The sequence below is a fragment of the Nyctibius grandis genome, chromosome 4, assembly GCF_013368605.1.
Source record: "Nyctibius grandis isolate bNycGra1 chromosome 4, bNycGra1.pri, whole genome shotgun sequence".
Classification (NCBI taxonomy): Eukaryota; Metazoa; Chordata; class Aves; order Nyctibiiformes; family Nyctibiidae; genus Nyctibius; species Nyctibius grandis.
The window spans coordinates 62167381-62311170 of record NC_090661.1 but is presented as its reverse complement, the minus strand read 5'-3'; the positions used below and the strand labels follow the sequence as shown (position 1 = coordinate 62311170).

Below are 143790 nucleotides of genomic sequence, written 5' to 3'. Positions count from 1 at the left end.
TCCCTTGCAGTAATGTTTGGAAATGCAGAAATTGACACAAGTGGAGAGGCCAATACAGACATGAATGAAAACTTAATTCTAACTCTGATACAAGGGTTTGGTAGAATGTGCAACCTTACTAGCGTAACAGCATGCATCCCAATTCCTCACTCAGCCAGTCAGCCTGTCCCCTGGGGTATCATACCAATGAATTCATCCTTGTTGGAAGCTTATGATAACATCACAGAAACCTTTAAACAGGCTAACGCTTCCTATTACCTAGATAAAGAGCATAAGTGTAGACAAAGAGGTAGTGATGTTTTGCAAGATGCTGTTCACTGGAGACCAGGAGATAACCAGACAGTATTTGGAAGGGGTTCAGAGAAACAGTGTCCCGGAGGATTACATCCCTTAAACGCTCAGTTTTTACAAACTGCCTTAGCAGCCTCTGGTGAACAAGCTATAGGGTTACTGTCACTTTGTGTTACTGAAAATGTGATACCAAATGTGACTACCGCTCCAGAATGTACTCACCTTAGACAAAAACCCAAAACCTGGTCCACACCTTTGGGAGGGCATTGGAAATACATAGGGAAAGTAGATTGGTGTTTGAATTGGGGTATGAAGCCTACTCATAATATTAGCAAAGCTGATTGGAGGTGCCCCAGTGTCTTAAATCATAGTAAAATATCGATCCTAAATTCTACTTTAATGATGATGAAAAATTGCAAAAGACAAAATTTTTCAAGTGAAAATTGTAAACAGGAAATTCCATCCCCAGGTTATACAACCTGGGTCATGTCAAATGGATATTGGACTGCTCGACTACGATTAAGTACAGTAACTAGACAAGTGACTCTAGGATTATTGACTTTATGTCCTACATGGAAAGAGAGTCCAATCAAAGCCCCATACTGGGGACGAATTAAAAGAGATGCTAAAACAGAAAGAGACCCTGATACTTGGATTGGGCCCTCCTCAGCAACACAACTTGAATGGGGATTGCAAAGTGTCCTCTTACCAGGACTGATGGCTTTAGAAAATCGGATGCTAATAGAAAATCTAACGTGGCAAGTAGAATCTTTATCAAGAGCCACTCAAAAGGGATTCCAGATTGTTAACAAACAGATCCAAGCCAATACTAAAATGACTCTGCAAAATAGACTGGCCTTAGATTTGCTATTAGTCAAAGAACAAGGAGTGTGTGGATATCTTAAATTAGACAAAGAGCACTGCTGCATCCACATCCCAAACATTACTGATAACCTGCAAGAGCAATTGGATAAAATGAAGAGAGTAGCAAAAGACAGCAGGGCAATCAGGGATGCATCAGAAAATAGCTGGCTCAACAAAATCCTGCAAGAATTAGGTGGATTATCTCTAAAAGGATGGTTAGCCGCATTATTAGAGGGAATAGTTTACATAGTTTTTATTATAGTTATCATAGGGATCTGCATAGGTTGTGTTAAGAGAATCATTGAGAAAAATATATGGAAGTAGTGAGATAATAAATCTAACTACTTCCAAAGGGAGGAATTGATACCAGACAGTTCAAGTTAGCAACAGTTTAGCAAGAGTAGGCCTCAGAGTTAGCAACAGTTTAGCAAGAGTAGGCCTCAGAGTAGGCTTTAAAGGCTTACTCTGTGTTACCTTTATACAGAACAAACTTTCCTGTCAATAATCTTCCTTTTAGCTAAGAATAATATAGAATAATAATAATAGGTTCTGAAGTATCTACATGTTTTGTAGATAGAGTTTCTTTATGGGATTGATAACAAGGTTCTAGTAAACAAAGATTCATGCTGTTTACGCTTACTCTTAGATAAACAAAGGTCTCTGCTAATTATATAAGGCTGAAAGACAAAACAAAACTGTAAAGAACAACTTTGTGATGTCTAAATTAATTTGATTCATAAACTCTTAAGTCAGAGGAGAGATAAGTCCAAAACGATATCTTCTTCTCAGGAACACATGTACTTGTAAACAAGAAGGCCTCACCCACGCTTGCGCACAAGCACGATTTAAGGGGGATTGGGACCACCGGCGACCCCCAGAGACCACCGAAGACCCCTTCCCCAAGTTAGTACGCAAGTGTAAAGACATTACGTAATGCATTACATAATGTGTTATGTATAAGTTGTTTTTTAATTGGGTGGGTTTTTTCCTTGGAATTGTATATAAGGGGCAAGCTTTTGTTCTTAGGTGTGCATGCTAGGAGGAGAGATCCCCCATGCACCCAGCGCTGCAATAAACCAATGTCGGCTTTCTAAACTATCATTTGGTTTGGAGAGTTTTCTTGGTTACTATTTTCCGGTAACAATGTCAAAGAAAGGAACTCTGCGACTCAGATCCGCATGCACATGGGTAAGTACACTCTCTGTTTGGACAGGAGGATAAATGTGGGTTCTGTTGTGAGAAATACATGTCAGAGAAAGATAAAGAAACCATTACGTAAAGGCGAAAGTCAGATCAAGATAGTCATTCATGCTGTTAATATGTTTATTTCATAGAATCATAGACTCAAAGCATGGTTTGGGTAGGGAGGGACCGTAAAGATCATCTAGTTCCAACCCCCCTGCCATGGGCAGGGACACCTTTCCACTAGACCAGGTTGCTCAAAGCCTCATCCAACCTGGCCTTGAACACTACCAGGGAGGGGGCAGCCACAGCTTCTCTGGGCAACTTGTTCCAGTGTCTCACCACCCTCACAGTAAAGACTTTCTTCCTAATATCTAAGCTAAATCTCCCCTTTTCCAGTTTTAAACCGTTACTCCTCATCCTATCACTACATGCCCTTGTAAAAAGTCCCTCTCCAGCTTTCCTGTAGGCCCCCTTCAGGTACTGGAAGGCTGCTGTAAGGTCTCCCCAGAGCCTTCTCTTCTCCAGGCTGAACAGCCCCAACTCTCTCAGCCTGTCTTCATAGGAGAGGTGCTTCAGCTCTCTGCAGACAATGGGTTTCTCAAACAATGGGATTCTGCAAACAATGGGATTCTGAGCTGTATCTTAGCTTTGGGACAAACCCTGCTCATTCCTAGAAAGATACCAGTGGAAGTCACTGTTTCCATGAATTTCACATGAGCTTTAGGTGGGTCAAATCCCAGGCTTCCTGCTTCTGCCTTCAGCGGGCAATCAGCCACCCTCCAATAAAGCTTTAGGCTTTTTTTTTTTTTTTTTGGCACATGACAGGAGCAGGAGGCTGGGCTGTGCTTTACACAACCACCCTACTTCCTCTCAAGTTAAGCTGTAAAACCAGCCCACAGCTTTGCAGGTGCTGGAGGCGAGGTGCAGGGCGAGTGGCAGGGCCTTCCCCTGCAGAACAAGGCCACCGCTCTCAGCTGCCGGGGGCCGAGTGCCAGACCCACAGCCCTACCAGCGGTTCTGCCGAGCCAACTCGAGGGCAGTTAATCGCTCACTCCACTCCAGGCATGCCCCTCCTGGCGCTACAAAGCCTTTATTTTTGGGCTGGTGGATTATTACACCCGTTACTGAATCCTCAGCCAAGGTGTGAAGCCTCCATGGCGACAGGCCACGTGCCCCCGTCGGTGTGCAAGGGCACCGCCACCTGCAGACACGCCTTGGCCGAGGGAACGCGGCAATGGATTTACACACACATGTACGTGTTTAACGACGCCACCAAGGCCGCCGCTGCCTCTCCGCTGCGGGGAGCACCCCCGCGGGGTCCCGCCGGCCCCGCCGCGCCCCCCACCCCACGCCGCCCTGCCTCCCCCGGCCGAGCAAAACGGCGGCAAGCCCGGGCCCTCCTAGCGACGGGGCGCTCGCCCCGCCCTCCTGCCCCTCGTCCAATGGAATGAACGGGCTATAAATAGCGGCCAATGGGGCGGCGGGTCGCGCTGTATGTAATAGAGGCGCGGCGGCGGTGCGGGGACACCACTCCTGCTAGGGCAGCAGCGGGGCGCGGAGCGGACACCCTCGCGTTAGCTGCGGAGCCCTCGGTAAGTCCCGGGGCAGCCGAGCCGTCCTGCAGCTTTAAAATAAGTTGTGGGGGGGGTTTTTTTTGTGTTTTTTTTTTAATTAATTCTTCCCCCCCAACTATGCGGGGCGGAGCCGGTCCTGCCGAGGAGGGGGAGCGTGGCTGCGGGTGCGGCGGGGGGCAGCGCGGGGCAGGGGCAGCGGCAGCCGGGCGGGGGACGCGGCTCAGGTGCTTACCGAGCTTGCCCCCAGCTGGAGCGGGCCCCGCTGTAAAACCAGATTAACCCGGTATTTAGCAGGGTAGCTACATATGGTCGCCCCAGCCAGGTCCCCCCAGGGAGCCGTCTGTTGTATAATAGCTTGCTGGATGCTTCGCACCCCTCCGCTCCCAAGGCGGGGAGCAGCCGGGGCTCCGTGGGCGCGGAGGGGCCGGGGGTATCCCTCCTCGGGCCGGGGCACGGCGGCGCTCCCCGCTCGGCAGCGGCGGGAGGAGGCGCAACTGCCCGCCCAGGGCATCGCGGTGCCGCCCCGCTCAGCTGCCACCCGGCCCGGGGTCCCGGCGGGGCCGAGCCCCCCCGAGCCCTGCGGCGGCCCGGCCGCTCCCCCCGCCCCAGAGCCGCCGGCGGGGTCTGCCCGGTGCTGCCCCGGCCGCTCCGTGCGACCTTGGGCGCGTCCCTTCAGCCGGGCGGTGTCTGGGAGGAGCGGGGAGAGCCCCAGCCCTTGCGCTGGGATGTTGAAGGACGGGGCACGGCTGGCGGAGGTGAAGAACTTTTGTCGTTCCTCCTTCGTGGCTCTTGTGGAAGGTGGTGTAGCAGCGAAGGTGTAAAAGGCACGGGTGGAACAACAGCCAAGGTGACCTTGCATGGGTGGCTGGCGTTCCCCCGGGTGGTTCGGGGGCCTGCCGAGCCCCCAGTGATAGGCTTCCCCTCTTTTTCCCCTAGTGACTGCGGTAGAGTCAGACATGCCGTTCTCAAACAGCCACAACCTCCTGAAGGTGAAGCACCGTGTTGATGAGGAGTTCCCTGACCTCAGCGTGCACAACAATCACATGGCCAAGGTGTTGACCCTGGACCTGTACAAGAAGCTGAGGGATAAACAAACTTCCAGTGGATTTACGCTGGATGATGTCATCCAGACTGGGGTTGACAACCCAGGTAACGGCCAGGGACCGTTAGATCTGCACAGCGATCTGTTCTCCCTCCTTACTGGAAGTGCTTCTTGACAATGGCACCCAAAGCTCTTGAGCTCCTGAGAGGCAAATCTTGTAAAGCATTGAGAGACGACTCTAAATGCATGGCTGTGTTAAAAGAGGCCTTGTTCTATCAAGCCATGTTCCTTGCTGTGATCTGACATATCAATTCCCAGACACTTCAATTATGTAACTGCCCTGCTAAATACTTTCAATCTGGGAAAAAAAAAAAAAAAAACAAACCAAAAACCACAAACCAAATGCATTCTAATTATAACAAAACCAGGGGGGGAAAAATGCCATCTTACCTGGCTGTTCTGGTCTATTCCTATTCCAAACTGGTTATGTGATGTTCTCTAGCACTTCTATGAAAAAAGGGGGAGCAGATGTGTTTACGTGTTAACATTACAGTATTTATTTTTACTCTAGCAATATCAAAATGGCCCAACTAAATAATCAGAGACTGCCTCCTGCTGAGGAGTACCCAGACCTGAGCACCCACAACAACCACATGGCCAAAGTTCTAACCCTGGATTTATACAAGAAACTGAGAGACAGAGTCACGCCCAGTGGCTTCACCCTGGATGATGTCATTCAGACTGGGGTTGATAATCCTGGTAAAATGCATTGAGAATATTCTGTGTGAGCCAGCTGAAGTAACTGGTGCTTTTGAATATGGTGACTTAAAAGTAATCTCGTGGAGGTGGTATTTATGAGCAGACTACAGAAATGCAACTCTGTAGCAGAACAAACAAAAAGCAAAGCATGCTTGCTTACAGCAAAGCATGGCTGTTTAGATGTACGGTTCTAGCCGGTGGTCTAAACTTGCTAGTGAAATTGGATGTGCTGTGCAAATTTGTCCTAAACCAAGCTTGACAAATGAGTGTGGTTTAATGGCAATAGCTATGGGTTTCCGTAGCACTGCATTTGACTAACTGGATGAAGAGTAAAATGTAGGGTGTCTCCAAACGGTTTTTATGTAAGAATGCATTTCTAAGTGACTAGACCTACCACTAAAGAACTTGCCTGGTTAGTGCTACGCTGGAGTACAGCCAAACGTCACCCAAACTTAGCTCTTCTGACTTTATTACCACTCCAGGCCATCCCTTCATAATGACAGTAGGATGCGTAGCTGGTGATGAAGAAAGCTATGAAGTGTTTAAGGAGCTCTTTGATCCAGTTATTGAAGACAGGCATGGTGGCTACAAACCAACTGATGAGCACAAGACTGACCTGAATGCTGATAACCTGCAGGTATAAACTTTTAATCAATTACTGATGCATGCTGGTCTGAGAAATGGGTAAGATTGCTGGCAGCTGCCTAAACTGATTGCTCAGGCTCTGCCCCCTTGCTTTCACCCAGCACGGACCCACAGGCTGTGTGTCCAGTGCAATCAGACTTAAGAGCTTGTTGCCATAGGATGTCAGTGGCTGGGTAGAACCAGGCAGCTGGCATGCAGCCGGAGCTCGATTCATGTACTGCTGCAACATAGGTCATGCCGAGCACGTTCACCGTGTATTTCCATGAATGGTGGGCTATAGTAGTCAAGCTCAACAATGATGTCCTAGGAGTCAAGGACTGTCATAGAACTTAACACTTTCTACTGTCTGATCTTGGATCTTAAGTATCACCTGGTGGTCTCATACTATAGAATAGATACTGTTACGGCTACGAGTAAGGATTTCTGCCCATTTTATGGATTTCAAATGTTACTTTAGGAATTCCTAATGCCATGTTGATTGGCTAGCCGTAAGTCATCTGGAAAATAAATTAAGATACTTTGGATGACAGTAGTGAATAATTCTCATTTGCAAGAGTAAACACCTGCCTAAACAGCAAGGGTTTGCCTCATGTTGATACCTCTGGATTGTAGATTTGAAGGGTAACAGAAGTCCAGACCGTAGTCTGAAATGGACATAAAACTGATGACCTAGTGGTATCCCAATCTTCTAGCACTACTTAGTAGCCGTAGCCTTAGCCTCAAAAGAAGAGTTCTGTTACACAGATACTTTAGCTAATGCTGAAGAAAATAGTCCTGAAGTTAGACACTGGCTTACAGGCCAAGTAGTCAATATCTCAAGTACAAGGTGCACACTTAAATGCATGGGAGCTATGTGTATTTCTGTAGTACGTTGTACTCACTGGTTTCCTAATCTTGTAGGGAGGTGATGACCTGGATCCCAATTACGTGCTAAGTTCCCGTGTCAGAACTGGTAGAAGCATCCGTGGATTCTGTCTTCCCCCGCACTGCAGTCGAGGAGAGAGGCGGGCTATCGAAAAGCTCTCTGTTGAAGGTAAAGGGAGAGCTGGGTGCGCCGGGGAAACTACTGACGTCCTTTGCGCGAGAGGTGTTCTTTGCAGTTTGAAAATGGAGGCAGTTGGCAAAAGCAGCCTCCTTCAAGACTTAGTCTGAACGTGGATCCTTCCAAAAAAGGCTCATTACATTACAGCTGCATCAGCATTGCAGTTTTAGCTGAGAGCAAGAGCACATGTCAGAGGGAAGTCCCACTGCATTAAGTTGACCTTTGCTGATCTTGAAAGCTTCTTTCTATGTGTGTGTGGAAAGAGGTTGGTTCATCGTGGCTCAAACCTGAAATGTAACAGGTATGTAGCAACTTCAGGGCTTGAGTCATGGTTGCAGTATTTGTGGCTGCTTTTAATTGACTTTCATTAGTGTTCATCTTGCTTAGGGGTATAGTCTTGCTCCAAATGTGGTTCACTAGAGTAAGCCCTAGTTTTCGGTGGAACTCAGCTGCATGTTTTTCTTTCTCTTGCCTCCCAACTCCATTAAGTGAGAGGAAAGGATACACACTCAAGGTGCAATTCTGGCGACTGAGTGTGTAGTTGTTCCAAAAGCTCTCAAGGGCAGGGTAACATCCTTGACTAGAATAATACTGTTTGTTGTATTCATGACCTTGATTCTCCTTGGAAGAAAGCGCTCCGATTCTACAGTTAAACAGCAGTAATGATTCTATACGTCGTGTGAGGGAACAAAGGCTACTTGTATGAGCCTGGAAGGTGCAGACAAATCACCTGATACTGCCTTAAGTTCTGTAATGCTGCAAAGGCATTGCCATTGCAGATGAAAGCAAGGGAGGAACCAAACCCAGCAGATGAGACATTGGCATACTTTGTGTGTGGTCTCTAAAGTACTGGGAATGTCTAGCAGCTTTGGTCCCATCCTAAAGGTGAGTGTCTCTTTCAGCTCTGGGTAGCCTGAAGGGTGATCTCAAGGGGAAGTACTATGCTCTGAGGAACATGACTGATGCAGAGCAGCAGCAGCTGATTGATGATCACTTCTTGTTTGACAAGCCAGTTTCTCCTCTTCTGTTGGCGTCTGGGATGGCACGAGATTGGCCTGATGCCAGGGGTATCTGGTGAGTATGCCTGGAAGGGAGGAGTCGTACAAAGTCCCTGCAAAAAAATCTTGCAGTTTTGGTTGTGGCTCGTACTGTTGGGCAAAATGGCAGCTTCTGAACTTGTATTATAGAATCTAATGAACAACTTGTGTAGTCTTCTCTGGGGAAGTTGCATCTAAACCAGCAGAATTTGAACAAGTGTTACCATGCACTACAGCAGGCTGCTAGGAACAAGCCAGCTTGGGTAGCCTGTAACCAGCGTCTACCCATCCAGCACAGGTTAGTGAAGCACCAGACAACAATTGAATCAGCTTATGCAAGTAGATCACTTCTAAAGGATCACTACATTCAGCTCTTGTCCCAGGAGCTTAGAGTAACTTGTGGTAACAAACCATAGTGTTGGCTTAGCTCAGACCTGATACTGAATGCATGGTTGCTCCCTTGTAGTCTGATCACTTCTGTTTGCAGAAATTCACTGTTGCTGGACTAGTATGGCTTTACCCATACTAGTGATAAGATGTCCCCCCCTGCCCCGAGAGACTTGGTGACATGAGTTGACTGATGCAGAGGTGTGGAAAAGAAGGATTCTGCTTGCCAGATGTAGGTCACCTACATAAAACTGTGTATCTCGGGAGCTTCTGCAGCATAATTAACTTGCTCCCTTGTAAGCCAAGGGCTAGGTTTTTATCAGCTGGAATACTCCGATCTTATTACTGTAGCTGCTTTGGTACAACCCAGAGGAAGCATGCTTTGTTTCTGTAGGTCACCTTTAGGATTGCGTCATCTACCTGCAGATTGCCAGCACTAGATAGCGTTGTCACCTGGGCATGACTAATCTACAAGCTTAAAGTGTAAAGTCTCAGTGTCTGCATAAATAACTTTCCTCAGGTACTAGTTAGTTTTTGATCCTAATCAAGCTGATAATTTATCAGCATGATAAAGGTTGACGTTAGTACTTGCTGCCAGCTGCAAGCTAGGACAAGAGGGGCCCTTTGGTATTTGCCAAACATACATGGATATGCCACTACATTCAGCTCGGGTTTTTGTAGCATCTCTGAAGAGCCCTGATCTAAAATTAATAGTGAAAACTCAACCTAGTTCTCTAATAAGGTACAAAGTGCAGTTTGACAGAATCTGACAAAATTCTGATAAAAGGCTTTGTTATCCATTGTCAACATGGTGTCATTATGAACATCGCTGTACAGGGCTGCACCAAAGTCTGTACTGATCACCCTCCTGCAAACTGTGCTGAACAGATGAAATCCATTAAATTTGTAAACTCAGGGTGACTGGATTTTAGGGTTTGATACTGTAAGACTGGCTAATGTCGTGTTACTACTCATTCTGACCTGTTTTGATATATGCCAATTCAAACTACCCCTTGAAAAGAGCAGGGTAAAAACTACTGGCTTAATTCTGTTAGGTCCTGCACGGGCAAAAGAGGTAAGATTAATTTCTTTGAAGAAGCAACTAAATGAGCCTCTCAAAATAAAAGCTACAACGACGAGTAATTTGGTGCTATTACAATTATCTTGAAAATGTCAAGTGGGACAGACAACAAGTTATTTGCCTTGTCTCCTAGGCACAATGATAACAAGACTTTCCTTGTTTGGATCAATGAGGAGGATCACCTTAGAGTTATTTCCATGCAGAAAGGTGGCAACATGAAGGAAGTATTTACCCGCTTCTGTACTGGGCTAACACAGGTAAATCAATATTGCCTGAGCTGTAGGTTCAAGTGGTACATATTTCTCCGGTTAGAGCTGAGAATGCAAACTCTTTCAAGCCCCCTCCTGAGTCCTGCACGGTGGTGCTTCATAGCTTGGGTCTCTGGGAACACCCTGATGAGGTCCAGAGCTGTGAGGGCTCTGAGCCACCTATATTGGCAAAGCATAGTGGCTATGAAATCTGGAATGTGTCCTCTGATGTGGTACCCTTATCCAGCTGTCTAAACCGTACTTAAAGGATTACTACATGGCTCTATAAATCAAACACTGAGACACCCTGGGTGGGAGGAGAAACTGCTTGAATGTGGACGAGCAAAGCTGGACTGAAGTTTCTAAGCTGAATGCTTTTCTCAGCTTCTAGTCTTGATATGAACTTGAGCCTTCCCATCCCCTTCGCTAATCCTAACAGACATGCCAGCTTGACACGTACTAAATCAAGCTTCCCAACAGATAGTGACTTCAGATTTCATAGCGTAGCTTAAACTTAGCCTGTCTCACTGCTAGGAGCAAGAGTAAGGCCTTAAAAGCCCCTTGTTGGTGACCCTTTTTCCCAAATGGAGGGAGGTTATGGGACTGACTCAAATAGCTGTTCAAACTGTTGTGGCTGCTGCTATGTAACTGAAGCTGTAAATGAGCACTAATGGATGACCTACATCCTTTGGGCAGAGAACAATCTCTAAACATCCATTCTCTCTATTTATAGATAGAAACTCTCTTCAAGTCCAAAAACTACGAGTTCATGTGGAATCCACACTTGGGCTACATCCTGACCTGCCCATCTAACCTTGGAACAGGGCTTCGTGCTGGTGTGCACATCAAGCTACCAAACCTTGGGAAACATGAGAAGTTCGGAGAAATCCTTAAGAGGCTTCGGCTGCAGAAACGAGGCACAGGTGAGAGGTGGTGATACAGTGATGTCCTAGTCAGGCTGCCCTAAGATGCCAGCAAAAGCCTGGCTACAGCCAGAGCTGTGTCTTGGTTCACACTGGCAGTGCCTGTCAGACCATCCAAAAGGGACTCTTGTAAGCCATGGAGAGAACCCAGCCTTAAAATCGTAGCCTGAGGAGCTGGAGGTGCCAGTGCTCTTCTTAGACCTTACTGTATCTGGTTATCTAGGTGTGTCCTATCTGGTATTCTGAGCACCAGGTAAGGTGGACCTGATGGAAGCTGTTGCTGTTGTAAGAAGGGGTCGGAATCTTGATTTAACTTCTGGCTAGGAAATAGCTACAGCAGGTACTTCTGACCACAGGTTAGATTGTTCTTGGCTTACAAGAATAAAGAGCTGGCCTAATGGCGTGCTCAGTGGCTCACGTTGGCAGTCACGTGCAGCTTCATCTCCCTGCACATAGGAGGCGGCAGTGGCAACTTCTAGAGAGTTGTCTTGCTGTGTTCCCACTGCAGGCTAGTGAGGGAAGAAAGGTAGACTTACCTGTGCTAGCAGTGGTCAGTGTACTAACTAAATCTCTTGCTCCAGGTGGTGTGGACACAGCTGCTGTCGGAGGGGTGTTTGATGTCTCCAATGCTGATCGTCTTGGCTTCTCTGAGGTGGAGCTGGTGCAGATGGTGGTGGATGGTGTGAAGCTGCTCACTGAAATGGAAAAACGCCTTGAAAAAGGCCAGTCCATTGATGACCTCATACCAGCTCAGAAATAGAGCACTTCTTTCTCACGCTTCCTAACTTATTGGATGAATAATAAAATGTCACTGCAACTCAGACCCCTGGAGTCAGAGCCCACTTAGTTACACTGTAGAGAAGTCTTCCATCCATCTGTGTTAGAGTTTATTTTTTTGATGGTTGAGATGTTGCTGAAAATGAAATAAACTATTGTTTTGGCCTGACATGTCTTGGATGTGTTAACTGAATATCTTTGAGCTTTAAGTGACTTGATCGTCTTAGTTACGCCGGAGGGACTGGTTTTGTGTGCTAGTGCATCTTCCTGCCTGTGCTGCTGTTGGCATGTGGCTAAAGCTGTGTCAGAAGCAAACCTTAACTCGAATTGTAGTTGCTGTAAACTTGAGAACTAGTGTTAAACATGAGTCACTGCGAACATGCCCTACCTCTAAGCTTTGACTTGTGCATGTGCTCATGGTAAGTGTAAACTGTCATTATCCTGACTGCAGCGAGCCAGGCTGACTCCTGTAAGGGAGGCGAGACAGATGTGGGTACAAAGGGCTGCTGTTCTCAGGCAGGTCCTCCTGGGGCTGCAGGGCAATGCTCTGAGCTCAGAGTTCAGCCCATAACACTGACACTAAGCTAGTTTGTGGGGAGAAGATCACGTTTAATCTCTAGAGATGTGCAGAGAGTTGGTGTAAACAACTAATGGCTCTTTCGAGGGTAAGGAGTGAGGTGAAACTTAGACTGAACCTGTGCTTCTCTCTTAAGTGGTTTCAGCTCAGCCAGGGAAGAGATGGGGGGCTGTAAGCTGCCAGTTACAGGAAAATATCAGATAACTGTAGCTTTCTTCAGCTGACTCTTGTTGACCTATGTACCAGTTGTCCCATGAACCTAAAAACAAGGAGTATAGTCAATTAAAACAAGCTAAATAGTTGGGTTTTTTTCCCAACTAGGTCTGGCTTGCAAGCTCAGACTGTTCTCTGGTTGTAAGCTTACAGTGTTTATCAAGTAGGTCTGTTCTCCAGCATGACTGTAGTCAGCATACATGTGTGCTTGCTGTGTGGAAGCATCGCATTATTAACCTACAAGAATAACATTTTCTAGAAATATTGGTAGTAGGAGCATCAGACCCTTAGTAACAACAGCTTTTGTAGCTCATGTGACTTGGGAAGCAGATAGTACCTGCTCAACAGCTCTACTTGCTGCTAAAACCCAGCTTTTATAGAGGGAGCGTGATGAAAGGTTGATACAGAGCTTCACAGCGTGCAGCTTTATTGGGGCTCGCGTAGATAAGCTTTCTTTTGTAGCGGCTGTGACATTTCTGAGGCTGTGATTGCAGGCTGTCACTTAGCTGGAGTGATGACTCCAGTTGGGGTAAGTTAATTCAGTTTTGGTGAGGCTGAGTGAACATCTCGGATGAGATTTTTTTTTTTTTAATATAGCTTTCTACGTGATTCAAATTTAACTGGGTGGGGGAGAGGAGATCACATGTAAGCGTTTTGTTCTGTGCTAGGTGATGTTCCTGTGTTAGTTGAGTTAATCAGCACAGGGATTTTTCTGTACAAGGCTTGTGAGAGCAGGGAAGGGGATATGGTGCAAGAGACAACCGGTTGGTTCTGTGTATTCTTCAGATCCCCCTTGCTGTGCTTCATGTCACTGTTCACAGACGCTTGGCAAATAGCTGGTGCTGCATCTTGTAATCAGAGTGTTCATTTAGTGGTGCCTCTCCTCAACACGGCATCATTACTGCACTCACAGCAATTATCTAATGGAAGGAGATGCCTGAAAACTTGTCTTATCTTTTCTTAGCTATAGCAGCTGGACTCATAAAAACCTCTCTTTCCCTATGCATCTTGTTTCTCCTGTGTCCTTAGCCCATTAGAGCTGCTGCATCTCTCTGTCTCGTTTTAGCCCCTGGGTTCCTGCAGTCTGCGGCAGGACCCGTAGCTGGCTAAAAAATCACGGTCAAAGCAGCAAGCTAGTCTTTAATGCTTGCATCCAACTAGAAAATACTCCTTCTTAATTGGTTTTCTTTCCCACTCACTACCTTTGCTGTGTTCCCTCCCGCTGCTGCCACGAGGAGTAACACAACCGTACGTTTGTTTCAGCTTGTACAAAGCAATTGAAAATATTCCAGAGAACGAACGTGTCATGGCAAAAGGCTGGACACAGTGACCTACCCCAGCTGGGACTTGCTAAAAGCCTGTGATCAAGAGAGAAATTAAACCTCCTACCCCCTCGCCTTAAAAGCTTTGGTTTGATTCTCGGCGTTACTCACCGTTGCACCCTGGGTGCCTACTGCGGGTCGCTCAGATGCGGCGGCTGTACAATTCAGCGTACGGGCACCTGAAATTGTGCTGGGCAACGGCAAGGTGTCGTGGGTCGGGGTGCCTCGGCCTTGAAGCGAGGGGAGGAGAGGGAGGGCATCAACTGCTGCGGTGCTTTATACGGGGGAGCTGCAGTCAGCCGCGCCGGCGGAGCCGCCCGTGTCACGGAGCCGTTGGGAAGGATGCGGGCGCCGGTGGGGCCCTCAGGATGGGTGAGCTCATGCTGTGCATCACACCCCGCGGAGCTGGCGGTGTTCCTCACCGAGCCCAGGGCGCTGCCCCGGCTCCTCGGCTGGCCCAAAAAGCGCTGATGGTGTGTGGGTGCAGGCTGGGGGGGGAGAGGGGCCGGGGAGCCCTTCGGGGCGTGCAGGCGCGTGTTGCATCTCTGGGCTTTCCTGTGAAGTGTCAGATGAGCTTCTCTCGCTTATGGGAACAGCGACTGTCGCTGCCGTCCTGCTGCCAGGGAGAGCAGCTGAGCTCTGCCAGATGTAACCTGCTGCTTGTGTTGTCCTCTCGCTGCCTTCACAGGCCCCGCTCCCGCAGGCTGCCGTGCTGTCCCTCAGCTCCTGGCTCGCCTCTCAAAACACGCATCTTTTTTATAACGTTTTCAAGGGGGAATTGCTTTTTGTCATTGTCTTTTTCTGCTGAACATTTCTGCCCGCCCCTGGGCATCAGCCACCTGCCCTGGCCTGCGCGCGATGCCCATGCAGGGCAATGCCCGTGCCGGTGGCAGTCGGGCAGCCCAGGCCCCTCTCGGCACGCGGGGCACAGGCAGCACGTTGTCTGCTGTGACCCCAGGGTCCTTACGCAAGAAATAAAGCTGCTTGAGAAACAATTTACCTCTCACATTACACTTCCTGGCAGTAGACTGCCCATAAATGCTCCTTATTCCATTTTCGTGCTATCTACTGGGAAATTATTCATGGTCTTTCACCCGCTTGTGGACTAAGCCACGTGGGGGATGGTGGTAAGCCCAGCATTACGACACTGACCCCCGGCACCCTGCCACGCCGTGGGAAGCTCCCAGGCCTGAGTGAAGCAGCCGAGATCCTCACACACTCTCTTGTGCCCGGAGCCGAGCGAGGGGACGCGATGGCTGTGCCCCAAGGTGGTCCAGGTGCTCCAGGGACACTCCTGCTTCTTGAGGCGAGGCAGCCAACCGGGGTGACTCCTCTCTCATGAAAACAAAGTATGGCGCAAGGTGGTTTTATCTGCTGGTTGCCCAGCGAGAGTCCTGCCCAGGGTGTGGGAGGCTGCTGCTTGAGTCCTGCCCTCTGCCACGGATCCTTGCTCAACTCAGCTCAGCTCGGCTCAGCTCGGCTCAGCTTGGCTCGGCTCAGCTCAGCTTGGCTTGGTTCAGCTCAGCTCGGCTTGTCTCAGCTCAGCTCAGCTCGGCTTGGCTCAGCTAAACTCGGCTCAGCTCAGCTCAGCTTGGCTTGGCTCAGCTCAGTTTAGCTCAGCCCCAGCTGCAGCTGGGGCCAGGACAACACTTTCCTCCGGCTTCCCATTTTGCTCAGCGTAATTAATCCGTCACTAGGCCAAGAAGGAAAAGGAGGGTGCTATTGCCTAATGTCTCCAGCACCCACCTGGGAGGGAGGAGGTTTAGGCTCCAGCCTGTCCTCAGATGAGTGTGGTTTTTTTGCTCCACCCACCCACCCACACATGCAATGTGGTAGCGTGGTGGGCAGGGCATTCTTCTGGGAAGGGAGACAGCATCGCAGCCTTTTCATCTCCTGTTTGCTCTGCTTTTTCCCCGTGGGAAGCAGCAGTCTGGCAGGCTCCTTTGGCTGCGCCCTGTTCCTCTGGCTAGTCTGCCTACCCACCTCTCCTAAAAAAAATCACAGTTATAAAGGTGGAAATAGCCCCTGTGACCGTTTGCTCCAGCCCTCCAGCAGCAGGACAGGGCACTTCTCCACCGTCCTGGGGCTTCGTTGGGTTTTATTTGTCCCCAGTGAAGGGGGAGCGAATCCCAGCGCTGGAGGAGTATGCCCCATAGCCCAAGAGGCAAATCAGAATTGGGTCTCTTGCATCTCTTGAGATTCCCTTGTTATTGACATGTTGGGATTTATTTTCTTATACAGAAATGACACAAGCTCTCGGCCAGCTCCGTTTCAAGGCCCAGACCGCTTGCCCTGACTTCCTGGCCCCACAGCAGCTCTGCCTCACTGGCTGTGAGCCACCAGCCACTGCACGGGAAAATCCTTGGGCTGCAGAGGTGTTTGCATGTGAAAATACTGGGTTTCCCCCTCCGTTTGAAAGACCATCTTTTTCTTGTCCAAATGCTGCACAGAGCCGGGTCGAGGGTGCCAGGTGGGAAGCCAGAGCTCCTACGCCCACAGCGTGGGTCTAGTAATTAAATTGGCAGCGTGGACTCAGAGTGGGATTGAAAATTAATGGGGAAAATCTGCATTACTAGACAGGGTAAAAATAAACAGAGACACATCCAAACCCACCAAGAATTTTTGTTTTCCTCCTCCAGCCAGCAAGTAAGGCTATGAGAAACCATACATATATATATATATATATATATAAAAAAAATACATATATATGTATATCTAAAAATATACATATATATTTTTAATATATATGTGTGTATATATATGAATATTAACTTTCAAAGGGCAAAATGTCTCATACTTAACACCTGGGAAAATGGATAGTAAGGGTAACACTCAGAAAAATGTGGACGTTGAGGTTTTTATTGAATGTCAAAAACTTCATCTAAAAATATAGAAAGGGCCAGCCCAAGCTTTCTATGATGCAATTTCAGAATAAAACCAGAACTGAAGATTAATTTGACAGCTACACGTGCAAGCCCCAAATCTTTGTAAAGACTTTGGCTTCTCCCTGTGTTTAGCGCAGGTTGGTGCGAGGTTCGGCCAATGACTGCGGTCTGATTGCTCTTTCCACATCCTTTATTGATGACCAGAGAGTAAAACTGAGAATAACCTGTGCTGAGGAGACCTTGGAAGTGTCAGATTATTGTGCAGTGTGATGGTGTTTGACAGTAGTACTTGAGCACAGCAAAGCTTTCCTGGATTACTCGGGAATGAGCGAGATTGGAAAATAAGTGAATTAACTCAACAGAAACCCCGTGTTCTTTACCCTGGTCCAGCAGAGCGGTTAGCACATACACCGAGGATGGTTTTGTTGAGGTGTAAATAGTGGTGGTTTGCTGATCAAATGCTGCTGCATGTTCAAAGCACAGCGAAACTGGAGGGGAAACCGCCGGCAGGTTCAGCACTGGCGCCAGCCCTGCCCGTGGGAGCTGATGGAGGTTGTGCACTGGCTTCGGCACGGAGGGGATTCCTCCTGCTTCGCTGGCCCAGCTGGCCTGGGACAAGCTGGAGGTGACCACAGCGGTGAGATGCAAACGAGATGGTTTCAGGGCCCTGGGTGGTGAAGTCATCTCGGACAGGAAAGCTGATGTTTGGTGGTTTGGCCTTTTTGGGGGCTTTTCTTTTTGGTGGTGTTTATTTGCAATGAACCCTGTGGTTTGCAGAGAGACTTGTCAGCAGGACAGAGACTTTGCAGCTTAGCGCAGGGGGGAGCTGCCTGCCTCGGATTGCAGGCAGCAGCCTGTGTTACTGCTGAGCCAGAACAAGGTGATGAGGACAACCTCAGCAGGGGATGAAGAAGGTCCATCTCCGCCAGACCTGCCGCTTGCTGCTGTGGGGCAGCACCCCTGGCACGAGGGGCTGGTTTCCGAGCATGTCAGAGGGGAAGGGTCCCTGCGGCATCACGGGGCTCTGCCTTGGTTCACGTGCCTCACTTCCTGGCAGTAACCTAAAGTTTGGACAGAACCAGGCCCCAGCCCGAGAGGGGAATCGTCAGTCTGGCCCCAGCTGCCACCCCTGGAGCATCCAGCCTCTTATCTCACCAGTGGCCGCAGACACTTGGCAGCGTTTTATGCCGGTGGTCACCCGTGTCCTCACACAGGCGAGGGCACTGCCTGTTTTGGGGCACAGTCCTGGGCTCACCTGAGTCCAGGCATCACTGCCTGGTGCCACGACCCTTTGTCAGTAAGATGCCATGTCCCTCTCCTCTCCAGGGGACCAGGATGACTCCAGGGACTGAGCACCCCTCGGCACAGCCCCCTCCTGCTCCCCTCAAAATGCCTTTGAATTGGTTCGGGTGGTCCTGGTGCTTGGGCACGACACCCCTGAACGCCTGCCTGGGAAGACCCTTGCACGTAGTATAAAACACAGTTTTAATAGCAGGCAAAAGTTGTATTTTGTTTTTCCGCACAAGGAATAAAGGATCAGCCCTCGAGCAGTATTTATGTGAAATCACACCAAGTGGTGGGTCGGCTGGAGCCCATGATGAGCCATAAGACAGCAGATGGCCGGTGTATCTTTTCCAAATACTTTTATATAATCAGTGTCACCGCCAGCGATGACATGTCTTTGTATTCAGCCTACGCGCCCTTTCAGCCATTACTCTCCTGGGGTACCTGTACACCGTCCACTCTCACGATTCCATTTTGCTTGCCATTGACGTGGCCATGTTGAGATTTTTCATACAACTTCTTAGTTCAAGAGTGAAGCCTCCACCAAGAACAACTTGTCTGGTGAGCCGCCATCTTGTATAGGGTTTGTTTCGATACCCAGCTGCCCTGCCTTTCAGCTCAATTTGTTCACTCTCAGTTAAAGCCAGCCCTGAGCAGGGACCACCAAAACCACGTATTAGATTACCTAAATGGGATTTGGAATAAACAAATACATCAAAGAGATACAGAGAAACAGTCAAATACATTTATAAACCCAAGAGCTATTTGAGGCTGGATGGGCATGGGAACAGTTATTAAAAAGACTCATAAAACTAGGAAGTAAGGCAAAACAATTTTTAAGATACTAAGAAACATCTTCCACCTCAGTATCAGGAAAAACTTCTTTACTTTGAGGGTGATAAAGCACTGGAACAGGTTGCCCAGGGAGGTTGTGGAGTTTCCTTCTCTGGAGATATTCAAAACCCACCTGGACGTGACCCTGTGCAATGTGCTCTGGGTGACCCTGCTTTGGCAGGGGTTGGACTAGATGATCTCCAGAGGTCCCTTCCAACCCCAACCACTCTGTGATTCTGTGATTCTGTGATCTTCCAGTGGGTACTAGTGAGGCTGGGTAACACTTCATTGTTTGGCGGCACTCTTAGTCCCATGACACTTTCAAACACAAAACATCCACCATTAAGCCTTTATAAATCCTCCCTTCTGATTTCTGTGTGGGTCATTTAGCATTACTTAATACTGAGCTTAGGGGAAAACCTAATAAGCCAGCCACTAATCTTTGAACTTGGCACATAATTCTCCGTTTGCTATTTCTCAACATGTTCTTTCTTGTCCTTCCACCCCTGGGGTGCCGGCAGAGGTAAGTGGGGATGGCAGCAGCAGGCCAGCCGTGGCAGCCAGCCTGTGCTCACGCCGGCACCCGGGACACGGTGGTTGTGACCAAGTGTCTGCAGTTTCCCAACGAGCTGTTGTGGGAAATATTTTGAGACTTGGAAATGAGCTTCTCAGAAAAAGTAACCTGTGGTGAGGGACTATTATCAAGCCACACTGAGACTGTGGGATCTTTGGAAAATAAGACAAGAAAATTAAATACATATATATTTATGTTAAGCAATGGCACTTACACTCTGCATGAAGCATGGAGCTAAAGCATATTTTAGAAGCAGCTGAAAGCTTGTCAATATTTTCTTTCCTCTCCAAGGTAGAAAAGCCCCCTGGCACCCCCCCAGGGGGATGTGATGCTGACCAGGAGATGGAAACCTCCAGGGCTGGGCACTGAGGGCATCAATAGTGAAACCCCAGACTCTGGCTTGGAAAAGAAAACGAGATCGCTCTTTCAGCTTACACCAGACTTAGTGCTAACAGCACTTTGCATTTGTATGATGTTGCATTTAGCAAGGCATCATGCAGGCTTTTAACTGGCCCTCTGAGAGTATCGTTAGCCCCATTTCATAGCGGGGAGGAAGCAGCTCTGCTGAGGCTGGGGACAGGGTGGCCGAGGTGGTTCTTGGACACAGTCCTCTGCCTTCCTGCTCACCCTCTTCAGAGGTGAGGGTTAACCTGGTCGCTCTTCTTCTTCTCCTCCAGATGGAATATAGAAAAAAAGAAATCTGGTTTGAGATGCAGAATCCTCCCTTTAGCTGAGTGTGTCTCTGACGCACAAACTCACTCACAGCCCTGGGCGAGGATTTTAACCAAGTATTTTTGTCCCAACTGGCTGGATTTTGTTTATGCCCCTTTTAGTGTGTTCCTTCCTCAAGATTTAAAAAAAAGAAGACAACAACAAAAGTAAAAATAAAAATAAAGTACCAAGGTCTCAAGAGAGCTCAACCTTTCCTCTCCCCACTGCCTCTCCAGCAGAAATAGAAAATTCCTGCAGAATTTCTCTTGGGAATGGAAAAGACTGTAAAAAGCACGTTATTGGAGGTGAAGAGCCTCGTGGTCCACTCGCAGCTGGACACCCTGGTCCTCCCAACAGGTCACTTCCCACCAGCGTGGGGGGGGCACCAAAGGGGACATCACCCTCCAGTCCAGATCAGGGCAGACCCTTGCTCCAAGCCAAGCACTGGCAGTAATAAAACCCCGCAACAGATGTGGTCAACTCCTGGTCTGCAGCCCCCCAGCTCCTTGTTTCAGGTACTGGGCTTTGTCCTCCAAGTTTTGGCCATTTTGGGGTGTGGGACCCCTCGTGCCCCACACCCTGAGGTGCTGGTGGTGGCAGGATGGGGCTTTGCCGCCCCAGGAAGGCTCAGAGGGCTTGGGGGGCAGCAGAAGTAGTTGCAGAGAGCAGGGACGACAGCAAGGGTCCACCTGAAGGAGCCCCAGTAAGGAAAGGGGGTAAAAGCAGGGAAGAGCTGGGGAGAAATCTCCTTGCAGGGTAAAAGCAGGGTTGACAAGCCAAGGCTGGAGCTGTGCTGCCCTGGCAGGCTGCGTTCCCAGGTTCTCATGGAAACAGGAGCGATGCCCTCCGGCTTGGCTGTTTTCTCAGCTTATTTTTAAATGTGGCTCCTGTTTATGGAATGGTTTGGGTTGGAAGGGACCTTAAAGATCATCAGTTATGCTGGTGAGTGTTTCAGCAGCCCCCTTCCTGGGGGCTCCCCCCGGCAGGACCGCAGGGTGGCTGCGAGGCACAGGAGGGAGAGCTGCCCCTGCGCTGGGTGAGCTCTATCTAATCAGGGCCATGGCTGGAGCCCCATAAATGGCAGCGCTGGCGAGCCCCGGCCCCGTGCGCCGAGGGGGCTCTGACAAGCTGGCGGTAACTCCCGTATCTGCTGTAGGTCAAAGTCACATTCGGCGGAGGCCGGGAGCGCGAGCTGGCGTCATTCAACTTCCCCTCTACGCTGAGCAGGCAAGGAATCCTCCGAATAAAAAACCGCCCTTGGCCCAAGTGCAGGGAACAGCCGTCTTTTGTGTAGTCGGGTAGAGCAAGAGACTTCCAAATCAGGACATCCCGGTGCCCCCGCGGCCCTCGCGCTGCCTGCGTGCGAGCTCTGAATGGGGAACGCGCTCTTCTCCCCGTGCTAGAAACGGGTGCCCGTCTGTTCCTATTAAAGGACATTGTTTAATCTCTGGCTGGGCTGACGTTCACGCAGGCTGGAAGCTGCAGCCCAGCAGAAATCCTTGGCAAAACTCATCAGGACCTCGGGTCTGTTTGGGGATGCTCATACTTTTGTGAAGGGTGCAGCTCCGCAACGCAGCAGGGTGTTGCCATTACAGCCAGGGGTGCTTGCGGCAGGGCTGGTGGGTCCTGGGAGCTGAGCCCCCACCCCAGCGCTTGGGTGGTGTTTCATGGGGCAGCACCCTCCTGCCCTGCAAGACCTGCAGTCTGAGTGATGATTTCTGAGCCTGAGCGTCCCTCTGCAGGTGACAAGAAGGCAGCCCAGGGGAAGGGGGACATGTTACCAGCCCCATGAGGTCCTGCAGGACAACCTCCACCCCAGGGGGTGGACAGGGCAGGTCAGCACCCCCCAGGTGCAAGGAGCTGGTGGCAGGGACTGCACTGCTTGCAGTGAAGGGGGTCGCAGCACACGAGTGCACCCAATACCGGGAACCCAAGCACCCAGCTGGATTTGGGCTGGGCTCTGGGACACTTACCTCAGCAGGTGGTGAAGGCTGCCACCATCACCAGCCATGACTGAATGGTGCCACCGTCACAGCCCTTCACTGTCCAGGGGTTAGTTACCTCTGACTGCATCACTCTCCAAACCCAGGCTGACTCCACAGCAGCAGGCTGCGGATGGGTCTCCACTCATCTTTGGAACTATGTTTCCAGACCATCCATCTGCAGGCCACAAACCCGGGGCCACCACGAGTTGGGGCCACCATCTGCAGTTTGGGGCTGACCTGTTTTAAACCACAGATGGTCACTCCTGTCACCTCAGAGTCCACCAAGCTGAATGGGGCCAAACCTGACATGATGTTTCCTGCAAAGCATTAGGGTTTCTGCTGATGTATTCACCCCACTGAGGTTCAGCTTGGCCCAGAGGTTCACAAAAGCCATAGCTGCCATTGCCCCACAGAGGCAGACAGGAAAAAGATCTCCCTTGCTTTTTCCTAGATGCACACCAAGGCATCAAACTTTGACTTTAGCTCAGGCACAGCCAGGGCTGGCTGCCAGCGTGCTGAGCCATCTCCATCCCTCCGGTCTTCTCCTCCTCCCAGCTCTCTGAAGGCAAGGAAAGGCACAGGATCATCACAGCAGCAGATGACTTTTTCCACGGAAACAGATGCCTGCTCCAGACGACGCATTGTCTTTGTGTTGAGCTCGATCCCACCTATTCTAATTGTCACTCTTGTTATTATTTCCATAACTACTTTTCCTCCAGACTTCCGGCACGTTCCTGGTCTGGGAACACATTACTTCAGCCCTGCCCACTCCCGGGTCTCAGAGGCTTCAAAAGGCATTGAGAGACCTGTCCTTCCTGGTAACAAGTGCTCCTTCCTTAGATCCTCCGGGGACATTGGCGGTAGCATGTCACATGTGGGGAGGAGCTGCCCAAGAGAGCAGGACTGCGGCCGTGGCCATGGCAGTAGGCACATCCCGCCAGCAGCCAGCCCGTGAACCACAAGTGCCAAGGCAGGAGGGAAAGCAGTGATGCTCTTGGCTAGCACCGAGCCAGAGGGCGGCTTTGCTCCTTCTCTGCCAAGGGAGAAAACCTTCCTTGAATTCAAGCGTATGACAGCCTAAGCAAGAGCCAATGCTCGAGGTTTTTCTGGGTTGCTGCTGGCTAAGTGATTCACAAAACAGCTTGCAGCTTCCTTCAGCAGTGGTGGTGAGACAGTCACAGTTACCCATCCAGGGAGACTTCAGCATACAGCCCCCAGCTCCCTCCCCGGGATGTGCACAGGACATCTCTGGTCCAGTGTGGCCACCTGTGTCAGCTTCAGCCATAGCAGAGCTGTCAACGAGAAGAACAGCCCCTTTTCAGCGCCACTTCGAACAGATGCCAGCTCCTTACAGTGGGGATTTGACAGACTTTCTGGCTCCCAAGAGATGTGACTGACCAACCACCTGCCTGAGTTGACTGTGAATATTTGCAGCTTGTGCGCAGGTCAAATAACCATGGGGTTGATGAATTGTGGCTCGTCCTAGTTCTTTGCTGAGGTGTGACTATAATACAAGCTTGAAGGTCCTCCTGACAGTGTCCTTGGACACTGTGAACCCCTTTCCGTTCTCTTCTCCAGGAGAGAAAATTTCAGCGAAGTTCTCACAACACTGTGAAAAATCATCACTTCACTTTGCTGAGAAGAAAATTTGGGACCTTCTCAAACTACTCTGCTTACATCTACCAACAGAGAGCTTTTGTTGTCCTACACGTCAGCCTATCCACACTCATTGCGGCGGCCAGAAAGAGATCTAACTTGAGACTTGGGAAAGTCTGACTCCTACTCTTCCTGCCTTGTGACAGACACTTGCACAAGCGGCACCACTCCCCGTGTGCGAGGCCAGGACCTTCCCTTCCTCTTTTGTACAGGGGCTAGCCTGGCCCATGTGGAAGGTCCCTCTGAGGAGCAGCCAGCAGAAGAGCATCCAGTCAGCCAAAGGAGAAGTTGGTCTAGCGACTAGACAAGAAACCAGGGCTAGGAAGTGACCTGGCCCCAGCCCAGCCTGGATTCAGGCCAGAAAAGAGAAATGAAACCAGCAGAGATAGGAAGAGGCTTTTTGCTATGATTAGGCAGTGGTTTGTCCCTCACCCTCCAGCTCGCCTCCGTCCTGGGGCAGCACCCACCCCTGCCAACCACGGCTGCTGTGATGTAGGGTAAGATGGCAGCAGATCAGGGTGCTCTTTTGTGGGAAACCATAACCAGAGAAGGACATGCCAGTGGATGATCTTATTTCTTGTGGGTACTCCCCGCCACTTGCCAGGCCGGACTCTCGCTGCGATGGGGCAATTGGTGGTGACCATGAATTGGTTGTATGGGGATTGCCCCAGATGGGTGCAGCATGAGGGGACCCCTGCTATAAGCACTAGACAGGGAGGAGGAACAACAAGTGACTGTCCTAAAAACTGACCCAATCCTCCAGCCATGCCTGGGAGGAGGGTACCAAGGGAGGCAACTGCTGCTACTCCATTTTCAAATCCATTGATCTATTCTACCTACTTGAAAATAGAAAAGAAGCAAAGATCAGATCACTCCAGCCTTTCCCCTTCTGGTCTCGGCTCCACTTCTGCTCAGTCTCTTGCTTCAGGAGATGGCCTAGTTAGGGATCCTATCACCCACAAAGACAGATTTTAGTACCTTTTCCCTGAATCTCAGCCCACTCCAGGATTTTCCACACGGCAGCTGGTGAGTGGGATTGCTGGCAGGCCTTTTTGTCCCTGATGGCATCAAGGCTGAGCAGGGCTGTCTTTTAGCTCCTGCTGGGTTTAACACCTCATTTCCTTTGCTATCTGCCCCAGAAACATGGGGAAAGGAGGCTATGCACCCTTTAGGCTCAACAGCAAATTGTACAGCACCACACGAGCACAGACAGCTTGCTGTGCCATGATCATCTGAAGAACTGCTCGGGGAGTTCACATTTGCTGATGACCACATCCTCTTTGTGAGCACACTGAAGCTTCCTAAATTGGCACAAGCCCTTCATCAGAACACTTGAGAGCTGGTCCAGAGGAGGGCCAGGAAAATGATCAGAGGGCTGGAGCACCTCTCCTATGAAGACAGGCTGAGAGAGTTGGGGCTGTTCAGCCTGGAGAAGAGAAGGCTCCAGGGAGACCTTATAGCAGCCTTCCAATACCTGAAGGGGGCCTACAGGAAAGCTGGAGAGGGACTTTTTACAAGGGCATGTAGTGATAGGATGAGGAGTAACGGTTTAAAACTGGAAAAGGGGAGATTTAGAGTAGATATTAGGAAGAAATTCTTTCCTGTGAGGGTGGTGAGACACTGGAGCAGGTTGCACAGAGAATTTGTGGCTGCCCCCTCCCTGGCAGTGTTCAAGGCCAGGTTGGATGGGGCTTTGAGCAACCTGGTCTAGTGGAAAGGTGTCCCTGACTGTGGCAGGGGGGTTGGAACTAGATGATCTTTAAGGTCCCTTCAACCCAAACCATTCTGTGATTCTATGATTCTATGGTGGAGGTCCTCCTAAGGTGCACAAAGAGGGTCTTTGCTGCAGAAGCCACCTGCGCCTCAGCCCTTTGCCCTTGCACCAGAAGCCAGGCTGGAGGGTGCTCTGCAGTCCGGGTGGGTGTCAGGCACCGCTTGGAGAAGACACTGAGGCTTAGCTCTCCGGTCAGCTTCGTACGAGCATGAATGTCCGGTACTCCAGCTTAGGTAGGCACTAGCAGGACTGGGGGTGCCTCCTCTTCTGCACTGCACTTACACACACCTCTAGTGCCTGGCTCCTTCACGGTGTACTACAGCAGCACGTGAGGCGTCCAGAAAACCCTCCTCTAGCACAGCCAGTTGGACGCGGACAATATTGCACAGCAGGTCATTGTCAGCATGACCCGCATGTTGGAGATGTCCCCAACCAGAATGCTTGTCCATATGGTAATTAAAGAAAGGGCAAGTCACAGCAATGAGCGTTGATGTTGCATGCTCCGTTTGCTGTAATTTTCAGAGCTGTCTCCTGCACTAGACTAATTTAATTTGAAAAGGCTGACTGACAGTATTGCTTCCAAGACATTGCTGTGGAGGACACGGGGAAGTGGAAGCTCCTGGATTTGACCACCTGGCAGGCAGCAGGATGCTCGGGCTGGGCAGAGGACATGGCTTCAGGTATCCCAGTCCCAGCAAAGGGTTTAATAAAGATTTGGATGTCATACTAAAAGTACACACAAATTTGAGCAGATGTTAGTAAAAAGGTTGGAGCTATTGGAAAAACAACACTAAAATCATAACAGAGATAGACCAGCACCTCGTTCTCCCTCTACCACTTCCTTATGTCTCTTCCTATATTCTGAGGGAAGCCACTTTCGAACTGAATCAGGGTCTCCCACCTCTCAGGCCATGGGGCTTTTGCAGGCTGAAGTTGTGTAGAAGGGGATCTCTCAGGAGCTTGGGGTGGAGCAGGCCTGTGTAGCTTAGACTTGCGAAGTAAGGGCAAGAAAGTACCATTTTCTGTCTCCAGGCATACACTCCTTGCTCTGATAAGCTGCAAAGGTTGAGCACTGCCAGCAGCAGAAAGGAAAGCCCTAGCACAGTATCCCACACAGCCCTTGGGGGAGAGAGGGGGGGAATCAGACCCTTTCAGAGATCAGAATTTGGCCTCCAACCTCTGCAAAGCCCTACCCCCAGGGTTACTCTATCACCAGTGAATTTAGCAGCACAAACCCCCCATTTCTCTGCAACCAGCGGATACCGCTGAAGAGGCGACTGCCACCACGCTCCACACGTCCCCAGCCAGGACATTTACATGTGCCGTAAGTAAAGACAGAAGGACAGGTTACAGCAGCGAGCGCAACAGGTGCCATCAGCATAGTCACAATTTTCAGTGCAATACCACGCTGATCCAGAGCTTTACTTCCAGGTTTTTGGTTTTCTATTTAGCAGCATGTCTATCTTTGGTTCAGTCCAAATTTAGGACTTGTTTTTATCCCCTGCCTTCCCCGAACTCAGCTGCTAAATTACAGAATCACACAGAATGGTTAAGGGTTGGAAGGGACCTCTGGAGATCGTCTAGTCCAGCCCCCACTGAGACTCAGCTTTGCAGTGAAATGCTGAACGCTGCTGCTTCCAAGGCATACAGAAAACTGGAAAAAGGCATCATCTGAGTGACAAAACAAGGCATGGATGAAACATTCTTTATTCTCACATCGTAGGACAGAAGGGGAGGGTAAGGCAGAGGTAGCAGTAAGTTAATGAGAGATGCCGGATGCTGGTTAAATAAACAGCGTGTCTCCCCCTAAACCTTGGCTCTCATTCCTCCTTTTTATTTTTATCCTTGACGAATGCTTTTGTCACTGCCTTTGCTTTCGCTGCCTTGCTAAGGTGGTTCCACATTTCCCTGCTTCTTCAGCAGAATTAGCCAGATGTAAAATAGTCAGGAAAAAAATAATAATCTGTCTTACATCACCCAATACTCACCCTGGCAGACCAAGCTACTAATGTGATCAATAAAAGAAAACTGGAGAACAGGCTTCGGTATTTTAAGTTACCCAAGTCATTAGGTGCACAGACTGGAGCTCAGCTCCCTTTTGTGCACAGCAGAGTCCATCCCTATTCCATCAGGATTCAGCCCGAGCACAGCTCTGACCTGAAAAGTGACCTTTTAAGGAGAACTGCCTCTTGATCGGCAGATCTGGTCCCTGCTGTGAACTGTCACAGTTTTTAGGCTGGTTTCCCAGAGAAACAAGCCTTACGTAGCCATGCACTGCATGTGAGCATCTATGCTTGTATCCGCTCTATCCGTCCTCCCTGCAGCTGCTGAACCTGCAAGCTAGCTTCAGCCAGGGTCGGGGGACAGACTGGAGACAAACATCCCTGCAAATCCCCTGAAAACAGAGCTCAGAGAAGGAATGGGCCTTTCCATGCAGCGCCTGCGAGCTGCGGCTTTACCCCAAGAGCTGTTTGCACCAACAAATACAGTGTGAGATGGTAAGGGAAATGGTACAGCTGCGCCCCAGCCACAAATCCGTATGAACCAGGGGCCACTGGAGCTCCCAGTGCTCACTGAGCTCCTCTTCTGCCACCAGTAAGCTTCCACCATCTCTCCCTTTATGCCTTTTAATGCCTCTCCTAAGCAGGACCAAGGAGCCATCAAGGAGAAAAATGGATGCGGTTCCCTACAGCAACGTGACCAGGACCAGCCTTCCCTCCTGCTTACGGGGGCCTCACGGTGAGAGTGGGATGCTCCCTGAAGAGCCACAACAGCAGTACAGTCCTGCCCCTGCTCCTTAGTACACAGAGCCCACACAACCCCTTGCTGGGATATTTTGTTGTTGTGCTTGTTGCCCACCACTGTGCAGGCCCTGCATGCCTTCCAGAATACATTTGATTAAGTACATGTTCTGGTGAGGTGTTTGATAGAATCATACAGTCATACCATAGAATGGTTTGGGTTGGAAGGGACCTTAAAGATCATCTAGTTCCAACGCCCCTGCCATAGGCAGGGACACCTTTCCACTAGACCAGGTTGCTCAAAGCCCCATCCAACCTGGCCTTGAACACTGCCAGGGAGGGGGCAGCCACAGCTTCTCTGGGCAACCTGTTCCAGTGTCTCACTACCCTCACAGGAAAGAATTTCTTCCTAATATCTAAGCTAAATCTCCCCTCTTTCACTTTAAAACTGTTCCCCCTCATCCTATCACTACATGCCCTTGTAAAAAGTCCCTCTCCAGCTTTCCTGTAGGCCCCCTTAAGATACCAGAAGGCTGCTATAAGGTCTCCCTGGAGCCTTCTCTTCTCCAGGCTGAACAGCCCCCACTCTCTCAGCCTGTCTTCATAGGAGAGGTGCTCCAGCCCTCTGATCATCTTCGTGGCCCTCCTCTGGACTCGCTCCAACCGCTCCATGTCCTTCTTATGTTGGGCGCTCCTGAGCTAGACGCAGTACTGCAGGTGGGGTCTCACAAGAGCAAAGGGGCAGAATCACCTCCCTCGACCTGCTGGCCACGCTGCTTTTAATGCAGCCCAGGATACGGTTGGCCTTCTGAGCTGCAAGCACACACTACCGGCTCATGTTGAGCTTCTCGGCAACCATCACCCCAAGTCCTTCTCCTCAGGGCTGCTCTCAATCCATTCTCCGCCCAGCCTGTATTTGTGCTTGGGATCGCCCCGACCCACATGTAGGACCAGCTCTCAAGTTTGTCAAGGTCCCTTTGGATGGCCATAACGAGAAGTGTGGAAAGCACCTAGGAACTGAAGCCATCCAGAAGAGATGACTCTCCTTCCTCCTCATCCTAGGCACTGCTCTAATTTCAACCATTGACTAGAGCCTTGCACGCACTTGAGCTAAACTGTCCCCCAGCTCTGAGGAACCACTTCAGCAACTTAATGCTGCAGAGATCCCTTTGCATTTCCCACACTCTGTACCACAGACCCATGCTGCGATGCTTCAGGGGGCCCTAGAGCACTTGTACTCTTTTCCCCAGCACCTACAGACCCTGTCTGGAGAGATTCACAGAGCTGTGACACCACAGGAGACCTGAAAAAGGGACTGTCCCTTGAATTGAGACTTTAGCTAGAAGTAGTGTTCAGTCAGAAGGGTTCAGCCAAGGCACATCTCTGGAGATAAGGAGACAGCAACAAGTTTTAGATGCCAGGGATAGAGGGGTTCATAAAGGGGGCAGTTAGATAAAACCACTAAAAATATATATATTTGACCCAACAAATTTGCTCTGGTGGCTGCTCCCAGATTGGTGATGAGGAACCAAACTTCCTGACAGCAAAATTCTGCTTTTGTCGCTCCCACTGCATGGACATGCCGGAAGTGGTGAGCCCACGTACGCCGCTCACCGCGACTCCCACCGCAACCAACGCTTTCGGGCACTGCCGTGCGAGGTGCACAGAAGAGCTCCACAGCAGCCGATGGGGTCTGGGACTGCAGGAAGGAGGGGACGAGTCGCAGGGCTCCTTCACAGAAAGGAGACGAGGTCTGAGATTGGCAAAATAAACAGCTTCTCTGTTCGCACTCACTGAATCCAAATATCCCAGCGATAAATATTAGTACCAGTCACTATTAGTGCCCCAACAGCAAAACTTTGATTGCAATAAAAGTGAAAGCAGCAGCAAAATCTGTAATTTGAAAGAAATCCTGAGCAAATAAGGAAGTTTCACTTCTTGCCTATTTGAAGCACAAGCGACAAGATTTGTTTGAAGATTAAAACAGACTGCAGGCATGGAAAATGCCAGGCGTAAAGCTTTAGAGTTACTTAATACAGTGAAATATAAATGCCAAGTGATCCCAGATTATTTTAGAAGAGGATGGCTGCAATTTGCAGCCTTGATTAGACTGATTACTAACAGATGAACAGCAAAATAGCTTCAGTAATTAAATTTCTGACCAGAAAAACAAAGATTCTTACTTCTTAAAAGCTGGAAATTAATTTAAATATTCAATATTCTTTTTACCTTTCTCAGCAGAAAAGCCGGCTGCCTGACATGGTCATTTTTTGGGAAAGGAGATGGAACAAGGCTTGACACAGAAGTCGAAAAGGGTTTTACAGCCCTGCAAGTTTTCCATGGCAAAGCTAAAGACCATTTAATTGCACCTCAGCTCCGAAAGCAGTAAAACATAACGGAAAGTGAAACGTAGCATTAGGGTATTTTTTCAACCTGAAAAATATGGAACTTCCGTCAATATTGTGTGGTGCATTTTTCCCCCTAATGCTTTTACAGTAAGTCGAAGTTGGCCGAGCAGACGACACCACCCGATAACTGATGTGAAATCGCCGCTCTGCGTGGAGCAAGAGGTCCTTGGAGCTATTTTCTAAAATATTCCAGATGAACATCCACCAGAGCCGTGCTTCTGCATTTGAGAGACATCCTGTGGCCACTGCAGACATTGCAACGTCCCTCGGCAGCTTGCCTTTCCTTGCAGAGGGGACCGACCATCCATCCATCCATCCATCCATCCATCCATCCATCCATCCATCCATCCCTGCCCGGCAGCCCCTGGCTTTTCAGCGGGCACCCCACGCCGCTGGTCCCTGCTCCTCTGGGCACTGCAGACACAGGACAATTAAAACACATCCTTTCAAGTGTCTCCCAAGCTCCTACCAGGCAGGTGTTTTTTCCATCTATGTGGAAACACGTGTGAAAGCACTTCACTTCATGCCTTTTGGCTGGGTAAGTTGGGAGGGGAAATAATTCTATGCTTAAGAAAGACTTTGCTGTTTGTATTTGACTACAGTGCTCAGGCTGAGCCGAGGTCTTGGTAAGAGACACCTCCAGGCAAACAGGACTTCACCTCGAGACAGGCAAATGATTGAAAACTGTGTGATTTTAACACCAGCAGCATTTCACTTTCTGAATTTGCATCCCCATATGCTTTAACAGAATTATTTTCATGGTGAGATATTTGAGTATCTGATTTTTATTCGCCTAATACATTCAGTGTGATCAGCAACTACAAGGAAACATGAACTGTACAAGTATTTTGGTTTTATGCCCTGAATTTCATAAGGATATTATTAAACAATAACATAAGGGTAATTAATGGGATGACCGAGAACTGCAACATTTCTACGCCTTGAAATTCAATGCCGTGGTTCCCACAGCAACCATAACCATAGCCACGCTGCATGAATTTTACATCCCAGTCTCAGAACACACAGTGCCAAGTGCTCAACACATGTAAGCAAAAAAGCAAAAGCATTTTTTTTCCCTGCAATAAATATCTTTCGGGCTAAGTCACAATCACTACAAGGTGTTAATGGCACTTGTAGGTGAGGATGAACTCACAGCTGGCAATTAATGCCCTGAACACAGCTTCTGTGCACAGATACTTACAGGATTCATAGTCTTGACACAGCTTCTGTTTTCAGTTATTGCTGGAGTGAGAGCCCACTGTTTGTACCAAAGGTTAAAATGCTGTTAGAAAGCTATGAAAGAACAGTTAAGGGTCTTTCAAATTCTTTTGCTTGAAATATGGTACTACTTCAGGTTCAGAAGCATCGGATGAAGAGCCTGCTCCTCCATGGTGTTGCTCATCTCATCCAGCCCCTTTGCTTGGAGGCAGTACCTCGTAGTACATTAAGAGATCAGCAGGAACAGGAACACGAAAACCACTGAGTTATCTGAGTAAGGTTAAGGGTTAGCTTTTTCCCACTCTTAGTTTGTCAGAAGTAAGCAGCACACACACGACTGGTTACTACATCCGTGTTATGTTTCTTGGACTTCTCCTCTCAGCATTTACTGCAGCTGTAACACAGGGCACTGATGGGGCGTTGGTACAAAGTGCGACTTTTAAAAAAATTTTTATTAATTTCACTAGGTTAAGCTTGTATCAAAAAACTTGTGCATCTTCCTATTGGGTAAGTTTGTTCTCTGAAGCGAAGCAGCAGTGGGCAGCGGTGAAATCAATGAAACAGTTCACTGCTACCAGAGAGAAAAATTCCAGTCAAAGGAGGAATTTTCACAATCACACTTGATCAGAATGTCAGATCGGGGGTTTAATTGGCAGCACCAGTGATTTGTAATAACATGAACTTATCCTTACATTAAAGCTCCAGGGCTTTTCTACGAAAACTTAAAAAGAAAGATATTATATTGACAGTTGGAAATATGGGAAAGTGCAAATCTGTATGTTTAAAATGAAACACTGACCTACAGTGAGACCAGCTTTCCCAAACGGCATTTAGTATTTCCTAAACATCTGCAATGTGAATTAGAAAACAAAATTTTACATTAGTATGAACCCCCCAAACAGCAGAAATACCATCTACTGCCAAGACTCTTTAAATACTTAACTCTTGAGGTTACAAAGAAGAGACACGGCCTTTGACAGCTCATCACACTGCACAGCAAGAAACACTCAACCAGCCCACCCCTGACATACAGAGAACGCCACTAGCTCGTAGGCAGCCTCTGCCCACACCCAGCGAGGTACCAGAGCCCTTCAGGAACCGAAACCAGCACAACAAAGCAGGTTTTCACTCGAAGCGGCCGTGTATGTGCTGCTGCTCCAGACCAGGGCTTAACAGAGAAAATGGTTCTCTGGGTTGGCTGCAGTCCTAATTAAATTGCAATCCACAACACTGTGTGTGACACAGCAGCTGTGGGAAAGACTGATTAAAAGCCTCCTACACATTATCCCAACAGGCCCATGTATATCTGAGCTTTTAACTGAATTGAGACATCTCTATTTAAATTCCAGATCTGCTACAATCTTTCCGTATGACTAGCAGGACTCCTGAACCTCTGACTTCATTTCTTTAACATAAACATGTGGATATTAATTTCAGATTAACATTTTTAAAAAATAATCTAATTTATCTTGACAAAAAATGCTGCAATTAAAAAAAATTTTGGATACGGTACCTCACTACATTTGATCTTGAAATTTCACTGTAGTACAAGAGAAAAAGGTGAACCTTGCCCAAATCTGTACTGAAAATCTTTGAAACCAAGAAGATTGGACCAGATGCTGTAGCTTGAATAAAAGTAGTATGCAAAACACTTAGACCAGCCGGACTATCTGTTCCTCCAACCTACCTCTCTCTACTTCTTAACATGCTTGAGAACCTGAGACCTTCTAAAGAGCTAAAATAGACTAAAGTGTTTTAGAAACCTTAAATACAGGAAAGGTTCGCATGAGAAAGTTTATCTGAACTTGTTTATTCCTTCTCAGTGTCCACATTTTCTTTCTTAATGTATCTCTAAAACTTTCATTTAAAGCAGTCCACCCTCTGGGACCCAAACTCTGATGACATTTCTCTCCGCCAGACCCAGCGACCAAGAGACTTCTTCAGAACTGGATGACACGGGTTTTAGCGATGCAAACCTTTAGTCACAAGCCCATTACAAGCACCCCCAAACACACCATTCGGACCACACATTCTGGGACACCAGTCATGCCATTCCATAAAACCACTTCTTGGTTGCTAGACACGCATCTCAAAATGCCTAGGCCTGCTGCTACATCCTCACCACACATTGACCTCCCATTATTTTTAAAACTTGTCTCTTAAGGAGAGAAAAACCAGCTGTAGTTCTGCAGAGTCCTATCAGCAGCGCTGCTGATAAACCTACGCAGATCCCCAAGGAATATGAACAAGTAAAAGGCCTGTCTTCAGGAAGAAGTTCATCTTTGGTTTGGAGATCTGAAGAAAGCAGTTTTCCTTTCCAGGCAGCATCTAGAGGCTTGAACAGCAAGCATACAGTATGCTAAAGAAACAAGGGTATATTCTTGCAACTTGGTAATTTTACAAGGCGTTTGGGAAGGAAGCTGTTAAAAATCTGTTTTCTATTATAGTATTTTTTTTAACACCTCAAATACAGAGTTACTCTGAAAGAACCTTTTGAGAATGCTTTAAGAAAAATACTTAAGTACAAACTTTAAATATCCAAAGTATGATACTGGTGCACTTTCTAGAAACAATTACATACTTAACAGGTGAAGTAGGAAGAGAGTATTTCAGAAAACATTTAATATGAAACCTTTTGGAACTTCCATCGAATACAGATTTACATAATTTATCAGAACACTTTTTCAGTTCAGACAACAAAGTGCGCTGCCGGGTGAAAAAAAATACATTTGGAGGAGTGCTTAAAATGTAGGAAGTGAAAGGATAGGTGACTGTTCACCTGAGAAAGTACAATGACTGCCCTGAAATGTCTTATTGCTATTACAAAATGGAGTTTTCATGGAAAAAAACATACTGAGCAGCACAGGCCCGGGCAGAGCACTGAAAGCCAGCTGAACTCCGGTAGCACCTGGAGTTCTCAAACCATGGTGTGATACAGAATATACAGAGAATAAAATGCAAATTCAGGAATATTTACCACATTTAACAACTATGATTACCCTTTAAACTAGCATAATCAATATCAGTGCTTAGGGAAAGAGAGGGGAAGTCTGTTGCCTTCACAGACTACAGATCACAAGAACTAACTTGCAAAATATTAAGGATTTTGCATTTTCACCTCGGGTCAAGTCTGGACTGTGTACTATGAGTAACTATTAGCTCACTGCAAATTTAAAATGCAAATTTAGGCTCCAGTTTAAAGCACATGTTAAGTACATGCTTAAGTGCTTCACTGAAATATAACCATAAAACATTAATACAAAAAGTCAAGTAGATAATGCAGGATATTATCTACAGAAGTCCTTGATAACTGAGTATCAGTAGGAAAAAATGCATGAAAAATTCTCTTCATTCTAGTTTGCAAAATCAAATCCGGCTCACCACAGTGGTGGTTAAAAAGTGGGAGACCACCTCAGAGTAGCTTCGTGTCCTACAGAAAGCTAGTTGGCCATCAGAGAGTTCATCAAGGGCGGGTTTCCACACTGCATGTTAGAAGAGCAACAGCAGACTCCCTCCGGAGCAGAAGCTAGAGAAACAACTGGCACAAAGCCACCAAAAGCAATACACCCAGAGCCAAGCGGAAGCACGCTGGACGAGAGCTGCAAGGAAAAGTTTTAATTGCTGCCGCCTATGGCTGTAGTTTAGCAAAGGTGGACGTTACAACAGAGGAGATCAGTAGCCAATTTGATTCCTGCTTTTGGGTTTCAATACTGTGCGCACCCAGAATGCAAAGGACAGTATTGCCACACGAGCAGCAATACCTCAGAGCGGCACCGACTCGGACGTGGCACCTTACATCAAAATACGGCCGTTAACTTGAGAGTCCTTTCGTGCTTTGTATCAGCCTGACCTAGTCTAATGTGGAGAACTTGTTCTGAAAGAAAAAGTCACTAGCAAGCATCTAGCACATCCTTTTAGACTGCCTCCTTCTGTAGAGAAACACTGGAACAACAGAAAAGCGTTCTTAGCTGCAATCAATACTCATAAGCCAAAAGGACAAAGATACAGTTCTAGTAGTTTAGCAGAAGAATGGAAGCGTTTACCCAAATTTTAATGCACAAATCAACTACCTTTTTAAAATTTGATTCAGACTTAAATAATAAATAGGTGGGCAAAATATAATGCAAGACTTACTCAGTAAAAGTGAATTTTTAATAATCTCATGAGATCTACTTAGAAAACAGGACTAATAATGTTCACAACCGTAAATCCAAACCCTTCACACACTTTTTTTTTTTTCTTAACACAGCAGTGAACTGTAAACCTGCATTTACTGGTTATCGCTTCAGTTATTTTAAATATTAACTCAAGTGTTTCCTCCTTGGCCATTTCCATTTTTAGCACCAAAATTAGCCCAAAAAGAGGTACTGGTACAGCTCGATGTTGTAAATGAATTGTTTACATATAATACTTTATATATTATACACACATACTGTACATTCACACGTCCACACAAACAGGAGGCATATTTAAATGAATATATTCTGTGTTTCAATTTGTTGTCAAAGACTTAGGAGCAATGGAAATAAAGCAGAAGGGGTAATATTTTACATAGTAGGCAACTTTAATGCTGTAGTGCACTTATAAAAAAGTCCAACTCTCCCTCCCAGCTCAGCAGCTTTTTTTTTTTTTTAATATCACTATTCAGAAGGATGCAGAAGTTATTGCCTAAATGTTATTCTATACATTTCCATCAGAATTCTCAAAAACACTTGAAATTGCTAACTAATTTACAACTTAACTATTTTTCTTGTTACAGCTTTAACTCATTGGCAATTTTGGAAGCAATGTTTTTAAAAGCTATGGATGTTCCCGATATCCGCTTAAAGCGAACTCCATTCAGGGACAGTCTTGGCAGTTTACACACCTCCATCTCCCACTGTACAAGGTTTTCCGCATGCCCATCTCCATGGACACAGAAAAGCAAGAAACGCTCTCTTTGTTCATAGTCACAATTATTGGCATCCAGGACCTTTCGTATTTCCCTCATCATGTCATTGGGATCCATGGAGCTGGTGGTTTTCATGCTCCAGGTAAAACGTAGCGACCGAGGCTTGGCTTCCTTGTTCTCGTCCTTCTGATCCACAGCTACATTGCGGCTGAAAGACAGGAATTTATTAGTTAGCAGGGTCAGTTACCTTGTCCACGTTTCATGTTAGTGAAGCAAACTAACACTCAACGCACACTACCAGTATTAGAGCAGCATCTAGAGGCTCCGGCTGCGAGCAATGCCCCACTTTCCTAGCTGCTGTACAAACACACAGTCAAGGTAAAGCATTAGCTGTTGGGGCTAAAAGGAAAGTATGGTACAATGGGTGACACAACTGGAAGTCAGTGGAGTCAGAAGCATGAGGGAAATGACCTTGTGGAGGTGTAACTACATGCAGCACTTATGACTCGATTTTAAGGCAGGTTCTGCTCAAACCCCTATTCTCGGGCCATGTGGACAGCTGAAACACCAGATCTGCGCTAGAAGTTTCTGGAACATTCAAGTAGCAGCCACTTGTGATAAAAGGGTGCTCAGCCCAGGTCATGGGAGTGCCAGACTATGGGAGGCACCCACTCATATGCAACAGGGATGAGCCTGTGCAGAAAGATCCTGGGGGTTCCTCTACACCTCCTCCAGTGCAGCAGGCTGGAGACCAAGCACTGGGAGGGCCCATGGCATGCCCCATAGATGCAAGCAAGAGGAAGGAGAGCAGATCCAGAGGACCCTGCCAGGGGTCACCCACCTACTGCCCCTGGGCCAACACGTGCCGCCCAGTTCCGGGCTGGTTTAGCTTCATCCTGGCCTTCCTGCACTGGTAAGTGTTTGAGATGGTCACTAGAGACCCATCACATTGTAGGCTATTGGGGTTACCTTCAACAGGGAGGAATTACTTAGTCTTTAAGTTGGTCAGTAATTTGTTTAATACCAACGACTGATAGAGGTAGAGATGAAATCTTTCACTGCTTCAAGCTACGCAACTCAATGCCTTTGAGGCTGAAATGCAGGAAAGAGTTGGCAGTCACTGTAAGACACCTCATCAACATAGTAAAGACAGCGAATAAGAGGCTTACTGTTACTGTCACTGTTTTAAGAGATAAAGCACAAAATATTGAGGCTGCAACTTTTTTTTTTTTAATAAAAAAAAGCTTTTCCTTTGGTAAGGATAAACAAGGTCATACAGGACAAAGGAAAGAAGTGTTCCAGAAATTTCTAGTTTGCAATGATTCTTCTACTTCAATTAAAATCAGTGGTCACGCAGCTAAAGAATAAGGAACTACATTTGGACCTCCGGGGAAAAAAAAATATGACAGATTTGCGTTATGAATATTTGCATGCTGTCAGTTGCCTCTTCACATTCACTTGTCCTCAGGACAAGAGTCTCAAATATATTGACTGTCATGCTTAAATATTTTCTGAAAATACCTAACCTAACTGACCCCAAGCCATGCAGTTTAAGTCTCATGTTGTATTTCAAAGTTCAATTTACAATATTGTCAAGCTGCTCTTTAAAATAGTTGGCAATGGATTTCTGGTTACACAATGCTTTCCTTCTACCACCATTAAGCAGGCAATTATGAAAAAGTTAAATAAAAAGCGATAACAAGGTCAGAAGTAAATAAATATCTCAGATAATCTATTTCATAATTTCACATTCTATTAGAAAGACTTCCAGTAACTGCGAGAGTCACAGGATTATGCTGTCAAATCCAGCTACATGACTTGCCAGATGTTATAAAATCCAGCAAGCAAGTTAGAGAGTATTTTGTTTTAACTTTAGGGTTTTAATTTAATAAGGCTGCAAGGGGGCAGGGGGAACACCAACTTTTATTCAATGCTCATTTTATTTTTGAAAGCTTTTTCTACTTGAAAACAGTTGGCAGAACCAGCACAAGTTTGATCATTTCTAGTATTTTTTGATATGCAGATTTTGAAAGACGAGTATAACATGAAAAATATTGTTTAACTATCCGTGATTTTGGAGATGAGAAATATCTTATCACCCTTCAGTGGTTATCCCACACGTTTGCAGCCTCACTAGAGACTGCCTACCTACACATCTACAAGACAACAGCAAATTATAATGACTAAAATGCAAAAAAACACACAAGGGAAAAGGCAACAGGAAAGACAAAAGTTTAGAACTAAGTCAGTCAGTGCTGTAATAGCCGTTTTGCAGACAGAAATGCTTCTTTGTTTAGTTTCAAAGCCTTACACGAAACAAAAGCTGCTGCCTGAAGCCACTATGCCACATAATCAAGGGGAGAAAGGTTCAAACTCACCTAAGTAACATTTTAAACAAAAATTTTACCCTCACCTTGAGCCCTCAAATCTCCCGTTCCTCTCATATTCAGTCGGGAGCCTCAATGAAAAGAATGCAGAAGCAAAAGGAAGTGGGAAAGAGAAGACAAATCTTACACTACAATATACAATATCTGAGTAGCTGCTAAAAGATACCGTGATCATACCAAAGGTGTGTTAAAATACAAAGCAACAAAGATGTAAAGAACTTGGTAGGTTAGACCAAATTCAGAATATAACATACTGACAAACCAAATGGAAGTCTATAAACTACAGTTCTTAAAAAGACCATAATTAATTTTTACAATGTATGTTTATATACATTAATACTGTAGAACTCACTGAATAAAGTTGAACTTGTAAAAGCAGAGAATGTTAAACTAAAGTTACAAACTGTGTTGAAGTTATTGTATTATTTAGTGAGTACCTCCTAAAAGAGAAATAACTCCCAATTATTTTTAGGCTAATTATATTTTAAAGTTTTATCTAGTAATACAATATATATTTGAAAAAATACCCTATTTACAGACAAGTCTGGTCACCTTGTGTGTTTGCATGCACATCAAATCTGAGGAATTATGTGTTTAAACAATACCAAATACCTTAAAGCAAAAGAACAAGATGCATACACATTTTAGCAAAGATTTAGAGGTAAATCCAAGATTTCTCAAGCTGTGGTAAGTCCATCCTATCAACTTCTACACTGACACCATCTTCAACATCTGAGTAAACTTAAGCTTTCTGTCTTTTTGCATTGATTAAAGCTATGTTGCTGATCACTACCATTTTTTAAAAGCTCACCTTCCTCTACCTTCCCATTATCGCAGTACCATGGTTCCACATCTCAGTGTTAATTTTGCTCACAGAGGAGCTACCTTTATAAGGCTCTTACCAAGCCTACAGTAAGCTAGTACATGGCTTCACTGAATAATGCAAATTATTAAAGCAGTTTGGCTGACAGGTGTCTAGGGATAGGAATGTAAGACAGTAAGCTTATATTTTATGCACAGTGGTATTTAAATCGGGCTGTGTGGGGTGTTACAAGGCTTAATTTCCTCATTTCCTTTCTTTTGGGGGTTGCAGTGAGGGAACAGGCTTGTCAGATGCCTCAGTGCAGTCCCTGTCACAAGGGAACAGACTGTGCTAGCACCGCGAGGAGCACGGCGGCAGCACTTGCTGCACAGGCTATGGAGCCTGCTCCTTGCTCAAAACCCACACTGCTACTGCAGCAGAAACCCAGTTAAGCAAGCCGTAAGTCCCTCAGCTATGAGCTGGTTCATCACACCGGCATCCGATCAGAACTCTGCTCTCTGGGGTACTGCACAGCACACGGCAAGACGGGGTCTCTGCCAGGAAACGTTTCCATTGACTAATGAAAAGCTGTCCCAAGCAAAAAGGACAAGGAAGATAAGAAGAATAAAACAACTGACAAGTCCTCAACTAGCTCTAGCACTTCAAAGCATGTTTTTAATGGTAGTCATTTTCATCATGGCATAATTTTATATACAATTGTTAAAATTCAGCTTTCTCAAAAAAGAAAGAGGGGGAAAATTGTTCCTCTCTAACACAGGAGGGCAACTGACTCAGAGCCTGCAGCCCTCCCCATCTCCTAAGTACCCGACTGCAACCAAAATTTGATGTCAGATTTCTGAAACCCACGTTAAAAGTTTAAAATGTCAACAGCACTGATGATCATTTTAGTAGACAGATTAAGATCTTGTACTACTTTACTGTGGTGGACACAGGAGAAGGTGGAAAAATATTTATAAGGTCTGCACATACAGTCCATGAACTCATCCTTTACAACAACTCTGTAGGATTGAGCTGGGAGTAGGAGGGAGGGAGCGAACCATCGCGTGTACCAACTGAACAAATCCGCACCTTTCAGATGATCTGGGAAAGGCTCGTTTCACTGGGCAAAGCACGCAACAAATTTGAAGATAGTGCTCAACCGAAAAATTGAGAGTACTTGGACTTTAAAGAGCCTACTGTGTTCCTACGAAGTGGAAGTCATCTTTGTTACAATTTAAACTTGCCAGAGGTTGTAGAAAACAGAAGCATAACCAGTCTTCTCAACAATGAATAGTCTTACTGTAACTGGAATGCGTCCAGAAAAGTCTGGGAGGAAAAATCCCTACTGATGTTTAGACCCTTTTTAGGTTAAAACTGAACAGTTTAGCTTAATTTCTAAACCACTATAGTCTAAATCTTATAAAGGTCATTAATTACAAAATACCTGCCGCTTTGAAATAATAAACACTCTTTCGTGGAAGCCTCTCAGAAAATCCTTACTTTGCTCAGTTTTTCCATTCCATTCATTTAGCAGCAGGAACTGCATTCGGTGACATGCGCCCTCAAATATGAGCCATCATGCACGCCAAGCTTTGGAGACACGTGCCAGTCTGTCTAGATACTCCTTCCCTCACGAAGGACATGGTTACGGTCCAGTTCTACAGCCCAGCACTGGTGCTTTGGGAACAGTCACTTACTGTACTGCCAGTATTGTTTCAGTGGGTCTGCAAGTCAGATGCAGCCCTGAGCCTCCTCACTGCTAATACAATCTTCACTTCTACGAGAACTGCAGATTGCTGCTTTATGTTCTAGATTTTCTGCTTTTGCTTGTATTTTTACATAAATTAATTTTATGGACCAAGACACTCCTTGGTCTTGAGAATGGAAAAAGTTATGTTCTCATTTGTCATGCCATGCCTATACACTCTCTCCTTTACGGTTTTTCCTATATGGTTTGTGAAAGGCTTTCAAAAGTACGAATGTTTCCATACATCTGTCCTGAGTTACGCTGTGTTTTCTGTTCTTTACATCTTTGTATACTCTGTGTTAAAAATCCAATAAACACAAAGAAAACTGTCTAAAAAGATATCGAAGAAGAGCAAAAAGTGCAAGACGCTACACTAAGACCAATTCATGGAAACGGAGGAAAGATGCTGCAATAAAATCCAGAACATAAAAAGTGATTTTTGCTGTCAGAAAAAAAAGTTAGACTTCCACAATATGCAGACTGGCAAGGACAGTGCACGGTACAAGGGTAATATATATATATTTTATACCTCTGTGTACCGAGCACAGTATTAGAACTCAGTAGTTTAAAAAGAAGTGACTGATATTCTACTTTTTTTCAGCTCCTTAGAACGATGTTGCAGTACTATATATATGTGCTATTGGGTTACAGTTGTTCTTTCAGTATCAAAGTGAGTTTAGGTAAGATTCATAGCATATAAAGCAAGAAGAAATTGCCGAAATCCCCAATATTTTCAATTTAATTTTGTACCTACATACAGATCAGGTACAAAGGGACACCACATGCACTTAAAACAGAATTTAAAAAGCACAGTCTGGTCCTGTGTAGGTGGTGTAAGACTTTGCAAATCTCTTATTCAAAAGACATATTCATAGAAGTTGCAGCAGCCATTTCCACAATCGTCTAAGATTCCTGGCCTCAAGTCAAAGGAGAACTTTTAAAAATTATTTAAAAAAATTACCTTTTTTAAGTTTCAAATTTGAACAGTAACCTTCTAGTTTAAAGGTGTACTCGTATTAGCATTTTTCCTCTTTCTTCACAGCAGCAGAGTAACAAACACATGCATCCAGCTGTGGAGGTTGCACAAATCCCAATCCTTTGTTTTACAAGGAATGTGACTTCAGGGAGACGAAAGCTCCCTCTTACAGAGTGGTATGCACTCCCCAGCTCACAATGCACACTGGGTTAGAACTATTGTCGCTGCTCAGTTTCATCTGTATGCTGTGTTGGATGGTTTCTTTCCCTACTAACACTTGGCACATGTTCCTTTTCTCTCAAGTCAGCTGTGACAATGCTAGCCAACTCAACCACCACCAGTTCTAAACATAGTTATGTTTGGAATAGCCCCGATTATTATTACTGTAGTGTGGAATTTACTCCTTTCATCAGGGGAGTACCTTTAGACTCAGACTGCACATAACAAACCCAAATTTAAGCAGTAATTTACCTATCTCAGGTCTCTCTAATTTAAGTATTTCCTTGAAATGATCTGACAAACTTCAAATGACAGTCACATGCACAGCCTAGCATTTTGAAAGTTAAAACAGATGTTGGGATTTTGGCCTCGTCTCCCTGTTTTTGATCAGTAGTTGGAAACTGAAAGTATCACCCTTTAAGAAGCTCCAAGATATGATACAACTAAACAGAGGATCACAAAATTCTACTGGAAAATTTATCTGTGGATCAAAATTGTATAACCACTTGTCATGAGTCATAATGGACTAAAAAGATATATAGCAGCTTGATTCATTCCCAAAGCGTAGAACTAAATTCAATCCTTTGGGCTTGAAATGTGAATTAGACTTTTGAGCTTTTCCCTTTTGTTAATAAATTTGCATAGATATTAGACTTTCTGTTCCAAAGTGAAGTGCTCTACTTGCACTCCAGCAGCAATTCACTTCAGCAAATGCATCCCATTTACAGCCATTGCATCTTCATTCAATCTTCCATACAAAACTGTTAAGATTCACCACCGTGTTCAGTTTGCTTTCTATTGTATCAATTGCAGGTAACACTTGAAACTGTTTTATAATATCATAAAACAGAGAGAACGTAAATTTAGCATCACTTACCTTTATTTGCTTGTAACCTTATGTTTTGTTTAAACTTTCATCAATGTTATCAAACACCTCATTCTTCAAACATAAGCATGCTAAGTGTATTAGTACAGAGAACAGAATTACTTTGGTACTACCAACTCTATTAAAGAAAGAAGAATTCACAAGGCATGCTTAGCATCTTTGTTATACAGGTGCCACAGATTCTTAAGTATCATCATGAGTTAATGGATTTATTCTATGCTTTCCTCTCAAGAAAGAAAGTATTTAGTTCTCAGCAGAAAGTTTAGTTTTCAGAAAACCAAGGCTAGAAAGCCAAATCTGTTGTTAATTGCAGGAGCCACTTTTTTTTTAAATATAAATAAATCCTACCTTTTGATAAACCTGAATGACATGTTTCTAAAAGAAATTAAGCCAAAATAATAATTAACAAAAAGTTTTGTACAAAATAAATTGAAAAAGCCATTTAGAGCGAAACATGCAAAAAGACCTCATTTCAAACGCACAATGAAATAACACTTCAATACATTCTGAGATTAGGCAGATGATGTAGGGTCTGAAGAGTCAAACTCTTAGCATCGCTACTTCCAAACTTAATTTTTCTGGGAAATATGCCACCAGTAGTTATTATGAATTAAAATATGTACTGGTGTCAAAACACTTCAAAACTCATGATCTGCAAGGTCACATAAAAATATGTTTGGATTTTCTTCATGTATTTCAAACAGAAAGCAAAAATCATTAACTCTACTATAATTAGATCTTGAGTATCTTCAGAGTTATGTTTCTTCCTTCCTTCATAACATTAGGTTAGCCATGTTGTGCCAAAACCTGCCTTAAATATTTAGCTGACTTAGTGGCAGAAGCTGTAACAATTGCCTAGACCAGAACATAATTAAGTCAATAATCAAAAGGATTCTGATCCCCCATAGAGAATGCTAGAATGAACTAACAAGTTTTAAGGTTTTTTTTTATTTTATTTAAAGAGAAGAGAGATAACCGTGTCCTTTGATGGGACTATCCACTTCCTTTCTAGTTTGTACAGCACCTCGTATAACAGAGCCCCAACCATAAGAGGTCCTCCAAGTGCAAACTTAATAACTGTACATTATTTAATCAAGTCCAGATGGAATTCAAACTATTGTCAAAAGTAGTGGGGAAAAACTTCTTCAAGAAAACCACACCGCACTGCAAAAGTTGAAACTCAGAGGTAAAGACAGAAGTTTGAATGCTGCCTAAACAACTGAGTGACACACAATGCTAAATAGCATGTTCCAGCACCACAAGTGAAAAGCCTGCATGTTCACAGTTTGCGCATCCACATTTGGAACGTCAGATGGAAAATTAAGTAAGGATATTACAAAAAAAAAAAAGTACAGAGAGAAAGATGTGCCAAAAGGATGTCTTTGATTAAGACTTTACTTGACAAAAAGCAGATGACTTAATTCTTAAAAAAAACCCAAACCAACCTCAAACTAATCTTTTCTCTCTCTCTCAATAGAAAAAGAAGGAAAAAACCAAACCAGGGAAGTGTTAGCTGGCAGAGAGCTGAGCAGGGTAAAACACTTTCCAAAGGCTAGACTGTAACGTTTTTGTTTTTCACAGAAACGACTCCTACATTTTTAAAGAAATTCACTCTCTATATTGAAATCAGCCAGTTGTGAAAAACTGGAGTTTGGCTTAGCATTATTTTGTAGGAATAGGAGACTATGAAGAGGATGCTGAGAGGGAGGCATGTATCATCACGGAACAGACAGGAAGAAAAGCCTCAAACAAAAGCAAGCAGGCCAAGATCAGAATGATATATTAAAAAAAATTTCACATGATGAGGAAGGTACAAAAGCATGGAGATTACCTTAAGGCAAAGATAAACAAACCCTCACTTCTGCAAACACAAGCTGTGGATATCAGAGTGGTCTGAAGTATGCGGTATGTGAACTGACAGGTTTTAAATATAGAAGGAAAATAGGTGGGTTTCAATTTCAGGGTTTGTAGGAACTAATTTAAAATCATACATGGATTTGAAACTAGAAGTCCAATTAGAATAAAAACTGTTAGTGCAGGAACAATACCTCCTTAAGCTAGGCTTTGGCTAGACCAACACACCTTCACATCAAAACCAGAATCTGCACATGAAAGGTCAAAACAGGAGTAAGTTTTTCAAGGTTTGACCAGACTTCTGCCTAGACTGAAACCATAGTACTGCCGTTATTTTAAGGTGGCCTATGCTAGCACTACTGCCAAAAGAAGCTTTTGTCTCCTGCCCCTACCCTTTCACCTGTGATATTTCTATTTGTGTGTTGCCAGCAAGATTATTCTGGAAATATTAATAGCTTAAGTGACTGGGGGAAAAAAACTGAGCTTCTAATGCTACATTAAATAACAAGACTGGGATCCTAGTTTATGCCGTCTACTGATAGACCATGCAGTCAGAGTGAGCAGCTTTTGAACCGAGCTGAAATGTTTCAGCTCTGCAGCATCTGTACCTCAGACATGAGGATGAAGAGCAGAGACCAAGCTGTCTCACTTTTTATCCCATTTGATTCAACTGCTAAAACCAAATGGCTTCTGTAACCAAAAAAAACAACCTATGAAAAAATCATAAGCCAGTAAATTTTAAGTTGCAGAAATTGTTAAGCCATTAATAAGGGAATGTGGATAAAACCACCTAAGCAATGAACTACTAGGTATGTCTACTACCCAATAAAAAGGAAATGTGTTGCATTACCATTATAAGAGGCTTACCTTCTTGTAAGTTTTGAAGTTAGTTTACTAAATAGATTACTGGAACCCCTGGTTCGAGTCTGTGAGAGTGGTGTCGCTTCATGGGACAGACTGGGAGAGGCTGGCGGTCCATTGTAGGTAGCGGTACGTCGCTCTCTGAGCTGGCCGTGGAAAGTGCTCCGACTAGCCGTTCCTCTGGGGAAACGAATACGATCAGGTGTGGTTGCACTGCTAATGCTGTGAGTTGAAGCAACAGGAGTTCTTTGATCGGGAATAGTGCTAGAGCAGAAAATAAAAAACAATGCTAGAACTTCTTCACAGAAGCACTACGGTTCTGCAGGAAACACAAACCACTACATTCTACAGTAAAGCATAAGCGGACACTTTTATATAGGCCAGGGTTGGAAATAACAACGTTATTACAGCACTGTATGGAATCAAAACTTGTAAGAAGTTAGGATTAAAAGGCTGTCGAAACAGAAACCTACATAGGCAGAAAAATGCAACAGGAGTATCTTGGAAAAGACCAGATAAACTAGGCATACAATGGTTCACTGAGAAGGCTGATAAAAGAATACATGAGTAAAGTTTCCTCCCAGGAAAGAGAAGCAATAGGTCATTTTAGTGTCTCTCCCTCCACATTCTATATATATATATATATATATATCTTTGAAAATCTTGCTAATTTGTAAGTACCCTGCACAAAATTCTCTACAAGCGAACCGCTCCAAGTAGTGAAGTCCTTCAGGATATACAGTTAAAAGTCTCCCACAAACTTTGACAATAGGGAATGTCCAATACTCCTAACACTAGGAAAGAAATTAAGGTTCATTATTGCAGGATTATGTCACAGACAGCCTGACACACCACAAGACAAATGTAAACAAGAGAAAAAAAAAAATGAGGAAACACACATCTTGTGGGCAATATATACTAGAATAATCTAGCACTAAAATTCCACAGCACAAAGTTAAGAAGCAGTGGGTATAAGTTAGTTTCACAATGATTTCAGGTTCTTACATAGGCCTGAAGTTATCTGCGCCATTGTCTATTGGAGGCAACACCATCTTCGTGTGCACAGAGGCTGACATGGACATCGACTTCTGATGTCGCAGCCGAACACTGGAGAAGGATGTAGTACAAACTGAAGCAGGGCTAGCTGCGTAAGCGAACATTTCTGTCAGGCTGTGAGGGGGTTTGGGTTCAGGCAGAGGCAGAAAGAAGAGCATGATGGACCAACAACAAACTACTGCATAGAAAAAAAGCAAACTTTTCCTTCTATTAACTGATTTATCAAAGAACACGAACTCTACCAGCCCTCTTCTACGTAAACAGCAGTAACTACCCTACACTCCCCTTAAAAAGCATCCTTATTATAGCACTTGACATCTACGAAGTGATCATTCTCTTACCATTAGCATTAGTTTGCAGTAATACCCTCCTTGACGTACAGAACCCGGATAACTACGTGTTCTGTGCCAAAGCACTAGTATAAAGCACGGATGTAACTTGTATTGGTCTTAACATTTGAAAATACATTAAAAAAACACGAACTGCACTTTCCAAAAGACTGACGATAGCTCTATTACTGCAGTGAAATACTTTGTTTTCAGAATGTATCTGTGTTAAAAGAAATCAACAGAAGTTGGGCAAGGTGTCAAATCTTGATCTACATCTGATAACTACGGGACTTCACAGTCACAATCAAAAACAACAGTATCATGATCTTTAACAAGTCCAGAGAGGCCCAAACAAAAAGGCTACTATTAATCAACCTGTACATGTAGGAGGCAATGAATAACACTTGGTGTTCTCTGAAGGAAGAGGTATGACTGTTGAAGAGCATCTCATATTGCTTGGCTGCAAACCCTAAATTCTCCAAATCACCATTCAGGCTTTGAAGGAAGGTCTACACTGCTGTCTTAGCAGAACGGCCAGTAAGCTGCCAGCTGTATAATACGTTAAAATAGGAGCATGAAATATTTTTCTGTCTTTGGGCCAAAACACTCTTTGCAGCCTTCACATTATCTAGTAACGCTAACAATGGGAGAAAACCAAGGGGTCACAAGATGTATTGGGCCTTTCAGGCTACCACGTCATATATCATTCATCTTAAGTTTGCTTTAGAAGTCAGGCACTTGTAATTCAGAAATATTGTTTGAGGTTAAGAAATCAGTAATTCTCAGTGACAGTTTCACGACACTGCATGTTCACTTCCAAGTTACTTCATGACTACACATACTGAAATTCAAGCCCTGTTATCTCATTCTGGTACATCAGACTCTGGAGAGTAGAATGCTAGTCCAGCTACAAGTATCAGCTGACCCACTTCTCAGGCTTAGCTCTCAAAGCACTAGTAGAAAACACCTCACAGCTCAGACATCAGAACTGCTAGCTAAGATGGTTAGCAAAACCTACTTCTTTTTTGTTTTGCTTTTAACTTTTCATAATCTACAAAGCTTTATCCGAGCCACGCATACATCTCTTCACACTGCGGAATCCAGCAGGATGCCAACTACAACCACTACTACAATGAAGCCTGCAACATAGCCCAGCTTTTACATTACCCCAGGGTATTAAGAAATTGTAAGGAAATGAACATTCATCTCAAAAGCAATACCCTGAGGTCAAGTAATCCCCAAATTACTGGTCACTAGCCTCTCAAGCACTTCCAGCTCCCTTTCTCTCAATTTGTTACAAACGATAAAGAATCCAGTTTTACAACATGTTAGACCCAAGTTTTATTTAGTCACCTGCCTCCAAAGATGTGACAGCTAAACGTAACAATAAGGTACCTTTATATTTCTTCCTCTGAAGCTTTGCTAGACATCAGCTTCCCTGGGTTACTAGCCTGGGAACACAGAAACAGCAAGCTAACATTCACCAATTAGTGCTAAGGCTTATTAAAAATCCGAGGCTGTTGTAAATTATTTGTGTTACGAATGATTTAAAGCAATTGCCCATCATTATGAAGAGTGCTTCACGAGTCCCCAAGTGCGTTAATTAATGCTCAGGCTTTGGAGGAAAGCCAACAGCCATCTCCAGCAGAATGCCTGTGTCAGCCACACAACATGTTGAAGTACAGATGTAAGACTTAAAAACCCTTTACTTCTATCAGTCTGGCATGGGGTCTCCAAGACTACTTTCTCCAATGTCAAGCTGACTATTGATCCTTCAAAGTTTCCATACCTTCAGAAATAACGCCCTCTCAGAATTCAATGTGCAAGATAAAAACAGAACAGGCAACATTTTAACACTCTCTACAGAAAGAATAGAGACTTTAAATGGGCGCATCTTGCCCTTTAAGGCAAGTCTCCCAAGTTTTTAGTGGGTCATAGTCAGTATCCAGCTGGCTACGGAAAATCTAAAATCCAATCTGTAACAAATCATTTATAGTAATTACTCCTGCCTTTAACATTTGCCACCAATAGACATTTCAAAAGCACAGAACGCATTTTTAACAAAACCTTGGATTTATACAAAGCTCAGGTTCTACTTCAGATCTTCCATGACAGAAGAAAAACCATTACAAGTTTCCGAAGTTACTTTCTGCGAAGTTGAGAGTACAATAATATTACAGATACTACAGAAACACCTGAAGGCAGGCAGAACTCATTCTGAAGAGCCAGTCCCATCAATAGCTATGTTTATTTAGCCTGCATTAAAGGTCCCTGGCATTTCATGCCATCAGTCAAGCCTTTGCTCAGTTATAGTAACAAAATATATTCAGACATAAATTCTGAATACTGTGCCAAATCTTTTCTTGTTTTAACCCTCTATAAAGAGTAAAAAAAGCAGTAATCAAAAATATGCAATAAAAGCTATAAAGATTTTTTTTCCCTGACAGTGAAAATACAAATGCTCAGACATTTCAAATGACCCAAACAGGGCTAAATTTTGCAAGATAAGCAAATGATCTCAATGTTAACTTTGACCTTAATGCTCATACATGACAAACCAGAAAGACAGCAGTTTGCTGAGAAATTCAAAGCTGGGAAAAAAACAAAACAAAACACAACAACTTCAAAGGACAGCTCCTTAGGAGTATGAAGTTAATCCTAAATTAAGGGGCCACCTCAATCTCAAGCATTCCTAGTAAACAGTATCTAATAACTTTTAAAAATGTAAAAATTAAACTGTAGACAAGATATTGCAAAAATATTAGTTTAAAGATGAACAAAAATGCTATTAAACCAAGAAATCAGGTAATCAAGTATGATCAGAACTATTTTAGATAGAAAGATTCATTTTTCAAAGAGAGTTTGGAAAGGGAAAAAAGCTATTAACATCAAATCAAAGAAAGGATGGTGAGCTTTAATCTAAAACTTCTTAACATTAACAAGGACTAATCAATGAAGGCTGAGACAGACACACTAAGAGACAGTACCAAATAGCTGTGCTGTACTTCACAAGACAGTTGACTGCAGGCCCAGCTGGCCAGCTAGACTTTTGGCACTCTTCAACCTTATACTTGACTTTTTCCTTAATCACTTTCAGTTTGCAGAAAGCTAGGAGGAAGAGACAGGATCAAAATCATGTTCTTTAACCCTAGGCTCCAGGGGTCAAAAAAGGGACTTTCCATTCAACATCACAACTTCACCACTCTTGCTTATAAACTGCCGAAAGGAAGGGGAAAGATTCTGTGGAAAAAATGGCAGATCTTTCACCAACTCCAACATGAGCTAGAAGAAAAGTATTTTCTTCCCACCCTTTACAATATATCACAAAATTAGGAAGGGGTGGAGAAAATTGGGAAGAGTAAGAGAGAGGTACACATTCCTCCAAGCTTAAGCATTTTTATTAAGTACTAGCTATCTGGGCGCTCTCCTGGCAACAGTCAACTACTTAATTGTTACCAGCTTTTGAGACCAGTGAAATTCTGTGAAGAACAGTTGGTTGGAATTTAAAACACCTCATCCAGCCAGGAAATTTGGTGGTATTCTTCACAGGTGTTACTCTATACCTAAATGTCTGTGTTCACTATTATATTTATTTTCTACAGCTCTCCTCAGTCTTTGGTACACAGGGAAGGATGGCACTAGATGTGGCTACGGTGCTAACACATGAACTGTTTTACTCCATTTCCACTGCATGCTCCAGTCAGGCTTTCATTCAGTAAAGTAAGAGGAAACCTGTTATTTCTGACTGTTTTTCACTCAGAATATGGAGATATCAGTGCTTCCCTTCTCAAGATGAGTTCTGCAAATACTGGGAAGCAACTAGACTACAAGGATATCCATAAGGAACGTTATTAGTCCAAGACAATGGCCTATCACCGTTTCATCTTTCCTCAGAAAAAGCTGACTTTCTCTCTGAGACTTTGTAGAAAAAAAGGTATTCCAAATAATCCCAACAAAGTACAGTTTAGAGTGAAATGTAAAAAGAGAATGGCCCAAGAGAGATGGACTTTGTAGTCTGACACTAAACAAGCCTATTCTGCAAGCATATATTGTTTGGCCACAGGAGTTAACAACGGATTTAAGATGAAGGCTGTACAAATATGACATGTATTTAACCAGAAATTAGGATCTTCCTTTTCCATTCTAAGTATAAAGACTACATGAATTAAGCATAGGAAAAAAAAAAAACCCAAACACATACTTACAAATGCTCCATAACATACTCACCTTTCATTAAGAATTACACTAGAATATTACTGATTTTTAAATTAGGCATTACTATTTTTTGGAACTGTGAAGACAAGGGACACACACCATAGGAAGACATTTCATATACCTGTTCTCCTTGCCATTTTGTATCACTGAATGCCTATCAGCAGTGGTTCTTTCACTACAAACATATGTGTTGCGCCGTGTCATTGCTCCGGGGGCAGTATTATTCTACAATTAAAAAACACAGGCTTGTTATTCCTCACAAAAGGCTTTTCTAAGGTTAAGTCTACATATAATTGAAGGCTGTTTTACTTCATGCTAGTTCTACACAGTTATAAAACTTATAATAATTAAATAAGTTAATATATAAACACCCTCCAGTATTTTTAAGGAATAATGCAATCAGAAAAAATAATTCTAACAAGTTGTTCTTGTATTTCATGTTGATGGCTCAAAATTAATATTGCTTAAAGTTTTTAATTATCAATGTTCTGAATTCCAAATTCTTAGCATGTATAGCATTCATCTACATCTGGATAGCCTATGTCTTTATAGCCTATTTTTGAAATACTTTACCACTTGTGGACTGTAGAATTTTCCTTTAAATTAAAATCATACCCTTAAACAAGATAGGAAAAGCAAAAACTTAAGAAACAAATGTGGTAAAATTCAGTGGGAAGGTAAACATGGACTTTTGAATATTACAATACTATAAAACACTAGGCAAGTTTTAAAAACAGGGAAGATTAAGTCAAATTAAAGAGACAAATCGCAGAAAATTTTAATAGGACTTTTTTAAAATATACATTTAAATACAGGCATAATACATCGAGGACAAGAGAACCAGGGGAACTTAAACTACAGACCTTACTTTAGAGGGGAGAAAAGAAATAGAATTACTTTGCCTCTGTCTTTACAGAGAAAGAGGGTGGAGATATGCCCAAGTTGGCGGTCAATTTTCCAGGAACGACTGAGAAGCTGGGTAATTCACAGATAACAGAATTATAAAAAGTTAGATGCAATTACTGTAGGAAAAGCATGGTGGTCCAGATAAACATGCACCCCCAGGTTGTAGAGGAAGTAAAAGCTGCCAAGCCTTATATTTTTTTCTCCCCACCCCAAGAACATAACACAGGAAACTGCATATGGTTGGAAATTGGAAAAAACACCTTTAAAAATTTTCTTTAAAGAAAAGGATCACAGGGCAAAGCAGGAAGCAAAATAGGCGGTTAACTTCAAACATCACTGCTGGGGAAAGTCTTGGAGGAGGCTTGCTTAAGGGAATGACTGGTCAGCACCTGGATAAGCACATGTTGAGTAAGGATGGCCACTAAGAATCAGGCAGGGGACTTCATGCTCAACTAACCTTTTGGAGTTCTTTGAAGAATTACTGCTATGATAGACGAGGGAAATTCAGCAGATTTTAAAAATAGTATTAAGAAAAGGATTCACACAAATGGTCACAGTAGAGAACCAATGGGAAGAAGGATTAAAAAAAAAAAAGAAAGGAAAAACCAGTTCAAGCACAAAAGGAGAGCAGCCAAACCTTTTTTGCTTCCGAACCTGAAATAAAACTGTTAAAGGGGAGTATTCTCAATAACCAACAAAAGCTCCTCCAGTGCCTTAAGGCAAGATATGGGCTATACAGGGAGTCTCAAGCAGTGCAATCGCAAAGACTGCTGACCTGTTATATATCTTCATGTGGATGTACAAACAAAAATGAAAAAGTGAACTGCGCAACCTCCTGGTGTTAAAAAGTACAAGGAGTATAAAGAGTATTTTAGATTAGCAGAACTATTAATTAAATCATAAGATGTATGTAGTCGTCTCAAGGGTTCCCAAGCATCCTTCACTGGATATTCCTTAGGGATAGGCATGTGCCAAGCATCAGCAGAAGTCCCCCTGGCCCCTTCCTTGTACTTTATTTCTAACACATCCCTCTTCTTCAAATTTGTTTATTTAAAAAAAAAACGTTGTTTCTTCCCTCTGGCATTGGCCATTGTGCAAATTCCCTTCTCTTTACTAAACTTGCTAGCAATGAAAGCTGTGCACCCAAGGTGAAGTTTTCTTTATATGATCATGAAGCCATGCTATGCAAGACACTTTGTGGAGCCCTTGCAAACCAATGGTACATTGAACTATTAATATTAATATTTGCATATCATTTTGTTCTGTGTTCCTGAACATACTAGAAAATGAAACACCTAGAATATCCGACTGTTTTTCTGGTGGGAAATATGCACAATAACGGGTGGCTTCCTTCTTTCCACCTGCTCCCTTAGAACAATAAGTGTTTGTTTCCCTTGAGAAGACACCACATAACATTAAAATGTACAGTGATGTTGCACATCTAGAAAGTCAAGGCAGCAATCTCTGTGCTGGATCAAACTTTAAAGACTATGCATTTTCAGGTTTGGGAGTGGACAAGTTTTGGTATTCATATCTGAAATCGGAGGAGTCTAAAGATGCACTTTCCCAGCTCTCTTTCTGGAATGCAAAGACAGAAGGATCAGTATACATTTTCTTCTGTTTGTCTCAGATTTCAGAGGTCGTGAGAGGAGATTTAAGCATTTCAAGCTTTCAGATTTCAGTTTTAGCAAGAATACAGTCTTGGTATTGGGGCCTTTCCTCTTCTTAGTGTATGACCTCCTTTCATGATTCATCAAGGAGGTTCTTCAGCTACAACTTTTTTGTTCAGACAATATACAGAATATTAATCTCTGGACATGACTAAGTTGCACAGGTGCACGGCACAGGAAGCCTGAAACTGGTGTCAACAGCAGCACGCTCCTTGATGGAATGACAACCCCTAGGGTTAGCTGCATAAGTTCATCCTCATGGCATCGTCTGCCTTCTTTGCAGGAGGTGTTGACACTGCAAAAGCACATGTTGAGACTTCTCAGCATATGCACAAGATCCAGTCACAGCACAAGGGATGAATTTGTGGCAGTCTTCCTCTTTTCCTAGACAGTCTTGTGCCCACTGCTTAGGCAGGCTATTTTCACATTAAGAGACACCAAGGCAAGAACTGATGAAAAACTTTCAAAGAATCAGCTTCTGACTTAGAATAATGAATCAATGTATTTACTTAAGGGCACTAGTATGTTTTTTGGTCCTAAATGATTTTCCAAACATACCATCTAGACTCCTCTTCCAGTTTTCTTAAAGCTATACTAAGGGCTCTGGGGCAGCCTTATTACAAGCACTGAGGAAAAAATCCAAAGCTGTGAGTAATAAACAAGTAGTTATTAAAACAAGGAGTTATTAGTTGCTGCTAACTACACAACCCCTGTAGCAGGTTTTTGTTATTAACTGGTATTTGCCCAATGAACCTGAAGATTTTTGATGTGACTTGTTCAGCTTGCAGAACTATTCAGTTTGCAAGAGTTTAAATGCTCTGTCAACTTTACAAGTACAGCTTGGAGCCATGTATGCCAACCCCAGACTTAGCTATCTGCTCTACGAGCACAGCTCTTACCCTTAAGTGCATGCTTGTAAGCTTTGTTATTTAACAAGAGCAGCACACAACTGGCTAAGGGTCTCCAGCGAGGACCAGTTCTACTACTTTTGCTGTATCTGTCAAAGTAATAATTGTTTTTAAACAGTACTTTTTCTGTCTCTTCAGTGATTTTCTCATCATATTACTGATTTTAGGACTTAAGTGCTCAGTGAGAACACAAACTCTCTCCACCTCAAACTTTGTTCAACTTCAGGACAATACAGTAACTCCAACATCTTTTTCCTTGTAGGTGCATGCCAATACTGTAAGAAATAAAACTCTCTAATAATTTCCAGGAATTGTGTAAAAAGTCAGTGCTTCCCTCCATCCCCAACAGTCGGAAAGCAAAAGACTAATCTCTAGAGTTTGCACAATCTGACATGAAGAGCTATAAACAGAGACATCACAGGCCTGATTCCATGTTCACCACCTTGTACCACTGCTTGTAAAAGATCAGCTGCACACTGAGTCAGAAGAGAGAAGTACCCTATGGTCAGGAGCTCAAATTTTTTTTCAGCTACAGTAGTATGAAATTTGAAATAAGACTACTGGAATAAAACCCCAGGATTTGGGAGTTGTGCAGAACAGCAGATCAAAATACTAAAGATACTAAATGTAAAATATGTTGTAACTGTGATGCAAAGCTCTTGAATAAGGCACTACACAATACCTGGTAATGTCCAACGTAGGGCAAAACTGATTTGATTATCCTACCATTTTGAGACTCAGTAGCTAAGAACTGTCATGTAAGAACAAACAAAATCCGAATGGTTTCTGGACTGATCAAAAACCAAGAAGAGAAAGGGCAAGAGACCACAAAAATCAGAAGAGGGTCCCCCAAAATCATGACCTCTTGTTCACATTTATGAATAACAGCTGCTGCAGTAGAAGATGTGTCTTTCCAAGGAATCTCGTTGACTGAAATCCTCCAGCCAAGTCACTATCAGCCACTGAGCTAACAGAAAATACAGAGCCAATAAAGTAAAACAAATCTTATTTTACTACTTTTGCTTCAGATTGTCAAAAAGCTGTGAGCTCAGGAAGTTCTGTTCTCATCTGTTGTAAGTAACGGTGCTGAGTATATGACCAAATGTGACAGCTTTGTGGGATAAGTTTAAAAAAAAAATCATTCCACTGCAAGTTGAATAAAGGACTAGGAAGTTATTTCTTCTGAAAAGAAGGAAGCTTTTCTATACAAAATCCCAAAGTTTTAGAAATTAAATGTTACAAGACTCAAGAGTTATTATATGAAAACAGATTTCCAACTTTGCCTCAGAGGAAGGCACCACAGAGTATACAAGTTAAAGCCAAACTGGACAAAGGATTTTCTTTCTTTTGGCCCACTGCCTACTGCTCGACCCTGTGAATTCACTAGTTATGGACCTTAGAGTGGTTTTTTGTTGTTATTGGAGTTTTCAGGTGGATAGGGGAAGCCCGCAAGGACAAAAGCCAGGCACACCGCTTTTAAGCACAGGTCGAAAAACAGCTTTGAATTGTTTTTAGAGTTACATTTGTTTGATAATCTTAATATACATAACTATGACTTGGAATAGCCTTTTTGAGAACAAAGATTATGTGGTTCCTTAAACATATGAAACTATAAAATAGGATAATATAAACAGAAAGAGGCCACAGAAGAGTAGTTGGTGATATCAGAAATAACTTATATGAAATTTCAGGAGATAGCCTTTGAGTTCAGTTTCTTCTTTTTTTGATTTTTTTTTTTTATACAAAGATTATGTCTGTTCACTGACAGCTGCTAGTGCTAATTACTAGTACCTGCTAACTACTTCAGGAATATTAACAGGTAATTTGAGTAGCTGACTGATGCGGGCGCAGGGGAAGGCAAGAGTATGAGACACCTACATTGACTCTTGATGAATGAAAAGTAAAACTAGCATCACTGATAAATCACAGGTTTAACACTTTTTCATCCCTCAAAAACATTTCATGGTTTTGATAAATAAGCGTTTCTACTTACACTAGGAACAGCCGAACTTTTCTTACGTTCAGGAATATCAGCCTTATTGGGATTGCTGGCATTTCCAAGCATTGGACTAGCTGGTGCAATTCCTCTTCCTGCAACAGCACTACTGCTGGATTTTCTTGACTGAATTCCTTCCTCTTTGAGGTCACTGTCTGTAGTACTAGTCTGGCTTCTTTTGGGATATGCCACTACTGAGGGGATGGATGGTCCAGCTTAAAAAACAAACAAAAGAAACAGAAAAATTATTTTTCTTCTCAAAAGTCCAGTAGCTATTCTTCCCTACAATGGAAATATATACATAGGAGAATCAAAATAATTAACACTGGGAATCAGAGTTGCAGAAAGGTAATTATTTAAATTATTGAAAAATGCATGTTTCAGAAGACAGTAAAATACTGTGAAAAACAAAACACTTTCCAATTTTTTGTTTCCTCTTTAAGGGGGACAGGGAGAGAGGCAATGACAACACACAGACAGGACACCCTAAAACAGGGCTCCCCGTTTTGTAATAAAACCTGACAGATTTGATATTCAAGTCAACTCTAGTAAGGCTTCCCCTTATATGACAATTCAAAGATACACAACTCTCTTCTGTTTACTTTGCTAAGGACAGGAGGGCCATAGTAACAGACAATTATTTTAATTCATTAGGCGAAGATATGACTTGATTTCCATGAAGAATTACGAATTTAACGGAGTCTTCTGGTGTTTGAGTACAGTCACTCGTTTGGCTTGGTATCATCTTTAGAATCATCTTAAAGACACTTAAGAAGTAGCTGACTCTCATTCAAATCAGAGGATACTTCATTAGCACAAAGCTGGCACAAGCCAATTTCTGATAAAATTGGGCTCCTGAGACAGGCACCTGGTGACACATTCCTGGACCACCGGCAGACTGCGCTCCTGGAGCAGCCCAGAAGAGGCAGTGGTTTGCCACCAGCCTCCCTGGGGTGTGCCAGGAACACCTGAGAATGAGGCAGCCCCTTCAACAGGCCCAAGCTCCCTCTTGCTTTAATAGGTTCCTGGACACTGTGAAAAGCCTGTGGGGATGTCAGGGTTGTGTTTTCTGCTGTCTCAATTACACCTCCTCAGAAGAGGATACATCAAGATACATCAACTTTGTAGTTAGTGTTTTAATAACAATTAATCAAAAAGTGTATGTATATACACATATAGAAAATGCATATAAAAATATATATATATACAAAAATATATTAAAAAGCATCACAAAACACAATAATGATCATCCCAGAAGAGTCCCCAAGGAAAGCAACCTCTGATGCACTTGAGGTATTTAAAAGTAGACCTAAACAGAGACTCCTTTTATGAGTTAGTGTCTGGACAGGAAGATGTTTAAGATAGTCAGAAAAACCTAAGCTACTATCCTGCACACTCATTAAGCAGAAGAGTCCTAAGTTTGTTCCTGCAGGACAATCAAGCGACACTACCCTCAGGAAACAGGAAACAAGAAATATTGGCAAATTGACATTTCTTCAAGTTGTAGACACAAGCTGACCTACTAGTGTCAAAAGAAAACAAAAGCTGAACAGACATACAAGAGCATGGGGGAGGGGTGCTGTGCTTTTAATGAAAAAGGGGGTTGCAACATTCTCTTCAATTTGTGTAACAAGACTTTCCCAGCACGGTCAGGAATGCAAGGGATGACACAACGCAGAATAAGAGAATTAAGTTGGTGTACTCAGCATTCCTCTAGATGCCGTTTTTGAAGACTTTATAACAAAATCAATTTAAAAAAAATATTCGTTATTCAGTAAATTATTTAACCACCACGCTGTGAGCTACACTTTTGTCATCCTCCTTACCTTTGGGGGATGGAGACAAATTCAGAAACTGAACAGAACTGGAAGTCACTATATTCTGCAACACTGAAAATGAGAATTGCTCACCGTGATCGCTGTACCGTCGCTGTTTCTGGCTAGAAGATATGCTTCTCTGAACTTTGTGATGAGGAGATTGTCCAGTGCTATTATTAAGATCACTACTTGGCCTAACTTTGGCAAGTGAAAGATTGCTACTGGAGCTTGAATCACTTGCATCCAACTACAATACAAATGAGAATATTAAAACAAGGGGTTCAGACAAAACAAATTAAACATTCACCACATTATGGCAGCAGTAACAGGGAGGCAGAAGGAAGATGGCTCTGGTACAAAGGAAATTTTGTAACAGCAGGGATGTTGCTTAGAGGCCCCAACTTCTCTTAGATTCTTGTTCAACTGTCTTAGGTGAAACTCAGTGGAATCTGCAGCTCCTCAAAGGACAATCAGCTAAAGAAAATCTATCTTTTCTTTCATTACTCTCTCCTCAGAGTTCTCTTCAGATTTTAAGAAGAAGAGAGGATATATTTTAGTAGAAGCCACCTCACCAACTCCTCCAGCAGAGGAACCAAGAACAACTTACTGATGCCAAGCCCTCCCAGCATCACATGGAAAGGTAATCTACAAGGCAAGAACTTTTTTAGTTTGATTGGTCCTGCTCCTTGGTTCTCTTAAAATATTTACAACTGGCACATTCACACTTGAGCTTCTAGACTAGACAGGACAGTAACTGGCATACAAAGTCCTTCAGAGGAGTAACTGCTGAGCAAGCAGGATAGTTCTAGGGAGCCTAAAGGCAAGAGTTTAGTGACTCAGATCAGAGTGAGAATAAACACAGCATCATTTGGACAGTTGACACTGATTATTAGAATAATGTGATTTTAAGTGTAATGGACTTCTGTGCAGGAATGCAATGCCTATAGCTACTGACTTAATTTTTGCTTCTAACTTTGCTTCTAACTTTGCGATTCCTTTGTTTCTTTGCATTTGTAAGAATGATACTTACCTCTGACGATTTCCTTCCTAGCAGTAAGTATGTAGCTGTGATTTCATCATACTTCATTTTACTAAGGGATTCTTGAATTTCTTCTTGAGAATATCCCATTCCTACCATAATATCTAAAAACAAACACACATTCTGTAAGTAACAGAAACACTCTGATGTATAGGCTGGCTGAGTGTTTAAGTTCAAGAGAAAGAATGGAACATTTGAAGAATTAAACAATTAAGTGTGAGAACATAAGCCTGATGAAGTATCAGTATTAGAAGATCAGTTACTTTTGCCAAATGGCAAACAAATACAGAGTGCTAGAGGGGAAAAAACCTACCCACACCATGCAAACAGTATCATATTCTGAAAAATACTTGATTACCTATTCTTTTCTGGTCCGAGATGTCTAGTTCTGGTTCAACAAAAGGTTTAAGTTCATCCTCCTCATGCCCTGCATTGATCCACCTGTCCTTCATAATTTGCTATAAAATAAAGGGTTTTGTTAGTACAATATGTTTAGCAGCAAGGAAAACAAGCTGTTGAAAGAACTCGCCCTGCCCTCCATCTACCAAACACTAAGGCCTTTTCTCATTTTTCTTTTCCAGAACAGGCCTCACCACCTACTCAGTTTCGTTTTGCTCCAGTGAGGAGAAGCAGCTATGCACATCAAGCCAAGCTGCTTCCCAATCAGCTGTATTCTAGCACATAGCTGAAAGTTAAAAGCCCATAACACAGACCAGGAGCAGTGCGACAACTCTGACTAGTAGGTCCAGGCTCAACTATGGAAGTCCAAGGAAGCCAGTACTGTTTTGGCCTTCCTCCTCCATGATGGTACACAATGCAGGCAAAAGGCAACCACACCATAACCTAGCAGTCTATACTTCCAGTTCACGTCTGAAAATCTGGAAAATGTCCTGGTGGATCATCCATTAATGCAGGAATCCACAAGGTAACCATCAGGAAAATGTGTACGACACATGCAGTATAGTCTCATGTTCATTTTGAAAGTAACTGTGGAGTCAGGTGTCTTGTAACCCCAGGAAACAAAATCTTAAAAAAGAAAGTCATATGCTTTACTCAACAACCCCCTGCTCCCAAACCCATTCCAAATAAACTGTTCAGGAATGGTATGACAATAAGTTACAGCTCAAAAACAGAGTTTTCAAAATATAATGTCTAGCTTTCTGATGTACCTTATTTGTTCCATTACCTCTAGAGTGCCTCTTTTTGTTGGGTTTAGCACCAGGAAACGTTTGAGGAGGTTTTCACAGTCTGTGGACATGTAGAAAGGAATCCTGTATTTTCCCCTTAGCACTCTTTCTCTAAGTTCCTTCATAACAGAAGAACAACAGACAGTAAGTTGTAAGCAGCAAATCACTTAAAATATTAGGTAAACATGCCCAGTGTTCTAGAAAAACACACCTTTAAGTTTTGTCCATCGAAAGGAAGAGATCCACTCACAAGGGTATAAAGAATAACACCTAAACTCCAAACATCTACTTCAGGTCCATCATATTTTTTCCCTTGAAAGAGCTCTGGAGCAGCATATGGTGGGCTGCCACAAAAGGTGTCCAGTTTATTTCCAACTGTAAACTCATTGCTAAAACCAAAGTCAGCTATTTTAATGTTCATATCTGCATCTAGCAACAGATTTTCAGCCTGGAAGAGAAAGAATGGTTGGTAAGATTAACTTAAAAATACTTGACTTAAAATGCTATTGTCCATTTTCACTCGTTCTTAAAAGGCAAAAAGCTGAAATATCTGTTAACATTCACGCCCTTGCAAGGTCTTTAGGTATGCTTTAGTCTATCATTCACATATTCCCTGTTTTAAAAATCTCTGTACAACGGCTTCAGCCAAATGGGACCTGTTATGCTACCTGAAAACTGTGTTATTACCATCTGTTTTCTCTACAGAAAGGCATCCTGAGCTATTGTAACTTACATTTTTCATCTATTAAGATGAAAACAAGATATAGTCTCACTATCCATACTTTATGTGTCATTCTTGCAAAAGTTTGTTAATACATATAACCTTCAAACTTTTTTCAAGTGTGCTTTTTGCTGTTGCTGGGGGTGGGGGTTGTGCGGTGGTTTTGGTTTGTTGTTTAACTTACAAAGCTATATGTTGAACAAGTTATGTGGCAACACTATTAATATAAAAGGCACAGTTTAAAGAAGGGATATACCATTTCATGCTAAGCTACAAAGCAGCCATACTTCAGTTTCATCATCACAACTGGTAATGCATTCTGTTCAAGACCAAAACTTGTCATATCTCTATCAAACAAGTTTTTGTGGTTTGTTTTTTTTGTTTTGTTTCGTTTTGTTTTTTAAAGACCTCTCAGATAACACTGACCTGCATCAGATTTGAATCTGACCACAGAGAGGCTATCTTCAGCCATTAAATGTCTGTATTTAAAAGTCTTACAAATCCTCTTCCTTTTATTTGAAATGGTTTTATACTGCAAACATTCCTCAAAACTTGCTATAACACATTCAAAAAAATAAATAAATCAGAAAGCTTAATATATACTACATTTTATCAGCACAGTAAAGATCACACCCACAGGTACAGAAGCTGACACACACACTTCACACACTTTTTCCTACTCACCTTGAGATCTCTATGAACAATATGCTTTTGATGGCAATACTGCACTGCAGATACTATCTGGATAGAAAACAAGCCCAATTATATAAGTGACATCTCAAAGAAACAGGCATTTTGATCAAGAAGTTCAACATTTATTACTAAAGTTGACATGTACTTACCGACTCAGAGCTACATAATCAACTACTACAATGTATTTGGGGGAAAGCTGCTAAATAACTTAGGTGTTTGTTATTCGATCTATTTGGTTTCTACTATACTTGAAAGAGGATTTTGGTTTTCCTGTGTGGCTAATTATAGACCAGTAGAAGCAATGACTTTCAGAAAGGTTACTGAAGTACTTCCATTCTAATACTGTATACAGCTATAAAAGCTTTCCCCCTAGACTGAAGTTTTCCAGTCCCTCTCCAAACGTGATTTTTTTCATGTCGCAGCACAGAGAGGGAAGAGTAAGAAATGAGCTTAGTTACTGGAGAAACTACTGGGAAACAGCTTGTCAAACTTATGCAATGAGATGCAATTGTGCATCTGACAGACGTCTGCTGTCTAAGTGCATATAGTTTATTGTATTTTGTATACTGTAGAAAAGTAGCAAGCTCAAGGGAAAAAGCTCTGTCTCTCAAGTGTAACGGAGTCATTTCTTCCATCATCATTTCCAAATATCATTAAGCTTTTCCTGCTTTATATACCAAACTATATAAGCTATTTACACAGTACAGGTCCTAGTACGTTGCTTTAGAGTCATAAGCATTGCTGCAGAACTCTACATGTATGGAAAAGCTGGATAAATCTTATTGTTACACAAACGCAGTCAAATACATTTTAATGTCTTGCATACGTGGTCAGAATTGAGGCAGATGTTATGACTTCTTAAAATAAGTGGAACTGCACGTAAAAATAGTTTAATGTAATAACTACACTTAAATAAATGTATTTCCATTCTTCATTCAAGATTAAGAAGATTTCCAACACAGAAAGATGAGGCATCATTACTGTTACAAAAAATAACTCATGATCAGACCGCCCAGCTTAGCGTAAGTATATTCCTGCACTGGTAAGAAGCAATGGTTCTCCTCAGTATTTAGAGTAGGTGAAAGTAAGGTTCTTAGTAGGCCGAAGAACTGACCTACCAGTCAATTTTGCATTCAAAACTTAAGCATGAACGTTATGATCTTTGTGCCCCTGTAGTATTGAATCACGCAGGTGCAAAATGCCACCTTAGAAACCAAGCAGTCTATGAAAAGTTGAAATATTTCCATTGCTACACTTTCATTCTGATTTTGCTTGTTCCTTTATGTACTGTCTCCCTCTTTCAGACTCCAAGTTCAGCTTTTTACAGCTACTGAAACTGCCAAAGTTCTCCCACGCCACCACTTGTACCATCCTTTTGGTTTTCCTTCCTCTCCTCTCTGCTACTGTTACTTTAGCACCAGTCACAAGCTCACTCTGCAGGTCCTTCCAAGGCCGACAGCATGAAAAACACCTCAAGCTTTATTCGGGACTGCAGAGACACAGCACTATACCACTCGCTCCTAAACTGCTTTTACTCTGACTATCTAAGAGCAGAAGGTCAAGCAGATCATCAATCAGTAGTTTCCTCTGGAGATGCTTTTGAACTACTCTGCATTGCAACGGGATAGCACAGAGACTGCAGAAATGAGTCCAATCGAAATCGAAGGGAAATAATGCAATGTGTATGACATTAACGACTGAAGAACAGCAGTCAAAACTAATGAAAAACAGCACACAGCATGGCTGCGCTGGATTGAGTCCCATGTCTTCCACCTTCCATCACCGTTTCCATGGACAGCCTCCTCACCCCCAACCTAACTCGAGTGTGAGAAATTTGCTGACACTTGGCAGGTGGGGAGAAGAGGGGAAGAAAGAGCAGACCTTTTTACTAGAGGCAACAATTGAAGCACTGAAATACATTTCTTGGGAGGGATTTCAAAAATCTGTATAATCATAGGTTTTAAAGAACAAGTTAGAACAAGTTATCCCTAGGCAGGCAAACCATTCTTCATAAGGATTAAATGACAAAAGGATAGATAAATGACCTCTCAAGGTCCCTTCCACACTGCCAAGAGCATTTTGTTTCTTAACTGCAACATAAAAGTAAGATGTATTTTGTGGATTTTTTTTTTTATTTTCCAAGATCTGTCCTCTCACATCTACCAGCATTAAAAATTCTAAACTGCTTCTGCAGGGAAACAGTGGGAAGACTGAAGGAGGCCAGATCAACTGGCTACAGCAGAGGAAGGGAGGGACGTAATACACATTAATTTTGGGAGACCCCCTGCCCTGAGTCTTGGCTTTCTGTTTTTTGCATTAATTCTTATCCAGATGGGCAGATTTTTCTGTGGAAAAAGGATGGTAATATCGAACCAGAACTGCTTGGAAGCCTGTAACAGGGGAAGACAAACAAGGTGACATTAAGAATGCAAAATGTTCTGGATTTGAATTTCTCACACATGGCTGCACAAAAGGAGCTTGAAAAAGAGAACTGCAGAGCATGGCTGTATTTTTAGTGTTTGTACCCTCTCCTGTGTTCCTTGCCAAGCGTGACTGGAATAATGTGATCACTGTCTTTCACATTCTTTTTTTTCCCTGCTAAAAACCTTAAGTATTTGTAAAAAAATGGACAAAAAAATTATTTTTTTAACAAGCAAAGAGGGGAGAATTACCAAATTCTACTCTTTGCCTGCTAGAGAAGAACTGCCTCCTCAGATAAAACACAAGTGTTTGATCCAGAAATCACATCTACTGAAAGAAAAACATGATCTGAAAACAAGATATAATACAACCTACTGTAAGAACTAAGCTCAATACCATGGCACAACTGCTTCTTCAGTTTAAAGAGAGCTACCGTCTGTTTAATTCACAGTTAGTGAATCACAAAAAAAAAATCCCTATTATGTCATAAGTCCCTATCTAACATAAGAACAGCTGCACTGAATTAGATAAAAGGTCTACACAGAGCATTCTCCCTCCAACAATAGCTAAAAGCTATAGGAAACTATTCTAGGACTACAGTAAGGTGAAATGAATAGTTTTATGACCTGTAAACCCAGCAAGATCTAGTTTCCTTTGACACTGTTCCACAGTCAAGAGTCCTAGTGTCTAACAAATGCCAAGCACTGACCAAAGTTTCCTGACTTCTGTCCTGCATGCATGCTGTTCTCTCTAGCAAAGTGCAATATGCTCATGCTATAGTTTCTCTCCTCGGGTTATTATTAGGGGTGTCTCTTTTTTTCAAGGCACTCACGCTTTTGAAGCTCTCAAGAACCTCCTATCTTTGAGATCAAGGTCCTCTAAAACTGGTTGAGCTCAGTAGCCGGGAAGTCAGCTGTTGAAGGAGGAGAGAGCACAGCTGCCTGCGCCAGGAGACAAGACTTACAAGAAGAAACTGAAAACATACTTCTGAATATTTCAGTGGATTCACTTGAGGCCATCTACATATCTTCACAAAGAGCACTTAGCCTACCGAAGTACCAAAAAAAAAAAATCAACAAAGAAAATCAAGCTGAGAATCTGAAGTACATAAAATCAACTCTTGATGGGTCAAATACCCAGCTCAGCAGGTAACTATCTTTTAAATTCTTTCCCTTCACACTTGTTTTTGAAAAATGAAGTTACATATCCTGTACTACTCACATTATCCCATAAAATTAAGCATTAAGTATACCTGTAAAACACGTTTGACCTGTTTCCACAAGTTTTCACTTAAAGAGGAGTTGCATTGTTAGAAAAAAATAGGTAATTGTTGAACAAACGTGCAGTTTCAATGGAATTACTGCAAGATCTTTTTCCACACAACTCCTGATAAAACAAACTGAGGACAAAGAGCAGAGAACCTTACCAGTTTTCAACATTCAGATCTGAGAGGGAACAGCAAATCCTCTCAAGTTACTCTGAAGCTCTTCAACTGACATTATAAAGAGCAAGGCAACAGTCTGGGATTTCTAGAGACGGCTGAACGACTGCTCCACAACCCATTAAATCTACTCCAACACAGCACAAAAACACATATCAGAAACCCTCAATCACAAAAGAAAGTTCTCTACCTGCCAGAATATGAAAGAGAGGGAAGCAGCTTTAAAAAGACATGCAAGAGTTTTTTTAAGAGGACGAAAAATTTTCCTTACTGTCAAGCTGTATAACTCAGTAATCACAAATCACTTCTGAGGATATGAAGTCTGCAGCTCTTTTCAGGTTGTTTGGTTGTTTTCTCGTGTGGGTGTGTTTGTTTTTTTTTTTTTTTCCGAAAAGATTAAAGAGGGTAAATGCAAGATTTAAAGAGATGAGAAGCAACAAAGGAACAAGGATTTCACAGAAATGCTTTTGTTCCCTCCCGCTGGGTTAAATACGTTTCTATTTTTCTTTACTTTCATTGCTACTTTTGAGCTTATTGCTTATATTGCTTTCACACAGTTCTTACTCTATGAGACATAGCGAACGAAACAGTTGTGGCACAGTTCCCTAGTTCCCAAATTGTTCCTTTCGGTCACACTACTCACACTAGACACATGTAAAAGTTTTCTTTACAAGGCATTTTGTGGAAATCATTAATTAATTTCCTGGAAGTCCAATATTATGTCAAATTTCTTCTACTGTTGTATGGCTATGCTTAAGAAGTGAAGCTATGGGAGCCTCCCCTTCCAACAGTGAAAGTGTCACATCATTGCTACAATTCACCAGTTTAAAAGCCCCACATATTGTTCAATAAAACACTCTTCTCCCTATTCATTATTTTAAAGTGTCATTAAGCAGGAGCATAATTTTGATATTTACTACTTTTCACAACATTATCTAGGTTATCCAAGTGACCAAAGGGATGGAAATCATGTAGGTATTTACAAATTTCTGCACAAGAACAGAAAACAAGGACTATCAGACCAGTCAGATCTGCAAATGAAACTTTAGATGCTACATGAGCAGAGATCTGGATTTTAATTAGTTATGCAAAAATATTTGGTTATATTCAATATGGCTTTACTGTAGAATGGAAATGTTTTTTACAGATCAATGAAATTTCAACACCTTTGCAGGGCTAGTTTATCCATCATAAAGAAAGCTGAACTAACAAGCCTAGAAATTACTTTTCGATGACTTTTTAGAACAACTATTAAATGGCATTTTTTCACGTAAGCGGACAGATGTGAACTGATGCTTATTACATGCACTGCTTGTGTTTTGAAACTGGCCTGTTTGTAGCCTGCTACATTTGAATAACTCCTAAAAGGTTATGGACCAGCTGAACTTAGGATATATGAAATTGACCCAGAGGAAATGAATTTTGGAATGAAATACACTTCCAAATCAAGCCGTCACTGTGATCTGGCACTCCTGGACACCCTGGCACACAGCACTAAAGAGACTAGCACCACTGAATGGAGTACTGACCCCTTTGAAGTACTACTGTAACCCGAGATTTTTCCTCGCTTGGGGCCACAAGTCCACAACACGCTGAACACTGCCAGAAGTCAAACGCAAAGGACAGCCGTTCTACTCATTTCAGCATTAAAAACAGAGGAGGGGAAGGAAGCTGATGTATAGGAATGTTATACATACCTGTCTAAATTTAGCTCTAGCCTCCTTTTCCTTCATTCTTCCATGTGCAACCAGATAGTCAAACACTTCCCCTACAATTCAATAACGAGACACATTAATGTCAATTTCAGAATCTAGAGATTCTTCTCTAGCAGTTGCCCACAGCAGCTTCACTGGAATGACTGTACTTCAAGTTTATGATTACAGGTTAGCTCTAGAGCAAGGCACAACTGCTAGGCAATTTACTACACAGCATCTCTTATACAAGAAAATAATAAGACTTAATGAATGACTGGACACAAACTAAAAATACAATTTCCTTCCAATTACTTACAATAGAAACTGAGCAGCATACTTCTGTTTTGTAAATAAAGATGACATGTACCCCTTCATAGACTTTCTCCCAAGGGTTTCTTTTGCCCCCCTCCCAAAAAAGCTTCATATATGAGAACATCTGATGATATTTTTAAATATTGTCATACCAGCACTAGAAATTTTCTTTGTGCATGTCTATAAAAGTGTTCTAACAAAAATCAGAAATCTTAGCTTTAACCTAGGCTTGGAAGAGGTACCAAAACGTAGGTCACAATAATGAGCACAGCAAGACACACTGACATAATCCACTGAGAAGGATTACTCCTGAACAAGCCCAATGTTCTATGGCTGTGGATGACTAAAGGAGATTACTAAAGCACTACTAAAGATCTGTTGTGTTTGGGTTTTTTTTTCCCGTTTAATCAATCCAGTCATTTTATAGCATGTCAATACAGGCTCCCACGTTTGAGCTTTAGATGCAGCCAACTGGCCCATGAAACATTGACATGTTTGTGAGAGCATGGGAGATTTTTCTTTACTAAAAACCAGTAGTCATGTACATAAAAACTCCTACAAACACAGACTAGTATGCAGTTTTAAAAATTCTCCACTAATATGCAAAATTAATAAAAACTTCAGAAGTGGATCTAATATCTAAACATTCTCTACTAAGCAAGAAAACAGTTTTGTAGATAGCCACCTCACAAGGGAAGAGCTGAGTAACTTCACATTTATATTTGAAAAGAAGCAACGCCACCAAATTTGAATAAAAACCTTAAGAGTCATACAGCAGGAAAAGCAACAACTGAACAATACAAGATAGCCTTACTCCCCTCTGTAGTGTATTAGTTAATACTCAACTCAGATAACTCTCTCAGATGTTTCTTCAAAAACCTTGAAGGAACAAACCTGAACACTTCTTCACAATTTGGGGAAAGTTATATCAGAGGAAGAATTATCCCCAATTTATGCGAACTGTTGCAATTGCAGCAGTTGTTTCTTTCATCCTGCAGTCACAGTTCATACGCATCATGTGTGACCAGTATCTTGATAAAGAGGAAATATGGGAAATTGATGCCTGCCATTGAGATTACCAGCCATTCCTGTCTTGCACAACACAGCACGTGCTCATGGCCTTTTACACCAGTACAGTATGGATCTCTCCATTACCCTAAGAAAGATCCTCACTGCTTTAGAGAACCGCTAGCCCTTCTACCTCCTAGAAGCTAATCACTAGATGGCAATAGGACTTCACTTTTAAGTCTAGTATCATCAAACAGCACAGAGATGCCTCCACAAACACCTGTACTAGCCAATATTTGACCATTATTTTACCAATTTTATTCCTGTTTTAGACAAATCTTGGCTGAGCATTTAGGAAGCTGCTAGAAGAAAACATAGGCAGGTAGAGAATCAGTACCTGATTTACAGTAATTCATTAAACTTCATGTAATCTGATGTCAGAGTCAGAATTCAATGCCGATTTTCTCTGAAAAGGAGTCTCTGTATCTCCCTCCTAAAACTAAAGAAAAGCCTCAACTATTTGAGATTCCCAGCTGCTGACGCTAAAGGGTCACATTGACGAGCTGAGTGCTATTAGGTTTTAGCCAGCAAGGAGTAACTTAAGCCTGAATACCTTAATTCTAGCTCTGGTGAAAATACCTGACATTGCATGATGCGTGCTTCCTGCACCCCCCACCTCTGCAATCAGGAATAAACGTTTAAGTTCCTCCTAAAATGGCATAAGGCTAAGTCTAACAATTCTTGACAGTAGAATGTCTGTGATAAAGATGCATCAAATGTCATCAACATCTGAAAAACAGAAGTTGCAGTACTCGTGCTTTTAAAAGGAACAGTTAAAGAAACACAGAAATGTTTCACCTGAACATGCTTTTACCAAATATCTTACACAAAATAGGACATCAGAGGCAGGGAGCTGAATACAATAAATTGAGAAGGTTGGCATTTGTTATATACAGCAACAATTGATCGCCAAATAAAGATCTCTATTAAATTTGAGTTGTGAAAACAAAGCAAATGTTATTAAGTTGCAGTAAGTTCACAAGCTCGTTTTACAAGTTACAACTAATTACGTTGCCTAAAGAGTCCCAGAGAATATTAAAGATTTTGCTTAAGATTTTACACTACTGTGACATTAATATTTGCTGAAAAAGAAAGCAAAACTTTAAAGAAAACAAGTACTTTCTCCCACTTGGTAATTTGTGGGAGATCAGCAGAGAGGTACTTACCCCCACTTGCATATTCCATTATTAAATAGAGAGTTTTTTCAGTTTCAATGACTTCAAATAGCTTCACTAGAAAAGAAAGCCATTTATTAATCAGTTAACTAGTTGCAGCAGTATTATGTTAACCCCACAGAGAATTCTGTCAGAGAAAAAAGAAAATCAAACCTATTTGCTTGCTGCTTGACAGTATCAGACTATTACTCTAAAGAAGCTTTTTCTGTCTAACGTTCCTAAATGGAAAATACTGTAACAATTTTGGTCAACTCATACAGAACAACATTTTCTCAAGAAACAATACTTTGCTTCTCTTACATAGGAAAAGCAATTAAATTAAGCAGAACTTCCACAGATCTGAGCATCAGCAACAGACATTTTTATGCACTGAACTGGCACACGTGGTGACAAACGAGTTATCAGTCAGTTTGTGACAATACTACATCATTTAAATGTACAATCCTGAACAATTTCTTGACCACTTCTTGGTTTTGGTATTTACTTATTAATTAATGAGAGCTTGAATTCAGTCAAAATCAATATTGTACTCAAAAGAAGCAAAATTACCAGTTAGCTGTACAAGTAAGTTTTGTGCAAAGGGATCAAAACCTTTTTTTAAACACATGGCTCTGAAAAAAGTATTTGTTACTGCCACTTTACAGTAAATTGACACCCCAGTGCAGAATCATCTCAAACTCATACCACAACAATTTTAACAGTGAAAAAGCTAACATTTCTCCAGAGTTGGAAATGATGTGAAAGAAACAAGGTACCTATATTTGGATGATTTAAGATCTTCATGATTCTTACTTCTCTAAAGAGCTGAAATAAACATAAAGCATGAAATAAGTTAATGAAATAGGTCACACCCGTTCTTCCTAAAGCCTGATCATTTTGATATACTTAAACACAAAGGGCAAACATTACTATTAGCATCTCAATGAAGTTCATGAAATAAGCACTTATTGGAGGAAAGAGTTAAGTGCCTGCTTCTTTTAACACCCCTCCCCAAACAAACCAGCCCTTAAAAACCTGGAAACACCCACAAAGTGCTCCAGACAGCTCAGGAGAGAAGTGATCTTAGCTCTGGGGTTTGCAGACTTTTGGGGCCAGAAGACCATTATGAACCCATGCAGCTTCTTGCTGGCCAGTACATCTCACACCATGTTTCACCCCTACACAGAAAATAGTTTCCAAAGCTTCAGGAACCCCCACCAGAGCACCTTTTGAAGGCCACTGCACCACGTTACTGCTACGAAGTCATCACTCTTCAGTACTTTGATAAAACCAGGGAATTGCTGTGCTACAACAGGAACTCACAGGTGAAAAAATCAGCTGCTCATATTGCACAAAAAGTGTGTTATTCAACTACACCAGCAAGAAGCAAGTTTTAAGGAGAGATGGGGAGGCAAGGCTCCCACTCGGCCCTTCAAAAGCGTTCCTGGGTTTGTCACTGCAGCTTCACTGACTCTCACTGCCAGACAACCAGCCTCCAAGCCTGCTCGGCCAGTAAAACATGCTGGACGTACTTTCCAAAAATTAACAGGGCAGAACACAACAGTGTTTTCCTGACCCAACAATCCTATCAGACAGAAGAAACACCATTACTTCAGGGGTACAGTCTCAGAGGGATCAGCCTGCTCCCATCCTCTTTACCTTTCGCCTTCCTACGCAACAGAATCGTACCCCTTCCCTTTATGCAAGCATTGGTGTTAACCTAAGACTGACGCACAAGGTCCAGGAATGAACGTAACAGAAAAATCTCACAAAACACACAACTCTGCCAAAGAAAAACACTTCATCTCTAAGTTTTCTGTTGCAGCTCCCATGCCCACCCCAGCACATCTACTTTGGTAGGATGGGTGGTGAGGGAGTACAACTGCCCATTTCAAGCTGCAGAATGACATTAGATCAACGGTGCTGCAGCCAGAGACCACATACTGATTGTGAGGATCTTGTTCCCCCCTGACACCAACACCCATGTGAAGAATGTCTTGCTTGAGTAGTTATTTCCACAGAGTTCAACTTTTCTTCTGACACAGAGTACTCTGTCCTCCTGCAACTGGACGATAATATGGGAATGACATTTAACAATCCACAAACGAAAGCAAAGTCTATTACTGATCAACAGTTAATTATTTTCACTGCTGAAAACTCTCTTCTGCAAATGACAATTATAAGATGCACATAAACCCATAAGTGTTAATACTAAAAATGCCACTGGTGGTGTGAGTGAAACATAAAACGTTGCTTTTAATGAAGCTGGTTAATAGCAGATGAAGTAAAAGTGGTACAAACTACTTCTCCCAGAAAAGATCCAAAATAAAAAATTATTACAAAAGACCTTGAAGTGCAAATACTATTGTGTTCAGAAAACCCAGACAACTATCTTTCTAGTCAGTACACTATATGGCAGCCAAGCGCATAGCTGTTCTCCTTCTGCAGCTCTCCCCATGCCAGCTCAAGACTCCAGAGGGGTGACATTCTTAAGCCTTGATTTTCTAAAAGCGTGCTTCAAAAAGTGGGAGTAATCAAGTGGTTTTATTCTAAACCTAACACCAACTTCTACAGGATTACCAGTAACGTAACAGGTCCCACTGAACTTAATGTAAAGAGAACACAAGTCCACAGCTCTGCAGGAATGCAGACATGGGAGAAAAGAGTTTTGTAAATAGGAGATAACAGCATCATTACTAACAGTAAGGAAGCAAAAAGTGCTGCTGCAAGATTTGCCTCAGGTCAGATTTCAGATGAAGTGAAGACATTTAATATGTCTACACATATTACTAACGACTCAACAATCTGTAGGTGTACTTAATAAAAGCAAAAAAATAAGTGAAACATAGGAAACAAACAGAAAATCACCAAAGAGTCAATGAAACAAAGTCCTTGAGCCTTCGTGTCTTTTATTAAAAGAAAATGTGGGGGATAGGATTTAAATAAATAAATAAAGGGGGCGGAGGGAGAGATCACAATTTGGAGACCAGTTTTTCTAACCATTTCTGCTTTCTGCTGTTTCTGTGAAGGCTAAGATCTGGGGAGCAATCCTCGCTGCACTGTCCAACAGACCTTCTCCCCCATGCTACAGCCACTGCTGGGAACCGCACACTACCTGAACACGCAGTCTAACCAAACAGTTTTCCAAATGCTTTTAATTATCTTATTATCATTATCCAGGTCTATGCCTGACACTTCACTAGATGACAAGCTGCTTAAATGCAATCAGGATTGATTGATCAAGCAAGTTTTTGGTCATGCAAAATACTTTTGAGAACTATGCACACATGTTTTCTTTTTCCCCCAGAGAGGTAAATTGCCTTTTTTTTTTTTTTTTTTAAAACTATGTTATTTCTGGAGCTTTTTCATATATAATTAGACAACGTAGACTACTTCACCATCTCTCTCTGATCATTAGAAATTTAAAAGCACTTCAATCTATAGCTATTTTTTGCCTATTTTTCATTCAGTTCAGCAGAACTGGTGTATAATATATTCTGAATACTCCATTAATACTTTTAATCACAGCTGATATAACTGAAAGCCTCTGGTCAGCTTTTAAAGTTTTGAAGACAGTTTGTTCAATTCACTCTCAATTGATTGTTGTTATCTTCCACCCCCAATACTCAGATAAAGCCTGTTGGGTCAGACTCTCACCAAGGGCACCTCCACTGCTGCACAGATGAAGACCTTGGCCGTTATTCAGCCATTAGCCTATTTATCATCACCTCACTCACCTAAAAAAAAAAAAAATAAATACATTCATAGGATTAAGTATGGGAAATACAGGCAGTTGTAATTGGTGCCATCAAACAAGGACAGTCAACCAAGGGCAATATAGAATAAGACAGTAAAAATGAGGCTAAAATTCACAATATCATCATGTAAATGAATATATTCATTACTCGAATTTTTTTTTTTTTTAAATAAAGTATGCTGACTTGGCTGGAGCTAGCTACTTCCTCCATCGTACACTGTACACTTTGATGGTCTAATGCGATAAAGTCAGGCTCATACCATGTTTTGGGCTGCTCTAAATAAAACATTGGTCCACAAGATGACTACCCTGCATTACTAACCCAAATGAAGCACATTAAAAAGTAGTTTCTACGTATGAGCCATTTGTTGAAGTGGGTGACTAGAAACAAGCTTAAAAAAAAAAAAAAAAAGTATTTTTGTCTCAGATGAAATTAAAAATAAAAATACTTGAGAATAGGATACGATCACCACCAAATTCTTTATTGTAATTTTAGTTAGATAAATGCACTTCAGATTTTGCTTCCCTAGTCAGTTTAAATGTTATGTGTGGCATTTTGAGACAGATAGCAGCTTCCACAGGGATATCTGCAAATGCTTGACATTGTATTCTGTATTATAGTCTATTTCTGATAGAGGAATACAATGTAAATCATCATACAACTTTCACAGAGCATGCTGAAAAAAGGTTTCCCAGGTTTCATTCCCCCAAAATATTATGTGCATCACCTTCTAACAAATGAAGTAGTAATTACCATCACACAAAAATTAATTGCAAACAGCCAGGTATGACAAAAGCCCACACACCTGAGGTTCCCTGACACAGGAACGCAGAAGAACGTGTAACATCAGAAGACATAACGTGAAGGTTCTCAATACAGAAAATAATTTGCTTAGTTTTAGGAACTTCCTTGTCATAATGAGACCATAAAGGCAAACAATCAACTGAAAACAGTGCTTATCAGTTTAATTTCAAATACCAAGATTAAAAACTACTCCCAATTCGAACAGCTCATTTGCTGTCAACAGGAACTCTACAAATATTTCTAGGCAGAGACAAACATTCTTAGTCTGCCAAACTAATGGCTTTCAGCTTTGTTGTGGTCTGGTCCTTTGACTGTAAGCCATGTTAGATATAGGGAAAGAATTACATTTAATTAATGCTGCTAGCTGACAAATTGAGTAAAAAAAAAAAAAACAAAACAACAAACCAGCAATGGAAGCACCGACACATACTGAATAATAATCTTGAATCAATTTTACTTGAACTTTATTATGCTGACACATCCAAAACAACAAGTGGGGGGAAAGAAGGACCCATCTTCTAAACCAACTCTGAACACACTGAAAGACAGAAGTGTTCCTGCATCAGCTATTGCAAGAGTGTCAGTAACAAATTATTTAAAAAAAAAAAAAAAAAAAAAGTTTGCTAAAAAGCAAGTCAGATGCAGAGCACCAACATATCCTGGCCTCCTTCCCACCAAAGTGGGGGCTTCGCACGAGATATTGTGGCAAGCCAGCTCAAGCTTTACCTGTGTATTAGGCTCCTCCTGGTAACTGCTCACTGAAATATGCCCTACATATAACTAGAAGACACAAGCAGGAAGCCTTTACACAATACAAGTTTGCCTCAAACAAACGACAACTTGAAAACAGAAAAAATATTTGTTACAAACAGAAAAGCCTGGGCATTCTAAATTCTCATCCTTTTCTTGCAGCTTTTAAAATACTGATTGACCCACGGTCAGAAAGGACATGGTCCATGTTAAAAATTGATGTTTAACAACTCTAAAAAGCTTTAATAAAAAAACGGCCCAAACAAGTGGCAAAACATCTGCACATAAAGAACAAAAATATTTGGCTGAGGAGCCAAGTTCAAAAAAAAAAAAAAAAAAAAAGAAAACAAGGAGTGATTTAGTGCTATTACATGGGCTTGGTAAAAAAACCCTTGCATATAATGGCATTGTTAATCCAAAAGAAAAAAAAAACAATTTTTTTTTAGTCTAGGAGGAAGTGAACTACTGTAGCATCAGCACTTGTTTCCAGTGAGACGGATATTCACTGGAACCGGGTACACAAGTATATTTGTGGAGAGCAGTGACTATGACTAACACCACGAGCATGGGAAAAAAGCTCTAAGAATCCCCTTTTCTTTCAAAGCAGGGAAGTACCGGTTACAGTTTCCTCTTCACTAAGTAAGAGCAGCAGAGTAGTAATTAGGTCCTAAAACAACAGTTAAGAGTAGCTGCGTGTGGCTACCACAGACTTCCTCAGCAGCAGACAAGAAACCCCCCTCTTCTGAAGAGCTGTACTGCTGAACAGTGAGCTGTCAGGACTGCAGCCGCCCAGAGCTTACTGTGAGGGCATACTGAGAATTACTGCTCCAGAAAGCAAAGCAAGTCCTTAACAAGGTTAACTTCTTTCTGGCAGCTTAAGTATCTGTGTGGAAGACGTAATACAAAGACATCAGAACAGGCAGCCTTAACCACCATGTGTTTCCCCACCTAAGGATGACCAGGGTATGCAGCTACACCGCAGCTGAGGCACTGTACACCACACCCTCTTCTCGGCACAGCCCCTCCCTCCCCACCATACCTCAAACATTTTATCGCTCTCTCCAGAAGTGTGAGATCAGCAGCACTTCCATCTTAGCTTCCCCTGCACCTACAGGTCGCGTGCGCAGTTGGCTTCAAATACACCGAGGCTATGGCACTGCTGACAGTGCTGGGGGAAAAGGGGCCAGAGTTTGCAAAAAAAGCCTCGTTAAAGCAAAATTGGTAAGTAATGCATTGTGCATTCACTCTGCTTATTACAAGCAGGCATCTAATTTTAAGAAAAGTACTTTCAATTTTTGAATTGAGAACACTGACATACCTTGCTAAATTTTTTCTGTGTTCATATAACAAATGAGCTTAGAGACGAGAGCACATTAGCAATCTCGCTCCCCAAATTTGATCTGATTTCTACCCTGCTACTTTGTACTATTCTTCCAGACTCCCATTTAAGAAACCCAGTGGCAGACAAGACTAATTCACAAATCGCACTTTATAATCTCATTTTATAAATTGTAAATAAAAATTAAATTACAACAGAGATGGAGACATGAGTAGACACTGAGCAGGCTGAAAGCCAGGAACCAAAGGGCCAACAAGCGCACTTCCAGCTTGTAGCCTTGCCAGCTGAACACCTGTGACTTGTAAAAGGTTTGCCGTGTACCTGACTACGAGCTCAAGCTAGCATTACAGCCCAATCTCAAGATAACAACATCTGAAGGATTAAGATTTTACATTTTTGTCTGAAAACACGGCCTCTCTACTTTTCTCTGACCATTTTTCCCATGCCCTGAGCCCTCCCCTTCATATCACACAGCTTCTGTTTCTGTTCCAAGTGCTTCAAGCATTTAACAATTTTTTCAGGTATTCAAAGTTGCACAGATCTGCCACCCAAATCAACTTTATCTAATCCATCATATTACTTAATTTGCATTTCATTTCCTCCCTGCTTACCCAGAAATTACCTATAACCTCACGGATTAAGATGAAAAAAGTTCTGAGAAAACTGGAACCGCATTATCTTTACCCTGTCTACAGAGTCAGTAGGAAGTTGCTACCTGCTCAGACAACAGAGCCTTTCTTCTGTAGGTTATTCTTTGCCTCTGAACCAAACCGTACAATGCAAGAACTTGTGTGTTTTTCCAATTTACTTTTGCACCATTAATTTTGATAAAAACATCTAGTCACACGATCTCTTTAGTATTTGTATAAAATCCAAATGTGTATATTCACCAGTTTACTCTGGTTATGCTATTTCATTTTGTTTGCAGGTAAGTCCTGGGTATTCTCTCGTTCAAACAGAAATATTGCAAGGAGCTTTTTTATCAAAGTACTCAAAAGTAAATAAAAAGCCTTTGACTACAGCACTTAAAAGGACAAAGTTGGAAAAGTCCTAGGTAAAAGTGACATTTAAACGTACTTCCTGCAGGCACTCCAAAGCAGAGTAGGATTTATCACTACTTACTAAAATAGATAAGGCAATACAACTGTACCAGCACATTAAACATTTGAGGCTAGAGGGAAGAAACCAGAATAGCCATGCTCCAATTTGTTCCATAAAACAGCAGCACTTTTTCTGCTGCAAACTATGTGAAAGGCATAGATACTGCTTGGCCTTCACTCCAGAGGCAGTATTTTCAAGGCCAGATTAAGAGGAAAAAACATAAACTTTGTATTTGCAAGTTTAACAAAGTGACCAGCATGAAGAAGACATGGGGGCACCACACTAAACGAACGTCCCCTCTACAAAGTCAGCTATGCTTGGGAAACAAAGGAAGTGGCCAACACCACTGTTTTCTCAGCTTACAGCTTTGTACGAGTTCATCTTGAACAACTGCAGGGTTGGCAAAAATATCAGTTACAAAACTAGTTATTAAATACAGTAGTCAGATGTGTGCAAGGTATGCAATGCTTCAGATTCCCCAGCACAGGCATTCAGGGTTAATGGAAGGAGGTGGTGAAACGAAGCAAGTTACAACACAGTTGAAAGATTAAATGTAAAAACCTACCTTTTGTAGACTAGTTGGGTTCAGCTGTGTTTTGTCAATTATTTTTATGGCAACCTAAAGGAAGAGTTCATAATCAGTATTTTCCATATGAACAACGCAGCATTATTAAAAGATGGTCAAATCCAGTAACAGAAATGGAAAATATGAAAATTATACAAAAAAACCACTCAAGTTTCTTCAGCAAATTACGTACTTGTATTTAAATTAAAAACATTTGGAATTAACGGGTAAAGTGTAATTTACTTCTACTGCAACAAACGAAACAGGAGAGTGGAAAAACCCTAGTATTTTAAGCATATTAAGAGGAGAAGCTCACACAGTCTTTTGCTTGACACTAAGACCATCACACTTATTACAGTGGAAGCTCCAACACCAGACAGTGCCCTGATAGAGAGCAGTGTGCCTACAGATAATATGTGTATCAACTTGCTCCCTGATGGATATGAAAAGAAGTATCAATTGTACATCAACAAAAACACATTGGCTGCAGTACAACAATTTGGGCAAGTTCATTCCTTTACTGGTTCTCATCTTTTCAGTAAACACTGCACAGAAATATTAAAGAACAAAAAAATTTCACAAAATAATCAAGAGAAATTTAGTACCATGGTAACTAGTCAGAACCTGAAGATTTGAGGCAATGAATAAGCAACAGAGACAAGCTTCAGTGCAATGCAATTTGGATACAGGATGAGTTAGAACAGGAACTGGGAATCTTTCTAGAATTACAATGCCAGTTGGTATTTTTCCTTTCTAAATTAGAGACTAAACATACCAGAAGAAACTCTACAGAAGCCAAGGAGACTGTGCCTCTCAAAGAGGCAAGATGCTGCAACTCAGCAGATTATAATACCTCACTGGTGCAAAGCAAGGGCTTTCAATTCCCCTTGAATTTTTAGCTCTTTTTAGTAGATGCTGCTCCTTCTCATGCCACAGCTCCCGTTTCCCTGCATCGCTTTGTGCTATCTTTGTCATCTCATTAACTTGGGGTTGGCAACATATGGAATAAAGAATATCTTACATCAAAGCAAATTTATATCCCTACATTCAAGTGCAAAAACACATGGATGGATCGTCATGATGGAGAGGGTAAGAGGGGAACAGTGTTTAATGCTTGGGTGCATCACTGAATTCTATGATGGATACGGTGTTTTCTGAAACTGAGATTCAAGATTTATTTTGAGCCCTTCTAGATGCAAGATACGATGAGATGTCCCCGAGAAGCCATCTAAGAATACTTTTGCTTTGGGGAGTATTTTCTTCTAAGGTATGCAACTGAAATTAAAGATCACTATTTCCCGAGGCAAAATTCCATTACAAAACCTTGAGAAATGACTTCAAAAATGCAAACAAGAGATAAACACATTAAGCAATAGGTATTTTTATACTAGCAGCTGTGTACGAAACCAAGAAAGATGTTTATCTCTATGCCTGTTGAACTCCTGTCACGTAAGTAACAAAGTTATTAACTTCCTGCACTCTCTTATAAATCCATGCTGGATGTAGAGTGACCACAGCCTTTTTCAACAGGAGATAATGTTACCTGAAAGTCACCTGGTGTCCCAAAGCTACTTATGCCACATAAGATGGCTGTTTGCTCGGTAAGTGCATTCCACTCAGAAAAAGTTCCATTTGTGTTCTGAGCTGTAACCATTCTGGTGAATCTTTGAAAGATGTAAACTTATTTCAAACCACAAAGTCTTAAGGTATTGGGTTTCTGCAAACCACAGCTCACCTCTCTCACTGTGTGTTGGTGCCAGATGATCAGAGAGGCCTCTGACACTGGCATACAAATTCAGCCCTGGAGACACAGGGAAGGTACACGCATGAATTTTCTGAAAGGCAGACTCAAAGGCCTGTTCAGTGCACTAATTGTAGCCTCAAAGGCGGGATGAATTTAGAGAATTCCTACCCACATGAACACGGAGTACAATGTGTTAACACCAACTTTGAGAGCTTGAATCCAGCATCAGAACAGGGAGCAATTTCAGGTGCCTTGATAAGGTCTCCAAATCACAGGCAAAGGGAGCCTGCCCTCAAGAATAGTTCTGACTAGCCTGAGAAAGAAAATCCTCCATTTTACTAAGCATAGTTAAAAAAGCATCGAAGTGCCTTCCAAAGCAGAAACTTCGCTGTCTTTACACAAAGTAAATCTGGAACGGTTTCAAGCATTGTGTGTTATGGCCAATATTGGAAGAATGCAAGTCCACTTACACCATTACACCACTTCATCAGCCATGATATTCTGTGTGAGATCGTTAGTAGAATTAAAATTAACTTTGCTTTCACCATTCACAATAACATGATTTAAAACGTTCCTCCTACGTGGCTTGAATGAGGGAGCTAAAGCAATCATAAAGATGTTGAGACACTGAGCAAATTGGCCAAACCGCTACCATGCAGAATGTTTTCTCCCTCTTAAATTTCACTTTTCCCAAGGGAAGAACAGAAAGAAGATGACAATAGATTCCTTGGAGTCAGACTAGGATCCTGAAAGAATCCTGTCTCACTAGGAAACTTCAACTTCCTGGCTATTAACTGAACACATGCCTTTAATGACCAGAAGGATCCGTGTATTTTTGGCTGTGACTCCAACCACCTTGGTAATAGCAAAAGGTAGTTTTATGTTTTAGATTAATTTTGGCAAGTATAGAAAACTTGTCAGAGGAAATAACCTTTGATAAATTACAGCAGAAAATACATGGCTTAAAGTCAAAGAACTAACAAAAGCAGATTCACAATGAAGATTCTTGGTTTTGAAAGGGCAGACAGACTACAAATAACGCTCTCTTAGACAAGAGGACCTCGAAGGAGTGTGTTTCCAAACACTAGCTCTACTGCAGTGAAGCTAATCCTCCCTCCATACCTCTGCAGTGAGCAAAAGGCCACACACTCCTTGGCAGGACAATTCAACACCCTCAAGTTAGGCTGATGTTCTGATCACCTCTCGAAGGGCTAAACATTTCTCCCTTTCTGTAATTTGAGGCTGGGATCTCATCACACATCCTGCAGACACACTAAAATGGAAATGAAGAAGAGTTCTGGAAGTTACTCCACTTGGAAACACGAAAGCTGTACCTCAAGCAACAGGAAAATTCATAAGGAAGGACTCCAGATGCGAAGAGGTGAGCAACTACCCTAGAAGAATGCCTGAACAAACATACCCTCCTCCCAAGAAGTGACAGGAAAGTGCTGATCTGCTGCATGATTTAGAAGTTAATCAGCACAGACATATAAAGAAGGAATTGCCACAAAGCGTAACTAAACTGGACATTTAAAAGAACATTAAGAATAGCCACATAGCTAACAAGAAGGTAAGTAGGGTTCAAATACAGCAAGTATATAGCAGAGATGAAAATTCATTTAAGCGTGACTCCCAAAACTAAGCAATTTATTTTAGGTTTTGGTACATAAGATGGAAAAAAAAAAAGAATAGAAACAAAGACAGGACAGTCAGCAGGAATAAGTGTGTAAAGCAAGAAATCACAAAGTCAGGAAGATGAGTGCTGTCAGGCTGAGGCCAGACTGAGAAGATCATCCCAGAATTCTTAAGAGTGGCAGGCTTAAAAAAGAAAAAAAAAAAAAAGCATTCTTGTAGCAGAGATTTCTAACATCTATAAAGAACAAAATGGCAGCACAGGTTTAGAAATTATCAGACTTAGCTTTTTTTTCTCTAGTAGAGCCACTTAGTACAAAATTCTTGAGCTTGAAACTTGCAGGAGAAAAAATAGGGAAGCAGACAGAAGGGTTAAATGCAACATATTTTCCTACAGTTAACTGTGCCTGATGGAAACACACAAGATATGACTATCTGGACTACTGTAAAGCCTCATCTAGGAGGATGCATGGAAATTATTGAACTAGATAAGCTGAAATGTGCACAGAGCTTTTTTAATTAAAAAAATGGCTAGAGATATCAGGTTGGAAATACATGAGTCAGTTTTTCAAGGACAAAACTTGGGACCAATCTTGCTTAATATCTGTATCAGTGGGTTTGGCATGAGAAGTCAAACCATAATGATTAAGTCTGTTGAAGGAGTTAAGAGGCACCATCAAACACAATGGAAAACTGATATAAACAACCTTGGAGATGAATTAGCAAAGAAAGTGAGATTCAACAAAGTACAAGGTGCTATTGCTGATCACAACCAAAAAACACCAATGTGATAGCCATGAATAACGTTAGCACAATCTAAAGATTGATCAGATAAATACTTCTTTAAGGCAAAGGGCAAATTTGCAGAAATTGTTATCCAGAATATTGTGAACAATTCTGATCATATACATCTAAAATATGTAATTATTATCAATACTGTACAGTTCACCTAGCAAAAAGAGAAACTTTTACTCATCTCTCTTACAAAGGGGAAAAAGTTTAACACACCTTCAAGATATTCCTATAAAACTAGCTTAATCGTTCCCTTCAAAGGAATGCCACTCATTTGAGGTAACCAGGACCAATAGCCACATCCTGGAAAGTATTTATGCTCTGCATTGATTGAATGACATCAATTCCATCAGAGTTAAAGAAACTTAGTACTTAAATCCTTCCAAATTTGGCCAAAGATTTTACATTGTCATTTTACTTGTTGAAATTTCAAACAAGAATAATGAACCAGAGGTCAACACACAGTTATGCGCAAGTAAAAGAAAACATCCTTCAATTTTTGCAAAGCAATGTGTAACACATGATACCTATCTCCAGCTCCTATACCTATAATAATAGCAAAGAAATACTAACCAAGTACTTGCACTTCCTGTGTTAAGTATCAGTAAAAAGAGGATGGATCTTAAGTGTAAAGCAATTAACCAAAAACTTTGTCTACAAACGAGCACTAGGTTTAACACCAGAAGACAACTGCTGATCACCGGAACTGTCAGCTTAAAAAAAAAATAAAAAAAAAAAAAAATCATTCCCAACAACTCTTGCAAAGTAATGTCCCCTCTGTTCCTCCTAGTGCTACTGAACTCCATAGAAACATAGAACCGTTTAGGTTGGAAAGTACCTTTAATATCAAGTCCAGGCATTAACTTAATACTGCCAAGTACACCACTAAACCATGTCCCTAAGCACCACATCTACAAGTCTTTTAAATAGCTCCAGGGATGGTGACTCCACCACTTCCCTGGGCAGCCTGTTCCAATGCTCGGAAAAAAGAAATTCCCTTACAAGTGCTGCAGTCAGTCACATAGCTTTCTTTAAAAGTCCTTGCCTGTATCAGCAAACATTTACTTCATTAAACAGGTTTGGCAAGAAAAGGTCAACAAGGTGTTTCTCCCTCTTTCAGTATGTAGAGTTGCTATTAATAAAACAGCATCAAGAAACATGTTCTTGTAACAAGCACAGGACTATAGCTCACCAAATCAGAACCATCCTTAAGTGCAAGTTATTAATTACGTTGCAACAGCATCCAGAAACTAATTATGGAGCTGAGTTAGACACTATGAAGTGATACAAGAGAAAGCTTTTCTACACCACACAACACTGAGCAACAGACACACAAACCGGCTCTGAACAAACTGGAGTGTCTTCCCAAGGCTGCCCAGCACTGCAGACACTAGCAGAACTCGCTTTGGCAAGGAAATACTGCATTTGGGCCACTCAGACCATAATCAGGAAGATATATTAGTTCTCATTCCTGACTTACCCTCCAATACAGCCCTGCACTGCTCAGTACAGAGACAGCAAGAGGCAACCTTTCCAGCAAGCTTATTTAATTGCTATATATTGAGTCCATTTTTCGGAACAGAGGATTTAGCAGAGAATTCTAGTAGCAAACTTGAACACAATTCAGTTGGACAGGGACTTGTCAAAAATACAAACTTAGGAAATCATTTTCAAGAGAAATTGTTTTGTAATCATTACCAAAAAAAAAATACAGTTTTCCATTTCTATTTTTTTCTACATCAGTGGCAATATTTCTAGTAAAATGTGCTAAAGGTTCATAAACTTTGATGATGTTACTCTAAGAAAGCCTTCACACCTACTGCAATTCACTACTGTTTACACCTATACGACTTTACCTCTCTGCCAGTTAGGATGTGCCTTGCCAGTTTTACTTTTGCAAAATTCCCCTTTCCAATAGTTTTAAGGAGTCTGTAATTTCCAATATGCGGCTGCTCATCTGCACAGGAAGCTATAGAGTTCCTGCAGCGAGCTCCAGAGCGCCCAGTTCGAGAGGAAACTTCCTGCCGTCCGTCTCCCAGGGACGTGTGCTGCAATAAAAACATACACAGATAAGGCTGAGAAATAAAGACAAACACATCAACCATGAGAAGTACACAACATTCAAAAACATTAACAACTCCTTTAAAGGAACCTTCAAAGGATCCAACTCGAACTTCAGATTCATGCTGAACTTTGCTCTGATGGGGACAATAAAGAGGCTCCCAGTTCACAACATAATATCCATTTCATCACCTGGTAAAGACCGAGTCAAACATCACCTGAACTACAGCAACAGTTGAGCATTTTTAGGTAACCTACATGGATTGACGAATCAGTTATGGAACACTGAGGTATTTGATATTATTTCCCGTTTGCATTACTGTCCCTAACTAGAGCAGGGAAGCCTTAAGAAAGGAGACATGAACAAAGCTTTTCCAAAAGCACACACAGTAAAATGTTCACCCTTATCAGACAGTTTAATACAACTAATAAAATAAGGGGCTTTTTTTGGTTATACAAGACTCCTGCTCCTACAAAACCTTGTGACTGAAAATAGGATGGCCTGGAGAACAAGGGAAGAAATCTTACCTAATGTATATAAAACCTCAGATATTAACAGACTGAGCACCAGTTAGAGACACCTGAGATATTGTCTGCAATCTGTTTAGTTCCTTTCACTCAGTTTCCCTGAACAGCTATTAATTGTAAAAATGAATGGGTATATATCATACCTATAATAGCCTTTATTCATTAGATCACATGGTTAAGATAACAGTAAAGTATTTTTTTCATTTCCTGATAGCCTGTTTATGAAAGAGCAGGTCCCCTCACGTCCCTTAGTTTTCAACTCATGGTTGAGGTCTATACACCAACTTCACTGATTAAAGTATTAGTTAGAAATGGTCAGTAGTCTGCAAATGTGGAGTAAACATCTGGCTACACAGAAGACAACAGGCTAAATTCACAGCCATCCCAGAAATGCCCGATCTTGCTCTTCTACTCCTCCTCCTCCTCTTGCTGAAATCCAGTGGGGACAACAAAAAATCTGGCATACAGCAACACCTGGTCTGAAAAATCACTGTAGCGTAAGGATGCGAGATCATAACTCAAGAGCTAACCACCGTGGTACAGGCACAAATGAACAAATCCATGCTTGCATGGCACTTGGCAAGTTTCACACTCTATTTAATAACCTGATGTAACCTTGTGACCATATACTCTGGCATCTTAAGTTCCTTGCTTTGTTAATTTGAGTGCAACAGCTGTGATCTAATTATTTTTAAAAACACATTCATTTCATTTAAGAAATACTACTGATAGAAGCCTACAGCTGTTTCAATAGTTACTATTTAAAAAAAAAACCACCACACACACACACACTGTAGTGCATATAATGTTTTAGTATCACTCTGGCTTCTCCTTACTGCCTGGCTACTGCATCGTCACTAGATTTGTACTTCCCATGTAGGTACTTAATTACTGTGATCACATTACCCCTTCACTTTAATAAGTTATATATATATTGAACTCCCTAAACAGGCTGCTGTAAGAACAGTTAAAGACAAGAAAACATTTCTTATCACTCTTTTCAGAGCCTCTCCTGTTTTTCCAACATCTTTTTGTGGGGCTTATGCTAGAACTGGACATGCCATACCAACAGTAGGTGCAGGAGGACTAAACACAGAGATTGTAACTTCTGTTCAACACTCCACTGATTTTACCTGGACAGAACTAGCCCTTCTTGGCTGAAGACCATCTGTATCTGACCACCCAACACCGACCCTAACTCTTTTTAAGAATTATTACTTCCCATTCCCTTACCACACATAATGACTTTAATTCCTGGTTTCTCACACACATCATCTCACATTTGGCTGAAGTGAAATGCAGAGCTTCCTTACATGCAGGTTATTACACGTTCCCCATGTCTGGCCCATCCTGCCCTATTTCATTTTCTAGCAATCTTTATCCTAGTTTTCAGGAGCAGTAGTATACATTTCTTCCAAACCACTAATAGCACAGGAACAAGAAGCACACCCATAACAAGATCCAGCAAAAATTCAATGCTTGATAACAATTTGTTGTTCTCAATAATATTGTGAGACCTGTAACAACTGGGTAAGTGGTTATCAATCAATAATCCTCAAGGAGAGGAAGGACAAGACCAGTCACCCAGCTGTAGGAGCTACTAAAGCCAGTGAAATCCTGTATCCACAATTTCCCCATTTTGCATGCCCTTAATGCCAGGCTGGTGCTGGTTGTTCAGGCCATCTTATTTACCCCTGTATGTACAGGCACAGTAATGCCAGTCCTCTATACTCCCTAAACTTTGACTTTATACTGGTTTCATTGGGATTTTGTTTCAGTTTGTGTCCAGCCATGGTGATCAGGGCCATTAGCAGTTAAATGCAGGGCAGCTGACCCAGGCTGGCCCACAGGTGTGTTCTGTATCATTAACAATCAAGTTCACTATAAAAGGGAGGGCTTGCTGGGGCGAGGTGGGGCTGGTTTTGCTCTCCTCTCTTCTGGCCTCCCTTTTTTCTCGTTGCTGACAATTGCTATTCCTGGACAACCTGCTGCAACTCTGCAGCTAAATATACTTTTGTGTGTTTTGTGTTAGCATTTATATTGGTTTATTTATTTTATTAAATCTGTTTAATTTTAACCCACGAATCTCCCTCTTTTTCCCAATTTCCTTCCTCAGTTGGGGAAGGGACATTGGGTGAGAGAAAAACTGCTAATGTTTAGCTCTGGGTGTGGGCTAAACAAAGACAGACTTCTAACAAACCTTGCAGCACACAATGCAGAGAACTTCTCTGTCAGCTCCTTTGGTACCTTCAAGTGTCAAGTTATTCAGACCAGCCAGAAAAAAGCAGCAACTGCTGATGCTAGATGCTAACATCCTCCTACATTGCTACCCCCAGTGATCAAGGACTGGGATGTTCTGCACAGGGCCGCAAGGATATTTCTTGGATATATTAGAGGAAGGCTCACTTTTAGTTCAAGTACAGCATCCCAGGAATACAGCTGTACTACTTACATTGCACTACACTGAGCAGATAACCTACCTCAGAAAAAGCAGTATATCAGGACTATTTAGCTATAGCCCTTTCCCACCTGGGCACATGGCACAGGCACACAAGCTGGCTCCAGCAAGTGCCAGCCTGCCCCCAAGCAGGGCTTATTAGCTTAGGCCCCCCAGCAACAGATTCAACAAGTAGGTTGCTTCTGAACCACACAGCTGGCTCTGAAAACCAAGTATCTGCATCTGTGCTGTCTTGTATCTGAACTAAACAATTCTGTTAGACCTGAGCCAGCTTATGAGGCAGTTGAGACACAGGCCTCAGGTACCACGTATTCCCAAAGAAGAAAATCCATGTACATGTTATTCAGAACTTATCTTACTCATATCCTACTTTATATAAGCAACATTAGGTAAAAGAAAGATTGTTATACTAACAAATTCTACTCCATATAGTAAACCACCCCAGTTAATATATCTTTAGAGCTTTAGTGTCCTCTGTTGAGGAATGACTTCTTGTGTCCTATAGTTTTTTTCATGCTTCCTAGCTTTGCACTTACAGCGAGGAATTAACATCTGTGAATTTATTTGGACTAGCATTGATAAATTTAACACAATTTCCTTGTACGGAGGTTTGCACTTCCACCCTAACTGAGATTATTTCTTTTCAAGAATATGACTTTTTTCAGTTGCAGTTTTTGAATTTCAAGCTGTGTGTTCCTAGGCAGTTCAGTTCCCTCCAACTGACTTGCTCATAGCTGTGTTTCACTCTGTAGAAATCTGTCCATTTGCAAGCATATTTAATTCACTTTACATAAGTAAATCTATCAGCAAGTCCTTCCTCTGTCAAATACAGGATTATTATATTGAACAGAACACAAGCGTCCTAAAAACTGCAGAAAACAGCTTCCCAGTTTCAACATGGATTTTCTTTTACTTATGGAAATGAAGGAAGAAGAGAGCTTGGTAGGATACAATACTAAAAGGCATAAACTCAAAACTGAGTAAAAGTGTTTCTCCCACTCAAATCATTTTCAAGAAGCCATGATAGGTAGATGGGAAGCTAAATGGTGTAGGCAAAAAGTAAAAATATAGCTGGTCCAGGAAAAGTTCCAAGTCAGGCATTGGCTTGTATAGCATTTGGCTGTAGTCAGCTGCTTCCCAGGGTAGTTACCTCAGCAGCTACTTTGATGCAACAAAACCATCATCACAGATTAGCAGCTCCAATCTCAGCCCCAAGAAATAGCAACAGCATCCTCTGCTCTCTAAATTGAGATGCAGGTCATTTGTCTTTTCCCAAGCAGACCCTCAACTCCACAGATTTTGCCTCCCTCACCCCATGACCCCCAAAGATTCTGTTTGATTTCAGGTTTCTTTCCCAGGTCCACATTTATATGGCTTCAACAAGAAAGGGGGTTTGTCTTAAAAACATAAGATTTAAAACAAGTATGTGGTTTTTTTTGTAGTAAGTTTCCATACATTGTGGTAGGTGAGCTGCACCTCCTGGATGCATGTTCTGTGTAAGGGTAACACTTGTTCATGACACTCACCATGGCTGGGGGATTCCCAAAATGCCTGTCTTCGCACAAAAAAAGACCATTATACTGCAGATGGGGAACCAAAGCAAGGAGACTGGATACTTTGTGTGCCTTCAGCCTAGGCAGAGTCACCATCTCTTTAAAAGGAAAGTCTCCTGAAATCCACTCATGACAAGAAAGCACTTTCTTCCATATCTTGGCATGCATCAGGTTCAATTTCAAACTCTTTTAAATACTTTAAAGGTTTGGTTTTTTTTGGTTTTTTTTGGGTTTTTTTTTTACACATAGTAGGAGGGTTCTCTAAAAAGCTATCCATTTTCAAATCAACAAGACCTCTCTCATAAAAAAAAAATGCATTCTCCTCCTCCCCCCAGCCCCACCCTGGTATTACTCAACCCAGAAGGAAATGAAGTAAAACATCTCCATTTGTGAGAGACCTTACTGCAAGAGAGGGACTGAGCCTAAGACCAACTATATTTGGGACACAATGCAAAACCCACCTTTTCGCAAAAGCCTTCCCCCAATGATGAGCCGACATCCTTTCATAGCCAGATAATGATTAGCATGAAGAGAAAGAAAAAGAAAAGAAAGTAAAAAGCAAATGAAGTATGAAGGTGCCGATAACCGAAATCTTTTTGGTAGATGTTAGCTTTATCCAGTATCTGTTTGATTAGAGGTATCTCAACATTCAGAGCATTAGAGACACACAGAGCAGAGGATGACTAGTATCAAAGTTCTTATACTGCTTAAGAAGGTGGCAACAGCTGAGAAAAACATGGAAGGGACAGAATCTGATATCCATTCGAAGAGCTGAAAAACATTAAGAAATTAGAATGCCCAAGCCTGCAAAAATCCATGTTTATTTATAGTAAGTAGGAAGCTTTCTTTCTAAAACAGGGAGGACAAACAGTATCAACATTTTATTTTAAAGCATTTATTCTATACAATAGTGAAAACTACCTTCTCATCAGCCAAATGAACTAATAAAATGTAATCTTACAGAAGTCTTTAGGAATGTTTATTACCTTAGCTGTTACCTCATCTTTGTATGAAATACTACAAAGTGGTATTATAGAATTTCTTTGAAAGCTGTCAGACCAGTAACAATCATGATAGCCTCATTCGATTCAGCATTTTTAATTATAATACAAAAAAATTGTACTTAAAGCTGATCTCCTACAATGTTAATAATCTAAACATTCCAGGACACGATGAACATTTGAGACACTAAATTGCTTCATTACCCTAACTTGGGCAGACAACATACAAATACATGGTAATTTCTGGCTGCACACTCCCCACCAGCACTCTGTTTATAGAAAAACTCATCAGGAAACATATCACAGTTTTTTAAAACACAAAAATAATTTAAATTAAACATCTGAAAACTAATTTCACTGCAGCCCTTCCTAACAATGTGTTGTATTTTATTTCCCATTTATCATTAACATCATTAAGAACATACAGACTGCTGAGTACTACTCAGTGTAAGAGAAAAAAGGTTAGCCCGAAGGATATTCATAGAGCTAGCGTCTTACTGCGCAGATATATCCGTGAAACAGCACAGCAGAGCATCCTGCAACTGCTGACAAAGGAATTCTACTGGAAAGTCAAAACACAGACTTACATTTCTGGCAACCACCAAGAGGTGTCACAGCAAACACTCAACCACAATTGTCTATATACCAGTTACTGCTCTGGGAATCCCTAAGCCATCAGCTATTATAAAATAGTGTTTTCCTAAATTATAAAATAGGAGAATATCAGATGAGGATGTCCTGTACTTGTCCTGATTTTACTTCCTTCCTACCATTGACCGGGGCACAAACCAGGACATGGAGCAAGGTGGATTTTATCAGACCCAGTGTGCCCGTGCTGACGTTTGCACAACCAATTCTTCGGTTCCAGCACATATAATTAAAAGGCAATTTTTAGACCAGCTTGCTACATAGTCAATCTTAAGGATGAATAGTCATGGCTTCCATCTCATGAAATTTTAAATGCTGTCCTACAAAGGAAAATGCTATCCAACATAGCACTAAAGTTATCAATCCATGAAGGCAGATTTATTCACTCAAGTGTGGTACAGCCCTACCATTATGGATGCTGTGATTGAGTGGAACAGCCGAGAGGGTCAGAACTCACCAAGGGAGACAAACAGACCTTCTAGAAATACATCATAGCTGGTAAAGGAGAGAAAACACTAATTTGGATACTTCCATTGTCAAAAGGTGAAGCATTCACTGTGCAATTCTCAGCCTACCACAGTACTCATTTATTTAACTGGTATGACACTTCATGAAAACAAGTGGCTAGTTTAATTAGGTCATATTTGTCAAACAACCAGTTTAAAGGGAGAACCTGAAGAGTAAATACAGTCTTTAGCACACACAGGCTATACCTCTTGACACACATTCCTAATTCTCCCTAACCTCAGTGGGGAGGAAGAAATCAAGGAAAAAAACAGGAGTAACAGTCAGGACAAGGCAGCTACAGCTCAAACTGAGCACAGCAATGAAACTCCCTACACTGGGCAGTGTGATGGAGGTAGACACAGTATGGACTGACATACAGGAGAGAATCACTTGGCAGAGGGAGCATGGCTACTCAAAGGCTTGTATTCAACACCTGCACGCTCACAATCCTGACCACAGATCAGCAGTGGGAAGAGCTAAGTGACAACTGCACCACTGCCCTGAGGATCAGAGTTGGAGGGCACCGACAGCAAAGCACTAACAGCCTTCAGTGAAGGAAGGATGCTCCCCTTCGCGGAGATACAGGGTCTGGCTCAGAAGTCCTTTACATGTATAACCACTACAGCCTCCGCATCTGTATTTGACGTCATTTGGTTCATATGCACCATATGAAAGAGAGGGAATCTGTAATTCCATGATTAGCACTGAACAACACAACAGTGAAGAAATCCTGCTTATATAATCAAAAAGATAAGTCTGGTGCCGGTTAGAAAAGCTTTTTAAAAGCTCTTTTGTTGCTTCACATTATCAAGATCTGACATTCATCATATCTTTCAAGCCAAAGTTTCTTTACTGCTGATTAAAATGGATATTTATTGACATCAGCCTGGGGAATAATAGTTGAAGAGCCAACCATATTCTATTCTTCATCAACAATACTGCCAACTAAGTTGTTTCCAGAATCATCACTGTCAGTAATTACATACCAACCAGAAAAAAAAAAACAAACTCACAGTTGGTTTTCAAAGACCACATTGAGCTTGCAGATAGAAAACTTTGTTTAGGCTTTAACCCTGCAGGAACAAATTTTATTTGAAAGTTAATTTTTGTTTATATGTATATATACACACAGGGAGCTCAACAAGTTGCTGCTTTACAGGCCAAGAATTCTTTTTAACCCAAGGGTTTCACCCAGGAGACTGCCTGGAGCGTTATCACAGGTGCACTCAGTACCTTTCAGGTTTATGTTTTAAGAGCAGTAAGCATCTATTCATCATACCTTCTAAAGATCTTTAGTGGCAGATGATCTCCACGCTAAGCAGAGCCAACCCTGATATGCCATGAGCCTAAAAAAAAAAGTGACCTCCATCTTTGATCTGGCTGACATCCATGAGGCAGCATTACTTGACTGAGAAGAGGAAGTTGCAGACACATGCTACTTATATATCATATGAAACGGAGATCTGGAGAGACAAATGCCTCCACTCTTAGAATTCCTTTGACCTGAGTCACCTGAGATGTGCAGTCAACAGGAATTGTCCGCTTACATCAATACGAATGTGTCTTTCGACTAGAATTAAATGGAGAATCGAGCAGGTAAGGATATTAGGTGAGTGGGTGAGAAAGCCTAGGAAGAGGTCTGTGAAGTTTAGTGTACTAAACCCCATATTTCCTCTTGTTTATTTTCTTTCCATAATTTCTGTAGTTGTGTTCTGTTTTTCAGACTGCTGCTTCTAAGGCAACAATTTAAGTTATATTCAGCGGTGCTAATAAAATACATGAACTAAGTCTGACTTTTTAACAGCTTCTGGAGTAAGGTCCTGTAGCTTAGTTTTTCTGAGTTACTGAAATAACATAAAAAAGGAAAAAACTAAGTTTGTTTCCAGGAGCAAAAGAACACAATTTGTGAAACGCACACCACTGCAGTTAAGTATCACTGTTTGTAGTTGTGGCACAACTGGGGTTTATCTTAGCCCTAGGGTGCTGCGCTATGACCGGCTTAAATCAAACCAAAACAAAAATAGTAAGAATCATTTCCAGCCTTCCCCACCTGAACTGGACATTCCCATCTTCTCCTCTGTGTATTTGCAGCCACAGAGAATGGGGATAAGCCCACTTTTCTTAAGGATTAATTTCAGTCAGATCAGAGAGCTGACCAGACTCGTCGTACAGCCCCACAGTAATTAGTGCCGGCACAAACAGCGGGTGGGAAGAGGCAGCCAAGGCTGACGCCCCCAGCAGCCTCCTATCAGTTCCAGCTGACACTAAAACCAAATGATTAAACTACATGGCACAGGCTGTTTAGCAGAGCTAAAGAATGAAACCTCTCACTTCAAAATGCGAAAATACTTACAGTCAGTGGCTGACTTGCAATGCCCCATAACCTAATCAGGTATTTTTTGAGTACAAACACAGTACCAGACCTAGCAGGCATCCCAGGCAGTAAGAAATGCACAAAAAGCATTTTCCTGTTCTGTGAAAATCTGGAATTAAAAAATACATCCCAGATGAATTCCTAAAACATATTTTATTTCTAGTTATTTTGCCACCTTCATGTTATTAATTCAAACCAGAACATTTATAACAACCGGTGAAAACTATGGAAGAACATGGATGGTCCCTGTAGAAGAAAATCTACCAGAACTCTTGGCCACAGGCACGCTTCCCTCCTCACCCCCTTCTTTAAAAAAACCCCAGGATTTCATGCTATGGAAGAAAGCATTCTGATTACAGATCTATTTGTAATAGGAGAAGACTGATAAATAATATATAGAATAATGCGAGCTTGCATATTTTCTGCAAATGCTCTAATGCATTTCATAGCTAATTGGTAATAAATCAAGAGGCACCACACTAACCTTCACAGTATCTTTTAAGTAAGTTTTTGAACCTAATCCTACCTTTACTAAACCTTTTTAAATTAAAAAAAATTAGATACTCTCGCTGCACAGAATTCTTTTGTATAGGCTTGTACAAGCACAGTTGCCATCACACTGGCATTTTTCAATAGCAAATTTTTCACATTAGGCACAGTCATGGAGATACGAGTATATTTTAGTCATGCTTTTCCTCAAATTACTTGAATTTTTAATTCAGATTGGCCTGCTGTACCAACACATTCAAAACAGTTACCTTTTTTCCCCCCAGAAACACAGCTGTGCAATGGGAACAGAGGTTCAAATTAAACTGTTTAGTCTAAGATTTTTTTTCTATTTCATGCTCTTAAAAAAAAAAAAAGGTATCTACCAACCTCCATACCACTTTTTTTTCCTTGTTTCTATTTACAGTCCTCTATCACCTTGCCACTCTCCGGGAATTTTTTTTAAATAATATTTGTCCTAGTCTCCACAATCTTGTTTCTTCTGCTCCTATTTCTTTGTCACTGGTTGTCCTCTATTCTGCCATATGCGCATTCCTCCGTGCTTCCTCTTACCTTTTGTTTTCCACTGTCTACCTTCCTTTCCCATTGTGTTTCCACACTCTTTCCTCCTCCATCTTCTCTCCCTTCCTCCTCACCACTATTAAAACAAGTTTACTCATTCTTCTGTCACCTACAGGTCCTTCGTCTGTGTCTGCTGTGTCTCTCAGTCTTGGATGAAGGAGGTCTCTGCTGCTTCTGTTGCTTTTTCTCCCACATTCAGGATATAACTCAGTAGAAGACAGAACAGATCTAATCCTCTCATTCACGTCTGTCCCCTGAGCAGCTGGCAGCCATTACTGCACAAGACATGGCCAGCAAGGAGCTGCCCTACCTTTGCGGTGAGAAGCCAGCTCATCGCAGGCCAACAGCCAGCTTCCAACTGTCCAAGTGTGAAGTTCCTGTGATCACAGATCATCTGGGATGCCTTTCCTCTCAAAACCAGGTGACTCTGAGCCAAATTCTTTAATCTCAAAGGCACTAGAGGCTTGATAGCTGTGAGTGGCTTTTGGGGAAAGTCACTGTGACAGTATTTCCACTTCAGCAGTAAATGCATGAAGTGTCTCAATAAGAAGTGGTATACACTGCCTTAAAAAAAAAAAAAAATCAAGTTCTGACAATTAGACTTTGTCTATTCAACAGGAGTTGCCAACCGCTGAATGTGGTTAACTGCAAGCATAGACAATGATAATTTACGCTCACCGTCATTCTGGAGGCTAACTTCATTTTCAAAACGGCAAGTATAGGCACGGATAAGCTATGATCAGCACGCTTCAACCAGATTCAACACCAGCCAAGCCTTTGTCAGCAGTGGTAACCTTCCAAGCAGAGATAAGGCATTAAGGGGGTCCACAACCATGGCCCAAAGGCTGTCTGAATACCTTGGCATCTCTTAAGCCTCTTCCCACCTGAGCTTCAAAGAGTTCTACGAATATTAACTAACTGGACTTCTCTTATGTGAAAGAGAATAAAGGGCTCAATTTACCTGCCAACACAATACACCCAGCTTTGGTGTGGAAGAACAGTTAGTTGAAGTATCAAAATCATCACATTTGGTATTAAAAAAAGAGACTTGGCATTCACAGCTGTAGGGTAATTCAGACAGACTAAATGGCAGGTTTCAATTTAGTTTTAAGCAAGGCTGAAAGGAATGCGTTTTGGTGAATTTCTAGAGAGCTGATGGCCAGAACATCAGAGACAGCTTCTTGAGGGATACGGCATTGTACTGAGGGGGTTGGTTCAATGGATTTGGTGATTACTCAGATTAATCACTCCCTGTCAATATCACTACCTATAGGTATTTCTGTGGTCACCAGCCCAGATTACAGCAGTTGAAAAATATGCCTTAATCTAACCTAAGGCAATTCATCTGCAAGCTAGAAAAGCCCCATATGCTAAATTATGAAGATTACTAAAGAGAAGTGTTAGACCAATATTTTGAAGTGAGAACAAGGTGCCTTAAGTGGAAGACATGTAAAAATCTAGCTTCAAGTGCTAGAACACACAGCTTGTGAATAACGTATTTCCTCGAGCACATACTAAGTCTTTCCACCGTTAAATTACCCATAGTAGAGTTTGAATTAATTACATTAGAGAACCTGATCTGAACACTTTCTAAAATGATTTAATGGGTGGCCTCCACACATATACGCGGAGCTTGAAAACCTCAGTCAGGTTTGCTTATAGACTAAAACAATTATCCAAATAAACTTTGTATAGTATTTTGCAGAGTATGCTGCAACTTCAACTCTCCCCACGGCACAGGAATGGCTGCATATTATTTTAATTATTTTCTTCCACAAGGCAGGAAGCTCATTGAGATTTTACAACCAAATATGCTTAGTTGGCTTTTTGCTCAATACAGCCCTTAGCCTGCAGGTTGCATCTAGTGCTAAAACAAATAAAGATCACAGAAGTTAGAAGTGCCTATTATGCCAATAAAATCTAAATCCCTAGTAATGCAGTAATTGTTCCATGCAGCATGTTTTCTAATGCTTTGTCTGGTCTTGTTTTAAACAATAGGGCTACCATCACTTTTCTTGGACTATTTATGGTCTGGAACAATCCAACAGTTTTTCCTGATCTTTAACCAAAGTTTCCACTTTTTATGCCAGTCCAAAACATAAGCAGCGTTTGCAAAAAAAGCCTCCTCTGTCAAGCTCAGCATCTGCCTTCTAAAGAATATCAGCCTTTACAGAAAGCTGAATACAAAGTTCACCGATCAACTCATTTTAGACTACAGCAAGTGACAACTCCCTTCTGTTTATCATTTGGGGATGTGTCAGAGCCTACGCAGAAAAATGGTTAGACAGGATACACTGGGATTAAGTAAGTTTTAATTTAAAAGAAATACAGTTCCTATCTGCAGAAAGGGAGTCTCCAACGGAGCTTCATTTGTGGCTAACTGCCCACTTCCCCCCCTCCCCCTTTTTCCTTTAGCATACAACCTGTGCGATTGTTAATACGACGTTTGACTCAAGCTTGTGAAAAACCTGTCAATTCCTAAACCCTGGCTTTGTTAAGGAAATAAGAAAAAAAAAAAAAGGGGGGGGGGGGGGAAGAGAAACAGGCTCCCTTGTCTGGAAGATAATTCCAATAAAGAAACCCTTTTACTGTCATCTGAACAGGTGACTAGTCTAACAGCTTCGTATCATCGAGAACCCTGCAAATTAAGCAGGGAAGAGGCCTATTATCTAGGTCACCTAGCCCACCCCTACTAAAGCGCAATGATTCCCATCTGTTTACCAGAGGTTTATTCGGCTGCTTTTAGCGGTAAATTTGCAGATGAGAAGGCGACAGCAACCCACCTGGACCCCCCCTCTCCTCCCCACCGCGGATCCTTTCCCTTCCCCGTTACCAACACAACAAACCCGACCCTCGCCACCGAGAGAGACTCGGATAAAGCGTTCAGAGAGGGGACACCGCCTTTGGGGAAGGGATGCCGCAAATGCTACTGAACAGGCGAACCGCGCTGTGGGGGAGTTAAAAAAAATAATTTGAAATAAATTAGGAATTTGGGAACAGCACATGCGCTAAGAGGTTAAGGACAGCCGGGCGATGCCCACCCCCCCACACCCCGCGGGATGGGGCCCGGTGGACCCCGGGCCGCGCCCCGGGTCGGCGTCCCCAGAGCCCGCGGGCGGGTGCGCGGGCCGGGCCCCCGCGGCCGGCGGTACTCACGTTCTCGGTGTCGCGCTCGTTCACCGTGGGCAATGGAGTCCGAGTGGACATTTTCCCTTACTCGGGCGGCCGCGCTGCCCGCGTCGGCGGCGCGTACACACACACACACGGGCCCGCGGGCCGGGCTGCGCGTCTGCTCGGAGATGGTGGTCGCAGGGAGCCACCATGAAGGACGAGGTGGCTGGCGAGGGGCGGCGTCGCGTCGGTGCCCCCCACCCTCCGGCGGCGCCCCACGCCCGAGCTAGATCCCCCTCAGGGAGCGGAGCGGCCTCGCCCCCTCCGAGTCCTCCGGGCTCATCCTACAGCCAAGCCGGGGTCCGCAGGGGTCAGCAGCGAGGAGCGGGGCGCCTCATCAAGCGGGGAGGGATGGAGCCGTGGGAAGGGAGGCGGCGAGGGAGCGGCTCAGAGGTGGGGGAAACGCAGGGATGGCGGGCGGGGAGGAGGCGGCAGCGGGGCGCCGCGCAGCCCGGCTCCTCTCGCCGGCCACTCTCCGCCGCAGCTGGGGCACGGCGGCTAGTGCAGGCCCGCTGCCGAGGGGACTCCCCTCTCCTTCCCCCGCCGCGGCCCCGCTTCACCGGGCCGCCGCTCGCATCCCGAGCCGCCTCTACCCACCCGCCCCAGGCTCCGCAAAGGCCAGCACCCCGCAGACCGCGGCCGGGCTGAGGAAGCTAGGTGCCCGCCCGACACTCGCTCGCCTGCCTGCCTACCCCCCGCCCCTCCGCGGCTCCCGGACGAGCCAAGATGGCCGCCCGGCTTCCTCCGCGCCGAGCCCAGCTCCGACATGAACCGGAAGGGCCCGCCCCCCGCCCGGCCGCGCCGGGGAGGCCGGCGCCGGCGGCTTGTTGCTAAGGGCTGCGGGGGGGCGGGGGAGCCGCGGGGGGCGGCAGCGGGGCCGGGCCGGGCCGGGCCGGGCCCTTCCTCCTGTGGCGACCTCATCCTGCGGGGTCGGTTAGCGGGAGCCCTGCCCGTCCCCGGGGCCCAGCCGCCCTTCTCCCCCCGGAGCGGCGCGGCCTGGAGCGGGGTTGTGCCAAACAGGCCCTCGGGGGCCTTGGGAAGCCCTCTGCTCCTTGGGAAGCCAGCCCTCAGCCGAGAAGGGACACGGGGACAGACTCTGCTGCCTGCTCACACCCAGGGGCAGGAGCGTGTATAGTCCAGAAGCGCAGCGGTGTTCAGAGTTTGGTCCTCAGGTCGTCTTCTGCCAAAGCATGTCCTCCCCTTTTCTTGGACTTCTCCGGCCCAAACGATGGTGTGCGATACAGAAGGTTGCTCACAGGTGGGGAGGGCCTGAGGCTGGCGTTAGCAGGTCTCACCTGGTGCAGTCAGGCACCCACGTGGTGTTATGGCCCTGCATTTTCATACCAACTTGATGCTTGGTCACTCGGTGGAGGAGGGTGGAAGCCTGAGCTATCAACACGTGCTTTGTATATCCAGTAGTTACTCTGCACAATCATTTTTAAGTGTACAAGGAAAATCTTGGTATAGTCATGAGTAGATCTAATTATGAATTAAAAATGAGAAAGAGAAGTAACTTGTGTATATTCAGTATATTGGTGGTTTAGAAACAAATCTACTTTTTTTTACAGAGAAAATATGAACCTCTGTAAAAAAAAAATCTAGATCTGGTGGGATTTGTAGCAACTTGGCACCTCTAGGGATCTGGCAGCCTAGCGATAACATTCTGTCTTTCTAAAGCACAATTTATCTGACAAACTTTATGTCTCTTATAAATATTTACCAGCTCAGCCTTGAAATCCATTCTACAATGTAGGTAATACTTTCCTCACTTTGAAAGACATGAGTGAGGAAAGAGAACCTTTGAACACTACACAATAAGTTGCTTGTCTGTTATTTTGCCATGAAGACTACAAAGTGCTCTACAACACCTGACCTGCGGAAGGAGAAACCCAGTAGACTTGCATGACACCTTATCTTCCTTCCTTGCTCTCAAGCTAATGCCTTGCTCTGTGTCAACGACAGGAATTTTGGATTTGAATGCTCACCTCTTGTGCAAATGATCCGTATTTCTGTGCATACATATATGTCCGTGTGCGTATATGCTCAGATGGTACATGCTCATAGCACAGCTGCTCTCTCTGGGTAGCAGGCAGGACCCTTTGCGCGGAGAAGGGAGTGGGAAGTGCCTCTGTCTGGTTTGCCAAGGTCAGTCACGAAGTCTGAAGCAAAGCCAGGAAACGTATCCAGATCTCCTGACTCTCTGCTTTTGCCACAGGGCTGCTTCATCTTTTTCTTCTCAGTTGCCAGTAGAATATGTTCTTTACAATGTGTTTGTAAAAAATGGTAATTGACTTACAACAGAGCCAGAAAAGGGGTAAAAAATAGACAGAGGTTTACTTAGGTTGTTAACAAGATGAATGCTCTCATCCTGCGCTCGTGGGCACTCCAGCCAGCATGAGAAGGCTGAACTGCAGGCGTTGGAGCCAGGGAGCGATTCGCAGAGCGTGAGCAGCACGCTGAGCTCAGTAGTGCTGTTTGCACCTACGGGTTCACCAGCCCCAAGCCTTGGCAAAACTGAGATCTGTGGAAGTTCTGTGCACAGGCATGAAGAGGCATTAAAGCAAGCGAAGAACTGTGTTATACGTACTTGCGTTGCCATTCCATAGAAGCAGTAGTCACTCAGGTAAAATCTGAACTATACAATGGCGGGTAGTTAGGTGAAAATCCTGGGCAGGTTGATGCAATAGGAGTTCTGCTATTGCCCTTGATAAAACCCACATTTAGTACTCACAGTCCACATAAAAAGGAGCTGGGGCAGGGACGCAGGGGGAAGGGGAGTTGTGGGCAAGGTGGGGTAAGGAATGTTTGTGTCTTTCAGAGTCATGTTTCTGACTGGCAAAGTGATTTTGAAATAAGAACTTTTGAAGAAAGTGCTTGAGACCACAATAATAACAGCAGCTGATTTTGCTGTTTTATTGCCAGTAAATGGCAACATTGATTAGTGCTGTTTTTTCTGTGTAGCAGAACTTGCACAGGGAATGACAAACTGAATAGCAGCTATTTTAGCTGTTTTCTGTTATATTTCCTTGTTGCTGTATTCTGTTTCTCCCATTTAAACAGATGAGTTCATTTCAAAGTATATTCATTTTCTTCTTAGAAATTGGGTCATAGTCAAAAATCTGATTGCATGGGTTTCCTATTTCTTTGTTGTCTATAAATATTCTGCATATTATCAGGTAACACTTAAGCCACATTCACAAATCAGAAGGTGATTTTTTTCCTTTCTAAAGGCTCTGAAAACTCAGAAAGCAGTCTGATAATCCAGTCGTGCTTTCTGGTTCTTGTGCTATTGCTAGTGATAGTGACGGTGATTTCATAAGTGGGACTTAGATGACAATGTTTGTATGTTAACCAGAATAGGCTGCAACTTGCGCTTTGAGCTGTACTGGCCACAGTGCTAACAGTTGTAAAAACTTGTTTTTGCCAGTAGAGTTGGAGACACACAGGAAGCAGATCTGCTAGTTAAGGTGCCTTTTTATGTCACTCTTTTGGCTATCACCACACACAGAAAACAATGTGATACAAAACAACATCATTGTGGTGAAGAATTTAGATTTTTTTTCTTCTTCTGGACATTAAAAGTCACACTAAGAATCTCTTAACTGCATAGACAGAGTAGACCCTAGCTTTAACGGCATTTGCGGTCTGAGCAAAAAACGATGGAATTGATTACAATCGCTGGGCAAAACATAAGGATTGATTTTAATGTATTCAGATGCACGGATTTTGAGTCTTATTTCTGGAAGAAGGATTGCAAATGCAGAACTGGCTGAGGGATTTCTATTCCCCTCACCTCACTTTAAAGGCTGGGAACTGAAAGACATCAGTTGGTAGAGGCAAGTAGAGAATCAGCTAATGTAGTTATTACAGCTGCCTTGTTGTGCACTGCAGCTGTGACAGTACACCAGATGGGAATCTGCCCAAATATCAAATCATTTTAATTTATACAAAAATACCAGTGTAGACTGATAATTGTTAGCCCTGATGTGGCTTTTTGGGTTTTCTTGAAGACTTTACAAAACACATTTTAAAATGTGTTACATCCACAGGGATGTAAGCAGTATTATTCATTCTTTTTCCAATGCCTTATTGTTTTTTTTTCTTGTAGAAATGCTAAGATAATCCCATGCAGTGGAAGATTTCCAGGGCTGCTTTATCATCAGTGTTGCCTTTAAAATAATTACTTGTGCTTGAAATCATTGTTTGCATTTGTTTTTAAAATTTTAACTTCCAAAGAATACATAATTTTATCAGTGTTTTTAGCAGGAAGAAGTGTGTCATTTTAAAAATGGCGATGACAAAGCTATTGATAGAAAAGGACTGATTGCTCTTTGCAACCTGAATCAATAGTCCGTGCTCAATTATAATGAGGCCCAAGTGCAACTCACTGCAAGGCCAGGGTGAAATGTGTTTTTGACAGCAGAGAAAACAATGGAAAGAGAAAAGATCTTCCTCCCCGACTTCATGTCCAGCAGAGAATGAGATCTGAAAGGTGGGATAAGATTTTATATGAGTTGTCTTCTTCCTTTGGTCTGTGCCCATTTAACTTCTGAACTTACCTTTCCATACAGGAGAAGAGCAAGTCCCTGGGGACAGCAGAGTGGCAGTAGCAGTGCAGTTGCTCTGCATTCCTCAGGTATCGGAGAGGTTCAGGCACTGAGCTGCAACTCTGAGAAAGCAGGAGCAAACAGCAGTGGTTCCCGGACTGCATGCCTCATTTAATTCCTTACCTGTAAGGCCAAGCAGGCTGTGCTTTGACTGCAGAGCCATGTGGCATAGTGCATGAGACATGAACCTTCGTGATGGGATCGCTATCAAGTGCCTGAACTGCACTATTTCCTCCATTTGATGCAAATGCCTGTACGGATCATAGGCTCTGGGACAGAATCACACTGCTCTGGAGAGATGGGTGAGAGCATTGCTCTTATGTGTTGGCACAAGGTCAGTGTTTAGAAAAGTGAGAGAACTGAAAATACCTCCTTAGCTTTCCATAAACCTGACGCCTTGTAAGTTACAAAGGAAATGCAAAGGACAAGTAGCCAGTTGGCGGTGATGCTAGCTCTGAATTTGACTCCGTATGTTTGAAGCTAAAATAGGTAGTTTATAACAAGCTTCTTCCATTCCTACTAGTGCATGACCCCAACAGAGCTGTGTCTTAAACATAAATCCTTTTGGATGCTTTGCCATCTGAGTCAGGCATGTTACTGTTCCTCCTACGCCGTTTCCTGTGTGGTTGATACTGAATCAAGGACTCCATTCACAATGATGGGGAAAGAATCGATGATTCTAGCACACGTAATGTTTTCAAGTGCAAATTAGTAATTAGTGTGCCGGAGCATTATTGGGAAGTAATTGTTTTGTAGTGGTGAGACGAATTCCAGGGTTTTTGGGCACAGGTTATCTAAAAATGGTATATCCCACGCTTGTTCGAAAAGGAACATCTAAAATTGTCAACAGGCTAATGGAAAGTACACAGCTCGGCTGAAATTCCCAGGGCCCACGATAAGCCCAAGAGCTGGGTTTTGCTTGGAGAGAGTTGCCAAGGAGTTGTTAAAGCTTCCTTCTCCATCTCCAGCCCTGGAGCATCTAGCATCCAACCTGTAATAACCACTTCCATCTTCAACGATCAGTGGAGCCTCCCATCTGCCATCCCTGTTGGTTATACCATTCCCTGCTCTTTTCTGAGAGACCTCCAGAGACTTCCAAGTGTGTCTACACAGACAGCTCAGTGTACACTCAAACCACTTATAAGTTGGCCCTACTTTGTGTGCATTGAGGTCCAAGCTCAGGCTGAGCCCCAGTGGTCTTTGAAGACACCTCAGATGAAGGGCCAGGTTCTTGCTCATGCGATCTCCAAAGCATTGGCAGAACCAAGCCCTGAAGTCCCTCTGTGTGGGTTTCCCTGAAGTAACTTGTCTTTGATTTAGATCGTATCTTTCAGGAAATACAAGGTTAATCTTCATTTAAGTATTGCCAGAGGCAAGGAATCCTTGCCCAGGAAAACCGTCCATGTGATTGTTCCCCCTCACCATTAGAAATCTTTGCTTCTGCTCTGGGTATGCCTAATGACAGCTTCCAGCTACTGGGTCTCTCCTGTGTTTGTCTGGTGGGTGATCAAAATTTTACTCCCAACCAGGAGTCAGCTCACCCTGCAGCCATCTCTTTAAAAAGAGACTGGAGAGATTGAAATCCTGGGGTCTGTAACCAAAGTCATCCTATTCCAATTTGTAAGCACTAGCGTGCATGTCTTCTCTGATTCGTCTCCACGTTATCAGTCCATTTGTGCTATGAATACCAGATGTGAACATGGTATTCTAGCTGTAATAACACAAAACCCAAATACAGACGTGATACAACTTATTTTGCTGATGCCACAGCCAAAGAACCCATTTAGCCCTCTCAGATACAGCAACTCTGTAATCTGGAAACTCATGTTCAGCTGTGACTCACGTGCCCTTTTCCGTAGGCCCTTCCCCTCTGGCCCTTCCCCTTCGCATGCATATCTTCTATCTTGAAACTATGCTTTATTATTCTACAAGTATGATTTTTAACTTTGGTCATACTCAAATGTGTATCGTTCACCCAAATGCAATTTTGCAAACTGGTTTGCTCTGCACCAGTGACACATCCTTCAATTTCCACCTCTTCTCTCCATCTTGGTGTCATCTGCAAAGCTTACCAGCAATCCTCTCTGTTTCTTTACAGCCCTTGATAAAATATCAGTTGGTGCAGATGAAGAACTGATTGTGCAGGGTTACAGGACCATATTGTGTTTTTCTGCCATTAAAAAGTCATTGATAAGTACTTGCCACCTTGAAAATTCACACAATGCACCGGTCCCAGGGTGGGAAAGGACTAGAGGGAAAATAAACAACTTGGAGAGAAAACAGCTGATTACCAGGGTCTACCAGCGAGCAAAGGGAAGGCGTGCAAGGACTGAGGGCTCCATAAATGGCTGGAGGGGGACACTGAGCCAAACATCCCAGGGTGGCACCCAGGGAGCATTGCCTGCTGCCCACAGCACCCTGAGCGCCCTTCCAGGAACACCACGGTGGTGGTTAAGGGATGATTAGTTAGACAACCATTTTATATGTGTCATGTTGGGTTTGTATTGTTCCGGTTTCTTAATCAACATGTCCTGCTGCAACAAGCTGAAGGCCTTAAAAACGTCCAGGTGTTTTACATCAGCTTTGTTACATTTATCACTCAGTCTTGCAATCTCCTTGGTGAAAGATAACAAGTCACTTCGAAAAGGTCTCTTCCCATAAACTCCTGTTGATTGGCATTAATTGTATTTCACTCCCTTAATTCTTTGTTAATCTGGATCCATATGAGTCATTCCATTGTACTGCTGGGACTCGTGTCAGAAGACAGGCCTATAAATACTTAGATCTTTTTTTCTACCGTTTCCAAAAACTTTCCCAACATCTGCTTTCCTTTGGAGCTTCCCCACTGCCCAGAAAGTTACTAGAGATCATGCACAGCTGTAGCGCTGTGCTTATGTGTTGAAGATATCCTTGATAATCACCCTGACAAAGCCAGCTGTGTTATATATTCTAGTGAAACAAGGGATTTTTGAACAATGAATTAACTCTACAATCATAATTGACCTTTGCAAAAGCATGGGAAGAGATTTTTCTTTTGCATGTTTATCTTGAGTTTCTATATCGCAACCTAATACTATGGCTACAAAGGGTCTTTTTTAAATGCATGGATGATTTTTAAAAAAGCTTTCTAGAAGAGCAGTCAGAAGGCTGCACGGCACAGATGGGTTTTGTGTACGGTCCCCAGCATGGTGCTTCACAGCACCTTTGCTCTTCTACTGCTAAACCACCTTTTGCCTTCCATTTTCCTCAAACAGTGACAGCAACCCAGGAGATGAAGAAACAGCCCCATACTTAGCACTATTACTATAGATGTGTAATGACATCATCAGGTTTTTTTTCCTTTTTTTCAGAACATCAAGAAGATGACAAATACGTAACATATCTGGGCTTGTTTTGTAGGACAAGATGAGCTGCTGATTTGAAAATATCTGCTAGAAGGTCAACAAATTCAAATTGAATTGGAAAAATCTCACAAGAATGCTGTTGCCCCAATCCTGATTAGGATTCAGATCACACAAGAACATAAAAACACTTTTGGAGAGAGAGAGGATGTTTTATTATCTAAGCACAGGACAGTTTCAAGATGCATAGAAGAACAAAATGAATTAGAAGGAACGCTTTAGTATCATCAAAATAAAAGTCAAGAATTAGGACTGTCATCATTTCAAACACACACAAATAATAAACTCAAGTCCTGTATTCATCTGCATCCGTATTTATCTGAACGGGTATCTGAAGTTGCGGGTGAGGGCCAGGTTCCCCCGGCTGCCCCTGCAGTGAGGTTGGCCAGTGCTCCCCGGCGGGGAAGACGTGCTGCCAGCTCGGGCTTTGGAGGAACGGGACCTCTTTGTCCCAAAGTAGTCAGAGCACCAGCTCTGCTTCTTCCTGGCTGAGAGTGCCAGTCACAGCTTAGCGTTTTTTTTCACTGATGACGATAAATGTTTCGGATTAGGTCTGCGGTCTATATGAATCACAGCTCTGTATGACTGGCTTGAAGTGTCCGGTGCTATATAAACCTAATAAATGAATGGTCCCTTTTGGCCGTGAAGTCCGTGCGTGCTGCAGGTATTCTCCGTGGAGAAACTTCAGCCTGCGGCGTGCAGCTGGAGAGTTTTCTCCGCGTATCGTGGAGTTTCCCTTTGCACAGCTTGCAGCGATTTTCTTTTCACACGTTACACAGCATCACACGATTTACAGGTGAACATCTAACTACAACTATATTACATTAATTACCATTCATTGCTTTTCTTCCCTTTTGCCCTTCCCTTTTTTAGCCTGGTACTTCTCCTGGGACTTGTTGGACCAAAGTCTCCTTTCACCATTCATAAAAATACCGTCGGAGCGGCCGCAGCTGCGAGCTGCTGAGAGCGGGGCAGGCGGGGAGCCCCAGGGACCCTCTTGCCTGGGGAGTGCTGCTTTCGGGGGACTCTGCACCGCTCCCCTGCACTCATTGAATTCCTACTTTGCCACCCACCTTCTCCCTGGCCTCTTTGCTTGTCTGGCAACAGAGCAATAAGTCTTGCTGGCAGGATTTACCCTTGCAAATATAGGATCCCGTTGAGCTAATAAATACTTCCCGTCATTGCCTCAGCTTGCCAACAGTAACATTCCCTTTCCCGTTTATAGGAGATGCTGAATATGGCATTAGTGCTATTAACACCTTTAACGTTTCTCCCATTAACGTTTTCTACCCATAAAAGGGTTTTCGTATTTTCTGTTGGTTCTGGTTTTACTTTCCTATGTGGCTACTGAAGCTTGAGCCACCTGAACTTTGAGGAGTCAGCCCATTAAATTTGTTTCAAAACTTTCACAATAATTATAGATTTTTCAATCAGATTTTGAAAAGCAAGATAATATTGGAGAGAAGTGCACGGGTGTGACTTTGAATGCTTTAGGAACCTTTTATATTTTGCCTTTTTTTCAGCAGCAAGATGGAAAAAAGGAACAGAGAACCAAAACACCCATGAAAAAGAGCCACCAATAATTTTTAATATAAAACTTTTCTAAGACTTGTTGAACAACGGAGAGGTTCCTCTCTCTGGAAGCCAGCAGAGTGGAGAGGACTTCGCAAATTTTAAAGACTGAGTAAATGCTTGCTCCTATTTTTCAAACAGCTCTTGCTGAAAGCACTTTTGTGCATCTACATTAGAAGATGAAATGGTTTTGACCCCAGTAAGCAGGGAGATGGGAGCCGTGGTGTACCTGCTGCCTTGCGCTGGGAGGGGAAGGGGAGGATGGTGTCAGAGAGGCTGGGGCTGGGTGGGCTGCAGGAGGCTTCTGGGGGGAGAAGAGGAAGGGAACACACATGCAGGACACGAAGGAGGATCTGACAGACTGGAAAAGCACACGGATCTGAGGGATAGGGAAAGAGCTAGAGGCTGGAAAAACATGCAGGCACTAACCCCGGGAGAGTTTTGAGTAAATCCGCTCCTCTTATAAGGTAGAGTGAACTGAGAGGCCACATTATGTCTCGTGCTGGGTATGATCCTGGATGGTTTGAGTTCTTGTTTCCTAATACCGCCTGGCTTCAGTGAATATTGCAGTTGGCTATTGCAGGGATGAGTCTCTAGGACACCCTTTAAGAGGAGGAAAATCATTCTGCCTCCTTATGTGAGGCAGATGAACCTGCTAGGGCACTTGTACCCAGGGGACATTGCTGAAGGTCTGAGGCATCACCTGCAGCCACCTGAGACCAAGCCTGGGCTCACCTGGGACCGAAGTCTGACTGCGATGAGTTGAGCAGGGGTGTTTGGAGGACATTAAAGGGCTCCTTTAACGGGGCTTCCTGTTAGAGGAAAACGTGTTGTTTCCACAGGGCTGTGTTTGCTCCGTGTTTGCCGTCCGCTGCCATGTCCCATAATGCCCTCCATGGCATTGTGCCCTTGGACTTCAGGATCTCTCTCAGGGCTTCTCCAGGAAGACCCATGCACTCTGTCCTCAGCAGGTAGCGGTGTGGGGCAGACACAGCCAGTGCACCTCAGCAGTGCTGACAAATGCTGTGTAAGCATCTATACACATACATACATATATCCCTCTGTGTGTGTATACATGTAAGAAGAAACTACCTTCTGCTCCCTTCATAACAGACCCCCCCCCAGTAAGTGTGACACACGCTCCCCTTGGGAATCCATGGAGGCTGTAATGTATAACAGAGTAGGATTTATCACGTTCTCTAACACCTAGGGAAAAGACTAATACTATTTTCTAAAGTACTGCATTGTTTTTGGGTTCAGCTATATTGCTTTTAATATTTCATGTATGTGAATATGATGTACTGCAATGAAAACACCCTTATGTCTTTTTCTAGTAAGTGCATCTTTCAAAACAAGGAACGATGTCAAATGATGGAGAGGAGCTCTGGGTCTGGAAGGTACAAGAAAATGCATAAAAGATGAAGTCCTATTTATGCTTCTTCCATGCACAAAAAAAATAAAACAACCAAAAAACCAACCTACCTACATTGAAGAAACGCTATTCAAGCTACAAAGTAAATCAGCCGGCATGGGGCCTCTCTGTACTTGCACATTAGGATCCAGGCTTTAATTACAGGACCTCACGCTGCCTTTCCAGAGCCCCCCGCGCACAGGACCTGCATCGGGGCACAGAGCTGTGCATGGGAGAGGAACCCCCTTTGCTTTGCTGCTGGAGGTGGCGAGGGTGCGGAGGTTGGGGGGGAAGGTGTCTCCCCAGGGGACTGCAGCCTCCAAAGCTGAGTTCAACAGGGACTGCAAAACTCCCGGACGCTGAAGTCCAAGAGAAGTTTGTGCAATCAGCTGCAAAGGCAGCACGGAGCCGATACGCTGGCCAGCGTGGAGAAAGGAAGATCTCAGAGCTGCTCACCAGGACACGCTGACGGCGCACGGCCGCGCTGTGTGGTTAGCTGGGCTGGAGCGGGTGCCTCTACCAGGAGCAATATAAATGCATTAGTGCAATGGAGTGGGCTGATTTCCCCTAAGCTCAGCAGTTAGACTGCTTTGGGGCTCTCACAGGGCTGCTTCAGGTATCTCTCCAAGCAGGATTTTTGCTTAGCCATTGTTCTGCAGGTGGGAACCATCCATTTTGTGTGTGGAGATGAGCCTGGGCGGGGAGCCTTGAGGACACAGCACAATGAGAAACATGCAGAGGCAGCCGTGGTTCGGCGTCTCCTCGCTCTGGAGCAGCCGGCTGCCTGACCTCAGCTTTCTGAAGGTCGCTTGCACGCATGCTCGCCTCTGCATGGGCACTCCTGGGTGGCAGCGAAGCAAACTGGAGGTCCCCAGCAGGCCCACCATGCCTTGGTGATGGGGCCAGCAGCAGAGCCAGAGCGCCAAGGCCACCAGGCAGAAGTGTGACGGGAGCTAACACAGCATTTGTCCCAGTGGAAGGCTGCCATCCACAATGTGTCAGCTGATGTGAGACGTAGGACCAGAGGGTTTCAGCTGGTGACGGAGGAGAAATGCAGATGGGGATATTTTGTTCATGCCGGGCATTGCAGGGGACACGTCCTAATGGGGAGAAGGGACTCCTCTTTTTTCCTTCTGTCCCATGTCTGACCATCTGAGGTCCATCTCTTCTTCCTCTCCCCCAGCTCCTTATCCCAACTTGCCCCTCCTCGTCCATCCTACCCCCATCTCAGACTTTCCCCCTCTATGCCCAGGATACCCACAACTCCTCTTTACCTCCTCATCCTAGAGCTTTCCCAAAAGGTCAAGGATAAAACATGTCATCCCCCAGCCTCACCCTTGCCAAACTACCTTGACCGAGATCTGCTGGTGCTGCAGCCAGCCGGCACGTCCGAGGCCAGCCCGGGTGGTTAGAGCCTGGCAAAATGTAAGTGACTGAAACAAGTTTTACAGTAAGAAATGCCGTGTTGACATCAGGCAACGCTGCCAGTTGGCAGAGACCTCCTGTGCCCAAGCAGCCCACGAGGACGGCTGGCGAAGGCAGGGCATGTTCCTGCAGGCTTCATTCATGGTGGCCGTGTGGTTGTAGCCATTAGAACACAACTTGTGGATCTTTCTGCCTTATTAATGTGTGAAAATAATTGGCTTGCTTCTTATGAGCATCTCTGAATGTTACCAGTGCTGGGCTTCATGGTGAGCCATTTCTAGGAACCAGATCTGCGATTGGGAACAGACACTTCTGCTGAAGCCAGTGTCTTCTGCTTTCCACCAGGCAAGGTTCTGGCTCTGAAATGCAGTTCAGTTGTCCTCTTTCCTGTGGAAGCTGAATCCTTGCATCGTTTTGTGGGCTTGTAAGCATTTTGTAACTTAATAATACGTCACATTAATTCATCTTTTTGCTCTGACTTTACTCTTTAGAAAGAGGGAAGTTATTTTTTAAAAATAAAGCATTGCATATGCCACATGTGGGAAGTGGTGATTTCTAGCTATGGACTTGAGGGGGCAAAATTGTATAATTTATAATTGTATCATAAATAATGAGTCTGATGCCTCTGTTACTGTGATTTTACACTAGTCTAAAAGTGTAGTTATGAAGCCAAGAGTCAGCCCCAATATGTTACCACTCCATTGCAGAGCTACTAAACATTGGGAACCAGATCCTTGGCTGAACAAGAAGAGTTTCATTAACTTAATTTTTCAGTTCAGCTAATGAGCCAAGCTGCGAATCCTTTGCATGATTCAAACCCAGCACTTTTGCACCAAAAGGTAGGTTGGGGTAGGTGTGGAGTCCTGGACAGAAATCAAGGACTGGCAAGACGTCAGGAAAATATCTGCTCATCCGGACTGCCTTCAGTGCAGCTACCCTGACTTGTCCCAACTGATGAGCTGGCCCTGAAGTCCCAAGGCAGCACCCGAACCTGCAGCGTGCTGTTCAGTGCCTCTGATTTCTTTGAGAGACACTAGTGTGAGGCAGGATGAGGTCCAAACCTCCTCAGCAGGTTTAGTTCAGAGGAGCAGAGGTTTGCTGCTGACTTGCTAATGCTCAGTCTTCCTCCGGTGTACCCACATCTACAGCAACTCCACTGCACTGGGGGGCTGAGACGTTTGAGCTCAATTCGTGGCACATGCATTGAAACACAGAATATGGGTAGGGTGAAAAACCAAATCAAACCACAGCAACACAAAATGTGGACGTACGACTGCCCAGGTGCAGTTTGTGTCCTTCCAGCAGCTGCAAACCATGAGTAAGGAGGGGAGGTGAGGCCGGTGCGAGGTGCCCTCTGCTCCGCCAGCCCCTGCCATGCTCTGTGCCACCGGGGATGCTCTCCCAGGAGATGGTGAAATGTGGCAGACTGGACCCGGCTGCAAGGAGCCCAGGGCAGGCTCCCTCCCCAGTACACAGGCACACATGGTCCCCTTCGCAGCCTCTTGCACCAAGATGGAGCCATGTGCCATTTGCCCCTGTGGGTTTATCCATCCTGACCTCCTCGGGCTGCTCTGTCCCCACCCCACTGCTGGGAACATTGCCCCCGCTCCCAACACTGCTGCCGTGGGTGCCTGCACCCTGCGCTGCCGCAAAGCGGGCTGCCTCCCCCCGCGCCTGCCCCTCCGCTGCAAGCTCCAGGAGCTCTCAAAGGCCTGATCCTCCTTTGTGCCAGAGAGACAGCTGGTATCTCCGCTGCCAGCAGCAAAGTCTACCCTGACGTTTTCCTGCTTAAACGAGAGAGAACTCGGGGTCCTTCACTGCGGGAGGAAGGCTTCCCAGCTGAGGAAAGAAGTTATTCCCTGACCTGCCTTCCTACCAATGAGCCCTTTCATTACAAGCACTAGTAGACCTTTCACTACAAGCACGCAACAGGGAAAACCACAGGTTTGGATGCCAACCACAAATTTTCTAGTCCGATGAATCTCACATTTTTTATTTCCCCGGCAGTCGCTCTGGTTGCAGGACCAACCCCGTGGCAGGACTCCTTCCTCTCCCTGTGCAAAGGGTTGGGATGGTTCTTCAGTGGGTTTGCCTTTCCCTGTGAGGGGAGACCCCCAGGGCCGTGGCTCCCCATCCCCACTGCAGCTCCCCATCCCCGCTGCAGTTCCCCATCCCCACTGCAGCTCCCCATCCCCGCTGCAGTTCCCCATCCCCACTGCAGTTCCCCATCCCCGCTGCAGTTCCCCATCCCCACTGCAGCTCCCCATCCCCACCGCAGCTTCCCATCCCCACCGCAGCTTCCCATCCCCGCTGCAGTTCCCCATCCCCGCTGCAGCTCCCCATCCCCGCTGCAGTTCCCCATCCCCGCTGCAGCTCCCACTCCCCGCTGCAGCTCCCCAGCCCCGCTGCAGCTCCCCATCCCCACTGCAGTTCCCCAGCCCCACTGCAGCTCCCCATCCCCGCTGCAGCTCCCCATCCCCGCTGCAGCTCCCCAGCCCCGCTGCAGCTCCCCATCCCCGCTGCAGTTCCCCATCCCCGCTGCAGCTCCCCATCCCCAGGGCCGGCCACCGCGTGCTTTCTCGGTGAGGTTACACAATGGCTGTGGGGAACTGCATGTTAGGACAAGGTGTGAGAGTCACCAAAGGTACCAGAGTTTTATATAACCTCGGCATTCGTTTTCGGAGTGCACTTCAGCTGGAAGGGCTGTCAGGAGCCCTGACAAAAGCGACAGCCTGGGAGGAGCGAGGCAGAAGAAAGCAAATACTGCTGTTCCTTTTCCCCCCCCTCCTTACATTCGATCCTTCTGCCAAGACCTTCTGCAGATCCAGGAGGCCCTGGGCAGTCAGAGGAACAGGGCAGTCCTCATGTGTTCCACAGTGTGTGGTGACAGCTCCTCCAGGATGGGCTTCACTGCAGTATTTTGGGTCTGCATCTGAAATCTCCATAAACAGACCAAATTCACCTTCAAGCCACTGTCCTCTGCTTCTGACCCTGGGCTTTGCCTTCTCCTCCATCAGCTGAGCCTGCATAATCCCACTTTTCCCTCTGTGCTCTTCACCGTGTTGGTATCACAAACCTTTCCTAGGATTTCTGCCATCCCATCTGCACAAGTGGACGGGGCTACTGGGGTATGGAAACAGTGGGGCTGCACACCCGTCCCACAGCTGACAACACACATCTGAAGCCCCTTATACATGACCCACATCATGATCTCAGCAGGGTCTACCTGCGGAGAAGGGCTTTGCTTGACTCATGGTCAGTCCTGCACACTGGCAAAGAGGGATGTGGCACGAACCCAGCCGCCAGCTTGGGAGTGTGGCACGCTCAGAGGTGTCATTTAGGAGAGCGTAGGCAAGGATCAGAAGAGTTTCCAAGTGGTGGGGTAAATTTCTGATTGCTTTAACTTTGAACTGAATGCATATTCCAGTTCCTGCACCAGGCCCCAAGGGTCACGATGCAGCCAACAGGCCAGCTTTCACCAGCAAACGCTCCTTTGTGAAAGCCAAGGTGTTTTGTGGTTCGGGTTCAGCTAAACTTTCATCAGGTGGCTCTCCTGGCTCCAGGACAGACTGTCTGGGCAAATCCAGTGTGAAGGGTTACGGCACTCACCCAGACTGCAGGGATCCCAAGCCAAGCTCCGTCCCATGCTTACCAGCTCCCACTAGTAGCCTGATCTGGAGTCGGTGGGCTAAGGAGATGCAAGACGTCCGAACAGCTCTTGCTGGGATGGTCACACTTCTCCACTGTTAACCGTTAACTTCTCCACCAAATTTAACCATTTGCATCATGATTCCAGCTCTCCCAGGGAGCAGGAAGCCTGGGTCCAAGTCCTGCCCCTGCTGAGGCTGAGTGGTGTTGGTGGAGGGGAATGGGTCATCCGGAGGGTAGGGACAGGGACAAGAGAGCAGGACAGGGAGCTTCTTGTGTAGAGGAGAGGGTGGCAAATGAGGGAATCTCTCTTTATGAATTGGATAGTTTCTGCATAAACAAATCTTTCCACAGCTCTTGTGGAAGCAACTGGCATGGCCAGGACTGACTTGCCAGCAGCCAGGAGTGACAACGCGTGGGGCTGGGAAAACCAGGGGCACAGCTCGGAGCTGGACTTTGCCCGGTAGTGTCTGCCACGGATGCCAGCACAGGGCTGGCATCTTTGCAGAGAAGCAGGACCAGCACAGCTCCCTCTTACCTCACTGGGGTTTTCTCTGCATGGAAGAGGCTTTTCGGATTGAGCTTAGAATCGCGTAACAGATGGGACAGGTTCTTGGTGGGTGCTTCCTCCAGGCGTGTGTTGCCTCAGGCTGGGGCACCCTGTGCAGCACCTTCCCCCCGCGACGCTCAGAGCCCGTGAGGAGACCGAGAGCTGTCTCTCACGGCTGAGAAGTCTCTCGTCTTCTAGCCAAAAGAACCCAAGCATCTCACCCACGCTTGGATGCCATGAACCCGAGCTGCACACATGCGTATCTCTATATTTTACAAACACAGGCCAACCCTGCAGGTATTACTCACTCCAGTGAGCCCAGAGGGGTCCTGCAAAAGAGCCAGCTGCTTCCACAGCTGGAGGGAAATGATGCTCTTGGCAGTGCAATCCATGGCTGCAAAACAAAACACACATGCGCACACTAGCCCTGAGCACCCCTGCATCCCAGGCTGGCCTGAGCTTAGGAAGGAAGCAGGGCTGAGAACTGACAACCTCCTCACAGTGGTGATGCTGCCTGGCCAGGAGGCTGGGGCTGCCCTTGCCTTGGGGCTCAGATGGCAAGGTGCCACCACATCACGTGGGGCTGGTTCCTGGGTCTGTTCCCCCAGGGAACCGCTTGCTGGGCCAAGGAAACCCGGCGGCAGAGATGGCCCTTCGGGATTCTGCAGATTTTGACAGCCCAAGCGGCCTCCCAAAACGGGCTGGCCAGGTGCTGCTGCGACAGGGCAGGGAGGGATGGCTCCGGAGTCAGGGCTTCCCTTCCCTGCGAAGCAGCTAATCTTAACTGGGTACATGAGAGTCGACAGGTGCCATGGAGGGAAGAGAGATGAGGGGATATTGGTGCAGCTGGAGGAAGTATTTATAGCCGCTTTTTAAAAAACCCTGTATAGATCACATCTCTGTTAACATATGTAACACAATCGGGAACCTGAGCTTTTCATGATCCCATGGCTGCAGGATTTCCTGTGGAATCCTCTACGGGCTACAAAAACAAGCTAAAAATAAACGTATTAAAAATGAGACACATACTGAAACATGTGCATGTCCGTGCCTCCTCTCTGGCCAGTGAATTGGGTAGTGGCAAGAGGGGACGGGAAGGGGGAAGCCCCTGGAAAACTCCCTGTAGTAATTGCTCTGGTGGGTCCCAGTCCCCAGAGAGCTCCAGGCCTGCAAAGGTGAGAGCGGTCACTGGGTTTCAGGAGTCCCAAACATAAAAAGCAGGAGGACTTATGAAAAGGTTCTCCAGGAGGAAGAGAGCAGAAGCAGATCGGGATTCCCACAGCTGGGAAGCAGACGTGGCCAGCTTGTCTCTCCCCTGTGCAGGCTGGTCCCCAGCTCCTTCCAGCAGCACCTTCCAGCAGCCAGGCACCGGAGCAAACGCTGTCACACAGCCCAGGGCTCTGGAGAAGCAGACTTGTGTATTTAGCACCCCCTTGTATTTTAGAAAAAGATGCAGAAGTAATGTTTTCCTGTGCACTGAGAGACGGACAGGGCCACCAGTTCATCCTCCACAGCTACTGGGCTGCCTGTCAGGCTGGCTGTCAAAAGGCAAGGAGAGGGTTTGGATGCTGGTATGGATGCTCAGGGACCAACCCCCATGGGTAGACCCATGACAGGGCATTCAGCACTGCTCTGCAGGGCCTCCCAAGCCCCCACGGGCACAGTCTCCTGCCACTGCCACATCCCCGCAGTCAGGCCCTGGACACCAGCTCCATTTGAAACCACGGCTACGATATGATGCAGTTTAGCTCCTGGAGGGAGCAGCGGGGAGCAGCCAGGACCTGGAGAGGATGACAGCATCACCTGGCAGCTCAGCTTCTCACCCTCCCTTGGGCACCTGCCCTCCTCTGGAAAAGGACCATCATGCCAGGACACCTCTCCCCTACCATGGGCAAACCCATCACCTTGCTGCTGCTGACACCTGCATTCACTGTGTAGGATCAGCCATTAATGGGATACATCATTAATTAGGCCAGCACCAGAGCTCCTCAGAGCTACAAACAGTGTCCCTTGGAAGGAGGGGAGTGAGATTCCCTGCAGCGGAACTGAGCCTGAGCTTCACACCCTCTAATTACCCCAGGCTGTCGTGATTCAGTTGTCACTTGCAGCAAACACCCTGCAGGCAGCGGAGTGACGGAAGGTGGCTCTTTCTGCAGATCAACTCAGCTGCTGCCTTTTTTCCAGCTCCGTCGCACTGCGTAGCAGCTGCTCACCCTGCGTACTCCTGTAACTGGGCTTTTGGCAGAAGCACGTGCTCCTGGCTGCCACCAGCCTGTGCTCTTTGTGGTGTCACCCCAAACAGAGGTGGCTGTGTCCCCTGTGACATCGCAGAGCTGCCTCCTGCTGCCAGCACAGAGGCAAAGGCATCACCTACAACACGGAGAAAAGGGAGATATTCTGCGGTCACCACTCTGACCGCATGTCAAAACCTTCCTCTTGCTGGGGGGGCATGTAATGTTATTAGTAAGAAGGTGCCTTAGACGAGCTGCTTTGGCATACGGTCCCTTCCCCCAGCGCTCTGCTATTAGCTGCCAGAGATGAAAAGCTGCGATGTGCAGAGAGAGAGCTGGAGATGTCAAAGATGTCACCTGCAAGCTGTGCTTTGTGGGGATGGGGATAGGATGGGGATGGGGGTGGGTGAGAGCAGCCAGCTGGAGGAACCAGAGCAGCCTCATACCGCAGGGTACGGTGGTCAGGGTTGGGGCTGCTCAGCCTTCTCCCACCCCGCACCCACTCCACATCCCCACCTCCTGCCCCACTTCTGCCTGCATCCCCCACGCTGCAGGGGGGATGAGCCTCTGGCATTTCGGGGATGCCTCCACGCATGGGAGCAGCGGGAGGGAGGGGGCTGCCACAGCACTGGCACTGGGGAGCACAAACTAGTTTTCCTGCAGTTCACCAGGGAAACTCCCTTCCCAACAGGACGTCTTGTACAGAGTGAGCTACAGATGTAAAGGCTGATCCCTGTTCTTAATTTTTGGAGTGGTTTTTAAGCAGCACAAGGGAAGGGAGGCAACCCATTGAGAGAGAAATAGTTTTACCCTTTCTGTGCTGGTGGGGAAGAAGGTCTCCAGGGATAAAGGCTATCGGTGTCTACCTCTGTTCAGTGTTTGGAAGTCAGATCCTGTCTGCTTGGATACTTCTGACTATGCAAGGTAGAGAAGAGTAGGGTAAGGCCCTTCACGTCTAGGCCAGCATCCTCTCTCATCTTATGTGCTTTAACCTCTCTGGCTCTGATACATCCCCTGTCACAGCATGTGCACCCATTCAAAGCACTTCTGCAAAGTTGCTTTTCCTGGCTTGTTGCTTTGACAGGTTTTCTTTGCATCACTTCCCTGGTTCTTCTTTCCTCACCGCATCCAGGAAATAATGATCTGCCTTTTCCTGGAAGGCCCTTTCCAGCCTTTTCACATCAAACCTGTGGTGCCAACCAGAGGCTGGTCGCTCCTTTGCTGGATACTTGCCATGTTTCCCAGCAAATGATCTTCCTCCTTCCTCCTACACAGGTATTTCTACCTTGCAGAAAGGTTCTTGCGAACATCTCCTCATCCTCCTTTCAAGTCTTCTTTAAAAACCTTCCATTAAACTTTGAACTGGAGACAAAGCAAATAGTGATACCCCCAAAGTCCCACTTGCTGCTGCTGCGGTGACCCTCCAGCAGGTCTGAACTATCACCCAACCCCATGGTTGCTGGATACCCCATGGATACATGGCTGCTCCACATAGGCACAGCTCGTTTCGGTGTTTCCCCTCCTGCAGCAGTTCTGCGAGCTTCAAGGAACTCCTTGAAACTCCTCTGAAAGCAAATCAGCTCAGCCCCTGCCATCGCCCATGGTGGCCGGTGCTGGAGGCTAATGGATCCTGCTCTATCCCCAGCCTCTCCGCTAAGCTGCTGAGCCCTCCTTGTCCTCATCCACCACCCAAACATTTCTGGGTTTGCTTCCTTGCGCAGGTGGGTGCCTGCAAAGCAGCCCGGGGCTCTGCTGGGTGCGATGACTCTGAGCTGGCCGGGCTGCGAGGGTCTGATTCCCAAGGGAGCAACACACCCACGGGTGAAGCGAGAGGATCCTGAGCCACCCCACAGCTGTCTTCAGGTTGATGCCGAGACATCAAGCTTCCTAGGAAATGGCAGTTTCCAGAAATGGGAACCTACCTCCGTATTTTTTTCTCCCTGCTGTGGACCAGAGCGTGGCCCCGGTGAGGGCTGGCAGGTCCCAGTCGCTGCAGTGGTGACTGGCCAGGCAGGGTGGATTTGGCATCCCAGTTGTCCTAGGCTTGGAGTACAAGGCTGCCCAAGCTTATTCCCTGCTGAGGGCAATCCCTGCTTTCCCAGTACCAAAAATGATGTGAATCAGCACCAAAACACCCTCCCACCCTGAGGTGACATACTCAGAATAGTGTCAGGAGCACTCAAAAAAGCACAATGCTATTAATACAGATGGGAAGGTGAAAAAGATTGTTTCTCAGAGCTGGATTTTGGGGTGTTTGAATAAGAAAGACTTATTCAGAATCACTGTATGGCATTATGGCTGCTGTGGAGGCAGCTGCATCAGCTAGTCCTCTGCCTATCCCAGCTGGATGGACTAGACGCAATCCAGTCCTCATAGGACTGCAAGGCTGGGGTTATTTTTCTGTAGAATTAACCATGGTCCCCAGCCCTCTCTTCATCCTCCATTAAATCCATTTTCCTATGAAACTGGAAATCTTTATTAACAGCCTGCTAGGGGAGACAAATCCCTGGGGTCTTTCTGTGTGCCCAGGAGACTGTCTTTGCCTTGGGGTAAATGTGCACTTCATTTTTGCTCTGCAAAAGAGAGAAACAACTGAGCTGTCTTCAAGGAAGCCTACAGATTCACAGGAAAAACTAAAAAAAAAGCAGTTTCTTTGGAAGTCATTTTCTCTTAAGAAGTTCTGTCTGCATTTTTTATTAATAATACAACACCCTGGATGTGTCAAAAGAATATGAGAATACATTTGCTGGTGGGGAGCTCCAGCCTCACAGAGCCAGGCGGTACAGCCAGGTTGTCATTTGCTTCTTGGAATTTCACTTCCTAATCAACACGTCTGTGAAATCACTGTATTTTCAAAGCTTAGTTTCCAGAGCTGCTGGGATCAAAGCCTGGGGAGGTGGGGGGGAGAGTGAGGAGGAGGAAACCTGCCACCTCCGTCAGCAGTGCAGCACAGAGAAAATACCCACCTGGGAAAGCCTGAACAAGGGGTGGTTTAATGTCCTGACCTGGGTTTAATGTTTCAGAGCCAAACAAGAAAATAGGGACACAGAGACCCAGCTCTTATCACACTTCACCTTTGGGGGAAAAAGTCCACTTCTTAGAAACATGGAGACTTCCTTGAGATTTGCAGAGTCTGGCTGGTCCCTCCTGGGATGGGAGCACTACGGAGAGGAAAGGGGGGCTGCAGAGACCCTCCCAGAACCACCCTGCCCTGCTGTGGGTGATGTGAGTGGCACTGCCTTCACACTGTCCCCACAAAAGTGGGCTTGTCACCCAGGCCCAGGATGACAACTCGCCTGGCTTTTGGACTTCAGTCTCCAACCGATCCAACCTCCTGGAGAGACTTGTGGCCAAGCAGCTTTTCCCCAGGCATTTGGTCTCACAGGTATCAAGTGAGAGGAGCCTCAAATACATTAAAATCCCCTGAATCTGAGTCAGACAATCAGGTTTTTGCTTTTCTGATGCCTGCAAGACCATAAATTCACTTGTCTGGTGGTCATCTAAAAGCCCTCCCAGAAGATGCAGACTATGTGTTTGAAAAAGTTAGGAAGACAGGGAGAAAAAAAATATTACAAAATCCCCCCCCGCTCTCTTCATTTATAATAAAAAATGATATTTTTTTTCCATTTTCAAGAAAAGACATCACCCCAAAATTTTCCCTTTTCTCCATGATGATCTTTTCCCTGTTTACTGCATGTAGAGATGCCAGTTGGAGCTCCCCTGATGCTCAGCAGCTACTTGCACTGTGAAACCACCACATTGAGGAGCATCCCTTTGGTTCCTAGGCAAGAAGGAGATGCCCATCCATGTCTCCCAGAGATATCCATTGCCCTCAGGTGAGCAGAGTCATTCGGCTGCAGGATGCTGGTGGGAAAGATCGGGTAAATCAACCAGAGGTGCTAAGGCAATGCACGGAGCTGTCAGCCACGTGGATTTGCACCCACAAATCAGCTGCTTTTTGGGTGGCAGATTGGTCAGCCCCTCCACCGGGCAGAGCTACATGGATGCAGCCAGATGCTGGTGGGGTGGCAAGTTTTTGGACCGGTCTGCCAGAGCCAACGGGATGGTAGAGCAGCTGGCGCGCCCAGCACTCTGCACAGGCAGACGACTCAACCTCCATCAACCCATCCCACCACCCCTGTGCCACCTCTCTCTGCTGCCCAAGCAAAGCCAAGATGCTCAACCATGCTATCCACAAGCAGCTTCAGGTGGGATTGTGTAGGGAGCTCTCTCCTCCTGCATGGCTGATGCTCTTGCCATTGTGCTTTTTGTTTAAGTTTTGCTGCGTGTGACATGATTGCGGAAAAATAACATCACAGGAGAGTGGGGATAAAAATAGATGCTCAGATTCATCCCATTGGACTGCTGGGTAGGAGCTGGATGGTGTTGCCAGGCCATTAGTTGTATTTTCTCTGCAGCTCCCTGCAGCTGTGGGTACCCTCGTACTAACACAGCTCTTTGGAGGTGTTTAACTGCAGCATCCCAGGTGCCACAAATGCAGCTGGAGGAGGGACCATGGGAAAGCAGGATGCTTCATGGTGAGTCACTGGTGCATGAGAAGGAGCCATTTCCCTCCTGCCACGACCACCCCACCACCACATCCCACATTGGAGGAGGAAGGTTGAACCCCCGAGATCATCAGCAGGACAGAGCAGGTGCCCATGTGTGTGCAGGATCCCCTCGCAGATGGCATTTGGGCAAGCGCAGCTCGTGAAGTGGCTCATTCACAAGATGCATTACTTGGAAGCAGAATCAGGAGCTGCACAGAGGGTTCAGCTCCTGGCTCTGTGCAGCCTTCGCTCCACCAGCTGTGGAGATGTGGTAGTTGTTCCTGCAGGCAAAAGCGCTGCTGAGGGTAGGCAGGCTACGTATGACCTGAATATATCCTCCAACGTAAAGGGCATGATTTTTCTCTTGGAGCATGTGAACTGAGATTACACGGTCCAGGAGTTTAAGACCATCCTGCATAACACAGGCTGGAGGGTATCAGCAAGCAGGTCCTCCTTGGGTGTAACACTGACATACTATATCCCTTCTGGAAGAAAATACCTCCTGATTTACTGACTGTGTGTGATGGAGAGGCAGCTGTAGCACTCTCTCTCTCTCTCACACACTTCCTTGACAGCAGTTTCAGGAGATAATTATTTCCACCACTCTCACCTCCATCCACCACCTGCCCCATCACCCAGCTCCCCACTGCTTCCTTCCAGAGAGGCATCTCCTCCACTGCAATGCCCCGGCCATCCTAGGGTGGAGGGTGACAAGGCGGCTGCTGTGCCACCGCCCCGTCCCAAGGCTCCCCCCGTCTCTTGGGGCCCTGTGGCAGGTGTGACCCCGCTTTCCACAGGAGCTGTGAGGCCGGCGCTGGGAACCCCCTTTCTATCCAACACAGAGACTTTTGCGCTTATTCCCCAAAAACACATGGAAGGAGACAGTGAGCTCAGCAGGTGCTGGGAGAGAGGAGACCAATCCTGGCAGATCCATAGCCATAAAATATTCAGGAGTGTGAAAATTGGAGGGAAGGGGGAGGATTTTTTGGGTTTTTTTCTTAGTTTTTTTTTCCTTCGTTTTTCTTTTTTTCCTTTGTTTTTCTATTTTTCTTCTTGTTTTTCTTTTCTTTCCTTTTTTCCTTGTTTTTTTTTTCTTTATTTTATTGATTTATTTATTTATTTTTCTTATTTTATTTTCCCTGGTTTTATTTTCATTCTTTTTTTGTTACCGCTGCAGAGGCGCTCTGGGCCGGGGACGGGCAGGGCCGTGCCGCCGGCGCAGGGGCGCCCCCTGGCGGCCGCGCGGGGGCAGTGCCGTCGGCGGGGCCGTGCCGTGCCGTGCCGTGCCGTGGGCGGGGCCGTGCCGTGCCGTGCCGCGGGTGTCCCGGTCCCGCGGCGGTGCCTGCGAGGCTGCGCGGGGTCCTTGTCGGGAAACCGCTTCCCGCAGCCGGGGGGTGAAGGGGTCCCTGCCGCAGCCCGTGCGCGGCCCCAGCCCCCCCGCCTGCTCCTGCCCTCCCCGCAGGGCGAGACACCCCGCACCCCACGGCCGCCGCCACGGCGTGTGCCCTGGACAAACAAAACCCACGGCACGGGTGGTGGCGGGGCGCTCGGGGCCACGGGTGGCACCCAGGCTGGGTGCGGGTCGAAACCTGTCCCTGTTCCCTTCCCACGGCCCGCCTGTCTGCCCGGGTGGGGTCCCACGGCGCCTCGGGGGGGGCCGTCCACGCGTGTTTGTGCGTTGGAGGGAACAGGGCCAGCCCCAGCTGACACCCCCGGCCACGTTCTCCCGTGCTACAGCCTGGGGACATTCATGGGAAATGGCTCTCTGCTACTGTAAAGAAACAGAATTCAGGGAGTGAAAGTGGGTCACAGAAAACTCCCAGCACTGGTGGCTTCTCTGATACCCGGTACCTCCGCAGGTCACGGACCTCTCCGTGATGTCAGCCCTCTGACAGCTACAGGCGTCTCCATTACAGACACCAAAATCCCCCACCACTGACCAGCTCTGGATCACAGCAGAGGCTTTTTGTCACCAAAGCAGAGCAAGTCCCAGGGAGTAGGAAAGGCAGAGTAGCCCATGAGGAGACATGCCCTCTAGTAGCTCCTCACAGGCCAAGTCAAGCACTGAACAGCAGCCAGCTTCTTCAACCCAAAGCTGAAAATGGGTTCGTGGGAACAGGGAGGACAGAGGAAGAGCTGTCATCCCCGATCACCTTCCCGGCCTGCTCTGAGCAGGGCAGGTTGGGTCATGAGTGCAGCCGCTCCTTCGTCCCCCACCCAGCGGAAGGTTTTCCTGCAGAACAGGTTTCCTGGTATTAGCGATACCGCTGCTTCTTCCTGTCTTACAGTCCCACCCCCCCCAGCACTGAGAAAAAAAAGGAACAAAGGCGGCGACAATATCATAAAAGACTATGGGAAAAAAAAAAGCAACTGCAGCAGTTAGTGCCTTGTGCTCGCGAAGAACCGCAGCTCCCTGGTGCACATCACCGAACGCCCCCAGAAAAGGCTCTCACGACAGACACCATGTACCTGCTCTCTCACTTCTCCTCCCACCAGGAACACTCAGTTCCCCCTCAATGATTCAGATAAAACCACCCCCTTGCCCAGGACAAGCCTGTTGGTGTTACAAAACAGGAAGGCCTCACCGGTCACCTTTCACTCCTTCACCACCCATGTACCATGGCCACCTTCACCTCCCAGCTTCCCGCTCGCTGACCTGGACGAAGATGCAGCCAGCCGTGCCCGTGGTGCTGAGCCCAGCTTCCCTCATGCCTCCCTCCCAGCCGCACCGTCCTGCCCTCCCCAAGGGACTGGTCCTGAGCAGATATTTCACCCGAGCACCCAGACCTGGCCATGCAAAACTGACAGCATCTCCACATCCATGCAAGTGAGGAGGTTCACCAAGACCAGTTAGTGGGGAGAGGCTGGCTGTGCAGCTCCAGGGGCTTCATGAGCACCTCTGGCTTCCTGTGGCATTTGTTTTGCCAAAGTCAAATGTGCTGCTCCTGTCTTCTGGCATCAGGATTGGCCAGGAGCTGGCTAGGAGGACTCATCACCCCCCATCCCCTTTTAATCAGCATGAGGAGCACACAGTTAATTAGTCATGCCTACATGTCACCACTTTTTTTGTGGTTTTTTTCATCCCTGGACTCAAGACTTGCTAAAAACTTTGGCTCCTCCATTTGGCTGCAAGGTGAAGGTGGTGTTCTTCGGTGACCTCCGTTGGGTAGGATCCAACCTGCTTTCCTTACAGAAAGGTTTCCCTTCCCTTTTTCTGTATCTGGAGGTGGTGTGTTCCTGACAGCAGCTTGAGCGGATGCAGTCACCAACTTGGTCTGACCTCATGGGACCTGGCTGACATCGTTTGTTTTGTTTAAACTGGTTCTTCAGATTTTGTGAAAAGTCCACTGATAGTCAATGACTTTTTCCTTAAAATTGCCCTGTCTGCATTCTGGATCTTACACAGGAGTCTTTCAGGAGAATAAATGGAAACTAAAATCTAGCCATCCTGTTCATGGAGAAGGCATGGAGAATGCAAGCTCCTGGATTAAACGTCAGGTGGTAAATAAGAATCTAAAAGAGATTATTTAAAATCCCGTGACTTCCCCACACAGAGCAGCATTTTCCTGTCATTGCAGCTGTGCTCCTGCTTCCCGTTTCCCCCCAAGTGTGCTTGCCACCGACCATACCCACCCCGAGCCCCACACCACGTCCACATGGGACCACTGGCTCCTCTGGCTTGTGATGCCGAATATGAGCACAGGCTGAAGAAACAATGGAGGCAGGAGATGGAAGCCTTTAAATCCAGGTTTCTCAGCATCAGAGACTGTGTGAAATAGCCTTAGTCTCTTTATTTAGTCTTTACCTTCTTTATTTAGTCTTTTCCTATGTGAACACTCTGTTCACAAGTTGTATACCTGTAACTTTGTCCATAAGAGTGATTATTAATTAATTAATAATTTATTAACAATTCTCTGACAACACAGGAATGGGATTCTCCTGGGGAAATATGCTTTCCTCATGTTTCTTTTAAAGATGCCAGATGTCTACCCTAATTGCACGGATACAAAGCCAAACTCCGCTGATGTCAGTGCTGTTAGCTGGGTTTTATTAATATCAGATAGATACAAAAATCAGTATCAAGCAAAAATTCAGAGAGAATAATACAACCCCCACACAAACCTCCCGTTGAGGAGTTCCTGGTGCTGATAACTCCCTTATCTGCAATGCATGGCTGGAGTGCCTATGGCCCTAGGCTCAGATCAGAGCTCTCCTTTTTTGTATCATCTCATCCCCTCTTGAGGAAGAAAAGACAGATGCATTTTCTGCACAAACACCCCGGTAATAAGATAAGATTAGCAGTGGAAAAAACAGCACTCTCCAGCTCCAGCCTCAGAAGATGTCAGGGACCTGGGAGCAGGAGCAGGCTCTGCAACCTCTTCCCCCACCTCGTAGGTGCCTGGCTGCCCATGTTCAAGGTCAGCTCCAACACGGTGCAGCCCCATAACCTTGGAGCTGAGCGACATGGTAGGAACAGCGTGAGAAAGAGCTGGGAGCAGCCCTGTCTGGGGCCTCCCCACCTTGGCACCTAGGCTGGGGCTCTTGTAAAGCTTGTGTACCCGCAAGGGCACACCTGAGCACTGCCACGGGCCTTGCTGAGCCCGGCCTTGCCAAGCCGAGCCTTGCCTTACTGACCTAGCTTCCTGGCTTCAGCCTGGACCTGCCCCGTTGTCGCGGATTTGTGTGGCCATCACCGAAAGCTAATGGCATCCCATTTACAGAAACACAGCACAGCTTTTTGCTGAGGCTAAATTACTGAAGAGCCCTAGCTATTTAGTAAGCACCAACTTAGAAGCACATGCAAGTAGAAAAACTGGTGTCTGGAAAAGACGGTTCAAAGTTTATTGGATTTCCCGACATCACAACAGAAGGAACAGTTCCCTCTGTTTTACTGACAATCATCGAGTTCCTAACCCAAGATACAAAGAATTTAAAAAAAATTTTTCCTCTGAAAAACATTAAGGAGTTGCAGAATTTTACTGAATTAAAGGCAGCATCACCTGAATGCTGGGGCCATGCCCTTGATGGATGTCAACTGGAACAGCTCTAAGGAAGCTGTGGAGATACCACGGTGCTGGTTCACACTAAGCAAAGAAGTGACATCCTGGGAAAGTTGGTGAGGGGCCCCAGAACAGCTCCTCACCAATTCTAGGTCCAGAGACAGACTCGGACACCTCCGTGGCAGCAAAGTGGTTGTCTTCACAATGAAAAACACAGACAACGCCAGCAGCGTGTCAAGCACATAGGCAATCCCAACGGCTCCGAAAACTTCATATGACTTAAGTGAAAGTTAAGCGTGCAAACGGTATTTCACAGATAAGGCTTTGAAGAGCATTATTTTCAAACTGGTTTTTACTGTCTTTACTTCTGGGTTTTCTATTCCACATCGTCACAGTTCAGTGATGTTACTGAATGCCAAGGAGTCAACCCTCAGCAACAGCCCTTCGAGGCTCTTTCGGAGCAATTAGTTTGAGAAGAAAACAGCTGCCAGGTTTTGGAAGACTAATTGGTGGGTCAGCTGCTTTTGTTCCATCTCTCCTTGCCGTTTCTGTTCACTAGTGTCACTGGGAGCCCAGAATTGCTGTGATCTTTATTACTACCCTGTAGCAGCCCTCAAACGAAAGGACAGCTTCGTTACAGATCACTACATTAACTACTTTTCAGTGATACCTTTTCTTTTCAAACATCAAGGTTCAGAACTTGCACAACTGGAACACACCCACATACTAAGCATTATTTATTAGAGTTATAAATCAACTCTTTTAACTCTGTGGTACCTCTGGCCAGCAACAAATCAACTGAGCTGTTTGACTTGGGTGGAGATAGGTAGGGTTCTTTCAGCGAGCATCTCAACTCAAAGAACAGGAAGATCTCCGCGGGAGGAATGACAGCCTCATGGTAATGTCTCACGCAAGCGACCCCCTGGAGCGAACTGCACCCTGTTTCAGAAGCTGACCTCTTCGGGAGCGTCACCTGCTGGTTGCACCAGGTAGGGCAGCCGCTACCACTGCAAGGGGAAATAAAAAGCGTTGGGCACGTTACCACGCCTACTGCAATTCCTTCAAATCACTTTTCCCTTATCTTTAGCTGCTGCCTCACCACAAGCCCGAGCTGTACACTCTCAGGAGCAAAGAGTGTCCTTTCGTACAATGCACATCTCCCGTATCCAGCTGAGCAAGGACCTGGCCTCTAATCACAATTTTTAGGCTCTCACTGATAACAGTAAAACCAGGCAATTTTCCTTCTTACACGCACAACAACACTCGGGATTTCAAACCCTGGCTGAAGCTGCTGAGCTCCTTTCATCTGCTCGTGATGCCGCCCCCAAGCAAAGCCGACATCTGAGCAGCTCCCTGTTGTGCTGGACGAAGAGAAGACACTGCTGAGCTGCAGTAAAGCTCCCCCTCGCAGGCTCCTGGAAGGAGATGAAGGCTTGTAAAGCCAAGACTAATGGACCTGCCGCTAGACCTTCCACCTGCCAAATCACAGCGTTCAGGCTGAGGTTTTCAAACAGAGAGACTGTACGGTATAAAGTAAGGGAAATCACCCAACACTTAGTGTTTCCTTTCCAGGTGCCAGGAGTCTCTTTGAAGCTTTGAGCAGGTTGTATCTAAACACCAAGCTGCCTTTTAAAGATGTACTTGTTACTTTTAATCAGAGAGCAGCAGCAATAAATTCAAAGACTCAGGAAACTTCTAAGTCAGGCTTCTTCCTTCCCTGAAGAAATGCTAACAAAACAAACACTCATTTTTATTCGCTGGTGGAATCCTCAATTAACAATCTGAGATGGAAACAGCAGTATGTGAATCATAGAAGGCTGGAAGGGACCTTTAAAGGTCATCAAGTCCAACCCCCCTGCAATGAGCAGTGACACCTTCCACTAGACCAGGTTCCTCAGAGCCCTGTCCAACCTGACCTTGAATGCTGCCAGGGATGGGGCACCTACCACCTCTCTGGGCAACCTGTTCCAGTGTTTCACCACCCTCATCATAAAAAATGTCCTTATATCTAGTCTAAATCTCTAGTCTCTCTTAGTTTAAAACCATTACCTCTTGTCCTATTGGTACAGACCCTGCTAAAAAGTCTGTCCCCATCTTTCATGTAAGCCCCCTTTAAGTACTGGAAGGCTGCTATAAGGTCTCCCCAGAGCCTTCTCTTCTCCAGGCTGAACAACCCCAACTCTCTCAGCCTGTCTTCATAGGAGAGGTGCTCCAGCCCTCTGGTAATTTTTACGGCCCTCCTCGGGACTCACTTCAACAGGTCCATGTCCTTCCTGTGCCGAGGACTCCAAAGCTGGATGCAGGATTCCAGGTGGGGTCTCATGAGAGCAGAGTAGAGGGGCAGAATCACCTCCCTCAACCTGGTGGCCACGTTTCTTTTGATGCAGCCCAGGATATGGTTGGCTTTCCGGGCTGCGAGCGCACATTGCCATCGCATGTCCAGCTTTTCATCCACCAGTACCCACAAGTCCTGCTCCTCAGGGCTGCTCTCAATCCCTTCATCCCCCAGCCTGTATTGATACCAGGGGTTGCCCCAGCCCACGTGCAGGACCTTGCACTTGGCCTTGTTGAACCTCACAAGGTTCACATGGGCCCACTTCTTGAGCTTGTCTAGGTTCCTCTAGATGGCATCCCATCCCTCAGGCGTGTCAACCGCACCACTCAGCCTGCTGTTGTCTGCATACTTGCTGAGGGAGCACTCGATCCCATTGTTGATGTCATTGATGAAGATATGAAACAGTACTGGTCCCAGTACAGACCCCTGAGAGACACCACTTGTCACCAGTCTCCATCTGGACATTGAGCCATTGACCACCACCCTCAGGCTGTGACCATCCAACCACTTCCTCATCCACCAAACAGTCCATCCATCAAATCTATCTCCAATTTAGAGAGAAGGATGTTGTAAGGGACTGTGTCAAGGGCCTTACAGAAGTCCAGATAGATGACATCTGTAGCTCTTCCCTTGTCCACTGATTTAGTCACTCCATCATAGAAGGCCACTAGGTTGGTCAGGCAGGACTTGCCCTTGGTGAAGCCATGCTGGCTGTCTCGAATCACCTGCCTGTCCTCCATGTGCCTTAGCATAGCTTCTAGGAGGATCTGTTCCATGATCTTCCCAGGCACAGCGCTGAGGCTGACAGGTCAGTAGTGAAAATATGGCGAGAAGTGGAACTGCCAGGAATTTCATAGTTGGTGGTGGCCTCAGTGCTTCTAGAAGCCTCCCCCATGTCTGAATATTAAGATACCACTTCACTTCATCAGATCCACCTGTGGGCTACCAGACAAGAACACTTTCACTCCCTGCATGCTCCCACCTTGTTTACCCAATCTACCACCATATGGCTTTGCTATGACATCATCAGTTCACTGATCCTACAGAAAAACATTTTTTTGGTGGATTTATTTCCTAGTTTCTCTACTTGAAGGAACAGATCTGTCTTGCTCATCGCTAGGTCTTGGGGTGGAAAAAAAAAAAAATTATTGCCTTTGGTGGCAACTTGCAATTACAATCAAGTCTGCTCTAAAATGAAACTAACTATATCCTAAATGAAACTTCACTGTGTCACAGCTGGTAGCAGCCAACACCATGCAACATGTGCTTCAGAGAGAAATCTGGTCACATCCTAGATGTGGTATCAACCTGGACCCGCAAAGCTGCACCTGCAGACCCTCAGCATGGATCAATTGATTGTTTTGGTGAACTGCACTGATCTGGACAAGCTAAGAATGAGGCTCAGAGAATCAGGAGAGGGCACTGCCCACGCTGCAGAGAACTCTCTTGTGCGGTTAGAGGGCCACAGCATTCCTCAACAACGTTGCAGCTGTGACACGCTCCTGGGGAAGCCCAAGGCTCCTCCTGATTCCCTCTGCAAGCAGGAATTCTGCTCAGAAAGGCGAATGCAGCTCAGACCCCTACCCAAGGAACCTGCCCCATGTACAAACACCCACCTCCCACTGCAACAGGTGACTACCAGGGAGGCATAACTTGAGGAAGAGAAGTCTTAGACCCCCATCACCAACGTGACTGGGAGATACAGGTAATGCAAGCAAGGAGGAAGCCCAGGTCTGAAACCTTGCCTCCAGCTAATGGTGTTTTTAACCCTTTCCTCTGTCACCACCCCTGAAGTTCTAGCCTTTTGCTTTACAGAAGTCCCACACATTCTAGTCTCCCAGTTGCTACCCACACAAACTAAAACCCGTCCATACAGTTTTCTACAGCAGTACCAGGCAAAAATCATCAGCTCTCTAACAACTACACTGTACTGCGCTGGGTTTTTCTCAGGGGATCTCAACCTTTCCAACCCTGCTTCCAGCCTGGCAGGCAAGTACCTACAATTGTGTGCTCACAACTGTCACACAAGGGAGGCATGTGCCTGCACCAGGAGGAGGTATCTGCTGGAGAGGTCACATAGGTATTAATTCATCTTCCAGGTTCTCCACAAGCATAACGACTGACAGTTACTTTTGAACTAAAAACCCAGTTTAAAGAACAATTTTTCTTTTAGACTAAAAAAAAAAAGAGACAGCAATAAACCTGTATTTAAGTTAAAAAAATCATGTTTTTGTACTACTGCAATAAAAACTTATCTAAAATAAAAGATTACTTTAATATGCTTCATTCCATCTTTTGAACAGTTTGCCACATCTGCTAGTGCCAAGTGACAATCTGAATGCAGCACTAAGTTCAGATCTACATGCCCCCGTTTTGGAGAGGAAAACCTGCATCTCAGGTCACCACTATTGTAACGAGCAAACCTCTTCCCCTTCATCTCATTGTGTTCTGGTAAACCAATTTCATCAGGAAAAGCAGCTCACTGTGCACCAGAGCCTCGATCTCTCAAAACTTGTAACACTGCACCTCAATGAAAAAACTCTCATCATTCCCTTGCCACTCTTGATTTTCCAGAAGAAAAAGCTGTGAAAGCCAGCAAAAAACCTCCCCCACCGCCACCCCGACCCACATTCCTAGGCCAGAACCTGTCACGCACCCTGTCACATCACTTTCCTCACTGAGATGGACGTGGCTTCTCTCCGTACTAATTTCTAAAGGAATCCGGTACCCTCAGCGTTGGCATTTAGGATCTGCAAAACTCACTGCCAGAGAGATGCAGCTCAGTTTCAGGGACTCCCGTGCTCAAGGCCACACGTCACACGCTCTTCCCTCTGCACCCCTAATCAGACTGGAGTGGGGTGCTGATTTCCCCTGCTACACTGACACTGCACAGCAGTGCTTGTGGCCACACCAGCTGCTCACCAGCAGCGCACTCTATCAAGGTACCGGTTTCTGCTGCTCTGGTCAAAGCACTGACACCTGTACATAATGGAGCTGGTGAAAACATCTGGAAAAAACACAGTTAACATCTGTAGAAGTTTGTTAAAGAAAGCCTGCAAGGATCACAATCCAGACAGCCGCCTTTTAAGAAGCTGGCATGGGTACACTGTAGATTACACACCACCTACTTCTTGTCCAGGTTTCAGATCTCCACTCTTGCAACAGCCTCTAAGCTAACGCTGTTTTTTTTTTGTCTCATTCAAGATATTTTTGTCATTTTGTCTCAAGCTTTGCACGTTTCACCAAGTTGTGTAAATACTTACTTGGAAAAGAAATAAGGGAGTTCAGAGTCACAAATGAAGATTGACCAAAACCAAATCCTTTATTTCCACAGCTGTATAAATGTGCTCCAAGTATGTGTCCAACACAAGTTAGAAAAACAAAACAGAACATGCCAGTTGCAAACTAGATCAGTTCACCAACGTGCTGACTCCTTGGTATTAGGCTTAGTTACACAAGACCAGTCACAGTAAAAAGATACATTTTTAGAGTACAAAGAGTAGCAGGATGTTAAGCCATTTCAGCTTGTGCACATACAAGTCACACTTCTGGCAGAAAATGCAGAGAAGTTTGATTATGCTGGAAGCTATGTTGCATCACTTTAAATGGCATCAATATCGATATCGTCATCTTTACTGTTTGCAGGCTTCACAGTTTCAACTTTAGGTACACTGGCAGTTGTGGAGTACACCACCTGTGGAGACAAGACACACTTACTACAGCACCTACTGCCATCATTAGCACTAGAAGAACTTTAACATCAGGAGTTGCAACACCCGCCCTCCCATCTATTGCCACGAACAGCTCAACATGCTGCTCCATGTTCTGAAATGCACCACATAGCACCTTCCAGTACAAGAGTTAGTACTGCACAGGAAACCTGAATCAGGCATGCCGGAACTACAACTGCACCTTAACATCTGTCTTTAGAAGGCAGAGGCGTTTACGTACATATCCAGGAACGAGAGTACATACTACTGGGAGAACAAATGAACAAAAAACCCAGCCACGATCAGCTGGGGTGTAGCTAACAGATTTTACCCAGGCCTAAATGGTGAAGAAAAATGGTCATTTGTTCTTTAATCAGCTCTTCTAACAAACCTCCACCCAACTAGCTCTTCTAAACACGAGGCTTTATGCACAATACCTCATCAGTCTTCCACTATATGAACTACTACTGTGCAAGAGGTCCTTTGTACTGTTCTGCAATGAGTCTTTGGCTACTAAGATGCACTTGTACTGTTACAAAAGTGACCTTGGGTAGGCAAGTGACTGTAGCAAAAACACTCTGACAAAGCATTAGAAACCAGGAGTTTCTCCCATTCAACATGCACAGTAACACATCAAGTAAACTATTTTGTAGTGCACTAAAACAAAGCACAAGACCTAAGTGTGCAGAACAGTGCAACCTTGGAGTTGGTTTACACTAAATGAGCCTTTCCTACCTCTATGTTTTCATCTTCATCCTCTTCTTCATTACCGGAAGATTCTTCTTCAGCTTCCTTTAGCCATTTAATAAATGGTTCTGCTTTGACACGGATTTCTTTGGCAAGCTCCTTTGAAACATATTTCTTTGAGGCCTGAAAGACAAGTACACAGCCTTTGCTTTGACACTGAAGGAGTTTACATCAGATCATACCCAAATACAGCAAGAACCTATCTCAGAACTCTAACCTCACCCCACTGCCTTTCATGAGTTTTTGAAAGAGAGGTTTCTCCCAGACATCTGCACAAACTATTACACCAGAATGGAGAAACCAGATGCAGCATGCTACATTCAGGGACTTAGCTGGTATAGTACGTGAAATACTACCCCTTACCTTTTCTGCCCAGCCAAGGATGACTTCTTCTTCCAGAAGATCTGCATCATACATTTCCTTCAAAATATGTGGTATTTTAGAGATAAGCTGAGACTGATGCATGGCTACCACACACTCAAAGCCATGGAGAAGGTACCGCTGAGCTTTCTTGTTGTTGTGGCAGAACTAGAATTGTGATAAAAGCAAAAGCAATTAAATTAGCTTTTTTTCACTCTCCAGAAAGAGCTGCTGCTTCTGCTCTCAACTCAGTGAGACAGCAAAATCTACAACAGTTCATACTAACCCTCCTAATAGTTTTCCCTAGCTAAAAAGTAGTGTTTAAAAACAACAACAAAAAAACAAACACAAAAAGCCATCTTCCCCATACCAAGCAATCCAGAGCAGAGTCAAGCACTTGCTACAAAAAGCCACCCCAACAGTTGCTACACCAGGTGCAAAAGGGACTGCTTACACGAAGGAAGTGACGCCTGTATTTCCTGATCTGTTCACGAATCTTTTCGTCGAAAAGGACTTCAGTGAGAACTAGAGGGCCCATAGCCTTTACATCCAGTCTCTCTGCTTCTGCTACAATGTCTTTGTCAGATGCATCAATGACACCTTCTTCCTTCTTTTTCTAAAAGACAGGAATAGACAGAAACGTTTTAAAGCTACTTGAGGTCTGTGTCAGTGCTCTATTGCACCACTTCCTTCCCCACCACTAGTGGAACCTGTACTTCAGTAGAAGCTTAGGCAGCTTGCATGTAGTCTCCTTACCAAGGTGTTACATGACTACAGCAGAGTGGCTACCAAGCAACCACCCAGAGAATACTCACCTTCACAAAATCAAATAGTAAGTTGACTCTCTCCTCCACTGTTCTTTCCAGGTCTTCACTAAGCGTGAGGTTCTTTGCATGGTCACTGATTTCATCCATTCTACGCCTCTGGGCTTCTTCTGTTGTGTCTTCACCCCAGTCATCATCATCCTCCTCCTCCTCAAAAGCAAAACCAAACCAACAGATTCATGCAATGTTACTACAAGCTTAGCAATAGATGAATGTTGCTTCTAGATACAGATTAGAGAGCATCTCTATACACACGTACTTTTTGATTTTTCCCTAAAAAAAAGGATTACACTGTGATCTGAAAGTCAACAATGATGGAGTAAGGGCAGATGTAGGAAAGAAGTAATGGAAGCTAGACTTGAGTTTGTAGCCATCTGTAGGGTTACTTGAAGTGCAGTTTTACCACTCTATCTAGTACACTTATGAGATACTCCTTTCCAAGAACCTGGACTGTAAAGGGTATGCAGCTTCCACTCGGCAAGGAGCACACAGACGGTTACTGAAGAGCTGATAAAGCTGCTATACAGGAAACACAGGGATACTTCTGTTCTAGCACTGAAGTTCCGGAGACAGTAAGAACTTTTGGTGCAATGCTGACTTGCAAGGAACATCAGTGATTTAGAAGTTTTATATCAGATAAAGACGCCACACCCCCCCATCTCCCCACTTTCTCTTCTACTTACCACAACCTGTGGAGGAGTAATCTCCTCTGGTGGTGGGGGCGGAAGTGTCTCATTGCTGGACACAGAACCATTCTCTTTGTCCTTGCCTTTTCTGTTCTTCTTCTCCTTTTCTTTCTTTCCTGTACCAGTGTCACCACTTTCTGCAAGTGAATTTTACTGTTTTATTCTATGAACTACAGAAAGCTGAAGTCCCTGCATGACTGCACCTTTGCCAAATCCTCCAGTGGGTTTACATGCTTTTATTAGCAGCAAGTTATATGTAATACCCATCCCCAGATACATCCAAGGCAGATGTACACCTGCTGAGGAAACCCCTGGTTCCAGTGAAGTCTTGTTTCTCATGAAGACATAAGATTGTCCAAGTCTATATAACAGGTGACCTCACAAAGCAGAGACCCCTGGAATAGGTTAGACTTTTCTATTCTAGCAAGCTTAAATTGCAGCAGGCAACTAGATGCTTACTACAGAGTGTTGCTTGCACAAAACAAGTACCTCAGGGTTAGCATTTACTATATTGTTTTTACCTCCTACCCTTCTACTTCACGCTGACCTTAAGGCAGAAGTGCAACAAACACCTGCTGACTAGCTCTCCTCCTCCTCCTCAGTTTTGTCCTGCACAGGTAAATTAAACTCTTCACAAATACTTCTACTTGGGAAGGATACAGGATCACAATGGAAGAGACTGCTCATATTGAAACTATGAGCACAGCTCATCCTGACCCACAAACATACTCTAGCAGTGTGCTGGAGCCTTTTTACACTTTAATTAGATGTGAGCTATTTGTTTTTCTATTTCATTAACAGCACTCACACTGAAGAAGTTCCCTTTACCCCCATCAAATAAGGAAACACACTTACCAGGTGGGTTTTTGAGAATGAACGTGCAGAGTTTATGGTTTGTGTCAAGCATGCCTCGATAGCCACAGGCTTTGCAAGAGTTACCTATAGTTTGTTTCTTAGGATTGACATGCTGTAAGAAAAAAAACAAACTCCAGTTAACATACCACTTACAGATCTATTATGCACTGTAGTCTAAACCTGATGTTTACATTATCTGTCCACAGGATTAAGCCAGAGGTTTAAATACTTTGTATGGAGAGCACTCACCAGATCAGTTTCAGGATTCTCACACTCAGGACAGAGAACAAATTTTTTAATGAATCCATCCAACATGTCTTGCAGCTTATTCGCCTCATGAGATCCATTGACAATGTAACGGTCATTCTTAACATCAAACTGGGTCTGTGCTCCCAGCTCACAACCAAAAAATTTGGTAGGATCTGTAAAGAAAGTATAATAACCACCACTGTCTTCATACCTTCACTGTGATTTCTTAACAGCAAGTAAATATGCTACTGCTTCTTCCTGTTCATTATTTCATCCTGAGATAATCACATTTCTTTCTTATAAATCTCGAAAGAATGGTATTAATGCTTTATTAGCCACTTAACACCACTGCTTCAAACATAAAAGCGTAAAAAAAAAAAAGCTGTCACTCCAGACTACTTACACGTTGGAGGCCGATTAAGCGCCTTTGCAACGTCAACCATGTTGACTATAACTGTCTTTATTCCATTTCCTTTGCCCTCCACCTAAAGAAACAAAGTGTTTTGAGATTAAGTGACTGCAACAGCCAAACCCAGTCTGTATTCCCCATTTCACTACATCGAAGTTCTGCTTTGAGTGCGTCTTCTCAGAAGAGCTAACGTGCATTTAGTTCCAACAGAAAGGAGCAGACATCGTCCTTGCCTTGTGACTGGCTAAACATTATCATTACCTCACACCTCTCTTCCTCCTCTATCAACAGATAACTAGTGTGTAACACTACCTACTTACCACGAATGGTTAGTAAGTTACCTTGGCAATCAGACGGGGCATTTTGTAGCGATAGAACTGATCTGAAACACTGCGGTTGACATTGACAGACATTTTGCCTTATTAGTAGCTTTATCAATAAGATGAAGAGATCTTTGATTGCAGTTTTTTGGTATCTTCTGTCTGGAGAAGACGGGATGACATAAACGACTGCAAGAGTTCTCGGTCTCTGACATGAAAAAATTTTCGCCACTGAGGCTGTAAGGTTCTTGCTTGTATGCTATGTTTCCCCAATACAGGTACCAGTGGCTGCGCAACAGCTCTGCAAGTGTTAATAAACAGAAAAGAAACCAAGTTTATCTTCATTTGCACCAATCAGACTTTGATACAGAGCTATATAAGGGACTACATTTAGCGTGAAAAGAAGGAAAAAAACATTCTTTATGGTATGGCTTTCTTCAACTTGGAAAACAGTTGCCTTAAATTACACTGCTAAGCAACTTTTCCTCAACTACACCACAGAGCTTTCCACCCTCTTCTTTCTTACTACCCAAAAAAGCACTGAACAGCTTAAGACTACTTTCTGTACAATTAACTACTGATAGGAGTGCTGTGATGAACAAGGAAAGGAACACTGCTTGATTTATTGAGACCCATAGCTCTTGCACAGAGATGGTCATGTGATACATCTCAGGCTTGCAGGAAGCAGTAGAAAAATCTGGAAAAGTTTCAAATTCCACACCATAGCATGAACCTATCACATAAACCCAAGTCTGTCAGAATGTTGAGAAATATCCGTAAGACGAAGCAGCAGCAGCAATCTGTAGCCCAACGTAATTTTTACATGGCTTACCAGTTTTTTGGATCGAAGTGGAAAAGAGTTGAAAATTAGGTAATTCTCCCTCTCACTTATGGATTCTCATAGCAGCTTCTGTTGCGTTTTGACTTAACAATAAGCCTGATAAAGTCTGACATGAGTTGCTTCACTGTAGAAAGCCTAGCAATGCAGAGGTACAGAGCACTGCAGCAGCTCTTCCCGTTGTCTTTTTTTTTTTTCTCTTAGGGGAAGGAGGGAAGGAGGATGAATCCTATTATTAAAGTTGCCTTAAGCAGTATTTACATATTTAAATTAACATGTGTCTCTATAATTAGATCTAAGAGTACTTAAGCCACAACCGGTTGACTACACGGGCAACCCTGACTACAGCGTGGCTATTCTGACACGTCATCACGTTGTTATCATTAACGACAGAAGCGCTGACACATTAAAATACCCTTCTTAGTGTTTATGCACAAGAGCACGTCTATTGGTGCCGCATGAGCCGAGTCCCTCTAGTCAGGTTTACAACTTCTTCACACAAGAAGCGAACAGATTTGTACGTGCCTTGTGTTCTACATGAGCCCAGATGTGGTTTTGCCCTTCCTCAGCAAAAAGCACACTGCAGACTTTGCTTCACGCACGAGGTTTCCTTCCCCAAGATGTCTAAAAAGAGTCACCATGTGACCCGACCATGCGCTTGCAGCAGCATTGAGGAACCAGGTATCTCGGTGACTGAGCTCTCGGAAAGAACTCGCGGCTTCTCCTCCTTCCAGATTACAGCTTTTGTCTGCTGCAGACTAAAGCTCCCTCTCCTGGTCCCTAAGACACCTCATCCCAAGCACCACCCTCCCATATGCTATGCACAGAGGAAAAAGCGGGAAGGCAGACGGACTCCCTGCTTCAAAGCACCGTTTCCCCGCCCCCCTCAGCCCTGTGATGAGTCATAAATGCAGCAATTAAGCACTGAGTCAGCCCTGAAAACATGGGGGGGGTGGGGGGTGTCACCTCCAGCCACACATGCGCTCTCCAGCAGCCAGGGGGGAACGCTCTGCGGCTGCCCGCCCCCCCCCTCCGGGGGTAACCCTTAAAGAGCAGCTCCCCCCCTCACACACCCTCCCCCCACCCCCCCGACCCGGGTTTGTAACTGCGTCACAGCTCCCCCCCCCCCCCCGCCCCCGCGCACCCCCTCCCCGCCCGCCCACAGCCCGCGGAGGCGCGGCCCAGCCGCCGCCATCTTGTCTCGTCGCATGGCGGTGATTAAAGAACAAAAAAAATAAGAGAAATAAGAAAAAACCCAAAACGAACAAAAAAAAAAAATCAGCCAACAGGTGCAATTGAAGCGTTGGGGCTTTTGTTTGTTCCTCCCTTCGTTTCTCCTCCCCCTCTTATCAAGATCCCGGCCACTTCGTTACACAAAACCTCTCCCACTACCCACCGTTTACCGACAAGCCGACGCCCCAGCCCAGCCTAAGGCACCCGCCCGCCCGCTCCCTTCACCTTCTCAGTACCCGAAACCTCCTCTCAATCCCGACTGTCCTCACCCACCCTAGCCCAGTGCTAACGCTCACCGTTTTCGTCCAATAAAGACATAAACCCAACGCTGCTCGCCCCGGGCTGCGACGAAGCCGAGTATGCGAGGAGAACAGGGCCGTGGGGGCGTTTATATCCAGACGGAGCGGGAGGCGGAGGCGGACGCCGCAGCCTCCGGGTCCCGGCGTCCTGGGGCGGGCGGTATCAGCAGGGACAGCAGTGCCGGACAATCTGCGGGCAAGAGACAATCAGGCGCATCGTTAGCAGCGACAGCTGTGAGGAGAGGGAGGAGGAGGAGGAGGGGGGAAAAAAGGGAAGGGGGGAGGGAGGGGCGGCGGCCGGCGCGCAGCTCAGGCAGAAAGGGGCGGTTGACGGGACCCCGGCAATGGCTGCCCCGTACTCACCTCTAGAATGTTCTCGCTGTGACTGAACAACGCCAAAGCTGGGATCAATCAGCCAGCGGCGCGCCCCGCCCCCCAGCCCCTCCATTGGCTCGTCGCTCACCTTGGGACGAAACTATTGGCTAAGCGTTCACCGTCCCCCCCACCCACTGGTGGCGACCGCTATCAATCAAGTCACCCCCAGCCTCACCTCCCTCCCCCTCCGGCCTCCCCCCGCCAGTGCCCCAAAGGACATCGCGTCTACATGGACCGAGTCTCGCGAGAGAGCGCGGGGCGGGGCGGGGGGGATGCGAGAGCGGGCGGGGGCTCAGTCAGTGCGGCAGGGCTTGGGGCGTCAGTTGTCCCGGCCTGCGCTGCCTTCGTGCTGGCTGTGCCGAGAGAGCGTTCCCCGCCCTGCGGCAGGGGGGTGGCCCTCGGCTCCCCCTCAGGGCTGCCATCCCTCCCAGGCAGGCGGGCGCGACGCCCCAGCCCCCGTGCCCTAGAAGGGCCCCTCTCGCTTTTGGGCCGGGCCCGAGCAGGCCGGTACCGCTGGGCGCTTCGGGAAGGGCCTGAGTCCCGTTCCCCGGCCTCGTTTTCCACAGACAGCGGCGCGGAGCAGGCCCGGGGAAGGCCGCGCTGGGCAGGGGCGTGCGGGGCCGCGCTGCTGGGGAAGCAAAGCCTGCAATGCTGTAGGAATGAAAATAGGGGTGGGTTGCGACTTGTAATAGGCTGGCAATGGCCGAATGCTTGACGTCGCAGCACCTATATTACAAATAATTTAAAGCAATTAAGTGGCTGAATAAGTTGTGTGTTTCCTGTGCAGCCTGCTTTCAGAGTGCGGGAAAGAGCCTGTTAACGTCAGTGTCATAAAGACTCAGCTTTGGGTAGCTCTGGGTGCTTGGGCGACCTTACACATAATACACATGATACAATGCCATGTGCATATACTCTCAGTGTAAACTGTTGCCAGCCCTCCTTAGGTGAAATGGGACCCTGGATGAAATACATGTTTTAATTTACATTCACTTGAAAAGCAGAAGACTTTGGTCCTTTCCTCCCTGTGGTCTATTTTTTCCCATCTTCTTCCATCTTTGCTTTTCCAGTATCACAGGAATTCCTATTTTGGACGTTTTAGAATGCAAATAATGTTCAAGTGGCAAAGAACTTTTTTTTACTTTATCAGTTGAATGATGAACCAACTCTCTTACCCCTATAAATACTCCCCAGCAGAACAATACTCCTCAGTCCTTGTCACTGTGCCTTACTGAATAACGTTGGAAAGCTGCTTGATGGCTTGTGGGTGTATAGAGGAAAAGAGAGGGAATGAAGATAAAACTAGTAGTGACATTACATAATGTCATACACTCTAAATCTCTTCCTGCCTAAAGTTAGTTTTGAAACATAAGTTTCCCGGCTCGCTTTGATAATATGTTGGTGTGGTCAAAGGAAACACACTTCCTGTTGAACCTTCAAGTCCATCTTGAACGTTTTTGGTGTGATATGCAAGAGAACTGCATTAAAATATGAAGGTGACTGATAAACGAGGTTTTCTTAGAAATCGTAAAAGCTGAGCTATCGTTATGAACATTTCCAGTGGCACACAATAATAAATATCTTGTTCCCTCAGCTGGAGCAAGCAGAGATAAATGTGCACATCTCAGTGCTTTCTAACAAGACTCTCCTACATGATGGCTGCTACCCTAGTTATACGTCTCTTTTCAGCCTATGGAATAGAAGTCTTTGTAGCCAGGACACCATCCTGTAAAACATCATGTGAGTCTGTCTTGGACTTCACTATCTGCATTTAAAAAAGTTAAAAATTCTTCAGGGTATGTTAAATAACTCCTTGATAAATACACAGCAACACTTTTTAAAACATGAGAAGGAGGGTTAGGGCAAAATAAGGAAGCATATCCAAAATATGTGAGGCTTGGCAGTTACCATGAGGGGAAGAAAAATCACAAAAATGTGGGAGGCAAGAAAAGCACAGCAGGAACTCCTTTGCTGTGAAAATATGCAGCATGTATAACTTGCTAAATGCCTCCTGTCTGTGGCTTTAGTTCCATGCTACAACACCTATGAGGTTAATAAATTACGAGTGTTAAAGCATACTGCTGCCAATGGCACTTTATTGAGCAGCAAAAGGGAAACAAGACCCTGGATTTGGTGCTATTTGACATAATAACTGTGAACAGTTATGATTAGTAGCATAAAGAAGGGTTTTAAAACATATTTTATTTTATAGTGTATAAACTGACATCATTAAGCTAAAGAGTTACCTTTTAAGATAGTGTTACTTCAGCAAAAAGCAGGTCCCATCCAGATGAAGTGATATGATATTCTCCTGGATTATACAAAACAGACTAAAATTGTGCGTTATTGTCTTCTTGGTGCCTAGTTGTTGATTTTTTTCTCACCAGAACAATTCATCAATATTAAATGTTGGAGCCCAAATATTTTTACTGAATCTTAGTATTTATAGCTTGTTCATTTTAGTATTTCGTGGCTTGGACAAGACAGAAAAATATTTTCTCTCCTCCCACTTTAAAATATCATGGTTTCATGAATCCTGAAGTTCATAGTTCACATTTGTTGTGTGACCTTCAAAATACAGACCAGTTGTGTGCTTTGCATTTCATTGGTAGAAACTAAGCAGGTTTTAAATACACTTTTGTGGTTAAGACATTTTAAATGGCATTAGTAAGTCAGGTTTTGGAAGTGGTTTCATGTCTGAGAATAGGAAGTTTTCTACGTGGACCTTAGGGTGCTTTTTGTTATCACAGGAATGCTTTGTTACTGTTCAGTTCAGCCTTGAACAATTTAAGTTTGTTCTATGTTGCCTTAGTCAGGTTTTATTAAAAATAACAAAGAGTCAATGCCTGTGATAATGCAGCAAAATCAAAATTCTATTGAAAATCTTAATATTGGTCTATATTTGAAATGTAAATCTTCAAAAATGGGCGTTGTAATCACGTGTATTTATATTCTCTGACAGACAACTTTGTGTCCTGTCTGTGGTTTATTCTTCAGCAAGTTTGTCATCTATCAGT

The 143790-nt window shown here is 44.5% G+C and overlaps 3 protein-coding genes and 1 non-coding gene across 20 annotated transcripts; 1 reads left to right on the top strand and 3 right to left on the bottom strand.

The window, feature by feature from the left end:
* The first annotated feature begins 3851 nt into the window (after nucleotides 1-3851).
* Nucleotides 3852-12014, top strand: LOC137662115 (creatine kinase B-type). Of its 2 annotated transcripts, XM_068398165.1 has the most exons (8): nucleotides 3852-3932; nucleotides 4851-5063; nucleotides 6198-6352; nucleotides 7261-7393; nucleotides 8305-8476; nucleotides 10041-10164; nucleotides 10889-11078; nucleotides 11660-12014. In XM_068398165.1, the coding sequence occupies exons 2-8, from the start codon at nucleotides 4871-4873 to the stop codon at nucleotides 11836-11838; spliced, it is 1146 nt and encodes a 381-aa protein (XP_068254266.1). In that variant the 5' UTR covers nucleotides 3852-3932; nucleotides 4851-4870; the 3' UTR covers nucleotides 11839-12014. The 2 variants fall into 2 exon arrangements, with proteins under 2 accessions (XP_068254266.1, XP_068254267.1); XM_068398166.1 differs by lacking the exons at nucleotides 3852-3932; nucleotides 4851-5063 and adding an exon at nucleotides 5458-5715.
* A 24157-nt stretch (nucleotides 12015-36171) lies between these two features.
* MARK3 (microtubule affinity regulating kinase 3) lies at nucleotides 36172-99878 on the bottom strand. 15 transcript variants are annotated; one of them, XM_068399760.1, is made up of 20 exons: nucleotides 99127-99878; nucleotides 90834-90872; nucleotides 85629-85820; nucleotides 79605-79658; nucleotides 72064-72112; nucleotides 71300-71365; nucleotides 68757-68827; nucleotides 63189-63245; nucleotides 61995-62231; nucleotides 61783-61902; nucleotides 60955-61054; nucleotides 60588-60700; nucleotides 59651-59804; nucleotides 57738-57955; nucleotides 52382-52485; nucleotides 47666-47830; nucleotides 46667-46924; nucleotides 44294-44320; nucleotides 39342-39386; nucleotides 36172-37136 (listed from the first exon to the last, which is right to left on the bottom strand). In XM_068399760.1, the coding sequence occupies exons 1-20, from the start codon at nucleotides 99175-99177 to the stop codon at nucleotides 36791-36793; spliced, it is 2466 nt and encodes an 821-aa protein (XP_068255861.1). In that variant the 5' UTR covers nucleotides 99178-99878; the 3' UTR covers nucleotides 36172-36790. The 15 variants fall into 15 exon arrangements, with proteins under 15 accessions (XP_068255861.1, XP_068255866.1, XP_068255864.1 ...); XM_068399765.1 differs by having other exon boundaries at nucleotides 46667-46840; XM_068399763.1 differs by having other exon boundaries at nucleotides 47666-47767.
* Nucleotides 99879-133168: 33290 nt separating this feature from the next.
* Nucleotides 133169-140829, bottom strand: EIF5 (eukaryotic translation initiation factor 5). 2 transcript variants are annotated; one of them, XM_068399206.1, is made up of 12 exons: nucleotides 140765-140829; nucleotides 140399-140591; nucleotides 138053-138332; nucleotides 137706-137787; nucleotides 137303-137475; nucleotides 137054-137165; nucleotides 136196-136335; nucleotides 135504-135662; nucleotides 135143-135304; nucleotides 134692-134856; nucleotides 134317-134451; nucleotides 133169-133565 (listed from the first exon to the last, which is right to left on the bottom strand). In XM_068399206.1, exons 3-12 carry the CDS (start codon nucleotides 138122-138124, stop codon nucleotides 133473-133475), a joined length of 1293 nt encoding a protein of 430 aa, XP_068255307.1. In that variant the 5' UTR covers nucleotides 138125-138332; nucleotides 140399-140591; nucleotides 140765-140829; the 3' UTR covers nucleotides 133169-133472. The 2 variants fall into 2 exon arrangements, with proteins under 2 accessions (XP_068255307.1, XP_068255308.1); XM_068399207.1 differs by lacking the exon at nucleotides 140765-140829 and having other exon boundaries at nucleotides 135504-135659; nucleotides 140399-140748.
* On the bottom strand, nucleotides 136549-136672 carry LOC137663261 (small nucleolar RNA SNORA28). Its single transcript, XR_011048161.1, has one exon. It is a non-coding gene; the product is annotated as a small nucleolar RNA SNORA28 (small nucleolar RNA).
* Nucleotides 140830-143790: the final 2961 nt, after the last annotated feature.

Coding starts and splice junctions, on each gene's coding strand:
- LOC137662115 (XM_068398165.1), top strand. CDS start 4,871: ATGCCGTTCTCAAACAGCCACAACCTCCTGAAGGTGAAGCACCGTGTT. Junction 6,353..7,260: donor TGAATGCTGATAACCTGCAG/GTATAAACTTTT, acceptor CTAATCTTGTAG/GGAGGTGATGACCTGGATCC. Junction 7,394..8,304: donor CGAAAAGCTCTCTGTTGAAG/GTAAAGGGAGAG, acceptor TGTCTCTTTCAG/CTCTGGGTAGCCTGAAGGGT.
- MARK3 (XM_068399760.1), bottom strand. CDS start 99,177: ATGTCCACTCGGACTCCATTGCCCACGGTGAACGAGCGCGACACCGAG. Junction 63,246..68,756: donor CTAGAGCTAAATTTAGACAG/GTATGTATAACA, acceptor TTTTCTATCCAG/ATAGTATCTGCAGTGCAGTA. Junction 44,321..46,666: donor ACTTCAAAACTTACAAGAAG/GTAAGCCTCTTA, acceptor AATTTCTTTTAG/AAACATGTCATTCAGGTTTA.
- EIF5 (XM_068399206.1), bottom strand. CDS start 138,124: ATGTCTGTCAATGTCAACCGCAGTGTTTCAGATCAGTTCTATCGCTAC. Junction 137,476..137,705: donor GCTTAATCGGCCTCCAACGT/GTAAGTAGTCTG, acceptor CTTTCTTTACAG/ATCCTACCAAATTTTTTGGT. Junction 133,566..134,316: donor ATGAAGATGAAAACATAGAG/GTAGGAAAGGCT, acceptor TTGTCTCCACAG/GTGGTGTACTCCACAACTGC.